The sequence below is a fragment of the Dipodomys merriami genome, unplaced genomic scaffold (assembly GCF_024711535.1).
Source record: "Dipodomys merriami isolate MVZ:Mamm:240054 unplaced genomic scaffold, mDipMer1.0.p SCAF_2, whole genome shotgun sequence".
Taxonomy (NCBI): domain Eukaryota; kingdom Metazoa; phylum Chordata; class Mammalia; order Rodentia; family Heteromyidae; genus Dipodomys; species Dipodomys merriami.
This window is the reverse complement of record NW_027203381.1, coordinates 71,432,578-71,576,756: the sequence shown is the minus strand read 5'-3', so window position 1 is coordinate 71,576,756 and position 144,179 is coordinate 71,432,578. Positions and strand designations below refer to the sequence as shown.

Here is a 144,179-nt window from a genome sequence, read left to right as displayed (position 1 = left end):
AGATGCCAGTACTTTCTGGTACAATGGAGGAGCACTTGTGTGTGCAACAAAGTCTCCTCTGTGTTTATGTATATAACAATATGCAATAGCTAACCAGCTCTCATATCACACTGCCTGGTTTCTAATCCTACCTCTGTTGTGAGACCTCTAGCAAACCTTTAGCCTAGGGTCTCAACTGTAACATAGGGAGCATGGTATGTATTTCAGTTTTCTATTACTGTAACAAGATACCTGAATCTGGGTTTTTATGAAGAAAAGAGGTTTTGAAGCTCACAGTTTTCAGGGTTGAAAGTCCAAACAGTATAGTGCCAGTTCTAGTGAAGACCTCATGTCACCTTGCATCAAAAGTCAGGCACATGCAGGAGAAGGGAAGTTGTACCACAAGATAAGAAACCAGGGAGCAATGAGGGGCCAGCCTTGCAATCTCCATTAGGCCACCACAGCATAATTGTCTCACCACCTCTTAACATCATCATGACAGGGACAGAGTTTCCAACAAACTATCCCTGGGGACACACTTAAACCATATACAAACCAGAGCACTTGTATCAAGTGGTTCTAAGGCCTGAAGCCCTTAGTACTATGCGTGGCATGCTGGAAGCTCTCCCTAAATTTGACCTTGTGCTGTAACAGTAACAATATGATGTTCTCGGTCTTAAATAAACCAGCTGTAACTGTATTAACATTAAACAAGTGGAAAGGTTAGAGAACCAAAGCAAATCTGCCCAGGCATTTGAATGACTTACTAGAATAAGTTAAGACATTGAACAGGGAACTTTTTATTTGTACATAAAGAAGAAAAAGGAAATGCTAGACAGACTTTATTTTCCCTATCTGCTTACGCCAATAACAGAAACATGGCAAAGTTTCTCCCACCAAATCCTGGTTGCTCTCAGTATGAGTACATGCCAGAACTCAACCACAAATGGCCAGAACAAGCTGAGGAAGCAAGACTAGGGGACAAGCACTCACAGTTCAAGGAGTCTCTTGATGGATGGACATTCCACAGATGAGTGATTTCTGGAGCTACAGAGAGCTATGGGAAATCTGAGGGAGGATGAAAGTGGTAGACAATTGAGTCTTGGCCACAACCAGCAGGACAAAGGCCCAAGTTTGCAGAGGCTGCCCTGAGCACTGATATTTAAATGGAATGCTGTCCAGATTTAATATTACTGATACAGATAAAATAATGTCAGCAGACTGGATAATTAAAACTTTTGGCTCATTCCTTTGCTCTTTCACATTCTGGAGGGATGTTGAAAGAGAAAGGAGATAGGTCCAAAACTTACGAATTCCTCAGAGTTATAAGTATATTTTTAGTTACTCCTGATGTCTGGGATATGAGACATCATTTCAGGATCAGCTCCTGCTCATGCCCTTTCCATTGGGCTAAGCATCACTTCTAAACTCCTGGATGAAAATTTAATTCTTCAAAGAAATGCACAGGCTAATTAGGATCACATTTAGGGAGGCTTTTGCTTCTAACAGAGGATATTGCTGGCTAAGTGGAAAAGACACCATGAAGTCAGCTGCCACCATTCCTATTCTTCACCTCCCCCATACCTGCAGCTGGACCAGACCTATTGGGTTGTGGACTGGAGCCATCCAACATCAGGGGCATGGCCTGGTTGCTGAAGCCAGGCTGGACCCAATCAACTGTTCCCATTGGATTTCTAGAGCTTGGACCACTTAATGAGGAAAGAATTAATCACAGAGTTGGCAGATCCACCCAGGAAAAATGGTCCCTTCCCCTTTATTCTCCCCCCATACATGTGTGGCCCTCCTAGAAGCCTCCTCCCCACCCCGCCAGCTTGTGTAACCCTGGTAACTGGTGCATCTGAGGGCAGTGAGTGGGTCCCCAGCCTCTGAGGTCACTTCTGCATCAGATGCAGCCATATCTCCTTCCCACCCTCCATTGTGGCCATACATCTTCACCTCCCTCTCCCTATATAACTAATTCCTCTTCCATGAGTTGCTCTCTGAACATCTTCATCTCATGTAGGCCAGCCTGAACAACCACATGGAAGTCTCCTTTCTCCAAACCTTATAAGAACCACAGTGATCACTAGGAGACCAACTCTACCTCCCACCTTGAAGACCATCTGGGCAAGAGCGGGCCTGGATGTATGTATGCCCTGAGGAGGTGATTGCAGCTGGTAGCAGGGATAAAACCAACTCATCAGGGTTCCAGATAGGACTTAGTCAAGATTTTGGGGGTCCCCTGATACAGTGCAGGTCTGGGGCATTAGTGCTGCAATACTAAAGATGCAGCCAAGTCTAACTCTTCTGCTCTGAGAGGAAACAGGAAGGAATGGCAGAGGAAGAAGCTCAGGTGCCATATTAGCAAGGTCAGATGACTTAGGAAAGCTCTAAAACACCTCATTCAGGCCTCCTCCTTAGCTCTACTAGAGGACAAAAGCAGCAGTATATATTGTAGTTATAATCTTAATAGAGCCCAGCCAGGAGGGTATCCCTACAAGGTAAACCCTGCACAAGAAGATTCCCATCTTGGAGAGCAGCCTGTTCCTATACCATATCAGGGGCATTTTATTACTTATACGCTCTCTCCCAACTGCATCCAGCTCTGACTTCTGAAGCTACAAAAGGTAATGTTATACTTCTACAAGACATGCCTACAAATATTTCAAGACAGTCTCCATCTTTATTCTCCTGCAGACCAAACACAAGCCCTTCAATGATCCTGCTTGATATGGTTTCCAAAGCCTTCCCCATCCTCTGCCACAAACTTCCCCATTCTCTGTCCATGACCCCATGCTTTACACCTCAAAGACTAAGGCAAAATCACACCAGCACAGGTGTTTTGTGCACAGGCTTGACTCCCTGGCTGTCACTCTCTGAGCCTCAATTTCCTCAGCAGCACCTGACAGCTACAGCTATGGGAAATAAATAAATCAATTTGTGGGGAATATTTAGCATACTTAGCACATTTTAAATATGTATGGAAGTTTTTCTGTTCTATAACAGAGCATTTAGCCTATCATAAGCCTATGAAGAATGCATCCATAGGGTATTCCAATAGTTTTACTCATCAGCTTCCTTACTGATAACACAACAGTGCCACGGCCCACCAATATTCTTTAGGTCTTTGAGGAGTCCTTTGGCCCTGGCAGAACAAGGATGCCATGAACATTCACTTCCTCTCCCTTTCTACTGAGGCCATGGCTGGGAGTCTCTGCATGGGCCTCTCATATCTCACCAGAAGAGATATTCACTGTCTCTGTTCTAGACTCTCTTTTCAAGAATACTTGAACAGTAAACAGTCTCAGAAGAAGAGAGATGCTCCAGCTAGAAGTGCCCCCCATGGGGAGGAGCAAAGTGCAAGTACACTTCCTGTCCATAGGAAAGATTTGGCCTTCCTAAACTCAGGATTTCTCTGGGCTATACGTGTAGCTGTCATTGCACCATCCTGTGAGGGAGCGGGGGTGGAGGGGGAGGTTTGAAGCACAAAGAACTCATAAAAGAAAATATTGATATTCTAACTATTGTGAACCACAAAATCCTTTATCTCTAACCTACATCTACAAAACTGTACAGGGTGTGTACAGCATCTACAAAACTGTAGTAAATCAACTCCTTTCAAGTAGCTGAAACCTCAGTCCCTTCATGAGTACTAACAACAACCTATAGACAAGGCAACATAAACTTTCTTGCTCCAGTCCTTATCTAAAAATGTCATATACCCCATCACATCCTGTTAATTTTTAGGATGACTTATCTATTCATGTTGGGTTTTTTTGTTTTCTTGATTTTTAAAAAATAAAATTTATTGCTATTATTAAGAAGGTATACTGAGGGATTGCCATTTCAAAAGTCAAGTAATAAGTACATTTTCTGGACAATGCTTTCTGTCTTCTTGGTTTTGAGATTGATTTCAAGGCTTCTTTGGAGTGAGGTGCATCTTTTGCACCTCTTGGTCCCTCGTCTGACATGCACAAACCACCACTCCCCTCCTGTTCTCCTCTTTTCTCCCATCAGACCAAGTAGATCCTCCTTCTAAACGTGGATTCTTACCCACAGTTCTAGTGTGCCAGGAACAGTAGGGTGGGCATTAGGGACAACATTACTCCACACCCTGTACAATTTCCATGCACTCCAGGCAACTCAGTTCAAGGGTGGAAGATGAGAACTTGTCACTGACTCCATATTTTCCTCAGACACATTGAGTTAATGGAATATGAGCATCACCCCTGTCTTCCTGCCATAACTATTACCACTGTCTCTCATTTCTAGACCCAGGACTCACCTGTCTGATAAAGTCTAGCTATTGGATACTCACCGACTACTCAGCTAACTATTAGGATTTGCTAGTTTTTTCTTTTGGATGCTTGTTTTCTCTTTCCTTCCTCCTCACTACAAAGTGGGATGCATCTAGGGCACAGCATCTGGTATTAAGCTATAACTTATAAATACTTTCCAGAAATAAATAAAAATAAGCAGACCAATAAAACCTTGATGTAAAAAAATGCTTTGGTATTATTCATTTTTTCAGTGTTTGGGGTTTTATTTTTAGATTTTACTGCTTAAAAATTTCTTACAATATTTTTAAACATGGCAGACTTCAACATCTGGTCGTAAGTTTCATGCAAAACTGTAGCATAGTTTTCTTTCCTTTGAAAAAATAATTAATCTGTGATGGCTTTAATGGATAGCAAGTGAATAAAAACAGCTTTAATCTTAACATATTTTAGCAGTAAGATTGGACTTTATCAGGTCCCATGATCAGGGATTGTCTTAAGAAGTTTAGTAATTAGGTTCCAAGGAAAACTACAGAGGATGGACCCTTGGCCTGTGAGATTCTTACCAAGTTCAGCTCCACAAGGCCTATCCTCATCCTACATCCAGGCTCTCCTTTGTTTAAAGAGGGTTTTCAACTGCTGCCTTTGCCGCCTTTGTGATGGTATTCCTTCTCTTCTCACAAGTGCTACCACCAGAAGGGATTCCTGTTCTTTCCAATGATACTGTGAGTTCTCAAGTCTCACTAAGTCTGTATGAGAGGAAACACTAGACTCAGATTTTATACTACAAAAAAAACCCTACCTCTCTGCCTATATAGATTAATTTCCAGTGTGCTGAACACTGTGGGAGGGTGCTATGGCTTGAATTCTCCCCCACCAAGAATTCATGTGTTGGGAAGTTAATCTCCCATGTCACACTGTGGAGAGGTAATGAGGTTCTGAGAGCTCTGTCTTTATGAATAGATTGTCACTGTCATGGAAATGATTCGTGATTTTAAGAATGATTTATTTTAAAGAGTATTTAACCCCCATCATGTTCTTATACTTTCTTGCCCTTGCTCCTTCCACCATGGTATGACACAATAAGGGAGCCCTCATCAATTGCCAGCTACTGGATTTCTCAGCTTCCAGAATTGTAAGAGATAAATCTTCATTCTTTATGAATCACTCAGTTTGTGGTATCCTGTATATATACCATTACAACACAACTAACATAGAAAACCCTGAGGCTATTCTGTCACAGAATAGCCTAGTCAGAAGTGGCCAGACATTCAGACCTGGGATTTCCACATGGATATGGAATAATGGGACCTGCTCCAAGAAGCCACAACCATTCCTGAGCACTACCCAGGGAATTCTTCCTTAAACACAGATCCTACCAGGATTCTGTGTCCTTTGTAAGGTTGAGAAATGATGCTTCTGAGTAAGCTTCCCACAAGGAAAGCAAAGTATCTCCATCCTTCTTCAGGGGCTCCTCCCTTCTTCCTCAGCCACAGCCTCGGTCACTACATCCCACAGAGAAGAAAGGTGGTAGTTCCACTGCCATAGCAAACAATTGGCATTCAAAGAGCTCCCTGATATCCTTCTGGGGCCCCTCTTCCTCAGGTTGGAGCCATATGATGTTTTTAAGAGCCAACAGTTAGGGAAAAAATCTGACATTTTACGTTCCTTTCATATTCTTTCCATCTGTCTTCTCTGCCACTCAGACCCTTCTCCTCAGAACTGGGACATCCTCGTCCCCTTTTATCCAGGATGTCCTTTGCAATGAGAGCACAGACCCTCCCCCAGGTGTAGCCAAGAACTCTCGGAGCGCAATAGTGGTAAGATTTCAAAGACAGTGTGAAGGGGTCAGAGGAAAATCACTTTTTTCATGAGTGAACCAATGGAAATGTTTCTCTCAAATGATGACCTATAGCTTTGAGAATATTTACCCATGTGCAGCTGCCCAAAGAAGGCACCATGTTTGTTCCACATGTGTGTCTTCTCCCGGACAGAGAGAGGAAAGGTGAAGTGGGAGCTTTCAGCCAGGACTTAGAGCCCACAGAACCACCTATGCATATGGGCCCAGGGAACAGCATTCCTACCTGTGCTCCAACCCCAGGGAAGCACCAAGACGGAGACCTCCAAAGCCAACAGTGCTCATCAGCATGGCCTCCTGGAGCCAAGAGGGGAAGCTTCAGGACCTCCAACATGAATAAGCTCTAGCAAAGGTGAAGCAAACCCCCAATCTTTTTCATGGCTCATTTCAATGACAGTTCTCACTAGTTTTTTTCCAGTTCTAGAATTCCAATCAGCTAAGCCAAGATCAACAGTGCTAAAGTCTGCTGTCTTCACCCCCACCTGCCCAGGCATTGGGCTCTCCTGGGGGGCACAGTCCCCCTTTTTGCAACCTCCCCTGGGGAGCAGCAGAGCTTAAACTCTGCCCACTCATCAGCAGCTTCTCTGTTTGTTGTGGCAACAAGGCTGGTCTAGGGAGGACCTGGAGGTCTGCCTCCCTATGTGCAGGGAGCTAACAGCCCAGCAGAGGAGGCCCTAAGGCTGCACAGAGAGATGACTCTAAAGCCACATAGGTGGGGAAGAGGATAGAAAGAAAGGAGGAAAGAAGCAAAGAAAAGCCAAACCAGCAGCATAGGAAAGAGATGTGGTAGTGACAGAGAGGAACACATAGTTCCCACAACAGGTATGTGGAAGCAGGGAAATGTCCCAAAGGTGACAATAGGTGGTGTTTATTACCACATAAGGATTTCAGTAACTACATTACAAGCGCCCCCAATGAGGTGCCTCTTTCCTCCACCTAGGACAGAGGTGGGAAGACTATGGAGGTTGGTACTTACAGGGGCTGTGGAGGAAGGCAGTGGGAGTGGACTTCCTTTAGGTGAGAGGCAGTTCATGGGGCCTTCTGGAGGAGCTCCCTCTGGGCAATAGGGAGCCTGGCTAGGGGAAATAGGGACTGACAGGGCAAGAAGAAAATATCACACATTGGTCTGGCCTCAGATGAGTGAATCCAACCCCCACTGTCCCCAGAGCTGAATGCACCTCCTCTGTTTCCTCAGAACCCACATGATGGAAGCCCATCATGTCCAGCCCAGACTCCTGAAAGTCACCACTTCTCCCCACTTCGGGATCACTTTTGGAAGCAAATCCCACTTCCCAAGGGGAAAATGAGTCTGTCCCTGCGTTCTTCAGCTCAAGGTGAGCGCTCTACCACTTGACCCACAGGGCCACTTCCGGTTTTCTAGTGGTTTATTGGAGATAAGAGTCTCATGGACTTTTCTGCCTAGGCTGACTTTGAACCACCATCCTCAGATCTCAGCCTCCTGAGTAGCTAGGATTACAGGCGTGAGCCACAGGCGCCCGGCTAGACCCATGCTTTTAAAAGCAGAGGTGACTTGTTCTTTGTAGATTAATACAAATCTCACGATTATCAAGGAAAGTTGTACGTTAGACCTTCATCACTTATCCTGGTCTTTCTGACTTGTTTCTGCTCTTCTAGAAGTTGCAATAATCTGTTAAGGGACAGCTTACAAACCCACAGAATAGCTCCCTCTCACATGGCATTTCCATAGAGACTTGCCAAATAAAAGATCCTTCCACAGGGCACTCAGAGGTGGGAAAACCTCACCCAGAGTTGGGTTTTACCTCCACTGAGGAGGAAAGGGGAGTAGTGGGAGGGCTCTAACAGGGAGTGCCAGGAGTGGAACCCCTACCTCATTTCAGTCATTCTACTTGGCAGGGATCACCAGCAGAAAGCCAGTCCCAAGGTGCACCGGCCCATGTACACCCAGCTGCTCCTTGACTGTCCGTGGCCACAGGAGAAGTGGAACGGGTATTTCTTTTTCTCTCAAAACTGCCTGGCAGACCCAGCAGAATGTCTCCTGACCTTCAAGACAAGAGTCAAACTCTGTCCATCTACTCTCTACTCTCAGTGAGGGCTCACAGTTTCTTGACCTTGACCCCTTCTCTAGCACAGGCACAGTTGGTCCCAGGCACCCAAGTAGGTGTCTAGCCAGAAGCACTACTAACTCATTATTCCTCCTATCTCCAGGCCCACAACCCTGCCCTCTTCCTGTACCAAGCGAGCCCCTGGGAATGCCACAGTTCCCATTCTTTTACCCAGAAATAGGCTACTTCTGGCTGTAGTTACTATAATTTCCTTGTACTATAGACACTTTATTTTACTCTTCAAAGGACTTGATTTAGCTCATAAGAAAACACATTAAAAAGCTACTAATAAGCGGGCGCTGATGGCTCATGCCTGGCTACTCAGGAGGCTGAGATCTGAGGATCAGGGTTCAAAGCCAGCCAGGGCAGGAAAGTCTGTGAGACTCTTTATCTTCAATTAACCACAAAAAAACAGAAGTGGCACTGTGGCTCAAGTGGTAGAGTGCTTGCCTTGAGCTGAAGAGCTGAGGGCCAGCACCCAGGCTGAGTTCAAGCCCATGATTAACAAAAAAAAAAAAAAAGCTACCATTTATTTGAAAATTAAAACGATGAAAGCTCATAATACATATAAAATGGTATTCTAAGTTAATTTTGCAAACCTAACCAGCACACAGTATTCCACACTCCGGCAAACAAAGAAAACACATTCTCCTGGTCTGTGAGGACACAATGTCACTTCATCAGGAAAGAGGCCCTCAGGTGCTAACCCCTAATAACCTCTCCACAGAGGGCACTGAACAATGGATTGATCAGCACAGGGCTTTCAGAAAGAAACACTTGCCATTGGTTCCTTTGTAGTACTAACATTTAATTTAAAAGCACTGAAAATATTAAAACATGGATGGAAGGCAATAGTTTTTGGTGGGGGTCTGGTAGCTTAATATAAATCTCATGATTATCAGAGGAAAGTGGCCTTCACCACTTATCCTGGGAGGGGATGAGTGGGAAGAGTTGAAGGGTCAGGGGCCCAATTTTTCCCATTAAACAAACTGCTCATTATAAAGAATTGTCTTTCCTTAAATGCTAATAGCACCCTGGCAATGAAACCTGAGAACAGCAATCAGTAATTAGCATGACTTGAATGCCTCCTCTTAAATACCAATTAAGCCTGTAATTGCTGGGAAGTGACAGCAGTGACCACAGGAATGTCTGCTTGGGGATCTATAGACAAGCTAGCCCTGTGGTAGAGGCCATATGGCATTAGGAGGAGGTAGAAGCCTGGCAGACACTGCTAGCTGGACAGAACACTGAACAACAGTGGGCTACAGACCATGCAAGGCAACATGCCTCTCTTGATTTCACTTTCCTCATAGGTAGAAATAAGGGCACATTTACACATTACTGAAGAAACTCTGGGTCTCGTATGTGGTTCTGGTTAGCATTACCTGGGAACCTGTTGACATGTAGTCTCTTAGGTCCACTCTAGACCTGCTGAATCAGAAACTCAGAGGTAGGGCCAGCAAGCTCTCCTTGTGACTCTGATACAGACTGCATTCTGTATGGCAACCTGCTACCACATCCCTCGGTACAGTTTCTGTTAGATTGAGAGGAAGAAAGCCAGTTGCTTTTATAGGTCACGAGTGGAAGGCCTTCAGGGGAAAGATATTCAAGAGAAATGGGGACAATCTAAGTTTGATTAATCATCCTGGAGGATTTTGTTTTCTCTTTGAATAGCCAATGCATTGATACAGTTCAAATCTATAGAAGACATCAAAGGGTCACATCTACCATACTCCTAGGTACCCAGTACTAACTGCCTTCCAGAGTCAAGTTGTCTTCTAGAGAGATGGTTTCTTGTCCTTACCCTTTTTGTTGTTGTTGGTGGTGGTGGTGGTGGGGCTTGAACTTTGGGCCTGGACTCTGTCCTTGAGCTCTTCAGCTCAAGGCGAGTGCTCCACCACTTGAGCTACAGCGCCACTTCCAGTTTCCTGGTGGTTAATTGGAGAAAAGAGTCTCATGGACTTTCCTGCCTGGGCTGGCTTTGAACCACGATCCTCAGATCTCAGCCTCCTGAGGAGCTAGGATTACAGGCACGAGCCACCAGCGTCCAGCTTCCCTACTCTTTCTTAAATGCAAATTGTAGCATACTATACACACTGTTCTATGCCTTTCTTTTTTCATTTAATATATTTTAGGGTTTTTATCTATACCACAAACATCCTAAACCACCAAGAAGAGTTCTGAGTGTTTGGAAACAACCCAGGACATGTATCTTCCCTGCAGTAAAGGTGAGGACTCTGGGGCTACCACATGGTACTCTAGTAAACCACCCTCAATTCTCAGCGTGGAGAATTCCCCACAGGCCCCACTTATGTGTTTCATTTAAAGAAGCAACTCTCAGACAGTCATTAAAATCTAACTGTAACACTACAGGTAACATTAGCACAGAGTGACACAGGACCACAGGACACCCAGCAGAGAGAAGCTTGAATGCCTAGTGAGAACTGAAAGCAATTGAATGACTTGGAACTCCTTTTATTTATAAGACTAATAAGCACACATTACATTTTATCTATAGGGACTAACAAATTCATGAACAGTATAAAGGCAAGAACTGGTTAAGAACACTATATAGCAGGGCAAGTTGTCAATACTTAGAATCAGAAGTAGAACACAGAATAAAATAATATCTACAAATGCTATCCTTCTATTGGCTTCAGAAATAGTTTTGTCCCATCTGTCCTCAGCACCATTAGTAAAATGTCTTTGCTGTCTCTGATTCCTGCTCGTTTTTTTTTTTTTTTATCAGTGGAGCCTTCAAATTTAAAGTGTGATGATTTAAACATATACCTATCTACATGCATGCATACATAGGTATACATATATGTATATATGTACAACTTATTTAATATGGCAACATATACAGCATATATGTATGACTTTATTGAGATAGAATTGACAAACCTTGCATTTAAATCAGTTACATTTTTAATATAGAGTTATATGGCCATCACCTCAATAAATTTCAGAGTACCTTCATCATCTGAAAAGAAATGCTGTACTTTTTCACAGTTATTTCCCATCAACCCTAAGTCCCCCAACTACAGGTAATCAACAACTTGGAGTATAATATTGTTTTGTTTTCTTTGTATTGTTTACTTTTGTTTTCTGTTTTCTGGTACGGGGATTTGACTAGAACTGTACATTTGCTAAGCAAATGCCTTAACACTTGAGCCATGCCCTCATCCTCTTTTGCTTTTTCAGCTATTCTTCTAAGAGGGTCTTGTGCATTTTGCCCAGGTCAGCCTGGACAACAACCCTCCTATCTATGTCTCTTGCAGGAGTAGGGATTATAAATGTACCACTATGCTCAGCTTATTAACTGAGATGGAGTTTCTCTAACTCTTCCCTCCCTACCTGTCCCCGCCCCCATACACAAACCCTGTGTCAGGCTACTCTTGAAGCATAATCTTTCCAATTTCTTCCCCTGAGTAGCTGAGATTGCAGGAGTGTGCCACCTATGCCTAGTTCTAAGTTTTTATACTACACATAAAGTGGTGCAATGTTATTTGAAGATAAACTTGATTAATAAAGTAAGTTATAAACATTTGTGCAAACATTACATTTTTAAAAGAAACACAAATAATAAGCCAATGGTAGAGATAAAAAGAAATAAGAATTCTTAATGTAAAGAAGAATAGAAGGAAAAAGAAAAAAATTAAGTAAATAACAATATAGAAGACAGATTTTAATCCACTCATGTCAACAATTACATTAAATCGAAGTGGTCTAACAATTCAAATTAAAAGTTGTTAAATGGGAGACAGGCACAGATGGCTCACATCTATAATCCTAGCCATCCAGGAGGCTGAGATCTGAGGATTTCAAAGCCATCCCAGGGAGGAAAGGCAGTGAGACTCTTAGATCCAATTAGCCACCAAAAATCCAGAAGTGTAGCTGGGTACCAGTGACTCATGCCTATAATCCTAGCTACTCAAAAGGCTGAGATCTGAGGATTTCGGTTAAAACCAACCCAGGCAGGAAAGCCCTTGATACTCTTAGCTCCAATAAATTACTAAAAAAGCTAAAAGTGGAGCTGTGATTCAAGTAGTAGAGTGCTAACCTTGAGCACAAAAGCTCAGGGACAGGGCCCAGGCCCTGAGTGCATGTCCCAGGACTGGCACCCAAAAAATGAATACATAAAATAAAAGCTTAGAAGGGAATTTATAGCCTTAATTGATGATATTAGTAAAGAAGTAAAGTTTCAATACTCTAATCTACTTTAGAAAAAGTCAGAAAGGCAAAGTCAAAAGGAAGAACATAATATAGGTTAAAGCAGAAGTCAATGTAATTGAAAAGAGAAACAAGAGAAACTTGAAATCAGAAGTTTGTCCTTTGAAAAGATCAAATAAGATTGATGAGCCTCTAGCCAGACTGACCAGGAAGAAAAGAAAGATACCACAAATTATTAACTGTCCTTTTAGGGTTTTTTTTTGTTGTTATTTTTTTTTTTTTTTTTTTTTTGGCGGTTGTGGGGTTTGAACTCTGGGCCTGGGCATTGTCCCTGAACTCTTCAGCTCAAGGCTAACACTCTACCATTTGAGCCACAGTGCCACTTCCAAGTCTTATTTCCAGTTAGCCAGCAAAAATCAGAATTGGAGGCACTGCTCACATGTCAGCTATGAGTGTTCAAAAGGTCCTGGGAAATTGTCTGTCAGGAATGCTGTAAGAGTCTTCTCCCTTAGAGAAATATGAACTTGATGTTACCGAAAGCTCTAAGAAATAAGTAGGACAGCAGTGGACTTAATTACTATTCATGAATATCCAAGTAAAGTAATACAAGATTATCCACATTTTTAAAATCATAACATGAGCCAGTGGCTCATACCTGTAATCCTAGCTACTTGGGAGGCTGAGATCTAAGGATTGTGGTTCAAAGCCAGCCTGGGCAGGAAAGACTTTTATTTTATTTTATTGTAAAGATGCTGTTCAAAGGGGTTACAGTTACATGAGTAAGGTACATGAGTAGAAATTTACATGAATACATTTCTTGTCGAGCATCATGAGACTCTTATCTACAATTAATCACCAGAAAACTGGAAGTGGCACTGTGGCTCAAGTAGCTGGTTTACCAGCGTTACACTATCCTTGAGCTGAAGAGCTCAGGGACAGAGCCCAGGTCCAGAGTTCAAGCCCCATGACCAACAACATAACAAAAATCATAACATGTATGTAGTTTACCCTGATACTTTTGTAGGTATGTATTGTGTTATGGTACACTGTATAAGCCCCTCCTCACTACTCCATTAATATCATCACCATTTCCTTTTTGTCCATTCGTTTCTCTCTTCCTTCAGACATTCTTTCTTAAAGAAGATTCACAATTAGACTTGTCCTTTCCACAATATTTCTAGCTTTCATTTTTAACATGTTTTAAACAAGTCATCAACATCTCTTGCCAGGATTTCCTTTCCACTTACTCCCTCTTTTGCCTTCTGGGATAGCCCATTTCTTGCATGTACTGCCTAAATGGTCAGAATGCTGGAGGCCAAGGTTGAGACTGTTCTCAAGAAGATAGAATCTTTGTCCTCAAGGAGCTCATCAGATAAAGTCAACATAGATCAAGGTAGTAACTGGAAATGGAAGAGAAGAACTGATCTCAAACTGTGATTCTTCTGATTTCTGCCTCTCAAATAGCTAGAATTATGGAGGTAAACCACTACACTGAGTCTATTCAACAGATTTTTGTTAAATAGTTAAATATCATTTACTGTTCTAAATATATGGGGAAACCTTAATGAAAAAAATTGGCAACAATACTTAGAAAGCTGAATGGATATCAAAGAAATTTGAAGTAATGATATTAGACATATTGTAAGGAACAATCATGTCTCTTAATATGTCTTTGCAAATTGAATTGCCATTTAAAGAGGTCAGATAAGTCAATTGACCATGACAAATGACCACATCCCACAGGTTAGCCTGGTTGTAAGGGCTCTTTTGTCCTCCCCTATAAAGTAGAAGAAACAGCTAGGACTGATGACCCATGGACTAAAGGTGGGCAGGGAGGAGAGTATGTCTAGCCTGCCACAACAGTTCATGCTCTGACAGGAATGGGGGGTAAGGTAGATAAGCTGGCTTTGAGACTGATGAATTTCAGAATGGCCAGTTAACAGAAATGGCCTGAGAGAGATGCCTGTTTAAATGACAGCCAGGTAGCCTTTTCCAAAAGCCATATCAGACTAGGGAGCAAAGCAAAGCAAAGGCCCCACACCCAGGGACAGGAAGGAAGGGAGCTATTCAAGGCCCCTGTTCTTCTCCTCCATAGCTCACAATAGTAGGAATCTCCATGGACAGCCACTGCTCTGACAGAAATCTCTCCAAGGTAGGGTTTTCTGAATTTTGAGCCTCTATTTGAGCACTGTTACTACGGCAACAAGGCTGGGATTCTCTGATCTATGTTAAGGGGCTTATCCCTCCAAATATGCTTCGTGAGTTAGCAACAAAGGAATTCGCTGAACCTCAACTAATCTTATATTCTCCTGCAAGACTTCTCTCAAAAGGTTCCTTTGGTCCCTGCTCCCACCAGCCTCCCAGGTTACACTCTGTATCCAGCCACATTTAGACTGGATGGAGGGCTACTTTCATGTACCAGGTCAAGCTCTGCCATGTCACAAGAGCCTCTTGTCAGTCACAGGAGCCTCTCCCAGGCCTGCTAAACAGGAACAGAGTGAGGACCCTTTTCAATTCTCTTAAGATCCAAGGAGATGGTACAGTCAGCCTTGTGTGTCCATAGGTTCCAGATCCTCAGATTCAATCAACCATGGCTCAGAAATGCTTGACAAAAAAAAAAAAAATACAGCTGTACTGAACACTTTGTCCATATTCCCCAGACAGTTCAGTATAATAAGTATTTGCATGGCATTTATATTGTACTCAATACTATGTCATTTAGAGATGATTTAAAGTATATCGTGAGGATGTGCATAGTTACATGTAAATATCGTATCATTTATATATGTTGGTATCTGGGATGGGGGTGAAGTTCTTAAGCCAGCTCCCCATGGATACAGAAGGACAACTGCACTGTGTATCTAAAGCTGGTTAGATCCCTTCTCTTTCTCTCTCCCTCCCTTCCTCCCCCCTCTCTCTTTCTCTCTTTCTCTCTCTTTCTCCTTTCTGTTCATCAGAGGTAGAGTTTGGACCAAAGGCAGTTTGCACAATCTAAACATAATATAAATTAGCAACCCCTAGTTAGTCTCCTCAGATGAAATTTCTTTAAAAAACAGAGGAGAAAGGGCTCGATTGGGAAGGCTGATTACTAACTGGAGCCAGAGAAGCATCTTCACCTCCCAGAAGCTGGCTACTCCCCAAGTCAGCAACAGTGCCCAAGGCAATAGGCTCCACTGATCCTGGCCTCACTCTCTGCCATTACCTGCTGCCTGGAGGTTTGGCTTCTCCTTTTACACATAAGCTACTCACTGATTGACTCAACTAGAACATGAGACTTTGGCAAGTATTTAAGACTAATATAAACATTCTCAGGTAGGGGCGGGGATGGAACATGAAATAGCAATTATCTGGTGTGTTCCTACTCCAAATCACAAGTTTGTTCTAGAACAGCACACGGCACAACAAGGCCTCTGTAGCTAAATCTCCAGTGTTTGTGATGTCCTTACTCAGTTATAGGACAAAATAAAGGAACATAACTGAGTCTGGAATCAATGACTGGTGAACTTATAACATTTAACTTTCTTTTCCCTTTCCTAGGAGAGGAGCTCTTCCTTGCCTGTGGAAGAAAGTTTGCTTCCAGCCAGGATGTGTCCTTTGCTTTCCTCTGTAGCGGGTAATTATGGCTCTTTTATCCATCTTTTCCCTGGGAGCTTCCCAGAGCTGGTCTTTCCAGGTCATCTGACTGAAGGATACACATCAACCTCAGAGCTAACCACACAGGTGGAAAGGTTATTTTTTACATCTGCTTGTTTCTGTTTCTGCTTCTGCCTAATCTGCCTGAACACAGCCAGTTTCCCATTGAGCTATATATTACTCATTCAAATATTTATAGAACATGCATACTGAGAATTACAGGGTCATCTTCATGCAGTATGGTGTGTTTTATACACTCATTTAATCTTTAGTCATTCAAAGTAGGCAAGCGTAGGACTGAGAATGAGGCTCAGTGGTAGAGCGCTTGCCTAGCATACATGAAGCCCTGGGTTAGATTCCTCAGTACCACATAAATAGAAAAAGCTGTAAATGGTGCTGTGGCTCAAGTGGTAGAGTGCTAGCCTTGAGCACAGAGAGGCTCAGGGACAGAGCCCAAGCCCTAAGTTGAAGCCTTAGGACCAGCCAAAAAAAAAAAAGTAAGCAAGTTTATCCTCATTTTTTAAAATTTATTTTTGGCAGCACATAAATTTGAAATCAGGGCTTTGCTTTTGCCAGAGCAAGTGCTCTATCACATCTTTAGCCCTGTTTTTATGTTTTGTTTTGTTTTGGTCAGTCATGGGGCTTGAACTCTGGACTTGGGCTCTGTTCCAGAGCTATTCAGCTCAAGGTGAGTGCTCTACCTCCTGAGCCACAGCACCACTTCCACTTTTCTGGTGGTTAATTGGAGACAAGAGTCTCATGGATTTTCCTGGCTTTGAACTGTGATCCTCAGCTCTCAGCCTCCTGAGTAGCTAGGATTATAGGCATGAGTTACCAGTGCCCGGCTGCTATGGTTATTTTTGAGATAGGGTCTCATTTGTTACATGGGCTGGCCTAGACCACAATTCTTCTGTAGAGAGCTGCGAGAGGCCGCACCTGGAAGATGGCGCCGGCTTCCGCCCTCCGCCTTCCCGATGGCGAGTGCTCTCGTGGTAAACAACTCCTTATATGGCTAAGGCAAAGAATCTGGCTTGCTTTCCGCGCACCTGAACCTATTGGTGGTTCCCACGTGGCGTATCAGGGTTGGCTACCCAGCGGGTACTTAAGGCTGTGGGGAATTCTCCCCGGGGTTGGGGTCAGAAGATTACTAAAAGGTCCTGAATAAACTGCAGAGAGAAGAGTCCGGTGTCGCATCTTCCTTGCTGGTCGAGGCGGTAGCGACATTCTTCTATTTATGATTCCCTCTGTAGCCTAGAAAATAGATGTGTATCACATGTCTAATTTACTTTCTTCTGTTGTTTCCTTATATATGTTTCCACTTTAATGTATGCTCATATGTTTAATAGGTATTTAACTAAAACTCTAAAGCTTTTTGACACCTAAGGCCTGGGTGTGGGAATATGTGCTTGTCATTTCAGCTCTAGAGAAGCAGAAATATGAAGACTGCCATCTAAAGCCAGCACCAGGCAAAAGTAAAAGACCATATTTTTTAAAAGTGACTAAAGTAAAAAGGGGCAACAGATGTGGCTCAGATAGTAGCAAGCATGAGGTCCTGAGTTCAAACCCTAGAACCACCAAAAGAAAAAGAATTGACACATACATATTTATGGAAGTATAGTATGATAATTTGATACATGCAGAGAAGAATAATGAGCAAATCAGGATACTTATCATATCTATCTTAAAATACTTTCCATGTCTATGTGTTTGGAACTCATCTAGTTATTTTGAAATGTTGTAAATAAATTGACTAGAGTTACTCTACAAATGGGTGACAATGTACATTGTTTTGTCTTTCTGTGCCTGGCTTATTTTACATAATACAATATCCTCTATTTTCCATCCATGCTGCTGCAAATAACAAGATCTCATTTTTCCTGGCTACATAATTCCTCATTTGTATATATACAGTATTTTCTTTATGTGTTCATTAGTTGATGGACCAATAATGGACCCCATGATTGATTTCACGTTTTGCCTGTTACAGATAGTTCCATAGTAAATGTGAGAGTCAAGATGTCTTGGATGTAATAATCTCATTTTCTTTGGTTATGGATTCTGTGGGGCTGCTGGGTCATATGGAAGTTTTGTTTTGTTGTTTTGAACTGTTTGAAGACTCATATACAGTTTTCCCTTTCTCTACATTCTCACTAACCTTTGTTATCTCCAGTCTTTTGGGGAACAGTCACACTAAGCATGGAAAAACAATACATCATTATGGCTTTAATTTGTATTTCTCTGATGATGAATAATGTTGAATGTTTTTCATATATTTACATTTTTCATCTACTTGTTAGACACTTGTATGTCTTTTTTTGAGAAATGTTTTTTCAGATCATTTGTCCCTTTTCCAGATTGAATCATTACTATTATTGGTTTTTTTTTTATGCTATTGGGTTTGGGGGTGTTTAGTTGTTTGAGACTAGCCTCAAACTCACAATCTTCCTACCTCAGCTTCTAAGTACTGTCCTTATAGGTGTGTATCACTGGCTCCTCTTGCTGTTGCATTTTATGAGTTCCTCATACATATTGGATATTAATACCTTGCTGTGTTTATAGTTTTCAAATATTTTTCTCTCCTACTGCAGGTTGTCTCTGCTCTATTGTTTGCTTCCTTTGCTGCGGGGGAAAAAAACTAGTGTAGAAGCTCTTTCTAATACCTTCTACCTACCATAGTCACTCTTCCCTGTCTCCCAATACTAGAAATTGTATCACACTGGGGGCTACATAAGTTATATAGTCCAGTACTCTCATCAGCTTGCACACTTCTGCCCCCTACAGGTGAGCTGCCTGTCTAGCAAGAGTCAGCAAGCTTTTCCTCAAGTGTTCCAGCTAATCATTAATATTATTCAAATTGTATGATGAAATTTACATATAATCTAAATATTACCCAAAGTAATTAAATATACATAGTCAATAAATTTTAAACAATTTTACCTTCTTAAAAACTACTAGTGAAGGGGCTGGGAAGGTGGCTCAGTGGTAGAGCGCTTGCCTTGCATGCATGAGGCCCTGGGTTCGATTCCTCAGCACCACATAAGCAGAAAAATCCTGAAGTGGCGCTGTGGCTCAAGTGGTAGAGCACTAACCTGGAGCTGAAGAGCTGAGGGACAGCGCCCAGGCCCAGAGTTCAGGCCCCACGACCAGACCCCCCCCAAAAAAAATTACTAGTGAATTAGGCTTGGGTGAGATAACTGTAAAAGAAAATTAAGGAAAAAACCCTAGAATTCTGAATTCTAATGGCTAGTTGTTCCCTATTCCAAACTAAGACTCAAACTGGAAAGGGTAGAAATGTCTTACACAGTGAAGGCAAGAAAGGTAATAGAGCTCCAACCCAGATCCACAGATAAAGAGCAGGTGTCACTCCACAGTGGCAGCGAAAGTTTAAATTAAAATGTTTAAAATATACAGCATGGAATTTTCATCAGTGTTCTCAATTATTCGACCAGTTACTTATCTGACTCACCTCTCCAGCACTATCTATTCCTGATTCTATCAGATGGGAAGTTCATAACAGGCTACAGTCTCCCAAATGTATGGCTATGAAAATAACACTGCAGAAGCCAATTCAGCCTGACTCAACCCTATGTCACCCCTTCCAAAACTCAATTCCATGTTCAAAAGAGAAAGCTATGTCACAACTCAAGCTTATAAAATGACTGTCCAAATATTATCATATAAAAAGATTCCATAACTCAAGAAGGAAAAGACAGATAGTTTACTTTTTAGAAAATGAGCTGAAGATAAGAACAGACAACTCACAAATAGCTTAAAAAATTATGGAAACACACCCAATCTTACTAAGTACTACAGACTAATAATGTCACAAGCATTTGTCTACTTAAATATGTCACATATTATTTAATAAAAAGTTTTCAAATGTCTAAATGACTGCTGTCATCCAGTTCAGGCAAGATGTGGCCTCAAGTTTCCCTTAAATAGTAGAAATTATCATTCTATATACATATATACAATATTAAGTGATAGTTTCTTCAATGTTTTCGGTAGAGTTAAAACGCCAAGCAAAATTCCCCCACCAAAAGAAGAAACTTCTCTGAATAACTACTATAAGTTAAGTTAAAAAAAAACTTTATTGAATCTTATATGCATACTGAAATGAAAATTCCAGAACTTTTTAGTGGCATGATATTACTGATCACCAGAATAAGAGCATTTCCTCTGAAGGGACTATTTTGAAGGATCCCCACCCTCATATGTCTGTAGTCGCATCTTGGATGGTAGAGCAGCTCAGGCCTTGCAGGCCTGGCTCAGTGCTCCTGACCAGAGGCAATACAGGGAGAGGCAGGCTGCAGAGAAATCAGTGTGTAGCTATCCTCATGATTGTTAATTCTCCCTATATTACTGGATACAAGGCCTGAGTGTCAACATCAGGCAGGGTACAGTTTGCCTCTAACATTCTTTGGTGGGGACAATGCCATGTCTCTAACCTCTCATGCTAGCATCTGATGTTTTACAACAATACGAACCTGCAAACATAAAGACCCAGCTTCTCACAAAGATCCACAGCCAAGGACACGGTGTTCTAGCCATACAATGAAATGCACATTTCCCAATAAAATGCAAAATGCTTGACTTGAGGAGGAACGCTGAATAGGACAGAAAAGAATTCCAGCTGGTTAAATTTACAACACTGTAAAAAAGCCCTGTCTGAGGCTATTTCTTGTGTCTGAGTCCAAGCTGTTGTCACCTTGCCATGACTGTTAAAATACTCACTCCTCATGAGTTCCCACCTCAAGGCTGTGCCTCCAAACAGCCTAAATTGGTCAATAAACACAGCAGTGCAATGCCGGTGCCTTCTCTTCTGAATTAAGAATACTTTAGGTGAATTAATGCCAGGGCAAGATATAGGGAAGGTTATGTTTAGTTAAATCTGTTTGGACACTGTGATTGGATGTCAAGGTCATGAAAGAAAGCTTCTACATTTGTAAGAAGAACACCACAAGGCACAAGCCAGCCAGGCTCTGGATTGAGACTTCTGTCTTCCCTTGGCACCATTGCTGCCCTGTGTGCCTGTGTCAGTCGCCTCACATCCTTGTCCTGCTAATTCCATATTTGAAACACCAGGGTAACTCACAGAGCTCATCGGCATTAGTCAGCTTTCTGATGCTATAACAAACACCTGAGATAATCAGCATAAAATAAAAAGGTTTATTTTGATAGTTTCAATCTATGATAGACTGGCTGTATTGTTTGGGGCATCTGGCAGCTCACCATGGCAGAAACCACAGTGGAGAAAACTGCTCTACTTCATGGTCAAGAAGCAAGACAGGCCAGGTGCCAATGGCTCATGTCTGTAATCCTAGCTATTCAGGAGGCTGAGATCTGAGGTTTGTGGTTCAAAGCCAGCCTGGGTAGGATAGTCCATGAGACTTTTATCTCTAATAAAGCACTAGAAATCAGGAAATAGCGCTGTGGCTCAAGCGGTAGAGTGCTCATCTTGAGCTGAAGAGCTGAAGGACGGCTCCCAGGCCCAGAGTTCAAGCCCAAGACTGACAGAAAAAGAAAGCAAGACAGAAGAAGGAGTTGGGGTCCTATTACCACCAGAACATGGTCCACTGGTCCACCTGGAGACTACTGTGCCACCTCAGAACTGCTCTGCTACTACCTCCCAACAGTGCCAAGATGGGACCAAGCCTGGGTCTTCAGGGAATACAAATGCCAAACCCAAATAACAACAGTGCATAGGGTTGTCAAGGGACAAATAAGTTAATACATTTAAAGTGGTCAGAAATAATCAACACTCGAATGTTGATTATCTCTACTGGGAGGGAGGAAGTGGTTAGAGATGAAGATGTTGAAAGGCCTGAATGTCTGCCATTGACTTAACAACCTGTGTGGAAGGCTTTTATTCATATGCTCTGTCTATTTACATCTGGTAATTCAACCCATGCTTCTCTTGCTAATCCAATCACAGCAATAAAAACCTACTCCCTTCTCTCTTGCTTATTTGAAGAGGAAATCTTCTTCAAAATAAACAAAAAAAAATTGGCAGACCTGTCCTGAAGAATCTGAATTAGGAAAGAAGGCCACAGAGAAAGTCTAACTTACCATAGCCTCCTGGTTGGAAGGTGGCAGGTGTAACTGGTCCCCAGATAGGTGCCAGTGAGAATGCAGGAAATTCCCCTTGGCAGTTTTAATACATGGCCTTACTACACTGACAGTCCTCACATCAAAATAAGGGAGTAGAGGTCCTATTTCCTTTGAATGTGGGCAGGCTTGTACCTGGTTTGGCCAATAGAATATGGATGACCAGTTATGGCTGGTCTTCTTACCTGGCTGTCACTAAATCCTTCCTCTTTGAATGTCCCCTGTGTGCTTCTAGAACACTCTTGTCTTGAAATCTGGTTAATCATTAAATAATGTGTCCAGATTCACTCATCTAGTAAGATGTGACTGCCTGAGATTTAAAGCCTGTTTTCTTAGCTCTAGATCCTTTTATCAACTCATAACCAGCCCTCCTGACCAATAAATGGATCAATGATACCAGTTGGGTACACATGTCACCATGGCTCCATCTGGTCCACATTGCAGAGCTATGAGGGTAAAAAAGGACCTAAGGCCTGGAATGGGGCCAGTCAACCCCTTTTAGAACACTCAGCATGGTCTGAGTTCCTGGGCTTGGCAGCCATGGTACTGACCACAGCACTCAGGAAAAGGACAGTAATTAGAAGGCAGAGCCCACAGACAAAACTTGAGTCTCATTTCCAAAATAGTCTCCAAAATGAATTATCTTCATGGAATGCAGCAACAAGCACTTGAGCCCAACTCCGTATCACCCCATTTCCTATGGGATATAGAGGGAAGCCATGCAGGGAGCTGCAGCAGTGGTTTCACCCATGGACACAGCTGTTTCCAGCAAAACATGAATGCTCAGCAGCCATATTTCTTATGCTTGGAGACATGAAGTGGTCCACTGTGGCCCTGCCCGGAGAAGCTCACAATAGATGACAACACAAGCTGAGACACAAGAATAGGACCAGATGCTCTCAACCAAATGAACTTCATCTCTGGAATGCAGATGCTCAGGTAAAAATCAATCAATAGAATTAATCATATTAACAGGCTAAAGCAGAGGTAGGCAAACTATGGTCCATGAGTGAAATCCAGTCTATTTGGGGGATTTATTGAAACATATCTGTGCTCACACATTTATATATTCCCTATGCATTCATGCTGCAGTGGCAGAGGTGAATACTTGTTACAAAGATGGTATAGTTTGCCAAGTTGAAAATATATACCATTGGCCTCTTTACAATAAGGTTTACTCACTCGTACTCTATCAGGAGAGAATCCTTTCATCCATAAGACTCCAGCAACTCAAGAACATGAAATACTTGGCAATATATCTAATAAAGTATGGTTCAATAGTTATATGTTAAGAACTACATGAAATAAAAAAGCCCTGAATGAACAGAGCCATAGAGCTGACAGGCTGGAAGACCCAATATTAAGGTGCTAATTTGATCTATAGATGAACACTAATCAAACTTCTGTAAGATTTTATTCAGAAGCAGACATGTTTTAACATCCACGTGTAAAGCAAAAAAAAAAAAATCTAGAATTACAAAACTTTGAAAAGGAAAAAGCCAAAGGATTCAACTTTTTGTGTACCTTTTTTATTGTAAAAATACTGTACAGAGGGGTTACAGTTACATGAGCAAGGTAACGAGTACATTTCCTATTGAGCATTGTTGCCTCCTCCTTTGTTTTTCCCCTACCATCCCTTCCCTCCCACCTCCACAACTACCACCCCCCCACACCCCCCCACCCCCTACCCCTGCCGAGGTTGTAAAATTCATTTTCAAGGATTCAACTTCTTAATATCAAAACTTTTGATAAAACTAGGTGCTGATAGCTACTCAGGAAGCTTCAATCTGAGGATCGTGGTTCAAAACCAGCCTGGGTAAGAAAGTCTGTTACTCTTATCTCCAATTAAACACTGAAAAGCTGGAAATGGAGCTATGACTCAAGCAGTGGAGCCTTTTTTGCCTTGCGAAAAAATGCTCAGGGATATCACCCAAGCCCTGAGTTCAAGCCAGGACCAGCACACACACACACACACACACACACACACACACACACACACACACACACACACACACACACACACACACACACACACACACACACACACACACACACACACACACACACACACACACACACACCAGTTCAAGCCAGGACCAACACACACACACACACACACACACATACCAGTTCAAGCCAGGACCAGCGCACACACACACACACACACACACCAGTTCAAGCCAGGACCAGCACACACACACACACACACACACACACACACACACACCAACTAACCAACCAACCAAAGAATCAAATGAACAAACAGAAAAGCCTTCTGGAAAAGACTTTTATATATATAGAATATATAGAGACTATATAATTTAATATATATATAATCAAGACAATTTGATATTTCTAAAAGGATAAGAACATAAATCAATGGAGAAAATACTCAGAAATACACCCACATATACTTGCCCATCTGTCTTTCTACCAAAGTACAAAGGTAATTCAATAGCAGGAGAGTCTTTCACTGTGGTGAACAATTGGGAATTCCTCCGAAAAACAAAACAAAACAAAACAAAACCTCTCTACCTTGCAGCACATATAAAAGTTGATTCACAAGGAATGTGAAACCTAAAGCTGTGAGACATTTTAAAGAAAGACACTCCTAATGTCCTCACATTACATAAGTCAGACTTCTTAGATTCAACTCCAAAAGCAACTCTACTTTATCAGTTTTGTTGATAAATTGGACTTCAAAATTAAAGACTCCTACTTTGCAATGATAAGTATTGTTCAGAGCATGAAAAAAGAAAGCCACAGAAAGCAAAAAAATACACTTGCCAGATATGACAAGAGTTCATGTTCAGAATACAGAAAGAACTCTTAATATATAAGAAAGTAAACAACCCAATAATACTGAAGCAAAAGACTTAAACAGAGCTTAACCAAAGACATACAGGTTTGGTAAATACGTACAGAAATGCTCTCAATATCATTAGTTGTTAAAAACTCAAATAAATTCATTAATTCATTCATTTTATCATAACATGATAAAACTACACATATTAGAATGTTAAAAATAGCCGGGTGCTGATGGCTCATGCCTGTAATCATAGCTACTCAGAAGGCTGAGATCTGAGGATCAATGTTTGAAACCAAATGAGGCAGAAAAGTCCGTGAGACTCATCTCTAATAAACTACACAGAAAAATCCAGAAGTGGATCTGTGGCTCAAGTGGTAGAATGCTAGCCTTGAGCTCAAAGAAGTTTAGGGACAGTGCCCAAGACCTGAGTTCAAGACCCAGGATGGGAAAAAAAATGAAATTTTGGTATCTGAGAATGCAAAGAGCTGACACAGATGTGCAAAACATAATTGTCATGCCTCGCTAGTGAGAATGGAAAATGGTATAGTCACTTTGGAAAACAGCTTGGAATTTTACATATTACATTTTAAATTCTATCTTATATATTAGGTATATATACATATATATGTATATATACATGTGTGTGTGCATTGTTTTTATTCACTTAACAGTTGTACTTTTTTTTTTTTTTTTTGGTCAGTCTTGGGGCTTAAACTCTGGGCGCTGTCCCTGCGCTCTTCAGTTCAAGATGCAAATTCTACCATTTAAGCCACAGAGCCACTTCTGGTTTTTCTGTTGGTTAATTGGAGATAAGAGTCTCATGGACTTTCCTGCCTGGGCTGACTTTGAACAGTGATCCTCAGGTCTCAGCCTCCGGAGTAGCTAGGATTACAGGTGTGAGCCACCGGCACCCAGCAGTTGTACTTTTTAAACTGCATATCATGAGCCAGCTACTGGTGCCTTATTCCTAGAGTCCTAGCTACACAGGAGGCTAAAGATTGAGAATCAAGATTTGGAGCCAGTAGACAAATCCAAAATACTCTTTATTTACACTTAGCCAGCAAAAAGCTGAAAGTAGAACTGTGGCTCAAATAGTAGAGCCTCAGTTGTGAGCAGAAAAAGTGAGATGAGAGTGTAAGTCTCTGAGTTCAAGCTCCAGTGGCCACAAAAAATAGTACTATGTATCACAAATAAGTGTTTATCCCAGGAAAGCATCAAAACTCATGATGATGAAAACAGAGAATGAAATACAACATTTTGTCTTGGAAGACAAACACAGTTCAGAAGGGTCTTTATGTTTCCATTGTGATTATGATGATAAAAAAACTGCTATGCGGTTTTGTGAATAAAACTGTGGTTAACAGATAGGAAAGTGTAATATTGCAATTCAGAAAATTTTCTTAAATTTTGTAAAGAGATTATTTCCTGAGAAGCTACAAAGTGACATGCATCTTCCAGCCTGTAATACTTTTGGAATCAAGAAAACATGGAGATTTCATCTTAAATACTATATTAGCTTTACCTTTTCTCTTCAACAAGCAGGAGTTGGTTTCTGTTCATTTTCAAGAAGCATTGCTAATACAAACATCAAAGAAATGATTATCTGGTAAAAAAAAAAAAATCAACCAGGACTGATGGCCAAATTTGACTGTCCTCAGAATTACCTTATGAAAACAGATTTCCTGACCTTGCCAAGATAGTCTGGGCTGGACGCTGGGGAGGCAAGGATTATTGTTCACACAGGGTTCCCAAAGAGATTTTGCTATCAGCCCTGCTATCAGGAAACAGAGGCACTGGCATGTTTCTCCCTTGAGTTGTAGATATAAAGTTTTAGCTGCAAAATCAAATAAAAAATTTTAAGTTCTATAATTATACATGACTTATCACCTTACAGAGGATTTTGCAGGTCCTAGTTACTATAGATGTTATGGTTGAGGAGGTCAGAGGCAGCCTTCTTTTGAGGCAGGTGTTAGGACTTCTACTCATCCTTTGAATAAGTATGTAAGGAAGAAAGAACTTTTCCCTCAAAGAGATAGGGGAAGACTCTTCCAGGAGAGGCTGAGATGCCCATCAAATCCAGTCAGATAGTATAAACTAGGTGATGAACAAGTCTGATTGTTGTGGTGAGCAATGTGTATGTGACTGCTATGAGCTGGGCTAGGAGTAGACCAGGGATGCCCTTGAACTTCCAGCTTGTTAGAAACAGTAAAACTTTGGCAGATGAAGTGACACAGTCTGTGCTTTAAAATTAACAAAACAAGCTGTGGCTCACACCTGTAATCCTAGCAACTCAGGAGTCTGAGATCTGAGGATTGCAGTTCAAAGCCAGCCCAAGCAGGAAAGTCCTCGAGATTCTTATCTCCAATAAACCACTCAGAAAACTGGAAGTGGCACTGTGGCTCAAGTGGTAGAGCACTCACCTTGAGCTGAAGAACTGAGGGATAATACCCAGGCCCAGAGTTCAAGCCCCACAACCAAAAAAAAAAAAAAAAAAAAATTAACAAAACAATCAAATGTACAGGCTGTGGCTACTACTGTAAGTATGACCTAGTAAAGGGCTGAACCAAAGGAAAAGCAGTATGAAAATGAAGCCAGGGGGCTGGGAAGGTGGCTCAGTGGTAGAGCGCTTGCCTTGCATGCATGAAGCATGCATGCAATTCCTCAGCACCACATAAGCAGGGGGGAAAAAAAAGCCAGAAGTGGCGCTGTGCTCAAGTGGTAGAGTGCTAGTTTTGAGCTGAAGAGCTGAGGGACAGTGCCCAGGCCCAGAGTTCAGGCCCCATGACCAGACCCAAAAAAATAAAAAAAAAATTAAAAAAAGAAAATGAAGCCAAAGGTTTCTCTGCCTGAGACAACCTAGGATGATTACAGGAAAAGAGCTAAGCCCCAATGTGGTTGCAACAAGAAGCCCAAAACTCCCTTAAACATCACAAGTTGGTAAAAATCAGTAGCAAATACATTAACTCTATCAGGTCCACCATGCATCACTACTGCAAAACAGAGCTTCTGGTAATCCCAAGAGGCAGGCTGCAAGTAAGGGCTGCCATCCTGAAGGCACACACTCAAACCACCTGCTGCCTTCTCCAGAGCTTGCTAACTTATACAAAGTTAGCAACAAGGGCTTGGGTAATGATCGCTCTATCACCATGAAATGGAAAATACCAAGTCAAAACTTAAAACATGGATAGTGGAAAAGTTAGGAAACAGATCCATTTTAGCTGTATTGTACGATAGGGGTCTGAGCAGGAAAGAAAAAGGAAGTGAAAGCCGGGTGCCGGTTGCTCACGCTACTTAGGAGGCTAAGATATGAGGATCGCGGTTCAAAGCCAGCCCAGGCAGGAAAGTCTGTGAGACTCTTCAATAAACCACCAGAAAACTGGAAGTGCGCTGTAACTCAAGTGGTAGAGTGCTCGCCTTGAGCTGAAGAGCTGAGAGACAGCACTCAGGTCCAGAGTTCAAGCCCCACGACTGACAAAAAAGAAAAAAAAGAGAAAAAGGAAGTGAGCTGAAAAGAGAAAGGAATTGTAAGGAAGATACAAACACTCCTGGGAAGTCAAAGTCAGGTAAATGAGTAGCGAGGGCTTCCTCATGAAGCAACAGAGAGCAAATTATATGACCTTTTCTGTTTTTTTGTTTGTTTCATTTTGTTTTGCTTTGTTGTTCTGTGATAGTGGAATTTGAATCGAAGGTCTGTGGTGACGAAGCAGGCACTCTACCATTTGAGTCACACCTGCAGCCCTTGAAGCCTTTTCTTGAGCACCTTCTTCCCCTGGTGCCATTAGTTTGTCCAGAAATCTAGGCATGTGGATCCCCTGTAGTGGACTGAAAACTGGCTCCTGGAAATGACACAAAAATGAACCACAGCTCATGGTCTAGTGAGACACCACTCCTTACAACTCTATACCACAAATAAAGGTTACTAAGCAATAGACCCTTTGTGTAGACAAGCAGAGCGGGGCTCCTCTCCAGCTATAGACTCACAAGCAGAAACCTATAGAGATGAAGTTACATAATAGGGGACAGTGCAAGAGCTCAGGCATTAGACCATCTCAGAAGACACTGCTGATCAGCAATCCTACAAAAGTGAGTGGGGTCAGTTAGAGTCTAGAACTGCTCATCAGAGGAATTCCAGGGTCAAGGCCAACTCAAAATAATGTGTTAACCATAACATTGATTCTGGATAGTAAGTAGGACTATGGGTAAGAGGAATGTGGGTAGACAGATGCTAGGCACCCAAGGGCCATGGAGGCTGACAGACAGATCACAAAGTGGGACCAACAAAAGGAAGGGATTTTAACCTTATGTCAAATTAAAGAGAGGAGGCTGCAATGCTTGGTAAGAAATGTACGCATTATCCTGCCCATGTAATTGTAACCCCTCTGTACAGTATGTTCACAAATAAAATAAAATAAAATTTAAAAAATTAAAGAGAACAGTCTTTAAGGACTCAAGAGAGCTGGGTAGAGCAGATTATGGAAGCAGTATGTATTCACTCCATTGGCTTAGATGAAGCCATGCACCTTCATACCCCCATCACCATCCTCTACCAGGACAGACAGCATGATAAAAAGTCTGGCTGACTAAACTCCACATCTTGGCTTCCTAGGCAGTAAACTGTCACCTCCTTGGTCGAATACAAAGGTCAAGTAGATCTGTCTCTTTTTGTCCTAATTCCCTTCAATTTTAGAACTGGGACATAGGAAACAATAAACAAATCATGACAAGCCAGCACAAATCCCCAGAAAGTCAAAAGTCTTTTAGAGGACTGGGTTTTCACTCTGGACTTAAGTTGCTTCTCATTATTTTTGATTCAGCATAAAATTAAATCCATTCCAGGAATATTCCTGGCAGCAGAGAGAAAATAAGCCCAGAAATGAAAACATCCACAAAATAAATCCCAAGAGAAGAAGACATATATGGTTGGAAGCGCATCACAAGGTCAAAGGTGTCACACTAGGTTCCAGCACATGAGGGACAGAGAACCTTTAGGCACTGGAGCTAAATGTTCCTGATCTTCTCCCTCCAGTCTGATGCCCCCACTTTCTCATCATCAATGCTCTGGCATTGCTTGCCACCTTTTAATTCTCTTTAATTGAGTCTGTACTGTAGAAACTAGAAATTATATGGTGGGTCTATTTTCTAATTACTTCATTCATGCCCACCATTTCCCTTTATACACCCAAGTCTCTTGGACATATGTGACCTTTGTTTTAATTGTGTGTTGGCTAATTTACAGCCATTCCATAGACTTGGGAAACACTACTCAATACACGTAACAATTGTTGCCCCTTGTTTAGTCTCTCTTTCTTTGTTCACATATTCATTTTATAGCTGCTCTGATGGTCAGATGAGAAAAATTGAAGTCAGTTCACAGAGGCATCCAAAAACACCTAGCCAATTAGTGAGTGGGATAAATCTGAACACAAGCTTAACTTGTGTTCAAAAGCCACACAACAGCTGCCAAAGATCTAAAAAGTAACTTTGTACTAGAAATCTCCAATCTCTGGAAACAACAAAAATCAACATCCTCAACTATGAAAGCCCAAAAGCATAGAGCGTTTGCTCCTGAAGGATTATGAGAAATAAGTTATTAAGGTCCTGGATTGACAAATTAACATCAGATCTGAGGGCCCAGAGCCAGGGAGGGAAAAAAAAAAATCAAGCAGCAAATCTGAAAGAAAAGGAAATCCTCTCTTCATCCCCTTTCTTTTGTCCCTGAGGGGCTTTAGGTCTCCAGAGGGCTCTGCACTCAAGACCCGGGGGAGGGGAGGGGAGCAGGGGTAGGCAGGAGAGAGGGCACAGAAGTGGGGGATGGGACAACACTAGGAAATTTGAGAAATAGGATCTACACAAAAATTCACACAGCTCCTTAGTGGGGTGTCCCTTGTGAACATTCATCCTCAGCACCCAGGGACAGTAGACAGGAGGGCAATGAAAAGATCATGTAAGCATCAGAAAGTCCAGCATCCCCTAGTCACCAGCACAATTGCTGGCCCTGCTTCTACTCCAGCCCTACAAACTTTGCAAGGGCTGTGGCCCTGCCCCTCTTGGTGCACAAACTAATGCAGAAGGGCTGCACCTGCTGTGCAGTGGAGACAAATGCTGAGGTCCAACTTCAGCATTTCCCTTCTACACCCTGAGTGTAGAAGGGAAACTGCATTTGCTCTATCTGTTGGTGTCAAACAAACACAAAGGTCTGTAGCCAAAACTCAAGAAGCATAAAAAAGATGCGTCTGCACAGGTGAAGGGTGTGAGGCTTGTGCATGGGATGCTGTCTAGCCCCTCATCTCTCCAGGAGTAGGAGGCAGGTGGAAAGAGACATGGCGTGAGAGTTCATTGCTCTGTACTCTGATTTGTTCCATAGCTCTGTGATTCTGAGTCTCCATGCCACCCAGCCTACCTTTCTTGAACCCAACCATCCACATGTAAGACTTCCTTGGAAATCACAATGCCCCATGTCCTCTGTGTGTCCTATGTTGGTCAAAGATTTGACATTCATGCTGGGCAAGGACAATGTCTTCTGTTGTGAAAGGTTCCTTTTGAAAGGATTTGCAGAAAGTATAGGATGGAAAGCTTTCACAAATCAACTTCTCAAACTAGTGTTTGGTTTCAGCTGGAGTAGAGGTGGCTGGGCTTTGGAAGGGCCAAGGAAATATTTCTAGAATACCAAGAAGTGTTTTCAGAAAGATACTGAGACTCTCTACATTCATGGAGACAATGGATCTCTACTTCCTAACAGAGCTGCATTGTTAAATCCCTTATGAACATTTTAAAAGGCAAAGAAACAATAAACTAGTTGGGTTTCACAGGCCCTAGGCTCCTCTCTCTCTCTCTCTCTCTCTCTCTCTCTCTCTCTCTCTCTCTCTCTCTCTCTCTCTCTCTCTCTCTCTCCTCTCTCTCCCTCTCTCTCTCTCCCTCTCTCTCTCTCTCTCTCTCTCTCTCTCTCTCTCTCTCTCTCTCTCTCTCTCTCTCTCTCTCTCTCTCTCTCTCTCTCACACACACACACACACGTGCACACATCTTGCTTTGGTTTGGTTTGAGAAAGGGTCTACATTATCAAGGCTGGTCTCCAACTCCTGGACTCCAGTGATCCTTCTACCTCAGGCTCCTAAGTAAGTAGTTGGGACCATAAGCATAAATCCACTTATATTTTGAGAGGAATTGCAAGGGGGTTCCTCTAACAGACTGTGAGTTTATGATGAGCACAGTGCATTTGCTGGTGACCTATACAGAAGAACCAAGACCTGTTTGTTCCCCCACCTTGAGACTCTACATCACCCAGAGTCAGGCATCTTCTCTGATAAGCTTTCTCAGCAGACTCTTCACTACCTGTCAGTTGGGCACCCTGCTCTGTAGGGACTACACCTGTTTGTCTACTGTGTTCCAGGCAGAAGGTGAGTCTACCTAGCCTTGCCAGTTAGATCAGGAACTTACCAAGACCTGTTCTGTTCCATACCTGTTCCTCAAGATCTGGCCATTGGGGAAACAATGTCCTTCTCAGCTAACCCTTTATTGCTTGAAAGAAACTGAATATGAGAGGATGGACAAGTAAAAATCCATCAGCCCTATAAGATGGGGCTCATGCCTGTGCTGTTCTAGCAACAGCACTATTTTGTATTATCAGTGACTAAGGGGACAGACCTGCTCATCTTGCTGCAAAGGCCCCTGTGCATGTCCCACAGAGTATTCACTACCTGGAGTCTAACCATTTGCCATTTAGAACCATCTGCTCAGATAGAATTCTACAGCCTTAGCTCAAGGTCCATGACTCCCTGAAGGTGGGAGATAAAGGAGCAATCTCACTGAGCACAGCCAAGGGCACTGCAGTGCCAACATCCTCCTCCAAGATCCCTGCTACCAGTAGAGGTGTGAAAAAGACGAAGACAGAGGGCTACAGAAGATGGAAGGAAAGGAGATCAAAAACTTAAAAGTGATAGTAGAAGGGAAGCCAAGTAAGTGAGAAAAATAAAATTCCCCTTGAACCCAGGTCACCTTTAGGAACCCAGTACATTTGCCAGGATCAATTTATTAGGGATAGCCCATGCTTTGGAATGAGGGGGTCTCTAAATGGGCTTCTGAAGCCCCCGCCCCCCATTTGGAAATAATTTATTGACAGGTTGTGTATCTTGACAAAAATTTTTTTAAAAAAGGATTCTGCCAGTCAAGGAAGAGCATGGCACCACTTGGATGGGAGAGGCACCTCTCGGGAAGGCTCTGAAGAGCTAAGGGGGTGAGGAGGAGGCTGGGGACAGGCATACGTGGTTCTACACTGGGGGAGAAGGGGAGGGATGGTGAAGATCAGGCATCGTGCCCACTGTCCGGGTGGACCCACCCCCAATCTTTTCCCTGAATCACCATGGGCTGAGTCTTTCTCCTTAGAGTGATGATACAATTAGTAGCCCTCATTCCATTTTTTTTTTTAAATCCTCCAAACTATCTTCCCAACATCCCCATCTTAGCATCTGCAAATAGCAATCCTAGAAAGTCCGTTCTTTGAGTCTAAGGGGTTTTTAGATCCCTAAGTTGAGGAGGAGCTCGACCTCAACCACTAACAGGTCACAGCTGCGGGGGGGGGGGGGAGGGACAGGGGTGTATGGAATGAATTCATTCAAAACTCTCCCATCGCAGCGATCGGCGAACCGGGCCCCTTCAACAATGGCACCCCAGCGAAAGCGAAGGCGGCAGGGCGCGGTGGGAGCCTGGTCTGGGGTGCTGAGTAAGAGCGAGCCCCCGCCGGGCTTCTCCTGGGACCACTGGGTCCTGGCAGCGCAGGCTGCCTTCGTCGCCCGTAATCCCGCATCACCCTCGGCCGCGGGACTTCACGCGGCACCCGGCCCCGAGGGTGCGGAGCGCACTCCCCGCCCGCCGAGTCCGGCCAGCGGAGTCCGACGGGGGTGCTAGCGGCGTTCGGCACCCCTCAAATGCAAGGCAACCCCTGCGGAGCTTCCGCTGTCCCCAAGTATCTACCTCCAGAGCAAGCCGGGCGGCCCGGCGGCCCCGGGCGGGTCCCCTCACACCCCCGGCACTTCGGGGCCCCGCTCCGTCCGGGGAGACAGAGGCAGTCGGCTCTGGGAGGGCCTCGGCTTCCACCCCGCCCCCTCGGGGGTGACACCCGCACCAGGACAAAAGCGTGGAGCAAGCTCACTCACCCGCGCAGCGAAGGCGGACCGCGAGCGGGCGCCCGGGACGCAGGCGCTCAGCGCGGGCTGGGCGCTCACCGCGCTCCCGCCGCGGACCCTGTGGCGTCGGGAGCCGCCGGCCCGCCCGTGCGTCCAGGACTCGGGCGCGCGGAGCGGCCGGAGCAGGCGAAGTTGACCCGGAGATGCCAGGAAGGAGCCTGCAAGTGGCCGACCGCAGAGCGGAGGCGCGCGCGCGCGTAGCGAGCGAGGAAGAGCGCGGTGCTCCGCGGTCTGGAGTCAATCAGCCGGCGGTAACTCACACGCGCTCATTTGCATGTCATTTGCATGGAGCCCCGGGAGTGGACCTGCTGCCCTCCCGCCACGCCCACACTCGCTCTTCAGAGGGGCGAGGAAGATCACAGCGCAAAACCTCGCCAGACGCGGACCCACCGGGCGCTGCGTTGGCCTGTCCCGTCCGAACTCTGCTGGCAGGCGATTGCTTAAATTTACTTTTCTGCGAAAGACCACTCCGCCGCACAAGCCCAAAACGAAACAAAATCACTAACTGGAAAAAATGTAATTGAAAAGCTTAAAATGAATTTCCTTTCTTGTTTCTGTAACTACAAAAAAAAAATGTAAGTCTCCCCTCAAACTGATGATGCATGCAATACTCAGGACACTTGTATGTTTGAAGCCCATCTGGAAAGTCCTGATTCCCAGGGATTTCACTACCCCGTCTGGATTAGAGCCATTTTCTCAGATCCTGAATAACTACGATTACAAGCATGAGCCACTGCCCTCTGGGTCATCCTGTCCATCTGGGGAGGGGGGGAGTTTCTTATTACTATTATAAAGGTGATTTTTATAAAGGTAATATTATAAAGGTTGAGGGGTTACAGTTACATAAGTCAGGTAAAGAGTACATTTCTTTTTTGGACAACGTCACCACTTCCCTCACTTTCTCCCAGCATCCTGTCTGTCCTTCCTTCCTTTTCTTCCCCCCTCTCCCCCTCCTCCTCCTCCTCCTCCTCCTCCTCCCCCTCCTCCTCCCCCTCCTCCTCCTCCTCCTCCTCCTCCTCCTCCGCCTCCTCCTCCTCCTCCTCCTCCTTCTCCTCCTCCTCCTCCTCCTTCTTCTCTTTCCTCCTCCTCCTCCTCCCTCCTCTCCCCCCCCTCCTTCTCCTCCTCCTTTTTCTTCTTCCTGGTTCTGGGGCTTGAACTCACAGCCTGAGCCTCTCTGTGCTCAAAGCTAGCACTCTACCACTTGAGCCACAGCTCCACTTACTTTTTTTTTTTTTTTTTTTTAAAGCTTTAGTAGTTCCTTGGAGATAAGAGTCTCATGGACTTTCCTGCCTGGGCTGGCTTAGAACGACATCTTTAGATCTCAGCCTCTTAAGTAGATTGGATTACAGGTGTAAGCTCCTGGTGCCCAGCTATCCTATTTTAACTTTCTTTTAAGCTTTTCCACACTGTTGTCAAACCTGAGCCGGTTAACACATTCAGCATGATCCTCTGCCCACTGAAAGTTGGCAGTTGATTCAAAGTCTTCACCAGCCTGAGGTTTGATACCCCTTGTAAGATTATAGGTAGTAATGAATTCCTTCACCAAGAGACACTTGATGTCTGATCTTGGCTCCCCCCCACCCATGTTAACAACTGCGGATGCTCATCCCTCCCCCCCACACACACACACACATCAGTTCTGAGCCTGAAGCTCTCATTTTGTTTCTTTACTCTTATCACTAGAGCCACATCACCACTTTTTGTTGGTTAGTTGGAGTTAATTTTTTGTAGGATTCTTTTGTTCTGGCTGGCTTCAAACTTCAATTCTCAGATCTTAGCCACTAGCTCCCTGCTAACTTCTAGGTTTTTTAAAATGAGTTGCAAAACTGGTAATGTTCTAATAATTTTGTATTGCATTAGTTGAATAAATTTATAGGAAAAATGCTTCATCTATTATTAGTTCATATAGGAAAAGCAAGATAAAATTTAAATGTATCTAATTTCTAAAATATAATGAAGTAGTCTATTAGCCTCAAAAGGAAATGTATCAGGGACCTTCTTCTTTCTTTCTTCCTTTCTTTTCTTTCTTTCCTTCCTTCCTTCCTTTTCTTCTTTTTCTTCTTTCTTTCTTTCGTGCTCTTTCTTTCTCCCTTCCTTCCTTACCTTTTCCTTCTCCCATCCTTCCTTCCTTTCTTCTTTCTTTCTCCCTTCCTTCCTTACCTTTTCTTTCTCCCTTCCTTCCTCCCTCCCTTCCTTCTTTTCTTCCTTCCTCTTTCTCTCTTCTCTTTCTTTTTCTTTTTCTTTCCTTCTCTCCCTCCCTTCCTTGCTTTCTTCCTTTCTTCCTTCCTTCTTTCCTTCCTTCCTTCCTTCCTTTCTTTCTCTTTCTTTCTTTCTTTCTTTCTTTCTCTCTCTTTCTTTCTTTGTTTCTTCCTTTCTTTCCCGGGACTTAAACTCGATACCTTATGCTTTCGCTCAGTGGCTAGTACTCTACCAAAGGCACTATACCTCCACCCCCCTCCAAGGTTTCTTCTTTCTTAATATTTTTATGAATTCATAAATTTAAATATATTTGGTATGTTTCAATCTGGTAAAATCTAACCCCAATTTAAACTTAAATTTTCCTATCTTGGCCAGAAAGAAGAAGCCTTTTCAACATGCTTCTGGAATCCTGTGAATAAGGTTTTCATAATCACTGACAGCTTGCAATCCAGGAGTTTAGGGAGGTCCTGGGGTGGATAGAGTGGCACCAGACCTCAGCTCCCTCACCCTTTCCTTGTTCAGAATAACTCTGAATATATTATGCTTCATCATCTTTCCCTCTATGTTATTTTTCTAGTAACTTGTGGGCTCTCTGCCTCACTAGCCCTTTCCCACTATTCCAAACCTGCAGTTGAAGTCTTTTCACAGTGATAGCAAGGGCAGTGGTAGGCTGAGAAATCTATTGTATAAAATATAGTTGGTGGCTTTATCAAAATTAACCTACAAAAATTAGTTATCTTTTTGTACACCAACAATGTACAAGTAGAAAGAAAATCAAGGAAACAACCTCATTCACAATAACCTCAAAAAATCTAGGAATGAACCTAACCAAAGATGTAAAGGAACTATTTCACTAAATATAGTGAAAACTATAAAAGAAAGAAATCATAGAGGACACCAGGAAAAGGAAAGACCGTCCATATTCTTGGATAGACAGAATTAATATAGTGAAAATGGCCATACTGCCAAAAATAATAAAAAAAATTCAATGCAATTCCCATCAAAATCCCAATGATATTCTGAGAAAAATAATACAAAAATTCATATGGAAAAACAAAAGACCTAGAATAGCAAAGCAATTGTAGGCAAAAGAAACAACACAGGAGGGATCACAATACCAGGTGCCAAGCTCTACTATAGAGCCATAATAACAAATACAGCTTGGTACTGGCACAAAAACAGACGCGAAGACCAATGGAATAGAAGATCCAGAAATAAAACCACGTGCCTATAGTCAGCTGATACTTGACAAAGGAACCATAGCCTCTTCAACCACTGATGCTGGGAAAACTGGGTGGCAACATGCAGAAAACTAAAAGTGGACCCCATCCTGTCACGATGTCTAACATCAATTCAAAATGGATTAAAGACCTTAACATCAAACCTGATACTCTGAAACTATTGCAGGACAGAGTAGGAGAGACACTTGAGCTTATAGGCACAGGCAGGAACTTCCTGAACAGAGTCCCAGGGTCACAACATATTGGAAAAAGACTCAAAAATGGGACTACCTTAAAATAAAAAGTTTCTGCACAGATAAAGAAATAGCAACCAAAATAGAAAGACAGCCAACTAACTGGGAAAAATATTTACCAGCAATATATCAGACAAGGAGTATATACAGGGAACTCAAGAAACTAATCCCTCCCAAACCCAACAAGCCAATTACTAAGTGGGCAAGGGAACTAAAGAGAGACTTTTCAGAAGAAGAGATAAAAATGGCAAAGAAACACATGAGGAAATGTTCATCATCCCTGGCTGTAAAGGAAATGTAAATAAACACAACATTGAGATACCACCTTACCCCAATCAGAATGGCCCACATCCTAACTTAAGCCAATGATAAGTGCTGGCGGAGATGCGGAGAAAGAGGAACCCTATTGCACTGCTGGTGAGAATGTATACTAATACAACCACTTTGGAAAGCAGTCTGGAGGTACCTCAGAAAGCTAAATACAGACCTCCCCTATGACCCAACCATACCATTCCTAGGCATCTACCCTGAGCAACAGGAATCAGGATACAAGGACACATGCACCTCCATGTTCACTGCAGCACCGTTCACAATAGCTAAGATATGGAAACAACCTAGATGCCCCACTACAGATGAATGGATCCAAAAATTGTGGTCCCTATATACAATGGAATATTACACAGCCATTAGAAAGGACAAAATAATGGCATTCACAGGGAATGAATGGAACTAGAACAAATCATTCTGAGCAAGGTAAGCCAAGAGCAGAAAGACAAACGGCACATGGTCTCCCTGATATGTGGATGTTAAATCCAAAATGCAAGGAGATATGATAAAGTAAACAGGACTCAAGAAACAAAGGACCTCCACTCAATTTGCCATATTTCTAAATGACTCCATATTCTTGACCACATATGTAATATATATAGATACACACACACACACACACACACACACACACACACACACACACACACACACACACACACACACACACACACACACACACACACACACACACACACACACACACATATATATGCACATCGGAGGGAACCTAGGAGGAGGGCACAGAATCAGAGGGAAACAGTAAAATATACAACAGAGGGACCCATCAGCTGCAATGGACATTGATATAAAGGAACTAAGCAACTCAAGGCAGCGATGGCAGGTAGGGAATGAGAGGGAAAGAGGGAACATCTTTTTTTTTTTTTCCAGTCGTGGGACCTGAACTGTGGTCTCTGTCCCTCAGCTCTTCAGCTCAAGGCTAGCACTCTACCGCTTGAGCCACAGTGTCACTTCCAGCTTTTTTTTTTCTGCTTATGTGGTGCTGAGGAATTGCATGCATGCCTCATGCATGCAAGGCAAGCGCTCTACCACTAAGCCACCTTCCCAGCCCCATCTTTTTTTATGTTTTTTTATTGTAAAAATGCTGTACATAGGGGTTACAATTACATGAGCAAGGTAATGAGTACATTTCCTATTGAACATTGTTCACTCCTTCTTTGTTTTCCCCCTACCATCCCCTCCCTCCCATTTCCACAACTATCCCTCTCCCCCTGCCAAAGTTGTAAAGTTCATTTTCAACATAGTGTTTTGTACATCTCATTGTTACAATGAGTCAACCTGTATCCTTATTTAAGCATTTTGTTTTTTCCCTTCCCCTCCTCAAATTAGAGAAGTGTATAAACAAGATGCAGAGCACCGACATCAAATACAGTGAAAACAGGGGTTATACTGTGGAGGAGGAACATACAACAAAACAAAAAAAAATCACACGATACCTTATAAATATATTAGAAACAATAGGAAGAAATAGGAAGAATAGGAAGAATATATTAGAAACAATAGGAAGAAAAAAAACCACTTGTGTCCCTATCTTGGGGTTCATTTCGCTTAACATCATCTTATATGGTCATATGTACATAGCTTTTGGCCTTTTCTGCTTGTCCTACATCTGTACTAGTTATTGCAAATAAGGGAAACCATGGGACCTATGTTTCTTTGGGCTTGGCTTACTTCGCTTAATATAATTTTTTCCAAGTCTTTCCATTTCCTAACAAATAGGGCAATGTCATTCTTTCTGATGGAGGCATAGAATTCCATTGTGTATATATATACCACATTTTCTTGATCCATTCATCTACTGAGGGGCATCTGGGTTGGTTCCATGTCTTAGCTATAGTAAATAATGCTGTGATAAACATAGTTGTGCTGGTAGCCTTAGTATGCCCTTGCTTATGATAGTTTGGGTAAATGCTCAAAAGTGGGATTGCTGGGTCATAGGGGAGCTCTATGTGGAGTCTTTTGAGGAACCTCCATAGTGCTTTCCAAAGTGGTTAAATGAGTTTACACTCCCCCCAACAATGCAGTAGGGTTCCAAGAGGGAACATCTTACACTAAGCAAAAAGAAAGAAATGTACATATCACCTGATGTGGAAGGAATAGCTGTATTGTCAAAGCTCATAGAATTCACAAACATTATAGACCATGACAATGACAATTTGCCTTGTGAAGGTTAAAATGTGTTTGTGACTTTAACTACCACTACCTCACAATACTGTGAAATTTGTGAAATTTATGTAAACTTAATAAAAATTATTAATAAAATATAGTTGGTGGCTTTATATGTTGATATCTATGATTCACAAAAATTCTATAGGCTGTTTCTGCACTATAAGGATCTATGGCTAAATGATATCTATTTTTATATGATCAAGTATTTTTTACTATGGGAGAGAAAAGCAAACCCACCCTCACAATTTATAAGTATAATTAAAACAGGAAGGTACTTAAGAATCAATCCTATAAAAGTTTAACAGGATCTTTATGAGGTAAATAAATGGTGCATGATACAATATTAATGGATTATAGGACTCAGTATGATAAAGATGGCAACTCTCTAATTTAACCTATAAATTCAAAGTGCTTCTAATAAAAATCTCAAGAGAATTTTTCATAGAAAATGACAGACTGGTCTCCAGATTCACAGAGAAAAATTAAAGGCCCAGAACAGGCAAGGAAAGATTACCCTATCAGATAGGAGGGTATTATAAATCTCCAATAAATAAAACAAATAGCACTACAAAGAGACAGATAATATAGAAGTAAAACAGACTTGAGAGTCCAATAGAGTAGAGCCTGGTAAGTGGCAGGAACAATATGACAAGATGGTAAATGGACATTAAGTTTCTGGCCTCCTTTCAGAACTCACCCTGGAAATACTACAAAAGTGATGGACAGGTAAATGGACACCATACTATAACATGAAAACACGGAGAAACCTTTGGGAAGACTGGAAGTGGGAAGACAATGGACACATGGGAAATAACAATCTAGAATAGGTAATGGTCAATCAAGGGATGCAACTGGGGATAAACATCCTCTCCTTTGATTTGCTTCTCTTCCCTACATTGTTACAAGTGAGTCACTGCTACTTCATCAGCTCTGTGGTGCAGAGGGGCAGGGCCAGCTCAGTGCTGTGGAATATATTATAAATAAATTGTCTTCATTTGGGAGATGGTTAGATACTGATATTGCATACTTGTTTGTGAAATGGTTAAGTAGTGTTGTGGCAGAGCAGCAATGTGGCTGGTGTGGGAGAAGCTAACAGGTGCAGATCAATGTCTTCATCCTTAACTGGTATCCAATCCTAAAGAAGGAAATTATTAACAATGAGAAGAGCTCAGAAAAGAGATATGATAGGAAATGTAATGATCAAGCCCAGACTAAAATAATAATTACTTTGAGTTTTCCACATCATCATACACAAAAGAAAATCATGAAAAGGAGTCTAAGTTACAGTCTGGATTTCAGTTTCCTTTCCCAGGTGCATATTACCTATCTTCTGTTTTGTTTTTGTTTTTGTTTGCATTACCCATCTTGGCACCTAAAACTCCCAAGGTAATTTGAGCTGTCAGAGAAAATAATACAAATTAGGTGGACAAGTTTAACCATCTATATGAGAGGAAGTAGAAAGCAATGGACCAGAGACAAATGTTTAAATGCACATAATAAACACTTAGCAAGGTAAAGGGGCTGAACACATAACTTACTGGCAAGAGAACTTGGCTAGCAATCTCAAGGTCCTGATTTCAAACCCCAGTACTGTTGAAAGCAGAGGATAAACTCAAAATGTTAAGCATGAATAAGCAGGTATAAAGAGCAATCTGTAGTAGCAATGCAACAACTGATTAAGAACTCTATACATGACTTTATCAGCAGAATAGGTATAGCTAAATCAGTGAGGTGAAAAGTTGGATCAGAAAAATTTCCCCCCAGAAGAATAAACAGAGAGAATCAAAACCAGAGGAAAAATTAAAAGTTTCTAGAATGAAACTTTTTGTCACCTTGATAACAACAGGATCTATTCCATATTGGACTTCTTCATATACATGCCAACACAAAACAATGATATAGTAAGTGCTGAAGAAAAACAAGACTGTCAGGGTTCAATTTATTTTACTTTCAATTTTGCCTTCATTTCCTAGTTTTGCCAACTCCTGCTTTGTCTCCTATTGTCTCATTATCTTGTCCCCAAGTACTTATTTCTCTGTTCTCAGTGCTTTGTTTTTGAGACAAGGTCTTACAAGGTCTTTGTTTTTGAGACTGAGGTCCAGGATGGCCTTGAACTTGAAATTCTCCTGTCTCAGCTACCCATGTATGTTGCTTTCTGCAACCTGGGATACCACGACAAGATACTGAAGCCACAAAAATGAGAACAGTCAGGGAAAAAGTTAAGCAATCAGGGAGCCAGAGGATTCAAGGCTCACCAGTTCTTGAACATTGAATTCCCATAAGCAAGAGTATTTATTTAGTTGAGTACAGGGAAGGTTACTACAGGTACATGTAGAAAACATCAGTCTATTTTGTTATTACCATCATTGACATAAAACAGAGTTTGTGTATATATTGAATAACTGGCTTCTGTATTGTTTGGGGGGCAAAGACTACAACTTAGACATAACTTAGACATCTTTCCTACTTTACCTGTTTCGATCTTTCTGGGGTTCAGTTCTCAGCCTTCTGAATACTGATAAGGAAGTATTCTAACCATTTAACCCTTACTTGGTTTTACAGCTGAGCTTCAGAGTTCCCTACACCTGTGCTGGGATTATTGGCGAACTACACCACACCTGGTTTGCTCATTGCTCTTGATTTCATAAATTTTTTCAAGCTTGGCACTGGATGCAATCCTAGCTACTTAGATGGTTGAGATATGGAGGAATAAGCTTTGAAGCTGGCCATGGCGAAAAAGAAAGAAGTATGAGAGACTCCATCTCCAATTAACAGCAAAATGCTGGACTATACTTGTGGCTCAGAGGTAGAATGCCAGATCTAAACAGGGAAGCCAAGTGAGAGCTCAAAGTTCAATCGATGGTTACTGGCACACGTGCACGTGCATACACACACAATAGCTGTTTCATTCCATTATTAAAAATTTATAGGCCAATAATTTTAGTCCCAGCTCTTATCTCTTGGAACTTGTTTTTTCTGTTTCTTTGTTTATAGTTTTAGTTTCCCATTTTTTCCCCTCTTTCAAAATAGTCTAGACTCTCTGCTGCTCTTTCTTGATGACTCCTATTTTTGAAGCAGGTAAGAAAGGCTTTTCTGGATCAGCTATTTGCAGAAGACTTATGTGTAAGGAACTCTGAAATTTTCCTTCATTATTAGTTTTGTGCATTGGTTTGTTTAGCGCTTATTTCTCCACAGGGCAACAGGTACCTATGGTACCTCTCTATCCACCAACCACCCCCCCCACACACACACACACAAACAGTAAAGCTTGGGTATCCTCATCCCATTGTTGCAAGCTAAAGATTTAAAACTATCTCCTCTATATAAGTTGTTCGTCTAGGAGAAGTGTGCTTTGCCAGCTCTTTCTGCTATCTGGAGCCACAACATCCCCTTCTTTTCCCTCTCATAGGCACTTCTGCGTGATTACGACAGCTTTGGCAGGCCTTCTAGCTATTTTGTGGCTTGGTTTTAGAGCTGTCTCTTGGGTTCCCTCCCTCAAATGGAGATTGTACTCTTCTTGTTCGTTCTACAAATGAAAGGGGTAGGGAAAGGGCAACTTATTCTGCTATCTTCACATTGAAAAATCCATGTTTTCAGCTCATTTAAATGTCAGGGTGAAATAAAAACATTGAAGTCCTCAAAGTTACAAGAGATTCTCTGAAGTTAATATCAGACAAAAGTACCTATAGGGAGGGTACCTAGGAGGCAAGAATAAAAAAGGAGAGCAATCCCAAAGTAAAATTGTTTGTAACACTAACATGGCAGGAGTACATTCCCATGTATCCAGTTTCTCAGCTGTTAGGAACCCTCTCCTCAGAAAGGAATTTGGAGCTGGAGGAGTCTTTGAAATCATGTTTCCTCCTTTAGTAAGTTCTAGGCTCTTGGTCCTCAGAAACATGGCCTCTTATTGCCTTTGAACACAGTACACACAGGAGAGAAGAAATTGTGGGTGAACTAACACATGAAACCCATCACAACGTTAGCTGGCTTTTGATCCACTGTTCTTGTTTTTCTAATAACCATGTTACACAAATGAATTTTCCCACAGACTTAACATACTGCCTTTTAAGTGTTTTATTGTGATCCATGATATGTCATACACATTTCTCAACTTTTGGCCAAAAATACAAAATTACAAATCAAATTAATGCTGGGCATGTTATGAACTGAGTCCTCATGACTCATTATTACAAACATCTGATATAAACTTCCAGGGCTGGTTGGGATGTGAGAAGGGAGAAGATGGACCAAGCCTCGTGATAAAATGTGGTGGGGGAAATGAGGAGTAGAACATTGCTCACTGCCCCAAATGGTGAGGACCTATTTATTCAAAGGTGTATTAATCAACTTGCCCTAGTTTCTGTCTCATCTTTCAGCATTCCATCTTCCTGTCCTAAGACAGCAAGTATGATAGTACTGACTGACCTAAAAAGAGACACTTTCCTCTCTATCCATTAAGGCTCTGGGTTTGAAAATGATTTCTTTTCTCTTTTCTTCTTGCCAGACCACAAACAACTACCTTCCACGCTGGTCTGTTCTGCTTGTTTTGGAGCAGGCTGACTTTGAAAATATTTGACTCTGGTCTCCTATCCTACTCTGGGCCTAGAGCTCATAGCCAAGTGCAGAATCTGGAAAGGATGGTGGGCTGAAAATATGTGCATTGGCTGTGTGCTTTCTTCTGAGCAGCTGACAACATTCCTGATTAATATACTTTTGGAGCAGACTCCTGCTCCAAAGTGGACCAAGTTCTTCTCCCAGATAGTCTAAATTACTTCTGCAAGTTACCTTAGAATAACCATGGAGAAATAAACCCTCTCACCCATGGAGCTAATCAGAAGGTACTGGTGTGATCTGTCCTATAAATGTCAGAACTCACTTTAAGCACTACTCTGAATGGGAGGAAAAAACTCATGGAATTTTCTGTTTTAAAATGAGTTTCTGATTGGCTTACAGTGATTCATACCAGTCCCAGCGACTTGGGAGGTAGAGATAGGAGTTTCAAGGTTTCAGGATAGCCTACCCCAAAAGTCAGTGAGACCCTCCCATCTTAGAAAATAAGGTAGGTGGTCAAACTTATAATCCCAGCTACATGGGAGATACAGATAGAGGTAGGAAGGTTAACAGTCTGAATCTGGTGCTGGATAAATGCTCTTGACCCTATCTGGGAAAAAAAAAAAAAAAATATATATATATATATATATATATATATATATATATATATAATTTTAAAGCAGAGAGAATCTGGGGAACGTGGCCTTAATTGTAAAACACAAGCTAGGCAAGCTCTAGTATTCCCAAAATAAAATAAAATTAAGACAAATTTTTTTTCTAGTACTTGGTGTAAACTCAGAGCCCTGTTTTTGCTTGTTCAGCTGGTACTTTACCACTTAGGCCACATCTCCAATTCTGGCTTTTTGATGGTTAACTGGAGATAATGAATCTCTAAGATTTGTTTGCCTGAGCTGGCTCCAAACATTGATACTCCAATCTCAGTCTCTGGAGAAGACAGGATTATAGGCATAAGCTAGTAGTTCTTGGCTAATTTTGCTTTTTGCTGGTTATTTCGAAGATGGAATTTCTTAAACTTTTCTGCCCAGCCTGACTTTGAACTCTTGATCTCAGCTTCCTAAGCAGCTAGTAATGAGTAGCTTCAATAATGACTTTTGATGGAATTGACCAAGTGCCATGAAAATTGTTTTACTATCATTATGCCACAGGATACAGATTTTTAAGAACAATGCCAGGTTAGGTATCTCAAGACTGTAATCCTATCTATTTGGAAGGTGGAGATCAAGAATTGGGCATCTGAGGCTAGTCCAGGCATAAAAGTTCATGAGACTCCATCTCAAACAGTGGCTGGGTGAGGTGGCATGCACCTGTCATCCCAACTATGTGGTAAGCACAATGACTGTGTGTGCTGGGTGCTATATACTTGTCATCCAAGTGTTATAGAGAAGCAGTCCAGGCCAACCTCGGCATAAAGCAAAACACTATCTCAAAAATTAAGCAACAAGGGGCTAGAAATATGGCTTAGTGGTAGAGTGCTTGCCTAACATGCATGAAGCCCTGGGTTCAATTCCTCAGCACCATATAAACAGAAAAAGCTGGAAGTGGCACTGTGGTTCAAGCTGTAGAATGCTACCCTTGAGCAAAAGAAGCTCAGCGACAGTGTCCAGGCCCTGAGCTCAAGCCCCAGGACTGGCAAAAAAATTAACCAACACTAAAAGGATTGGTAGAGTGGTTCAAGTAGTAAGGCACTTGCTTAGGAAGCACAAAGCTCTGAGTTCAAACCCAAATACCACCACTAAAGAAACAATGTCTTCCCTAACTCAAAAGCAAAACATTGTCTAGTACAGTACAGACATATAGACCAACTGGATAAAATTAGTAATTACAATAAATTCAGCATTTAGAGCAGACAAAGGATTTTCACATTATTTTATTTCATCATCACAAGTCACAGAAGGAATTCCATATTATTAGACCACGCTAATAGAGAATGATGAAGAGGTGGGTTTACATAACAGATTTGGGGGTTCATGGGTCCAAGTAATCATAACATTCAGTTGACACTGGGGGAACAACATAAGAAAGCGGGTTGAGGACTCCAGTGCCTGTTTAAGGTGTTAAGCATGTATCATTGAGAAAGTGTCTGAATGTTTTCATTTGTTTTGATATTCTAATGTTCCCATTTCCATTCTTTATGGCCTCTAGGAGCAGAATTGGTGTCAAGAGTATTTTTTTTTAACTGTAAAGGTGATGTACAGAGGGGTTACAGTTACATAAATGAGGTAATAAGTATTTTCTTTTTGAAACAGTGAACTGTTTTTCTCTCTTGACCCCTTATTGGGAGAGAAACTATACACAAACTGTATAGTTCATTTTCAACATAATGTCTAGTGAGTATCACTATTGTTAAGGTGATGTTCAGAGGGGAATTCATCACTGCTGCTTTTGTTCACTCTTTGTCCCACCATTTCTGTGTTCCCCCTTACCCTCTCCCAAACAGATAAACTTATCTGGTGAAAGTGAAAAATTACACTTGGACATGATAAATTATACGAGACTCTAAACATTTACAGTGAGACCAAAGGAGGATATTCTTAGGAAAGGCTCACAAGGGCTCATAGCTATGTTCATATGATCATATAAGAAGAGAATTTATATGCTAAAAGGGGCTCTTCTTATTTGGCCAGAACCTTAGCAATGAGGAAATGGCTCCTATGGAGCTGGATAAGTCCTAAGCTGCCTTAACAGGATGCTGCTCTACTCCAGGTGTGAAAATATTATGACCTGCCACATAATATGATCTGTAATATAATTTTAACTGTACTTTGTCTTATCAGATCCCACCTAGAGTTCATTTCTGGCTTTAAATCTTGTCATTGACAAACTGGCAGACATCAGAAAAAAGACAAGCAGGATGGTAAGAACCCTTATAAATGTTAAAAAAAAAAAAAAAGTTACAGAGTGTTCAGTGCCCAGTTTTCTAAGGCCTTGTCCATGTTTTTCTTCCATGCTCCTGCCCACAAATCAGGGAGAAAGCTGATGGGCTGGATTACCAGGTTTCTAAACAAGTGAATTTGCTTTAGAAATTACTAATTAGAATAAAATTACAAGAAAATGAATGGTAGCAACTCCACAAAGGATAATAAAAGCCATAAACTGGTGTAGGCATTTAACACCAAGGGCAAATCAAGTGAAACCTAGATGGCCATCTGTCAGAGATTTACAGTCATTATTAGCATGTATTAAATGATAGTTCCCAAGGGCCATGAAGGAGTCAACAGTGAATAAATACTGCTCTCCAGAATGGTGCAAGGTAAAGGCTGCTATGTAAACTGACATATACTTCAACAGAGGCACACAGTACTCTGGGTTGGAAAAATGATTAAGAATTTGTCAGGAGGAGCCTGGGCAGAAGTATGGTCCAGACCAAAGGGATATACATAAAGTGATTGGGTCTCACAAGCAGTAGTTGTCACTATAGAAGAGATACTTTCTTTGGAAATGAAAATAAATGACTCGAGTCCTTTTGAAACTCAGGTTGTCTTGGGGAGATCCAGAAGAGGCTAACTGCTTTAAATAAGGTTGAGTTCAGTTTTCTGCAAGGGGTCTATTAAAACATGACAGAAGATGGGAGCTTTGCAGTATTTGTAAGATACACTGTAGTTTTAGAACTCATTTGCTTAAGCAATTCTGAAATCTAAAAATAGGTTTGAAAAATAAGGGAGTATTAGTTTACAAAAGAGAGTCCAACTTTACCTCCAATGTTTAAATTCTTGATACCAAAACCTAACTTTAGAAAAATTGTGTCATACCTTAATAACTAAAACCTAAGCTAGTTTTATAATTCTTTATACCCTGGCCTTGATTCATTTTTATTCAAATCACTTATCCCTTTATTTTTTTGTTTAGTGTGATATAAGATCTTTGAGGACAAGGTGGTCTGTTTTGTTTATTGTATTTTGAGCCTAAAATAGCGTGTGAGCATTAGATATATACTTGGTCATTTGTGAATCAGTTGCGTGCTTTTCAACCAATAAGCTTTGCAACTCAATCCTACTTTCCATGTACTTAGAATAGGCCTTTATAATTTTAAGGCACTTGATACAAGTAAAATGCCACCATTAGTTTTTCTTAAAAAGTATATATCTCTGAAAAAGATTTACTAAGTTCCAAGGCTGGTTGGACTAAGGGAAAATATGTACTGTTTCTTTGATTTTTCTAGTCCTGCTTTTTTTTTTCTTCCCAAGGCACATGACAAAAACTAGAAAATTTTCCCCAAGGCACATCATAGAAACTAAATTTACACTACTATCTTCCCTATCTTTCTACCTTGGCTTTGGCCATAAAATTTTTTCACTCTGTCTGACATCAGGCATACCTAATAGCCCAGGAGGAAGGAATGCTGTACAAAGGGCCAAAAATCTGAACAGACAGGCCTAGCTGGGTCTCACCACTCAGCCTGCTGGCATTAGATCATAACCCTTTTTGTCCAATCATATTTCTACAGGGCTGTCTGTTTCAATCATTCTCATGCAAGAATCTCAATAACAGATGACAGGGCTTGGGGTTTCTGGGCAGCTGACTATATGGAGGCTTGTAGGAAGGTAAATAAGAACTCATTCATGTGCCAGGAGTTGGCACATCCCAATTCTATGTGAACAGAAAATCTTGCACTTAGGACCCTTCTAGACATTGCCCTATATAGCTTTTAACTGGCTGCTCATTTGTATCCTTTAAAATACCCTTCATAGCCAGGCATCAGTGATTCATGCCTATAATCCTAGCTTCTCAGGAGACTGAGATCTGAGAATGGTGATTTAAAGGCAGCCCTGGCAAGAAAACACACAAGACTGTTAGCACCAAAAAGCCAGAAGTGAAGCTGTGGCTCAAGTGGTAGAGCAACAGGCTCTAAGTTCAAGTCCCAGCTGGTGTGCATGTGCATGCGCTCACACACACACAAATGCACGTCCTTTATAATAATGTATATCATCTAATGTTTCCTTGTTCACTGCAAGCTGCTCTAGCAAATTGATCTAGTATGAGAGAATCATAGAAACCTCAATTCACAGCTAAGAGCAGATGTTCTAGATGTGTGACTAGCATCTGAAGTGGGAGGCAGTCTGGTGGGACTAGACCCTCAAGCTATGGATTTTTGCCTCTGCCTCTAGGAAGACATTGTCAGAAGTAAATTGGATGGGAGGGTGTCCACCATGTATCTTCTACAGAAATGAGTGCTTGCTGCTGATGGGAAGAAATCCATCCACATTCTGGAATCATAGAAACCATCTGTTGTCAGCAAAAATAGGCAAAAACACCAAAAAAATAGGCAAAACACCATTTCTTCCTGTATCTGTAGAATTACCATATAATAATCTTAAGGATTTACTAATGTTTATGATTAATAGTTGATATTTGAGAGTAGAAGGACAACTCAGTTTTCTTCCTTGAATTATTTTGTTTCTGAATGTTTATGTTGAGAAAAATAATTTATGTGTACTAAAAGGCAAATTCAAAATGGCAATGAAAATAGTTCAGAATCCTTGAATAATTTTAGACCTAGTCTAGCCTGTATCTGTAAAGGTATCCTGGAGCCAGCAAAATATCCTAATAACAAAGTATGTCCAAGTACTAAATTCAATTGTGCTAGACAGGTGACTTGAAGTGTTAGTGACATCATAAGATTTAGCTTTTAAGAGTTAAAATATGTTGCTTACATTGAGTCAGGTGACTCTGGAATTGTTACAAGTGCTGGTACATGCACATCCATACTGTTAACATATGAGAGTTAGAAGGAATGTGAGTTTGAGGCCAGCACAGGCTACATAGTAAGACTGTAATGGGGGAGTGGCGGGGGGGGGGGGAAGCTAGTACAAATAAGCAGGGAGACCAATACAGTTCATATTACTTATGAAACAGACATTGTCTAAAGAATTTTTTAAAGTATATTGGTCCTTAAAGGAGAATTAAAATCAGTGCCAAAATTTTAAAATTCCATCATATCCAATACAAAAACTCAAAATCCTTTAATAAAAAACAAAAAGGATAAAATTGGTTGCTAGGATTTTCAGTCTGACTTAAAGAATATAAAATATGCATCCAGGATAAAAATATATTAAATTCCTAAGATTTTAAGGACCATAAATTGAGGATGTTATCCATATTTTCTTGAACCAATTAATGCCTTTTATGAGGTGGACATATTGGTACCTTTTTGGCACCATGTCATTAAAAAACAAACAAATATCCTGAACCAGGAAAGAAACTCTAGTTTGAGTATAATTGTTCATAAAGATTCCCTTCCCATTATCCTTTCAAACAACCAGAAATGCCTTCAAATTTCACCTTTAACCCAGCAGTTACATATTAATGGAAGAATTCTATTTGCTAAGCATTAAATTAAAATGTTACAATAATTTTTTAGTCCTCTAGAGCTTTAGTCTCAGCAATCTGTAATTTCTTATGACTTTTTATAGGCTAATATATCCCAACATTAAATCTATTATAAGATTAAACATTAAATCTATTATTTCAATTTATTGTTCCATAATTAATAACATAAAAAGAATTTCTCCAAAGAAGCTTAAAATACAACATTAATGTAGCAAAACTCTAATCTTAAAGAGGAAGCACTCAGTTTTCTTCCGAATTCATTTCTCCAGAAGACCAATTCTTAAGGATTTTTGGAGTCTAGTTATGTTGGCATCCAAAGCTGCCAGGCCATTTCTGAAGTCTTGTTCATCATGAGAAGTGAACGTTGAGAAAGAAGAGATGCTCCAGTCTGACATCAAGTCAGAATTTAAACAGCTGTCATCGCAAACAGCATTAGCATTGCCTTTCCTTTGAACGCTGGTAGCATGACAAACTGCTGGACTGTGATGTGCAGTCTGGTCCTTTGAGTCCTCAGTGGCAGCAGGAATCTTACCAATTGCTTCCTTTATTTTCTTGAGGAGTTCTATGTCTTCCACATCAGCTGTGCTGGAAAGGTTTGGATGTACATCTTCTGCTTCGTTTTTTGAAGAATCAACTGCAGGTGCACACAGTTTATTTTTTGTTTCAGAGATAAATGTACTGTTGCTGACTAGTTGTGTTGCAGAAACACTTATCTTGGGCTGAGGGGAGACTCTTTTAGGAAGTGGTAAATGCTTTTTAGAAGTGCATCTAGCCAAAGGAATATAAATTGTATTATCCAAATTACACCCTTCAATTAAAGTCATGGTTTCACATTCCACATCAGAACCCTGTTTTGAAAGGATAGAAAGATTCCCAGGTACAGATATTCCCTCCATGGCACTAGTGTCATTATGTGGAAGGCCTTTGGGAGGCAGAACATTTTCATAAGGACTATTTAGATCTATGGTTTCCTCATTCTTAATTGTAGAAAGTAGTTCTGAATGTACAAAGCTGTCATTTGTTTCTAATTTATTTAGGTAGCTCATTATGGAAGTGTGAAGAGGGGCTGGATTCTGTTCAAGTTGCTTATCATAAATGTTCAGAAGTGATCTGGTAAGGTTATTCCCAGGCTTGCAACGAGCAGTGTCCACACTAAGATCTGAGAGCAGCTTTGCCATGCTATTCTGTAAAGTTCTGCCAAGAAGAATTTAGTAGCATAATTATCAAAATTTTACCTGTTTTAGTCATTAATTTATATATATGTCTCCAATCTTTAAAAAACAACGATTTGAAACAAGTGTCTGATTCTTAATATGAACCTAGCTATAAAAAGCACAAAATCAGGCAACATGCTCTGGCAAGAGAAAAATAAAATAACAAGTGGTCTTTAAAAAATGTTGGATTTCAGAAAATCTATAAAGGTTCATAATATTTTTCTCTTGACGAACAGAATGACTTATTCTTGAGCAACACTGCAAACAATCACTGAGTAAAGACAAAAAAAGAAAACCAACCTAATAGTGGTAAGCTAAGATACAAAGCAAAATGGAAAATCCACTACTCATTTGCACTGGAATCTAGTAAAAATTATTTCCTTCTATTCAAAATGCAAAGGATGCTGGAACAATACTGGAAAAAAGTGGATGGTTATAGACAATTATCTGTCATAATTAGGTAAAAACAGGAAGCACCAGAAGAGTACACTAGAAGGAAAACCACATAGGTTTAGAAGTTAAGACAGCATGGAACTAAATCCTACTACCATCATTAACTATGATCTTCGGCAAGTTATTTGTTCTTTCTGAATCTCAGTTTCCCATGTCAAGCTCCTCTCTGAATTATTACAAACTAGAAATTTCTTTCCTAAGAGATCACTTAAACAACAGGTACAAAAGCAAACATGGAATGTCTAAGGTTGACTATAGAGATTGGATGATGACCATACAGATTTGGCTGTATTGTCAAGACTTTACTGCTTTACCTTCTAATGTTAAAGTGGTTATACCAATCCAACTGGTACTTGAGATGTTCCCAAATGATTAAATTGCAAAAGATGCTACCAAACACACTATAAATTACCAGCATGGATCAATTTAGGTACAATTAAGTTTAAAGTTTAAGCTTTTAAATTTAAAACACAAAGCAAAAATTAACATCAACAAATACATGTGGCACTTTAAAGCTGTTGTTGAGTCTTCAGAAAAACAGGTGCTACTAACATATTTAATATTTGTGAGACTGTACTAAATCTACCCATTATGATTTCATAGTCATTTAAACAGTGCAATTAATCACCCATGAGGCAGGATGTGGCTAGCATAAAAGAGGTTTTTAAAAAAATGGAAAAGAACTGACAAGAGAATTCTTGAGTTGTAAAAAGAGACCAAAAATATGTATCTAACATTTTAGACATTAGACAATTCTCTAAGAATTGGTTACCTTCTCTTTCTACATTAGGTTAAATTTTAAGAAAAGGAAGGCTACAATCGCAAGCAAATTTGTTTTCATTCCCAACAAACAAATGAAAAGACAGGCAGATGGGGGTGTTAGAATAAAGAAGAACAATTGTGTCTTCTACAACATAGAAGACTCCCTCAATAAAGGATCATCTTTAGAGAGGCAGTCTTTTACAAACTAGGGAAGCAAAGCTGAAGAGAGAATGAAAATTCTCGCTCAGGTTACAGCCCAGGACATCAGGTGAGTTTATTCCTTTAGACTTCCATGTGTATTTATGGCTAGAATAATTAAACTAATACTCACTCTGAAAGATTTCTTTTTTTGTTATCAAATTTCTTGGTAAGTGCTTTGTACATGCTGAGTAAAAGAAACTTGAGTTTGATCACAGAACACTGTATGTGTGTATGAAAATAAAACCATTGGGACCCCTCCTATGGAATTAATATATGCTAATAAAAAGCTTAAAGCACACACATACATAGAACATAACATTTAATAAATGTTTGTTAAATAAACAAATAAGCAAACATCCATCCATTCATCTAGCTCAGATGAAAAATGCTAAGGTTTTCAACATAGTTCATTTTTCTACAACTGAGATGGGAAAAATTAGGAAAGAACAAAGGAATTTCCAATAGGAACTTACATTTCCAATAGAAAGTGTACTCTGCCTGACTTATGCAAATGTAACCCGTTTTTAACATTTTCAAATAAAAATAAAACAACAATAAACGAAATGCTGACAAGGAATCAATCTACTGACACACTGCCATCTCCCCAATACTACAAGCCTATAAGCTCTTTAATGCCATTCTAAAGTAGTATCACTTCATACACCGTGAACACACCTTGCTAGTAGCCTTTATTCACGCCTTCTATGATCTTCTGATTACCCAGTTCTACAAAATTGCACATACTACACTCCAAGTTTCAGTCCCAGTAGAACTATTGTAGGTTTATACTCTCTCTGTGTTTAAAATTTCTCCTTGTTCTAAAAATGTTATCCTAAAAAAAGATTGCATATATATTTGAGACTGTGATTAGTGTGACAATGAAGACAGAGAAAAAAAATCAGAAAACATTGGCAATTGTCTGAGGACTTTAATATGCAGACATGAAAACTTTTCATGGGTTAACTTTTAGAGCTTTTATCTTTGAATCATACTGCAATTTTATTTTTTATTTTTTCTCTAAGCAGAATAATTTAATATACATCTAGAATTTTTGTATTGCTTTTAGAATCTATTGGCAAATGTTTATTTTCTTAACAAGTTTGGTTAAGAATCAAATGATAATATTAATATCCACAAATGAACTAATAATTAAACTTTTTAAAAAACATATTTGTATGTTATAAAGTTCGATTCTACTTTGTAAATTAGCATTACAATGATATTATATGCATGCATTCTTTGAAAAAAAATCACACACAAAATAAAAGCTTTGTTCAAGTTAAAAAAATTAAAAATGCCCTTGTAATTGTAAGCCCTCTGTACAGTATTTTCACAATAAAAAAAAAATTAAAAATGCTAAGGTTTAACTGGGTGCTAGTGTGGCTCTTGCCTGTAATCCCAGATTCTAGGTTTCAAGAGGCTGAGATCTGACAACCAAGGTTTGAAGTTAAAGTCCATGAGACTCTTAAATTAACCATCTAAACGCTAGAGGTGGAAGTGTGGGTTCAAGTGCTACAGATCTAGCCTTGAGTGAAAAAGCTAAGAGACAGTGCAAAGGCCCTGAATACTGGCGCGCGCGCGCGCACACACACACGCACACGCGCGCGCGCGTTTAATTAGACTCAATTAGGAATAAAGCTGTCACCAGAAATAAACTATTTATCAAAAACCATGTGTGAGAAAGAATGTAGCTAGAACTAAGGAGATGAGATTTCTAAGCCCAGCTCTGGCATTAACTTAGTAGCCTTACTAGCCTTAGTTTTCCCATCTATTTTTCCCTTCAGACAAGAGAACAAATCAAAATAACAAATATGGAAAAGACTTGGAAAAATAATCAAAGCATTTTATAAATAAGATAGTTGTGATTCCATATGCATCAAAAGAAGGAAAGAGAAACACCAAGAAACAAATACAGATTCTGCCCGGAATTGAACACCAGACCCTGTGGAGCCAGGAAGGTGTGCTCTAATGGCATTTGGCTACATTGACTTATTTTTCTTTTCCTCCAAGCACCAGTAATGATTGCACAGTAAGGATACAGAATTATTAGCCACCCTGATATGTGGTTAATATCAACATTATATACATATATTGAAATACCAAATTATAGGTCAGAAATATGTATAACTATTATGTGTTCCTCAAAAAATTAAAAAATATTAGAGATATAAATGCTAACTATTCTGATTTCACCATCACAGTTTTATTAATCTGTCACACTACACTCTATAAATTTGTATGGTTAATCAAAATATTCATAACATTTTCTAAATATTTTCTCAGAATTAGGACTTTTTTAAAAAATTGGTTTATCTCAGTACTGAGCACATTTTCCACTTAGAAAAGGTCTATCAAAATATAACCCATTGGGGGAGGAGAGGTCAGAGGGGAAGGAAAGTGGAAGAAAAATGAGAGATGGGGTAACAATGTTCAACAAGAAATGTACTCATCACCTTACTTCTGTAACTGTAATCCCTCTGTACATGACCTTTATATTTAAATTAAATTAAAAATATATAACCCTTTGCAAAGTCAAGGAACATCTGTATTTCTTTCTCTTGCCAAATTGCTCTGAGTAGGACATATGGTACCACCTTTAAGGATTGGTAAGAGTTTATAACCTTGTCTTGTTCCTCACTCTGAAGGAAGTTTTCTAATTTTTCCCTATTAGATATGATGTTAGCTTGTCATGTATGACTTTCATTGTGATAAAACGATTCTTTCTGTACCTAATCTGTTGTTGTTTTCTAATCATGAAAAGGTGTTGAATTTCTCTGCAGCTATTAAGATAATCATATGGTTTTTAATCTTTTATTTTGTTAATGTGTTACTGAATTTACTGGTAAAGATCCTGTTATAAGTTTGAAGAAAACTACTCTATTAAATGTAAAAAAAAAGATTTTGTATTAACATTATTTTGTTTATAAAACAATTAAAATAAAATAAAACAATAAAATAAAAAATAAGTAATTGAGTATATATATATGTATATATATATATATATATATATTACTGCCTTGTCTGCTTCCCTCAAGATTATAATTCAAAATGGATCTATACTGAGGATATAGACTATTTTATATGTAAAACTTTTATATTCTTTTTCTTCTTGATTATTTATATTTGGAATTATGTACTTCTAGGATCATTTAAAGACAGGATCAGATATGATTTTTTCAGGCATAAAATAACTAACTTCTCTGGGATTTAAAAAAATTGTTAGAAATCTAATTCTTAACACATCTCAAAAGAAAACTGGGGGGGAGCGGGGGGAGGATGGGAAGGGATGGGAAGGGGAAACAAAGGAGAAGGCTACAATGCTTGATAAGAAAAGTACTCATTATCTTGCCCATGTAATTGTAACCCCTCTGTACAGTATTTTCACAATAAAAAAATAAAAATTAAAAAAAAAGAAAACTGAACTGTGTGAAGACATTAGTTTTACTTATTTGAAAAAAGACTGGCTAAAGAACGAAGATATTATGAGGATTTCCGCCAACTCATTTTTTTTTAACTGATAAAATGAAGAAAATGAGAGTCAAAGAGATTTGAATGACTTACTCAAGACCAAATGGCATGAGAACTTAAGAAAGCTAAATGCTCTTCTTGAATTATTTCTTAGTTTCCTGAACAACCTTACATACCTATTTTACAAATCAGGTTTAAGAAAGGTAAAATAATTTATTCAAAGTTGTTCAGATAACATGCAACAGACCTGAGATTCTATTTAGGACTCTCAGACTTCAGAACCAGAGAGTTTAACCATTTTGTTATATAATGGAAATCTGTTACTTAAGATTTACAGTTTAAAAAAGCAGTTAGACATGTTTAAAACAGGAGAAAGCATTAGCAATTAGAGAAAGAAACACTGGCAAAGTAAGAGAAAAGGATACAGGAAAGAGAGCAGATCTGACCTTATTTGAACTTTACAAATGCAAAAGCTGGGTTGTGGAAGTCAATTTTACCTGGTTAATTCTCTCAATCGAGTTACCTCGGCATCACGCTGGCGTAGTGTTATTCCCAATATCTTATTTTCTTTTTCAGCAGTTTCAAACTTAAACTGGGAGTTTTTCACATTGACCAGGGCTTCTTCCAATTCTAAAACAACAAGAAAGTTTTCAGTTTTTTTAATTCTTTTTAAAATGTGACTAGAACCGTAGTCCAAACACATACCAATTTTTATCCTTGTCATTTCAATGTCAAATTGCTGTTTATTTTCAAGAAGAGTTTGATCTTTGTCTTTAAATAAACTAGTAAATTTTTTATTTTCATCTTTCTGATTTTCAATCACTTTTAAGAGCTCTTCATTTTTACTCTGTAGTAATTCCTGACTCTTTATTGACTCCTGCAATTGATTTTGTAGTGACATGTTCAATGACTGAAGAGAAAACACTGTAAGACAAAACAGATCAAGTAGTAATTTCCCAATATTAAAAGACTGCAAAAGATTTGTTTTTATTAAAAGCAAGCCCTAAAATTTGATTTTAATCATGTGCACTATGTTCTAAATAAATACTACATGCATTTTCAAGTCATTGGCAGAAGTCATGCTTTTCTTCTCCAACTGATACTTTCTAAGCATTATTTTTACCTTTTTAAATTAAATTATTTGCAAAGCAAATAATTCAAATAATTCAAGTGTCACAAAGTGCCAATGACACCCTATGATTCCCTCACTGTGCCCTGGCTCTACTATTATTAACAATAATTATTGTTAATTTTTATTATTTGTCCAGAAAACACTTCTATATATAATATTTTATATAAAAATGCATATATTTAGCCAGGTGCTGATGGCTCATGCCTGCAATACTAGCTACTCAGGAGGCTGAGATCTGAGGATCGCAGTTCAAAGCCAGCCTAAGCAGAAAAGTCCGTGAGACTCTTATCTCCAATTAGCCATCAGAAAACTGTGGCTCAAGTGGTAGAGCACTCACCTTGAGCTCAGAGACATTGCCTAGGCTCAGAGTTCAAGCCCATGACCAACAAATTTTTTTAAATAAAAAAATAAATGCATATATTTAAACATAAAAGAATCATATTATACTCACAAGTTCTCTTTTTTTTTTTCCTGTCAGACTGCTAGAGACCTATCACATTGTTTGCATGGCACCATTTCTATATATAAGGTACTATTAGAACATGGTTTTACAGAAGTAATCAGACACGGTCCCAGTTCTAAACAAGTATTTACAAATTGTAAGAAATATACTAAAATAAGAAGAAAACTAACAATAATGAAAGTGTACAAGAGAACAAAAAGAGAAAACCTAAACTTTTTTTTGTTGTTGTGTTTTTGTCAATCGTGGGCTTGAACTCTGGGCCTGGGCACTGTCCAGCTCTTCAGCTCAAGATGAACAGTGTACCACTTGAGCCACAGTTCTACTTCTGCTTTTCAGGTGGTTAATTGGAGATAAGAGTCTCACAGACTTTCCTGCCTGGGCTGGCTTTGAACTACGATCCTCAGATCTCAGCCTCCTGAGTAGCTAGGATTACAGGCATGAGCCACCAGTGCCTGGCAGAAAATCTAAACTTATATGGGAACTACTTATCCCCTGACTTCTTCTTTTGGCCTCCTCTCTCTTACTCTCCCTCCTATCCTCATCTTTGGTTTACAGTAGAACCAGAATAATCTATCAGAAATTATAAAGTCATTACTTTCATGAAGTGATTGCGCTTCTGGATGCTCTCATTTTTCTTATTGCTTTAAAAGAGATACTTATGTATTAAGACATTAATCCTCTTTTCATGTATCAAAAAAAGACCTATCCCTTTTGATGCTTTAAATGTATTTTACTATTCAGAAATTGACAAAGAAATACTGAGATTATAAAAAAAAATTCTTAACTTTTTTTCAAAACTGTTAGTTATTTCTCTGTTAAGTGTTGTGATCCATAAAGACAATTTGGCAACTGAGGTTTGTAGAAAAAGAAAAGATCAGTGCTATTTATCATTTCCTACTAACACTTACTAGGGAGGGTGAGGAGAGAGGGTAACTTGAGCCCAGGGGATTAAAACCAGCCTATACAACACCTTGAGACCTTGTCTCAAAACCAAACATAATAGAAAAAGAACATAAAGTCTATTTGGTGATATCTGTCAAAATTGCATGTGTATGCCCAGACATTTGTATCACAAATTCTATTACTATAGCCTATAAAAATGTTCCCATTACAGCTGGAGGCATGACTCAAGAGGCAGAGTGCCTGCTTAGCAACTGTTAAAGTCCTGAGCTCAAACCCCAGTACCATCAAGCAGAGGAAAAATAAAAAGAAAGAAACTAATAGATGTGCACAAAGACATATTAGATAAGGATTTTCATTTCATTGTTTGCACAAAAGGGACAGTACTTTTTTCAAAATTACAAAGACACTAATATCAATCCTTACAGTTCTTTTACCTACATTCAAGATTACATTTCATAGTACTAGATGCCTTTGCAGTTATTTCTTGTTCTCTGAGTCGTTGATTCAAAATTTTCAGTTGCCTAAATGAAATAACAAAAAACTATGAATGCAAGAATATCAAGTCCATTTAAGTGTACATTTGACAGTCTATCAAAAAAGACAAAATGAAAATACACAAAGCTACCTAGTAGATCAGCAGAAGTCTACCTCAATACCCAAAACACTATCTTGAATTTTAATACAGAATACTATTCTAATTTAAAAGACAACCCACTTAAGACAAAGGAATTAGAAATACAATTCTCTTATTAATATTTTTTCAAAGTTTGCTTACTTTCAATGGCTTATAGTATTATTCTTTTGTTTCACAAAATATACCAAAATACAAATAGGCTAGTTTCTAGTTCCTAAGGGAGACAGTATACAGTCTACAAATTAGGAGTTTGTGATCTAAAATCAAATGGCCTTGGAGTTAACTCTGCAACTTTTAGATATAAGACCTTGCACAAATTATTTAACTTTGCTGAGACTTTCATGGAGCTGTTAGGAAGATTTAAAAAGAAAACATGTATCAAGAATAAAATGGGGCGAGGAGTTGTGGGGAGGGAAAGTGGGGAAAAAAATGAGGGAAGGGGTAACAATGTTTTGACAAGAAATGTACTCACTACCTTATGTATGTAACTGTAACACCTCTGTACCTCACCTTTATAATAAAATTAAATATTATACAAAGAACAAAACATTCAATAAATGTTTGTATTGTATACATTTACTATCAATTTTTTGTTGTTTCTTTTCCTTGCACTACTGAGATTTGAATTCAAGTCCTCATGCTTGTAAAGCAAGCCCCTTGCCATTTGAGCTATACTTCTAGCCCTAGACTATATAATCTCCAGAAAAATAATCCTAAACAAATAAATCTTACTGTCATGATTTTGTAAGCTGCAGATCTATTAAGTTTAAGATATTTTCCAACTTGGAATACTATTTTCTTACTTTCTATCAGGTCCCTGGTAAGTACCATCTCTGACAGTGTCTATATCAACAGTAACACTTTCTTGGGACACATTCACAATGCACTGCAGAAGCACAGGAAAATGTCTCCAATTCCCTGCCAAGTACACTGATGAACAGACAAGGGACTCATCACTGAAACACTCAAAGATAACATTAACAATATATTTGCAATTTCTTTTATATTTCAAGATTAGACCACTGGTTTGAATCTCTCAAATTAAGAGTATGGGGCTGGGAAGGTGGCTCATTGGTAGAGCTCTTGCCTTGCATGCATGAGGCCCTGGGTTCGATTCCTCAGCACCACATAAGCAAAAAGAAAAAAAGCCAGAAGTGGAATTGTAGCTCAAGTGGTAGAGTGCTAGCCTTGAGCTGAAGAGCTGAGGGACAGCGCCCAGGCCCAGAGTTCAGGCCCCACGACTGGACCCCCTCCCCCCCTAAAAAAAGAGTATAATTACAACAAGATAGCAAAGAAGAAAAGTATACAAAAATTTAAATGAGGGCTAGGAAGGTGGCTCAGTGGTAGAGTGCTTCCCTTGCATGCATGAGGCCCTGGGTTCAATTCCTCAGCACTACATAAACAGAAAAGCTGGAAGTAGCACTGTGGCTCAAGTGGTAGAGCACTAGCCTTGAGCAAAAGCAGCTCAGGGACAGTGCCCAGACCTGAGTTCAAGCCCCAAATTGCCCCCCCCTCCAAAAAAAATTTAAATGAGTTATTTCCTATTTCTAAGTGTGATGTTGCTACTAGTAGTTAGCTACTAGCAGGGGAGAACTGTGTCACAGACTTTTATATTAGGAAAGGCCATGTGTCTTATTTTATACTACAAAATGATAGGGAGATAATCAGTTCTGGTCCAAAGTATGTGAATGCACTAATATTTATCGATACTTTCTTTTTTCCCAGAAAACACATACTAGACAGAGGATTCATGAAGTAAAAGGAGCTTGTATCCTCAGACAGAGACAGAGACAGAGACAGAGACAGACAGACAGACAGACACACACACACACACACATCAGACAACTTAAGAGAATGCTAGAAATCTCTGGAAAATGGGGAAAAGTGGAATAAAGTAAGACTAAAATCAGTTTTCCAAGATAGTTCATTTGAAATCTTGTTCTGGTTATGGATCTTTGCCTTTAGACAAAAAAACTTATAAAATCTTACCGTCGCAAGTGAACATTTTCACTTCTTAATGGTTGCATGGCCAGTGCTATTTCAACTTGGGTATTTATGCTTCCACTTCTTGCTAGAAGCCCAGATATGCATGCTTCCAATTCTGCTACTAACCTCTGAATTTCTGAATCCTCTACAAAAGGTGGAAATTAATAAAATCAGTATTTTAAATTGATTTTAGACAGGATTATTAAAATTGTTACTAAAAGAGAAAAAATGTACACACTTGCTATATACTTCATTTATTTATGATCTAACAAATCACATTTTTCTCTTTTCTTGTTTGCATTTGCTTCCTTAGAACAGTTCTAAGAAAATTAAATTCCACAAACTAAAGACTAATCTTAGATCAGAGGACTATTTAGGAATTTTTTTTTCAGTTAAGTCAACTAGCGGTTGACTTACCCATCACAGGTAGTTTAGACATGTTTCCTAGTTCAGATTTACCGAAGGTCTATAGTAAACTCCTATGATGTTACACTAGGAATATTTATAGTTTAGCTTTTGATTTTGGTGCAAAAATAGTTTACGTTAGATTATCTATATGTCAAAATAATAAGTGACGGTTCCTTAAAATAGTATTTTATAAAACTGACCATATTTTTATGATTTTTTAAGAATTAATTTGCATGTGGCAAACAGACACAAACCAAAGGTAAATATTAAATCTTTTATACTTTTCCCCTCACTCCCATTCAAGCTTTCTGTGGACTAAAAATATTTAGAATTATGTATTAACTGATATAAAAAAGAAGCTGAAAGTATATTCAAGTTACAATATTTTATTTGACTGAAAGAATTTGTAAGATCTTGATGAAAAGTATATGCACACATTAAATAAGATGCCTAATCACTGAGCAAACTCCTCAGTCTTTATAGAATGCTTTTTCTCACAGGCTGTGGGAACAAGGACTTTCTAGAGCTACAATCTTGGTCAAATCACTCAACTTTAAAAAAAATAATGTTTTTTAAAGAAGTATTCACTTAAATCAGCACATACTTATTAGGTACATTAAGTATATCATGTTGTACTGACACTATATAGAACTTGTGGTGAGAATACTGAAAATCCAGAAAATAAGAAGACTATAATACATTGTTATAACTATAGTTACCATATTGTACAATTTATCTCTGGAATTTATCCCTTCTATCTAACTAAAATTTGTATCTTTTGTTTGACCCAAGCCTAGGTTTCTTCATGGTTATAGGAAAATAATAACAATACTACATTGCATTGCTGGGAAGATGAAATAAGATATTCTTCTCCAAGCCTCCATTTCCTTATCTGTGAAATGGGAGACAATTATAATACTTCATAAGGTTTCTGTGAGGATCAAATAATAATGTACAGAAAATACAACACAGCGCCAAGCACATGGTTTTCAATAAGTAAAACTAAATACTGTTACTATTATTGTTGTTGTTATAATTAAATATTTTATTAAGTCGGTAGCAACAATTTTTATTAAGTAGTTGCATAAAGGAGTTAAATTCCCTAAGTGGATAGTCATAATTTGAAAGTTTGAAAACAAGACAATTTGAATATACTAAAGCTGTAACTTACTATTTCCACAGTACTTTTGGATTCTGTGTGTGTCAACCAACCTGTACATGTTAAGAATTCACACAATCAAGTCTGGAAAGTACGTAACTCATTCCAAGTATAATTCATCACTTTTATGTGTATGTGTGTGTGTTATATATAAGAAAATATAAGGGTGGAAGGTGGGAAAATTGAGTGATAGAGGAGATGAGATTGATTGAACATACTGTAAACGTGTGGAAACGTTATCAATGAAATCATTCTCTGAATTACTAATATAAGCTGCTAATACATTTTTTAAAGTATATACATACTATACATATTATAAAATGAAAGTAAGTGATTACAGTCTGGCTCACTCAAGAACAGTCTGACTCACTCTTGATTTAAGAGAAAAACCTTAAAAGTAAACTAAAAAAGGTATGCAAATGTTTGAGTTACTTCTCAAAAAGCTCTTTGTCAAATACAGTTGTTGGTTATTAAAGAAATGATGGAGAAGGAATTTGAGGTTGTTTTCCCCTGAAACTTTTTTGTGCGTATTAGTTGTGGGTCTTTTTTTTTTTTTCCTGTCAGTCATGGGGCCTGAACTCTGGGCCTGGGCTCTGTCCCTCAGCTCTTTAGCTCAAGGCTAGCACTCTACCACTGGAGCTACAGCACCACTTCCAGTTTTTTCTGCTTATGTGGTGCTCAGGAATTGAACCCAGGGCCTCATGCATGTGAGGCAAGCACTCTACCATTGAGCCACCTTCCCAGCCCTAGTTGTGGGTCTTGAACTTGGGGTCTGAGCACTGTCTCTGAGCAATTTTTGCTAAGGTTACTGCTCTACCACTTTGAGCCACAAAGCCAATTCGTTTTGTTTGTTTTTTTGTTTTTGTTGTTTATTTGTTTTGAGTAGTTAACTGGAGGTAAAAGTCTCATAGAGACTTTTCTACACAGGCTGGCTTCAAACTGCAATCCTCAGATCTCAGCCTCCTGAGTAACTAGGATTACGGGTGTGAGCCACTAGTGTCCTGATTTTCCCTCAATTTTTTAAATAGCAAAGAATCAGCCTATAGTAGGAAGTTAGTCATCTTGAGGGATCATCTAAGCACTATAATTTTATCTCTATAAATTCTCTGAATCTTTTCAAAATCCATTTGGATCAAACAGAATAAATACACACTGCAAGAAGACTGAAAATCTGATATTCTCTAGTATATTTCAAATCCGCAGGAAGGGATCAAACCTAAAAAGTAATAATATGACCAACAGAACTCATTTCCTTATCAGTTAGAAACATGGAAAGCACAATAAACTCTATGTCAATTATTCTACATTTGAATGATGGCTTTGATTATACCACTGCTCTTTAGCATAACACCATGTTTGAGAAAATTATAAAGAAAAATACTCATCTACCTTGTTCTGATACCAGGGCCTTGAGCTCTCCCAACAAGTAGTTTATAGTTCTAACTTTTTCAGCAGTCTGGTTCACATTTTTTGGCTTCTGTACATCTTTGACTATTTTTGCATCTTGTACATGTACATTTAAACACTTTCCTTCATTTGTGGTCTCTCCAATTTGTTCTCTGGCACATCTTTCTTCTCTAGTGGCCAAGAAAGCTGGCTGTGACTGAGTGAGGCTTCCACATGTCTGAATGTCCGGGACAGTTTCTTTTCCGCAAGATGGAAACAGAGACATATGTGTCTGAAAACACTTTACTAGGTCTGCTTCTTCAGAAATTGTTTGTTGTGGCACAATCCAATTAGTAAGATTCAGCTGCTGCAATGTTGGAATATCTGCTTTTTCATTTGGGGGCAAGCTACATTGAGCTCCAGGATGGTTATTAAATGAATTTCTTGGAATATTGGGGAAGTTCACAGAAGTTGTTTTATCTTGTGGTGCAAACTTGTTATCATCTGTTTGAACTTCCTAAAGGCAAGCCAGGTTGAAAAGAAACCTTTGAACATGTGAGCACTCAATTCCAGGTACTATTTATAACAAACTAAAACAGAAATAAAATAATTTTCTAACATTAGATAACTGTTTTTTTAAAAAATATTTGTAGCTTAAAAATAAGCTATATTTGGAAGTGGTGCTGTAGCTCAAGTGGTAGAGCGCTCGCCTTGAGCTGAAGAGCTGAGGGACAGTGCCCAGGCCCAGAGTTCAAGCCCCACGACCGACAAAAAAAAAAAAAAAAAAAAAGCTATATTTATCCTGAGCACAATAAAGAACTAGTATTTTAAAGCTTAATTAAAACACTTCTCAATATGGGGACATTATAAAACTATGACTAAAACAGTATTAACAAATACATGCTTGAAATGCATCAAAAATTAATCCATTTTGGACTAAAACATTTCTACTTTGGAAAATTACCTTCTAAGAAAACAAGCTCAAGCGTATAAAAATCTTTCACAAAAATATATTGGGCTGAAGATGTAGCTCAATTATAGTATACTTTCCTAGCATAAAGAAAGCTCTGGGTTCAATCTCCAACACTAGGAGAAAAAATACTCCACCCCATCCCCTTATAAACATGTTAGAGTGGTAGAAACTTGGCTGTTACTCAAATAGCTAGTAACAGACGATAGTATAATCATTAAATACAGAATTAACTACTTACTAATAAGGTATATATTAAAAGAAATATAATAACAATTGAAGAGCAAAATATAAAACTTATTTTGTTTATAAGTCCTTCATTATTATTACGTATTACATTAAAAAGAAAGTAACCTTAAATTTAAACACAAAATAAAATGTATATAGAGAATACAATGACTGAGAAACAGTATCACTATGGATGGTGTGATGGCAGACATTTTTTATAGATCTCTTCTCCTCTAACTTTTGTCCTTAATAATCAACTAAGTATTCTCTCTCTCTCTTCCTCTCTCTCTCTCTCTCTCTCTCTCCTTTTTTTTTTTTTTTTGGTCAGTAATGGGGCTTGAAATCAGGGCCTGGGCACTGTCCCTGAGTTTTTGCTCAAGGCTAGTGCCCTCCTACTTTGAACCACAGTGCCACTTCCAGTTTTCTGGTGGTTAATTGGGAGCCTCAAGGGCTTTCCTGCCCAGGCTGCCTTATGGGTTATCAGGATTACAGGCATGAGCCACCGGAACCCAGCTGAGTATTTTCTAAATTTAAAAAAAAATGAAAAAATAAAGTCTTCACACCCTAATATGTTAAAAATCCAATCAGTAAATTCAATATGCCACTCCTATGATAATTACTCATACAGTATATGAAGTACCTACAGAATGAACCAATGGAAGGCAAGGTGGCCGCTGAGGTGAACAGGCTGGAGTGGAGCTACCAAAGCCACAACTAGAAAGTGCTGCTGCCTGAGATTCTAAAGGTAAGAATGTGGGGGAAAAAAATCATTCACATCTGACATTGCTTATACAATAACAAAGCAATTTAATAATCACTTATATTCAATTTTCTTAAAAACATCACTCATACTAACCAGAACCAGATGGAGTATGGCAAGATACAGCAGGAATCCCATTAGGGCTTTTCTTTGAAGACAAGTTATTCATCAGTGACATTTGAGTCTGTACATGCTCACAGAGGGCTTGGTATATTATTGGTGAGTACATTCTATAATGATCTTGTAATGACCAATTTTGCACCATATCTGATGTGTCTTTTTCATGTTTAGTCGAAGCATCTTTAGGTATCTGCTTCTTACTATCAAAAGATACTAATGTGGAAGAGGAAGAAAGTTTCAAAAACTTTTACCATAAGATCTTAAGAGGGAAAACCATTATCAGACATAGTTTAATACACTTCTGTGAAGTGTATGATGTATATCACTCTGTAAAGAAAAGCAGCCCAAATATCCAAATTCTTTTAAGAGTAGATAATGAATTGATTTTCCTTAGTCAAAATCGTCTATGTTAACTTTTAAAAATCCTTTTTAAATGCTCCCTCTTTTAAAAGTCTAATGAAATTTTCACCTGCTTCTTAACCCACTTCATTCTTTCATGGGAAAATGGAATCAGGAAGAAAGTACATTCTGTAATAACATCTCTATGCTTTGTCAGTTTATAAAACACAATAAGAAAGTCAGAGCTTTGAGATAAATCAGTAAAAAGAGCACAATTTATATACCACTGAAATAAACATCTTAGCTTGGCATTAGAAGTTTCTCCAAGCCTGACCCAAACCTGCTTTCTGTCTTTTCATCACCCTTACCTCAAGTTTTTCATTCTAGTCAAGCCAACTTAGATACCCAACAAGCCTTTTTTGCCTTCCTGTAACAATGCTATGAATCATCCATTTCTACCCACTCACCAAGGCTTGCTTGAAAGTTTCTCTCTTCTATGAAGTTTGTTCCAATTCAACCACACTCCAACCTAGCAATTGTTCTTCACTATCCCAAAGCACATACTGTCTATTTAAATCATGTATACCATTGTCGTACACTGCTAAAGTCCTCTCTGTGACTGAACTATAAGCTTCTCTAGACAGCGAAGTATTTTACACTTTATTATTTCCTTCACTAATCATCATACAAAACACAAATATGTTATTTGTTTTTTTTTTTTTGATTGATCGTGGGGCTCGAACTCTGGGCTTGGGCGCTATCCCTCAGCTCTTCAGCTCAAGGCGAGCGCTCTATCGCTTGAGCCACAGCGCCACCTCCAGTTTATTGGAGATAGTCTCGCGGACTTTCCTTGCCCGGGTTGGCTTTGAACCATGATCCTCAGATCTCAGCCTCCTGAGTAGCTAGGATTACAGGTGTGAGCCACCAGTGCCCGGCTACAAATATGTTATTAATAAACTAATAAGTGAAAAAATTTCCAACATAGCATTGTTCTATAGATTACAATAGCCATGTGTTGGTGGTTTACACCTGTAATCCCAGCTTCTTGGGAGGCTGAGATCTGAGGACTACAGTTTGAAGCCAGAGTGGGTAGGAAAATCTATGAGACTCTTATTTCCAATTAACCACACACAAAAAAGCTGGAAGTAGAGTTGTGGCTCAAGTGGTAGAGCATCTAGACTTGAGCAAAAAAAAAGCCCAAAAATCAGGGACAGTACCCAGACCCTGAGTTCAAGCCCCAGGACTGGCACAAAAATCAATAGGTTAATAAAATATATATTAGAATGAAAATACAAATTTGATTTCCCTGCCTAATAAGATTTCTTCTCTAAATGAAGGCTCAACACTATAACAAAAAATGAGTGCTCTGGCAGATCATAGGTCATTAGAGTAAATAATAGAAAAGTATATATATATATATATATATATATATATATATATATATATATATATATACACACACACACACATATATAAAGTATATAGTATCTACTGAAGCCAAGCATACTGGTAATCTATGTCACTCCCATGTATATGCCTAACAGAAATGAATGCTTATGTCTCTTAAAAGATGTATGCTAGCTGAGTAACCTTGAGCAAATTTTCATCTTAATCTCTCTTTTCACTAGAAAAAAAAATGGTGATAAATAAAAAGACTATCATTTCTCCAGAGCACAGTGATTTCGCAGCTGGCTAGGAGATTTCTAAAATCTGCCACTGCCAAAAGGAGAGGCCTGATCTCTAAGCTGACTTCATACTGTTACTTCTGTGCAGATATTTCTGAGATAACAGACATACCCATAAGTCACCCAAAAAGAACCCACTTGCTCTGTCTGTCTAGACTACCTTATAAACCCGGTAGTCACCACAGGCTGTGGACACAGCTTTTGCAGGCTCTGTCTCTATACTGGGAAGAAGCCCAAACTCCTGTAGGTAGCCCACTGCCACGCCGACCCCAGTAGAGTCTGCTTAGCATGGGAAACCATCTATCAGACCATGATAGGGGCCTCGAGACCTATCTCTGAGTTTTGGGACTTCACCAAAGTCTACCTCAGAGAATGGGGCTTTACAGAAACCTATCTCCAAGTTTTGGGACTTCACCGAAGTCTACCTCGGAGAATAGGGCTTCTAAGAGGCCTACTCCTGGGAAAAGGCTGGCAAAACCCCTGGAAAAGATGTGTTTCTGCCTATCTTTTCCTCATAAGAGTGCCTATTAATCTTTTACTGTTTCTACTGTTCATTGTACTTACTCATTGTCAACATTCCCTTATTCAAAGCTCTTTAAGAGTGTTGACGACTCCAATATCTGATGAGTGTCTTAAAAATATGACTAACTCACCAGAGTTAAGTGCTACCCTGAAACCCCTCTTATGGAGGCTAGTAGACAAGTTATAAGTAAATATAAAAGTATTGGGGGTTTCACAAAGTCACTCCAGCAGAAGGAATTGTAAGAAATTTACAAAAAGTTGTAGGTGCGGCTAGAACAGAAAGAATGTATGGCAATTGCTGAGATAACTACTTAGGAGAAAGAACTTCCTCATTTACTAAGAGACTTGCTAAATCTAAGTCTCCTTGGTGCTTACTATTAAAGAAGGAACAGGAAAGATCTTAATGGGACAGTTAAGGCCTCTATAGAAAAAAGTAGTGGTTAATTGGTGACAATCATCGAAACCAATTGTATTTCTTAAAAATAGAGGTAAAGCTGGAAACAAGTGCCTATCAGGCGACCAGTTGGTGACCACCCAAGGACGAAGCCCTGCAGCAAGGTTGTGTAACCTTTTGCCCTTTCAGGCGACCAGCTGGTGACCGCCCAAGAATGAAGCCCTGCAGCAAGATTATGTAACCTTTTGCCCTTTCTTATGGAGACTTTTGATATAAAAGTTTGTTATCCTCTGCATTAAATCGCACTCAGCACTCAGCATCCACTCCTAATGTGTGTGAGTTGTCTGTTTGCCATCTCCCCGTCCTATTCCAGGTTCCTCCCCTAGGTATCCTTCGTCGTCCGGACAGAACCCGGTCCGCGGCAGCCCACTATGTAGGGAACATCACAGCAGAAACTTTAGAACCAATACTCTACAGAATTTGATGTCTGTTACAGAAAAGCCAGTCTGAGGTGATGCCTGAGCTCTGGGGAACATGTGTGCAAATCAAAAGGAGACATTGAAGATCTATGAAGAGGATAAGCACTTTCTCTGTTCTCCTCTTAACTCTCAGAAACACTAGGATCACAGCCACTAAGAGTATCAGGAGAAACTCTTAAAGGAAAGATCATTATAGAAGTTTCTGTCAATAATGCAACAAGGAATCACAAAATCATGCTATTTGAGGATGCTGTTTATAGATATGACCACAGATGCATCTCTGAATTCTCACAGATAAAATTATTTTGCTGTATGGGGAACTCAGGGCTTCACACCTAAAGGAAACATTACTGTTAGTTGGATATGAACAACTCTTGGGGACTGAGCTCCATGAGTCTTTAGAGATTCTGGGATAAGGAAGAATCCAAACTGATTGAATAGGAGGGCATATTCCATCTTGTAAGAAGCAGGATAACCATTATGTCTCTTGATCACTTCTCTAATGTTTCCTCACTAGAGAGAGAAACCTCTGTGCTAGGTTGATTTGTTCCTTGATTATAAGAGTGGAAGGAGGGCTGGGAAGGTGGCTCAGTGGTAGAGTGCTTGCCTCACATGCATGAGGCCCTGGGTTCGATTCCTCAGCACCATATAAGCAGAAATAAAGCTGGAAATGGCTCTGTGGCTCAAATGGTAGAGTCCTAGCCTTGAGCTGAAGAGCTGAGGGACAGTGCCCAGCCCAGAGTTCAGGCCCCACGATCAACAACAACAACAACAAAAAAAAATAGAAGGAGCTTTTTGAATATTGTCAAGAGTTCTCTTACACTGAGGTACCCTGATGGCTCCTTCAATTTCCTTGTCAGGTTAATTAAGGATGGCAAGAACCTAACAGTATGTCTGGGAACTGTATATCTGATAGAACCCTTCTCAGTTGAAGAATAATACTGTATTCAACTGCCTTTTTCTATTCTAATGTAACCTTATTTTGTTATTAAATATGAAGATAAAGCAAAATGAAATATAAAAGAATACCTACTTCAGAAGATTGCTGCACAGTAAAATAATATTTCAAAGTTACTATGTAACGTGCAGCACATCGTAAAAATTCAACACATTGATCACCAAATAGTTGCAGATTCAGGGTAGACAAATATTTTATATTCATAAATCATGCTATTTGACAATATAACTCCAAATATGTTTCCCAAAAGTAATTAAAACCCAAAGCAAATATAACTACTTTTACTATCTTAATGGATATAGATGAGCTACAACAAAACTGGTTAATAAATTTTGGTAAGTATTCATTCTTATTGGAAAAATAATTTTAAAATAAATCAAATGGAAAAGTACCTGTAAAATATCGTAACTGTGAAACTTAAGAGTGGAGGGGCAAATCATATCCTTTTGCTGTCAGCATATTGCTAGCCCGGTTCTTAGATCTCTCTTCCATTCTTGGATTTCCTTTGGTCCCTTAGATAAGAACAGTCTAATTCAAGGAATTCTCTAATTTCATACTCACAGTCCCAGGCAGTGGTTCTCATTCACCTTCTTTCCAAGTAATAGTTTTTATGGTATCTCATAAAATTGAGTTATGTACTGTATTATATCTCTGTCAGCAGATGTCATAATCCAATATAAAATAATAAACTCTCTAATAATATTTCTTAAAAATCAAAGCCTCCGAATTAAAAAAAAAAACCCTAAACTCCTTTGTAAACTTAGTTCACATGTAATTCTACTGATGTTGAATTTTCTAGTACAGGTATAAAGTCTTAAATAATCCAAGACAAATTGAAAAACCATAAACAGACATAAAAGACTGCATTTATGTTACTACTACTACATTTTAAAACACACACACACACACAAAACACCAACAAAATGAATCTGCCAATACACCAACACAAATAACACAAATGAAATAAATATTCTTGCTCTTATTAATTAATGACACCAAGGCACCTTCCATGAAAGTTTTACCTAACAGATCAAGATCACAATATGTTTCATTAGGTCTTAATTGACTAGAATTCATGAAAGGGATGCATTCATTTACTCAGTCGGTCCATGAAACCTTTCTAGCCTATGAATTCTGGATGGCATATAAGCAGTGACTATTGAGTGGATGTATAAGCATCATTTCACACGTAAGTGCTGCCATACAAAAAGCAAATGTGGATAGTGTAGAAAAGAGCTACTAGAAGACTGCTTTGATTTGAAATATCTAACAATTACTTCTGGCCTTAGTAGGGCTTTTTTCAATGTCATTCTGAGTTTGAACCTTTTCTGTGGCAAACACAGACAAAAATATCTTTTACTTTTCTTCTTAGGAAAATGACAGTATAAGCCAAATGACTGCTAAGTAATCAGATGCTGAATAATGAAAGCAAAGCACACATACAACTAAAATAAAAAGATTTTAAATGAAAGACAACATCATAATCCTGACAATTTATCAACCTCTCCAGAATTAAGGATTACCTTTAAATAAACAAGAAAAATGCTTACATATTTCTTTCCGAACTACCGAAGGAACAATATGTTTTTCACGTCTTTTCTGTTTAGAATCACATTTTTTGCTTTCTAAAAGTCTTGAATTAGATTTGTTTTCTGAATATACTGCTTCTGAACCTATAATAATGAAAATAAAAATTTAGTAACATTTGAAAGAACTATTTCACTGAGAAAAGGTGACCAAAGAAACATTTTAAAACACAAGACCTGAATCTTCATTGTTCAAAATGTCCCGCAGCAAAGAAGCACAACCATCAAGTCCCCGTACAGGTCTAGTCTGTGACGAAAACATCAATTAGAATACATTTGTATGTAAAATGGTAATGCAAGGAAAACACAGATATTACAAAGTTTAATTATATTATTTATAAATAATTTAGTATTGATAAACACTTAAAACAATAGACTTTCTACTTCCTTAGGGCAACTGATATTTTACCTTAGTATTGTTTCTACTTAGTTTTCACCTGAAAACTAAAATAGTATGTATTCTACCTATTCAGTTTAATCTTACCTGTCTTCCTAAATCAGGACCAGGACAGCCAGAATCTGCATTAAGGCATGATACTTTTCTTAAATGGGTTCTAGAAAACAAGATGAATATTCTTAAGTAACACAGCCTTTTTTCTCTACATGTTAGTAAGCAGTCATTGTCTTTTCAGTAAAAGTTAGAGAAAAACAAGGTGATCTAAGTATATTTAGAATGGTTAGGATAGTATGAAAACAGAAAGATGGCTAACCACTAAAATGACTGATTATAGGTAGATACAAAAAGTTACTCCCCAGAACTTGTGAAGGCAGAGGTCCATCTAAGTTTCTGGGGTAGGCAAAATATAATCCAGCCCAAAGATCTAACATTTCTTGAGTTTTCCTAACATTATAATCTTCTTGAAGTACTTACCCTTTTTTTCCATGTGTTATTCTGGCAGATCCAGGGGGCCTTCCTGAAGATAACACCTATAATACAATATATTACAGTGGAACTAAATATCAACTTGCTATAATTTCAAGTGCCATCTTGACAAACCTTGAAATGTCATTCCTATTTTTCCCCCACCTTCCCAAACTAGAACAGTGTATCTATCAAACAGTAACCTTCCATCCTCTCTCCACACTGCCAATAACCATTCTGTTTCTACCAATTTGACTACTATATAGTCCTCATACAAATAGTTTTTGTCTTTCTGTGACTAGCATGTCTTCAAGCTTCATCAATGTAACATGTATCAAAACTTCTCTTTGTAAGGTCGAATAAAATTCAATTGTATGTATATAGCATGTCATTTATTGTTTACGATATATCCTAAAAAATCCAAAATTACAACTCAACCTTTATGCAATAAATATGTCCTATGAACAGAAAGCAAGGAACACAGGTATTTCGTGACTGTCATGCTAGCTATGATCAAGAAGCAATCTCATTTTATAATAGGGGAATTACAGTCCAATGCACACCCTGGCAAGAAGCTCAAAAATAACTAGTGCAGAAAAAGGGCTAGAAGTGTGGCTCACACTTCTAAAGGACCTGCCTAGAGAGCAAGGAACTGAGTTCAAACCAGAGTACTGGAGGGGATCTCATATAGCAATGTTGTAAGCAAGGCACAGGTGGCCTGAAATCCTAGCTACTCAGGGGGCTGAGATCTGAGGATCAGTTTGAAGTCAGCCCAGGTAGGAAAGTCCATAAGCCATAGCTAATTAACCACCAAAAAGTTGGAAGTAGAGCTGTGGACCTAGTGGTAGAATGCTAGCCTTGAGCAAAAAGCTCAGAGACAGTGCCCAAGATCTGAGTTTAAGTCCCCAAACAAGCAATGGTCTTTTGTCTTTTTTTTTTTTTAATAAGAAAGGCTGACTTTAAAAGTAACATAGGTGGGCTATCTTTTATGTATTAAAAAGGAAAATATATGTGTTTCCTTTACATTTAACTTATATCTTGGAATATTAGAAATAGTTATAGTCATCTGTGGGAATGGACACTAGAGTATCTAGTAGACAGAGCAATAACAGACTTTCTATGGTATAGCTTTTAATATTGTAATAATTTTGTATCTAATAAATACAATCACCAAACTAATTTTGAGATTTCAAAGTCCCTTATCCTTCCATCTCTATACATAGTCACTGTCTCAGTTTCATTCATATTTTGTCATGTCTACATATTTTCTCACAACACAGATTTAAGTAATAACTACCAAACTTCCTGAAGTTATATGATACTCTATCATTTGCTTACATATGTACTTGCCCTTCTAGAAATGCTACAAGATATTTGTGTGTGTGTGTGTGTGTGTGTGTGTATGCATGCGTGCCAATCCTTGAATTCAGGTGCAGTTCCTAAACTTTGTGCTCAAGGCTATTGCTCTACCACTTGAGCCACAACTCCACTTCCAGCTTTTTGGTGGTTAACTGTAGATAAGAGTCTCATGGACTTTACTGCCCAAGCTGGCTTTGAACTATAATTCTCAGATCTCAGTCTCCTGAGTAGCTAGGATTACAGGCATAAACCTGTAATTAAAGCTGAGTTGGGAAGAGTTATGTTTTGTGAAACAATTTGAGATATGAAGCATCATAAAGCCGGCAGTAAGAATTAACTTTTTAGGAAATAAGGCTCCACTAATCTCTGCATCACATTTTCAGAGTCTTTCCTTTTGTTATATCTATGCTTATGCCCTGGCTGGAATCAAAATAAAAATGTAAGGTATAACATAAGATCAAGTCCCCAAAACAAAACCTTTCAATAGATAGTTGTCTTTTAAAAGAAAAAGAAAAAGGCCAGATACTGGTGGCTTACACCTGTAATCCTAACTACTCAGGAGATTGGAAATATCATAGTTCAAAGTCAACCCAAGCTAAAAGTTTGCAAAAGATCATCTCAGTCAATAGTTGGGCAGTGTTAAGTACTTGTTATCCAAGCTATACAGAAAAGCACAGAGGATCACAGTCCAGGCCAGCCCAAGCAAAAAGCAAGACCCTATGTCAAAAATAACCAGAGCAATAAGGGGTGGTAATCATGACTCATGAGATAGTACTAGGAAAAAAAGAAATACATTATCTAAGAAAAATATATAGCCTAATTGTAAGATAATGGTTTCTCTCTCCCTCCCTCTCTCCATTTGGTAAAAAAAAACAAAAACAAAAACAAAAACAAAAAAAACAAAAAAAAAAACCAAAAACCAAACCCTTGATAAAAGCACTCTGAAACAATTTACTTCTATTTTGAGGGCTATTTTTTATTTTGAAGTACTAGTACAAAGGATTTCCTATATATGCTTCAGACAGAGTCCACAATTCTAGACATTTTACATTTGCCATATTATCTCTGAATACACAAAATATTGTAGGTTTTTTGGGGGGAGCGGAAAGTGGGGATCTGGCCATTACAAAGTTAAGTTAGAGACAAAACATCCCTAAACACTATTCTTTACTATAACTATCAAAATCAGGAAATCAACATTTACTTTTATAACTTAGAGACCTTATTCACATGTTGCAGTTTCCCAATACTGTCCTTCATAGGCAAAAAGTGGTCCATGATCACAAACTGCAATAAACTCTCATAGCTCTTAAGTCCCTTTAGTATCTTTTGATCTGGAATAGTTCCTTGAGCTGCTGCTCACTGCCCTTATAATGACCTTGACATATTTAAAGAGCCAGATAATTTGCAAAATGTTCCTCTGGACATTTAGATGTGTCTGATGTTTCCTTCTGATGAAACTCAGGTTATGTATTTCTGGTAGAAATGGATGTGTCATTCTCAATACAGTATACATAGACAAATGTCAGCTTGTCCTGTAACTGGTGATGTAAACTGATATTAAGATGGTATCTGCAGCCAGGTGCCGGTGGTTCAAGCCTGTAATCCTAGCTACTCAGGAGGCTGAGATCTGAGGATCACAGTTCAAAACCAGCCTGGGCAGAAAAGCCCATGAGACTTTTATCTCCAATAAACCTTTCGAAAAACGGAAGTGGAGCTGTGTGGCTCAATCGTTACAGCGCTCGCCTTGAGCTGAAGAATTCAGGGATAGCACCCAGGCCCAGAGTTCAAGCCCAACGACCAACCAAAAACAAACAAACAAAAAAAACAAAAAACAAAAAAAAACCCACGGTATCTGCCAGGTGATCTTTTGAACAAATACCCAGAAGTGGAGTTGATTGAATCAGATGAGTACTATTTTTAAGTTTTCGTTTATTTTTTGAACCAAGGTATTACATTTGCCCAATGGTCTCAAACTTACACTTCTCTTGCCTCAGCCTCCTAAGTTCTGGGGCTATAGATGTATGTTGCAATACCTGGCTCACTTTTAACTTTTTAGAAATTGTTATTATAAAGGTGATGTTCAGAGGGGTTACTGTTTCATAAGTCAGGTACTCATGTATTCAGTACATTTCTTTTTGGGCAATGTCAGTCACCCTTTCTTCTGTCTTTCCCAGTTTTTCCCTCCTGTCCCTGTCACTTTTAACTTGAGGAAATCTCACTCTTTTCCATAGCAGTTGTCTTAAGTGCTAAAGAGATGGCTTGTGGAGTGCTTGTTCAGTAAGCTGAAGGCCATAAGTACCACAGCAACTATGCTTTTTATATTCCCACCTAAAGGGTTCAATTTCTCAATATCCTTACAACATCTTTTGTTAGGTAATATCTCACTGTGGTTGTAATTTGGATTTTCCTGATTATCAGTAAGGTTGGGCATCTTTTCATATACCTGTGGGCTAAGTATACATCTTTGAAGAAAGGTGTATTCATTTGTTCATTGATTCTTTTTTTATTTGTATGCTTTTGGGTGGTATTTTGGATATTAACTCTTTTCCAGATATGTGACTTGGAAATATATATATATATATATATATATATATATATATATGCATATATGTGTGTGTATATAGTATGTTGTATATATATGTTGTATATGGATGTTGTATATGGGCACACAAAACACTTCTGCCTTGGACTTATGGTTGGCCATTCCTTCAGAAGCTATTGTCCCTTGGTGTGTGTGGGGGAGGGGGACGGGACTTGAACTCTGGGCCTGAACACTGTCCCTCAGCCCTTCAGCTCAAGGCTAGTACTCTACCACTTGAGTGGTTTATTCAAAGGACTTTCCTGCCCGGGCTGTCTTTGAACTGTAATCCTCAGATCTCAGCCTCCTGAGTAGCTAGGATTACAGGCATGAGCCTGCATTGATTCCTTTAATGGACAATAGTCTTTAGCAAACAAAATCTAAAGACTAGATGCAATCTTTGTTATTAGGGCTTTCTATACTTTGTTCATGTGCCTTTTAAAAAAAAAACTTGGCTAAAATGCCTGAATAATTGCAATTTTTGATCTTGTGGGTTTTTAATTTCTGAATTTTCCTGTATTCATAGTCAACAAATCTTAATGGTTTCATTTCCTTGTGCCGAAGTAACATATTTGGCTTTCTTTCACCATTAAACCAACAGACTTGGAGCCACCCTTTCTAGATAGTGAAAAATGTCTTTTCCATATTTAGGATTAAAAGCATAATTATTTGGTTCAAGGGCTGTTAGCAGCATAACGGTCTGGGCTACAAACTATAAAAGGAAAAGGGAAAGATACTAATTGGAAGACTTGCATCACGATTTAAAAAAGAGCAGTTCAGGGCCACCCCGGGAAGGGCCAAGAGAGGCTGGCTGAGACGCGGGGACATTCTCCGGGTAGGAGCCTGTCACCAGCCAGGGGTGAGGCCGGCCTGGAACCAGGCGTGACACTGGGGAACCACGACGACCGACGCCTACAGCGTCCTGGAGGTCCACGACGACCGACCCACGGCCCACAGCTGCCCACGGGCAGCCGCGCGAGGCGGGAGGCCCACGCGTTCTTACGGCCTCCGCACCGCCAACTTCCCGCGTCCCCGGCCCGCAAACCAACTCCAGCCTCTCACCACCCCCACCCCCACGGTAGACTTTTCAGGTCCGCAGCCCTCACCTGGCCCGGTCGAGATCCGGACCTGACCATTTCTCGCAGTCTCAGTAAAACACAGATGGAGAGAAGACAAGACGCACTGTAAATGGAATTAACCGCCGCGGACTTCCGATCTCCCTTGGCCCGCCCCCCCGTCTTCCGCTTCCGGTAAGGTGCCCGCCGCTCGCCGCGCCCTACAGCTTGTCTCATGCTGTCATTTTTCTGACTCGGGATCCCGGGCGACCTGAGCGTGCGCAATTATTAACTCCTCCCCTCAAGGAGAGGGGCTCGTCACGTTCTGGAAGGAGAAACCAACAGAATGCACAGGGGAGGGGCGGGGCCTGAGGAGAGGGGCTAGAGAAACCGAAGGCTCGCGGGGCCTGGCAGGGCCTGGCCAAAGGGGCGGGGACGGATGGGAGGGGCGAGTGAAAGGGGGCGGGGCGGAGAGAGTCCAGGTACCGCCCTGGGCGGAGCTGACGCCTGCACACCTGAGTAGATGCTCTTTTGCCAAAGGCTTCCAGTGAAGGCACTCAGTATTTCCATCTCCTGGAAGAAGTGCGGAGCAGTGACCGTCGGCGCTTTCAGACGGATTTGGAAGCGGGCAGAGTGGCTCAAGTCCTAGCAACGGTGTGAGGCCGAGTTTCCAACTCCCTTCGGGCCAAGAGAATGATAATTGGGGTGGAGAACCAACACGTTTCGGGAAGAATTGGCTCTGCCTTTTGGTTTTTAGTTTGGAGCTTTGTGTGCTGTGTTAAATGATTTCGTTCTTGATATTCAGTAAAAGCCAAACCTCGTCCAAAGTCAGACATCTTTATGTAATTCGGATGGCAATTTCAGGGTTATTCGTGGTTCCACTGATCTAGAAAGGTGCTCAATAGTTAGCACTTAGGATTTCTTTCAGTATGTCTTTATTTCTTTCCTTTCCTTCCTTCCTTTTTTTTCTTTCTTTCCTTCTTTCTTTCCTTCCTTCTTTTCTTTTCCTTCCTTTCTCTCTTTCTTTTCTTTCTTTCTTTCTTTCTTTCCTTTTCTTTTTTTGGTGCCCCTCAGCTCTTCAGCTCAAGGCTAGTGCTCTACCACTTGAACAACAGCGCCACTTCCGGTTTACAGAGTGGTTTATTGGACATAAGAGTCTCATGGACTTTCCAGGCTGGACTGGCTTTGAACTGTGATCCTCAGCTATCAGACTCCTGAGTAGCTAGGATTACAGGCGTGAGCCGCCGGCATCCAGCTCCCGTATATGGTTTTCTACCTTCTGTCCAGGTGATTGTTTTTACCATTGACAAGCTACACTAAGTGTGATAGGGATTAGTTATTGGTTTTTAAGTCATCGTATATGGGATTCGTTTTTAACTTGGGGAAAAATTAAGTAACTCATTTGATTCGTTATTTATGTGAAAAAGAGCCTCTTTTTTTTAAGTGCTGCAACTAATATTAAAATCCAGGAAGTAAACACTTTTTAACCAATAAATTATATACTCCTGAGGGATTTTAGGAAATGAATATTTGGCAAAATTGCTTTTGAATTTGATTAGGCTGTGAAAATCTCACCTCAGCTAAAAGCATTGTAAAAGTTTTTAGTATATTCACCCGAGGTTCCAGATCAAGATTCCAAGTCTTTAACTTGATATTTTATAATAGGTTTTTAATACATATTTGAGATATATACATTTTAGATACAGATTAAAAAAAGAGTACTCAATCATACTAGAGACTACCATTTTTTAAAGTTTGGTGCATTTCCTTGTACTATTTTTCCAACTGCATATGTGTATATTTCAAGTTAATATAATACAGATTACCATAATGTGTTTTCTTTTAACCATCTTTACATTGTTTTCTCGTTAATCTACAATTACAAAATGGCTGTATAATGTTCCCTTATCCATTTCTCTGTCATTTGGAATCTTATGCAACCTCCTTATTTTGGGTATGGAGTGTTATTACTATTGATAACAGTAAGCTGAGCTCTAAAGGTGAACTTGATGAACTTGTACTATACATACACAGGACCAGGACAGCCTGATTGGTGAATAAGAGACACTGAGTGAATATACACAGTGGAGATGGAGATGTGTGAAGATGTCAGATTCCAAAGTTCTTATAGATTAAGGATTTGGGTTTTTTATCCCAAAGGCAAAGGAAAATTATAAAAGATTGAGCAGGGCAATGTGAACTGATGTCTCATCAAGATGGCTAACTGCAGTGTGTAGTAGGTATCCCCAGAATGCAGCCTGTGAACAAAGTCAGTCAACTGCCATTGTTGAATGGTTTTAAAATAATTTTTTAATCAGAAGAATAATATCTTGTCATAAAGTTTTATTGGATCTGTTGTAGATCATAAAATCCTGAACACAATCTCCAAATACCAAAATTTGGAAAAGTCAAAAATCTCCAAAGTCTAAAATCCCCTAAATCACAATGTGAAAAGATTGATCCCAGCTGGGCGCCCATGGTGCATGCCTGTAATCCTAGCGACTCAGGAGGCTGAGATCTGAGGATTGCAGTTCAAAGCCAGCCTGGGCAGGAAAGTCCATGAGACTTTTATCTCCAATTAACCACCAGAATACCAGAAGAGGCTCTGTGGCTCAAGTGATAGAGGGCTAGCCTTGAGCTGAAGAGATGAGGGACAGTGCCCAGGCCCAGAGTTCAAGCCCCATGACACACTAAAAAAAAAAAAAAAGATTGATCCCAAATGTTGACATCTTGAAAGTTGAAATAGTGAGAATGGGGCCATGCAAGAAAGGTACAAAAGGGTAGAAAGACAAACTTTAGGGGTGGATAAATACATTTTGGATTACATATGGTTGTATCCTGTTAGAACAGTGATTATCTAGAAACTTGACAAAACATTATTTTGAGGAGTCAGTGAGGGTGCTCCCAGAGTGAGTTTAGTGGACTAGATGGGAACCATCCACCCTCAGTGTAAGAAGGCATCAGCCATTTCTGGAACAGTCACATTCAATTTCTTTTTGTCCAGCTGTTTTTGTGCTACAATGGCAGAAATGAGTAGTTGGCACAGAGACCCTAATGGCCTGAAAAGCTGAAACTCTTTCCTATCCGGATCTTTATGGTGCAGAGACCATTTGGAGGGAAGACAAGCATGGATGTTAAGTTCTTTCCCATTCCTCCCCCCATCCCCGTTCCCTGTTCCCCGCCCCCTCCACCTCCCCATCCTCTGTCCCCTTTCCCTCCCACATCCTGTCTCTGACCTTCTCCTGTCCCAGGGAATGACCTGTAAGGATGATATCCAAACTTGTCTTACAGCTTGTTGTTAAATGGGTGACTTCCCAAAAAAAGGCTTTCCTTTCACCTTTATTCCTGAAAACTAGGTTGTATGCCCATAGTCTATTGTGGAATGGTGCCATTTCTCACAATTATAATGATGAATAGTTATGTAATAACATCTTCTGAAGTAGAATTTAATCTCTACAAAAAGCAATGACCTTGCCTTATTCATTGTTGGGTTCCCAGCTTATTACAATGCCTTGCACATAGTAGGAATTTTAAAAATATTTGAACTGATGACTGTTTTGGACTTACATGGAACATTGGGTCTGATAGCTACTTGAATGGCCTAGACATAGGCCAGTCCTGTAAACCTGATCTAGAGGTTTAGTCTCTGGTATCTTGAGGTATAGTCTCTTTGGTATCTTGGATGCACAACTCTACTTGTCTATCTAGTCTTTTATAATGGAGCACATTGGACCAATGACTTTTCCAATTGGCTCACCTCTGAAGTGTGAAAGACTGTTCATGTTTGATCATATTCCAGATTATAGGAGAGAGCCAAAGTTACAAGTACATGAAGATCTAAAGTGTAAACACAGATTTATACCCAGGATGTGAGATTCAAATTTAAGAGGCTGCAAATAATGTCACATGTTTGGGAGCATGAGCTCAGTTCTGCACAGAAGGATCTGGGACTATTCTGTTACCTTTCCTTAAGACATTTGTTCCATACCAAAGGTTTTCAACCTTTAGAGAGCATATAAAATTGTGAGGATATGCTAAAAGCTTTTTAATTTTCTCAGAAAAATGCTAATGTGCACATTTCTGAAACACTGGTATGCAATATCATCAGAAGTATACAGGAGTTGCTCCAAGAGTTTCAGGTTAAAATTCTTCTTTTAACCTCATTCAAAATCAGCCATTCATACTGAAGTTTTCAACTCTTAGAAGTAATTGGCTAACTAGGGATGGTAGGTCCCTGGTTGAATGGCCTAAAGAGAAGGGCATGAGGCATAGTGAAAATGCAATTGAGTCATGATGTTTGCATTTTTCACCAAAGCTTTAAATGTATATGCAGCCTTCACTTTAATCAAAAAACTTAATTTAGGAAAGAAAGAGCCCACTTCTTTTTCTTTATAAAATCCTACTTTTATTGCTTCCTGAATATTTTTTTTCCTTTTTAAGGGAGAAATACAAACCATCTGTTCCTAGGTTCTCTGTTTGACGGCTTAACTAGGGTCATGCTAGGATTCCGATATTGTTGGGAATGATAAGAAGGAATGGATCTAGAAGGGTCTGTTGGAGGCAAGGATCAAGAGAGCCCTTGGAATGATCTCATCATGAGAAAGAAATGGTTGGATACAATGAGCCAGGTTTGTGGGCCAGGTATGCATTTTAGTATATCACCATGTCAGTCCCTTGTTGCCTAAAGCACCCATGGACTTGTACCTGACTCAAAAGCAATAATGAATGATAAAAAATATTGAAGCAGGCCGGGAGACAGTGGCTCAGGCTTATAATCCTAGTTACTAAGGAGGCTAAGGTCTGAGGCTCATACTTCAAAGAAAGCCTGGGCAGGAACGTCCAAGAGACTCTGATCTCCAATTAACCACCAGAAAACCAGCAGTGGTGCTGTGGCTCAAGTGGTAGAGCACTTGCCTTGAGCTGAAGAGCTCAGGGACAGCACCCAGGCCCAGAGTTCAAGCCCCACAACCGACCAAAAATAAATAAATACACAAAGAAGCAGTTTAGCCGGATGCCGACAGCTCATGCCTATAATCCTAGCTACTCAGAAGGCTGAGAGATCTGAGGATCACAGTTTGAAGCCAGCCCAAGGAGAAGAGTCTGTGAGACTCCTATCTTCAACAAACCACTTAGAAAAAGCCAGACATGGTACTGTGATTCTAGTGGTAGAGCACTAGCCTTGAACACAAAGAGGCTCAGGGACATCATCCAGGTCCTGAGTTTAAGCCACAAGCCACAAGCCCAGCAAAAAAAAATAAAAATAAAAATTACACACACACACACACACACACTCAGAGTTTTAAATCTCTGTAAGGTACAGTGGCATATGCCAGTGGCTCTTTATCAGATCTACTCATGACTTCCTGCCTAAGATCATTTTCTGGAGCAAAAAGAGGAAGCCCAAACAAGAAATGCAGAAGAGCTTCCTTACCTATCAGACTGGGATAGCTGTGAGAATGGTTCTACTCTGTCTCCAAGAGTTCCTCAGCAGTAATAGCACCCAGATACTTTTTTTTTAACCAGTGATGTTGAATAACTTAATTTCTCTAATACTTTTTTTTATTCTGTATACTGGAGATAACAGCACTAACTTCATAAGATCAGTTCATTGGGTGTTCTATATTTTGTCTGGCAACTCTATTTCTGGCATATGACTAACCTCAATAAATATTGATGAGTAAGTTGAGTAAGTGAATGAATGAATGACTAGCATAGTTCTGATAAATAGAACAATAAACTGTTAAAAACTTGATTGCTCATGTAAGAGGTACTGGTCTAAATTATAACTAAGAGTCACAAAAAGATAAAAAATGTCACCCCTCTAAAAAGCATTCTCCTTTTTACAATCCTTAAGTCTGGCTCTGGCCTGAATGTGACCATACTGTATACTTGCTGTTACTCAAAATCTGCATGGGATGAATTGTAACCTTCTGGTAATGCAGGTTCCTTGTGCCACAATTTATTTCTTCATTCCACACATTTTTGGTTTCCTATGTTTGCCTAATTGTTTATTAGTGTGTACAGTTGTACAAGAAAATGGACTGGATGGTGTGTGGCTTCAGCCATTCTGAAGTACATCATCTCTGTATCTTCCTGTAAAATTGCCCAAACTGCTTTTATTCCAGCCGAACCCTGGGGTTTTGGGTAAAGTCATTCACCTTGATCAAACCGTCAGGACCAATTCTGTTTGGAAAAATAAATACCTGAGATTAGTTTGGTTAACAAGTAATCTTAAGTAAAGAACTTATGTAAAGAATCTTATATAAAGAACTTGCTTGTTCCAAATTAGTTGATTTGTGATAGTACTGGGGTTTGAATCCAAGCTTAAGCCATGTTTGCAGCCTTTTATGCTTTAACTTATTTTTCAGATAGAGTCTCATGTTTTGTCTTGGCCATGCTGGAACCATAATCCTTCATATCTAGCCTCACAAGTGTACCTCACCATGCTCAGCTTGTTTGTTGAGATGAGATCTCACTTTTTGCCTATGCTGGCCTCAATTGGGATTCTTCTGATCTCTGCCTCCCAAGTATCTGGGATTACCTGGCCTTTTCATCTTTTCCACTTAACTCTTGATATCCTTACTCTTTTTCATATTTAATGTTTCTCACAATTTTTATGTTCCTAGTACACTAAAACTGACAAATTCTCCTTGACTTAGCAATGGGGTAATGTCCAGCTGTACAATTTAAAAATACAAATTGAAAATGCATTTCCTATAATTAATATACTAAATGTCTTAGCTTAGAGTGGGAACTGTGCTTCTCGGCTGAAATCAGCAACTCAAGAGATTATTGAACCGAATGTCATTGGCACAGAAAATGACTAAATTAAAATTGGAGCCCAACATTGGTGGCTTGTGTCACAAGGCAGAGATCTGAGGGTCACAGTCCAAAACCAATCCAGGCAGGAAAGTCTATGAGACTCATCTCCAATAAACTACTCAGAAAAAGCCAAAATGGAACTATGGTTCAAGTGTTAGTGCTAGTCTTGAGAGAAGAAGCTCAGGGACGATGCCCAGGCCCTTAGTTCAAGCTCCAGGATTGGCATGTTCAAGTGTTAGTGCTAGTCTTGAGAGAAGAAGCTCAGGGACGATGCCCAGGCCCTTAGTTCAAGCTCCAGGATTGGCATGTTCAAGTGTTAGTGCTAGTCTTGAGAGAAGAAGCTCAGGGACGATGCCCAGGCCCTTAGTTCAAGCTCCAGGATTGGCGTGTGCATGCGCGCGCGCGCACACACACACACACACACACACACAAATTGAAAACTTAATATCTACTGAATGGATGTTTTTGTACCGCTGTAAAATTGGAAAGTTGTAGGTCAAATCAACTTAAATTGGGGATTATCTATAGAATACTTTCTCCCCTAATGGCTAAAAGTTGACTCACACTTCATGTTCGATGTAGTTTAGCATTCTGCTGACATGGGATGCAGAGATTTCCCCATCTACTTCTGCAATGTATGTGTAGAGAAACTGGAAGGTGCTGAAAGGGATCCGGGGAGGTCCTCCATCATGGTCACAGGACAAAACTTCACACACTATCTTGAGAGTTTTGGCAATGGTCTATGAAATCATAAGATAAAATGAGTAGAAATTCACTCTTCCCTGAAATCAGTTCAGATAAATGAAAGAAAACAGAAATATCGCCCTTATAAAATGAAGTGAGAATGATTTAAAATTCTAGATTTCTTCTTTTTTTTGTTTGATCCTGGAGCTTGAACTCTGGGCTTGGGCGCTGCCCTTGTGCTCCTCAGCTCAAGGCAAGTGCTCTGCCGCTTGAGCCACAGCGCCAGTTCCGATTTAAAATTCTAGAAAGCATAAAATTAACTTAATAAGTTAATTTATTCTACAACTATTGACTATGAGCTATATTTTTCTTTATTGAAGGGTTCAAAAAGACAAATTGTTATTTTATTGGTTCTGGACCTGGGCTTGAACTTAGGACCTGGGAGTTGTCCCTGAGTTTTCTTTGCTCAAGGCTAGCACTCTACCACTTGAGCCACAGATCTACTTCTGGAGCTTTTTGGTAGTTAATCAGTGATAGAAGTTTCATGAACTTTTCTGCTCAAGTGGGCTTTAAACTATGAGCCTCCTGGTAGCTAGGATTATAGGTAAGAGTCAATGATGCCTGGCTAAAATAGATAAACGTATTTTTGAGGCCTTAAAAATTATCCTTAGGTGGGACTAGGAAGGTGGCTCCGTGGTAGAGTGCTTGCCTAGCATGCATGAAGCCCTGGGTTTAATTCCTTAGTACCACACAAACAGAAAAATCCAGAAGTGGCACTGTAGCTCAAGTGGTAGAGAGCTAGCCTTGAACACAGTGAGGCTCAGGGACAGAGCCCAGGCCCTGAGTTCAAGCTCCAAGGTTGGCAAAAAAGAAAAGAAAGAAAGAAAGGAAGGAAGGAAGGAAGGAAGGAAGGAAGGAAGGAAAGAAAGATTATCCTTAGGTAGTTGTACAAAGGAGTTTCAGTTCAAAATATAAGTTTGTCAGTATAATGAATCTTTTAAAAAATATTTTATTTATTTTGAAGTAGTTGTACAAAAAGGTTTCAATTCCACAAATCAGATTATGAGAACAATGCATCTTAATGTCACCTTTTTCACTATTCCTCCCCATCTCTTCCGATAAGAAAATACATTTATCAATTGCTAGATGTTCTTATTAAAATTTTTCTAACTGTTTTGGTTTAATCAGAGTAACCTCAATAAAGAATTGAGTTTATATTAATATAAAATTATAATTATTAAAATGATTATTTCTATGAAATTAAATTATTTGTTATTAGTGCTCTCCAATCTTATCTCTGAGGAGTTAAGGTTATTCATCTAACTTATCTATTCCAACAAGATAATTCAGGCAAAGCTACAGTAGGGGAAAGGAGGGTATGAGAAGGAAGATTATGGTTGCAGATGCTGGAAAAATGGTACCAAACATGAAGATAAACCCATTCTTGAAGGGTGCCAGTGGCTCATGCCTGTAATCCTACCTATTCAGGAGGTTGAGATCTGAGGATCGTGATTGGATGGTAATCTGGGCAAGAAAGTCTGTGAGACACTTATCTCAAAGTAACTACGAAAAAGCCAGAAGTGGAGCTATGATTCAAGTGGTAGAGCACTAGCCTTGAATAAAGAGTTGAGAGGCAGTGTCCAAGCCCTGGGTTTAAGCTATAGGAAAATAAAAACAAACAAAATTCTTCTGTATGGGGATGCATCTAAGTAAAATCATTTAGTACTTCTTGTTGTGTTAACACTGACAGATGAATGTCACAAGTTTTAATAATAGAAGGGGTACTCGAGGGGGTTGTGCAGGCATGTACTCAACATAGAGAAACCCTAAGAAAGAGATAGAGGAAGAAGCAAGGAGGAAGGAAGGAAAGAAGGGGATAAAGGGAGGGAAGAGAGGAAAGATTTTATAGGACCAAAAGCTCTTTCTAATGAAACTTGAACATCAGTGGTCTTCAGAGCTGATCCTGTCTTTAAATAAATATAAAATCTTTGCATAAATTTCATGAGTGAAAAAGTTATGAAATGATAGGCTACAGAAAAGGAATAATTCAAGGAAAAGACTGGCTCTGAATTAGCAGATAGGTCAGCATGTATTTCTTCATGGTTTGCTGAAACTGACAATGTACAGATTGCACACACACCCTCCAGGGATCTGTGAAAACAGTCCTGAGTGGCCAGCTAGGTGTGACTAGGTGACTGAACAAGCAGTTGTGCATCTCATACATGACTGGCCGGAGGCTAGTCCATGTTCTCTGACAGGTGATCACTGTTCTGCTGTCATCGTCTCCCTGACTATAATGAGTGTCTATAGGGAGTTTGCTGGTGTGTGTCATGCAGGGCTGGCAGTCTGTGTGTCAGGAGGCATATGAAGATGTGAATAAACTTGGCCCATCATTTTCCTGAAGTGACTATTTTATTTGATGGCAATGAATTTAAGCATTATTTGCATCTGTTAATACTTATTAAGTTATTCCAATTTTATTTCCTCTTAGCATTGCTATTATATGAAATAGAATCTTGACAGTCATTTTCAAATGATAAACAAAGCTGGGTACTGGTGGCTCACACCTATAATCCTAGCTACTCAGAAGGCTGAAATTTGAGGATTGCAGTCAGTTCAAAGCCAGTCCAGGTAAAAATGTCTGTGAGACTCATCTTCAATTAACCACCAAAAAAAATGTAGATTTGTGGCTCAAGTTATAGAGTGCTAGCCTTGTGCAAAATAACTCAGGGATAACACCTAGGGATAACACCTAGGGCTTGAGCCCCACGACTGGGATACACATATGAACATACACACACAAACACACACACACACACACACACACACACACACACACACACACACACACACACGATAAACCAGGGGTTGGTAAAACATCAGCCAATGAGTGAACATGTCAGATACTGCGTTTGAGTCCCAGTATCTGACCAAAAAAAAAAAAAAAGGAAAAAAACCACACACAAAGTTAAGGAAATTTAGGGTTTATCGCAAGCCACTTCCTTGGGGGTCCTCACATGGGAAGAATTATGAGAACACTGTATAGGGCATAATTACAGGTACTGCATTTAAGTCAGATGGCATGAGAAGATAGCCACAGCTGTCAGGAAGGGAGGGAAGGCCTGAATGTGAGATGTAACCACTCCATGAGTGGTTTGGGAGACTTACAAGATGAGTTTGTGCACCTAACACTTTTTCACTGCTTCTCTAAAATACTCTGCAACCTTTTCAGCACTTCCTTTATTCCATTTTCCTCTTTCCTGGGTGTTGTTATGGACCAAACACCCCCCCCATCTCATTTTTTGAGGCCAAACGTTCAAGACTGAGAATGTGATTCTATTTGGAGGCAAGACCATTCTGTGTGGGTGCCAGTCCTGGGGCTTCAACTCAGGGAAAGCACAAATAGGAGGACTACAGTCCAGGTCAGAGCATAAAGTGATACTTTACCTGTAAAATAACTAATACAAAGATGAGCTGGTGGCATGGCTTATGTGGTAAAACACCTGCCTAGGAAGCATGAGGCCCTGAGTTCAAATCCTAATATTGTTCCAAAGGAAAAAAGCATTATGAAATATTTTTAAAGATTTACTAAATAGCTGAATGGGTAAAGAACTCTAAGAGCAGGAGCATTTTGATAAATTCAAACAGAAAGTGAAATGATCTTTATTTTCTTCTCCTAGATTTTTTTTTTGTCAGATGAAGATCCCCTTTACAGAGGTAGCTTTGGACATCTTACAAGCCTCAAAAAATGAATTGTGAGCTGGGTCTAGTGGTACATACTTATAATTAACAACACCCAGGAGGCTGAGGCAGGAGGAGCCCAAGTTCTAGGCTAGTCTATGTTAGTGATAAGACCTTGTCTCATTAAAACAACATTAACCCAAAGGAGGATACTCTTAGGAGAGGAACACAAAGGCAAAATGCCTATTTGCCTCTGATCTTATAAAATAATATTTACAAAAATGAACTCCAGGAATTAGAAACAAGAGGTTTTTTGTTGCTCTTTTTGTTTTGTTTTGTTTTTGTCTTGGTTGTTCATCCATCTGTTTTGGGGAAGGCAAGGGGGGCAGAGAAATGGAGGGACAAAAGGTGAACAAATGCAGCAATGGTACTCACTAGACACTATGTTGAAAATGAACTACACAACTTGTGGCTGGGAACAGGAGGGAAAAACTGGGAGTGAGGGAAGGGGTGACATTATCTAAAAAGAAATGTACTCATTATCTGACTAATGAAACTGTAACCTCTCTGTATATTACCTTTTAATAAAAAAATGTAAAAACAACATTAACAATGAAAATAAGGGCAAAAATTTCTGCTAACAAAATATTTATCAACATTTTAGGCAAACACAATTATTTATCCAATACATGCTCTTTTCAGTTTTATAACTAATTTCAGTGGGAAACGGGATGACACCGGCAGCCTGGAGGATGAAATGCTGAAAGAGGAGAGGATCACAGGTCTGTCCGCCATACTATTCAGAACCACATGTTAGACCCAGAGGGCTCAAAACTGGAGACAAATGTTCCTGTTACTGGAATTAGGCTTTCCACAAGAAGCAAAGTGCTTTTCTAGATGTCAAAAGATCATGGTTTGTTTATAAAAGAGAGAGAAAATCCTGGGCTTGTCTCCAAGGACATGTGGATTTAATTGGAAGCAAGGCCTTCAGTACATGTTGATACCTTTTGTCTATTAGCTTGTTTGGCCTGCTAAAACAAAATATCATTGACTCAATAATTTATAAATAGTAGAAATTTACTGCTCACAGTTCTGGAGGTTGGGAAATCTAGGATCATGGTACTAGCAGGTTAAAAGGCCAGGAGACTTCTTCATAAATGGTGGTGCCCTCTTGCTCTGTCCTCTCAATGGAAGGGCTAAACAGGCTCCCTCAGTCCTTTCTGAGAATTTAGAAGGGCTCTACCCTCATGACCTCATCATTTCTCCAAGACCCTACACCTCCTAATATTGTCACCGTGGGGTTAGGTTCCAATATATGAATTTGGAGGCGACACAACTCTCAGATCGTAGTACCAAACAACCCCACATCCAAGCGCCCAGAAACAATGTGACATGATGCTTCCCACTGGCTCATCTCTGGTCTCAATGGCGCTGGGGCCCCAGGAGTCTGGGCCACACTGTCATCTGCTCCCTGGCTTTGGTGGCCCACTTCACAGGCCTTCACTACTTTTGAGTAGTTTGAGATGTTTGGGTTATATCTTTGTCCCTTAGTCCAGAGTTAGCCCAGGTGTGACTTTGGTAAGCCAAACTACCTCACTCCTCCTACTGGTTCCTAGTGTTTTTGTTTTGTGTTTTGAAAAACCAAAAAACCAGAGTAGACAGCTGGGCTGACTTGACCTCTAGGTGTTCTTTGCCAGGGAGGGTGAGGGGAAAGTCAGCTACCTCAGGGTCTCTCAGAATTGACTCTCTCCAGTGGGAGGCACGAGGGTATCTCAGAAGCAGAGACCCCATGGAACATTCGATTCAATCTCTTTAGTTTAGAAGAAGGCTACAGCTCATGTCACAGTTTCCTCCCCAACCTGGGAAACAAACAGAACAAACCTAGCAACTACACAGTATTCTAAGGAGACCGCAGTTTGGCTTTCCAAAATCACACTTGGCAAGTCTTAGCTATGGGACAAAGGGGATAACTCAGACATCTCAAACACCTCAAAAGTGGTGAGGAGCTTTGAAGTAGACCACCAAAGCCAGAGAACAGATGACAGTGTGGCCCCGACTCCTGGGGTCCCAGTGTCATTGAGACCAGAGATGAACCGGTGGGGAGCATTCACCATGCTTTGATCTGTTAAATATGTTGGGACATTCAGCTCCTTCACAGCTTGGGCAGCACAGCAGCACTGAAAGGAAACCAGAGGTTCTGGAGAGAACCAAGGTATGTGGGAACCCTGTCAATTGGCTGCTTTGAAGACTAAGATCTTCCCTATCCTTAAACACTCAATTGTCCCCTGAAGGAGTATTGAGGAGGGAGGGGCATTTACCTGGAGGAGTTTCTGTCCAGACTGACTTCCTGAATTGGAGCCTATCTACTTATGTTCTTACCCTTTGTAGATGGAGGTCTATTTCCCACAAATGCAATTAAGAGGCAGGTTTTCCCTTTGAAAAATCTCTAAATGTGGTATGAATAACTTGTAGACAAGTTAATGGACTATGCCAAGGTTTTGTTTTCCCTTTTGAGAAACCTTGAGATTTTTTTTTTCTTCTCAGAAGTAAGCTCAGTCCTTACAGACAGTTCATTCACCTCTACTAAGGTTTCCTCTCCTCTTTGGAGGACGGTAATTTACTCATTATACAAAGCTATAACAATGAAGAAACAAAATAAGTTTCTTCTTTCCTTCTCTTAAAAAATGGTTATGGTGGATGCAGGAGACGCATAGGAAAAGCTGTAATCCTATGAGATTACACCATTTCTTCTGAATTTACTCCGCAACAAAAAATGCCAACTATGTGTCTCAAGCATATTCAAGAAGAAAGAAGATCATATTTGGATATGCTGAATAATTCAAACTCCCTTTTCATATCCTGTGCTACAGAGGCAACATTTTGTCCTCAGTAATTGTTAAACTTGTTTGAATTTCAGAGATTAAAAAAATCCTATTTCTGATTGTGTCCATATAAGTTATTATCACAGCGATTAACAAGAGTGAGTCCACATAATATGCACCCAGGGTTTTAAACATATGGAAAGGCAGCTTTCAGCGGCTTTCTCTTCAAAACAGACAAATGGTTTTCCAGTTGTCAAGTAAGATACATTTGAGAAAGGCATGAATTTGTATGAACATCCTGCAGCCATGGTGATGTCATGATTGCAATTCTAGAAACAACTTCATCTGTCTGCTTGCTTTTCTATTATCTCTGTTCTTGCATTCAATTATGTTTATCTATCATGGGTTTTTTTTGTTGTTGTTTTATGGTTGGTCGTGGGGCTTGAACTCTGGGCTTAGGTGCTGTCCCTCAGCTCTTCAGCTCAAGGCAAGTGCTCTCCCACTTGAGCCACAGCGCCACTTCTGGCTTTTTTTTCCTTCTGTTTATGTGGTGCTGAGGAATCAAACCCAGGGCCTCATGCATGTGAAGCAAGCACTCTACCACTGAGCCACCTTCCCAGGCCCTCCATCAGTTTTAAAAGTCTCCATCCCAAATCAAGCAAGCATTGTTCTAACACTGACTCTTCCTTATCTCCAGGAATTATAAAGAAAAGAGTTGAGGTCAAGTGAAAATAAACTTGAGGGCAAAGATTGAAATTCATAAAGAATCCAAAATCCATACTTTGGCCAACTCCCCAGAGCCAAGTAATAATATTCTCTGTCTCTGTCTCTGTCTGTCTGTCTTGTCTGTCTCTCTCTCATTCCTACTTTCAGCTGATGAGCACAGAAATGACATTAATTCAGAGAGGAGAAGATTTGAAGAAGATATATCCTTGACTGTGTATATAGACAGAGTGCTCTTTCCAAGCCTAGACACGGGTTTTCTCCTAAGGAACTAAATTCATTTTTAAAAAAAGTTAACTTACAACTCCAAGAGAGCTACAAGCAAGAGCCAAAAACTTCAGCCACTCAATCTCCTCCGTGAAGCGACCCACGTTCATCACACTGTTGAATAAATCTGTTGGGAGATTTAGCACCTTCCACATCTGGGACAGCTCATCTGCATGGATGATCAGTCTGCCAGCAACCTGCAGGCAGGGAACAGACACAGCACAGAAGCTGGAGAGGACAAGAGATGCCCCAACTTCTTCCAGCACAAAGACAGGAGTGGGAGGTATTAGGGAGGTCAGAAGACCTTGTTTGGCAGTTGTTTTTTCAAGGTCTAGTGATAACTTAATAATTTTTTAATTCCAGATGTAAAAAATGAGGGATATATATGTTTATACTACATTTATTTTATTCAGTGCTGGTACTGGGGCTTGAACTTAGGGCTTTCTACTTTTTCTTTTTTTCTTTTTTCTTTTGTGTGCCTAAGGCTAGCACTCTGCTACTTGATCCATACTGTCATTCACTTCTGGCTTTTGGGTGGTTAACATATAAGAATCTCTCAAACCTTTCTGCTCTGGCTGGCTTAAAATCTCAATCCTCACAGATCTCAAGGCCTCCTGAGTAGCTAGGATTATAGGTATGAGCCATAGTGCTTAGCTTATGCTATATCTAAGTTGTTTTTGTTGGTTATTTTTTTTTACTGATATATGTATGCTCTCTGGTTTTAGTCCTTGCTTCTCTGCATAATACAGACAAGATAGCCTGAAAACAGAAGCAGCAGGCAGAAGACTTTCCTGATACCACTAGGGGGTAGTGGAGTGAGCAGGACATTGCTATTTTGCTTCCACACTTCATTGAGTTCTTCCCTCTAGATTTCAAGTGCATCCCTCCTATTTCCCAGGGATGATGTGAGGTACATGGCTGACCAATAGGGGTTTAGTATTCATGTCTAATGCTCTCTGCTCCCAGGCACTTTAGAACTCCACCTTGTCCTCTGCACAGGGGTCACTTGATAGATCAGAGGAGGAGCTGGTTGTTGGCCAATGATTCAGTGAGGGTGCAGATGCTCCAGTGAAGTTCCCCAACACCTTCCCAAGCTCTGATTCCTGTGTATGTGCACCAGTACTCGGACTTGAACTCAAGACTTGGACACTGTCCCTTAGCTTTTATTGTTCAAGCTTGGTGTTCTCCACATGAGCCATAGCTGCACTTCACGTATTTCAGTGGTTAATTACACTTTCCTGCCCAGGCTGGCTTCAAATCTTGATCCCCAGATCTCATCCTTCTACTAACTAGGATTAGAGCTATGAGCTACAGGCACCTGACTCCCTCTCATCCTAATGAAATGATAAGCCTCTAGAACTGAGGTAGTTAGGAAATTCAAGTTCTGAATCATCCCCAAAGCCCCTCTGTCTTAATTCAGGGAACAGTGATGCTTATCTAGGTTTCCTGGGAATTGACCAAACCACAGATATCTGAAAAGCCAGTCCCTCCTCTTCCCTTCACAGGGAAACTCCTAGGATGATGCAAGCTGAGGAAGCTGAGGGTGTGTCTGTACCTGGGGAACTACAGGGGGGAACTACAGTATATTCCCTCTGGACTGCAATTGGCTTCACTGCAGGGTCTTGATAGCATCAGGAAGATGCTATCATCATGGAGAGACAGCAGACTACACTTTTTAGGCATTTCACTGAGCCCCTGGGTATCCCGCAGGTCTGAGGGCTCTATGGTGGTCTGAGGGAAGCCCACCCTCTAGCCTCTATCTCCCTGATTGCCAGAGTGACAGATGACCTTTGTACCCCACTGGCCTCAGTGACATCCCTACCATGTTTCTTACCCGAGAGTGCAAGACCTTTAAGAGCTCAGGTGTTAGCTCTGCCCAGTTGGACAAAGCGACTCGCTCAGATCTCTCTCTCACAGGAGGAATCTCTCCACGGGACATGGCCCCAAAATACCTGCAAAAAAAAAAAAAGCCTGTGAGTGGGGGACTGTCCTATACTTGAGTGGCTTCTGGCTGCTTTAAGGATCCCCTCCCCTTTGTTGAAGAAATGAAGAGAGGAAAGAACATTTGTCAAGTGATTAGATACTGTGTTTAGTTTCATTTGCATATGGGAAAAGTTCTGATTGTGTTACTTTCCAATTAAGGAACAGAGACTACTTAGGGGATAAAGTTATTCCTCTGTAAAGATGAGGAACAACCAACAGAAGTTTAGTATGCACTTGCACTTTTCCTTGGGCATATTTGGCTAGATTTTGTTTTATTTTTTTCCAGTCATCCCTCCTAAGCAATATATGTATGCATATATATATACATATATATGCAGAAAGACATACATATCCTAAGCTATAAATAAGATATATACATATGTATGTGTGTGCTTGGTATTAGGCAGTGGGTGGGGAAGAGAAGTTGGGAGAGAATTGAAATGACTTACAGGAGAAGGGGAGGGGTGGAAGTGCTTTGGGGGTGAGGAAGGTTTCCTGGCTTGAGGTTGTGAATCCCGGGGCTTCAGCAAGAAAGACTGAAGACTGTCAGGACATCAAGGGAAGCTTGGGAATGAAGACAAGCCAACAAAGGCTGGAAACAACTTTATAGGGTACATATGATTCAAAACCTTGCTCTTCCCTAAGACTGTCAGCAAACCAAGCCTGCTCCCCATGTTGTGGGGTGAGCCGTTGCAGAGCAATGTACAAGACAGACAATCTTACTTCAGGATTGGATGAAATGCACAGAGGCTGCCTGAAGCGGGGTATGGACACAAGCAATTGGCTTGCGGGTGGTCAATGGTGTGTGACAGGCTCTGTTTTCCATCAAATGTCTTGTAACTATATCTGAATCACAAACTTCTGCCTGTCCCTGAAAACACACACACACACACACACACACACACACACACACACACACACACACACACACCACACCATTACTTTCTCTAGAGCCAAACAGTATAAGAAGAATATAGGAAGGTTTTTTTTTTTTTTAAAATAAAGGCTCACAATCAGACCAAATCAGTACGTTCCAGTTTCCCCTTGGAAGTGGATCAGCAAGAAGGCAGAGGAAATCATCTAAGGGCACCTTTGACAAAGTCCCTAAGAAATATCTGCAGATAGCTTAGTTGGGGTGAGGGTGGGTGCAGTGTGACCACTGGAGGGGATGTAGCCTCAGGATTTGTAACCTGATGTGGGTGACATCAATGGATGGGACAGTGACATCATAGCCCCCCTCATTCTATCAAAGTGACTACCCACGTGAAGAAACTTCGTAGAATGAAAGGTATTGTCATGGATTCAGTCCTCTGCGTCTTTGAGCTCCCTTGGCGACAGGCAGTTCCATGGCATTAACAATAGTAATTCACATATATCTACTTGAAGAACTAATAGGTCTATGTCCTGCAGATGCCTGGAAGGTAAACTCTTTGTTGACAGGATATATGTAGGAAAATTCTTGCTTGCAATGAATACACATTTTGTCTTGGATATACTTGTGGAGTTTTATTCTCTGAAAGGCTACAAGTTTGTAAGTCACATAAAACAATCCGATAAGTGCTTTGGATGTCTCAATAGGCTGGAGAGGGTTCTTAGGTCACGCTCTTTTTCATAGTAGTTAAAGTACAAACTGATCTTTCATGGATGTCTGAAAAATTTATAGCACATCATACAATATGGAGCAAGTAGGCTACAATAATGGAATGTTTTCTTCCATAAATGTCAAGGACAATATGAAGAAATGCCATTTTTCTTACTATAATGCAGTAGCACAAGAACAATAAAACGGAGCTGTAAACTATCATCTAATATAAAACAAAGTCTATCTGAGTGTGCCAAAATGAATTAGTCTTCTGCTGTTAAAGTCCAATCTTCGAGGTAATATATAAAATTTAGAATAGAAAACTGCACAAGATTCATGATTAGGTAAAGCAACTACATTTGTGCCTTCTTTCAGAGCACTATAGCTTACTTTCCTTCCATTTGTAATAGGGTTTTTTTTTCTTTGCACAGCACAGAAGCACCAGAGCCTTGATCTAGAGACTGTAAACCCCACTTCGATGGCATTTTGTGTCTTCTGCAAAGGGTTAACAGCTTTTTCCTACTCACACCTCAGGCTGAGGTCACCCTCTTCCCCAGCCCTTACCTTTCCCTTTTTCTTCCCCCTTCTCCTTGAAGCACTGCTGAAAGGGTAATCATCCAACCATAAAAACATCCACAAAAGATCCAGGTCTACTCAGTTCCCAACTCCTGTCCCAAGGCTGGTTACCCAGTTTTAAGTTACTAGCTAGTTTGTATAAGAAGCAGTTTGACAATGGAGGGGCTTTCTGTGTAAATCTACCGCAATGCAGGCCAGCAATTGGCGTGCAAGCCCATCGATTGAGCAGCCTGTGAGGGGTCTCTGGGAAGCAGCACCCCGCTGGAGGCATGCAGATTATATCCAGGCCTGGCCTCCTCACTCAACTCTGCCTCCTTGTCCAGGTTGCTAGAAATCTTCATGTTCAGAACTGTTCAAAGAAACACTGAGGACAATAATAGTCTGTTTCCCCAAAGGCAAGAAATGCAGTGTGTTTGAGGGAAACATGAGTTTTCACAGTCTTGGAGGAAGGTGTCTCATTAAAGCAGCGAGCCAGTTTGCTGGGGTGATGCCTCCTCTTCCATCCCAAGGGTTGCCCCATGGCCACCCTCCAGGTGCACTGCTGCCATCTGGTGGTGAGATGGGAGAACGAGGTGTGTAAATTTAAACCGGGAGGAGCTGCTGTCCCAGTTGGACTCAGGGACGGGGTGGTAGGTAGGTATGTGTTGATGGGACATGCTAATCCACCCTGGCCTCAAGACACTTGGACTATTGCCCTGGTGTCTTGTTGCTCACTTTGGCTCACTTAGGGAAGGACATGGCACCCTGGCTCTGTCTCATCAAATAGCTGAAAATCACAAAGATGATGCTAATAAGCCTGGGCTTCATGCAGCCACGAGGACCTCTTAGTTTTCCATGTGCTCCCTTCTCCTCACCCCTGCCCTCCCAGGAGCCTGGAGGTGAAGAAACACGTACTCGGCCGCCCACTGGATGAGATCCTGAGGCTGGGTCCGGATGGCAGCTTTGGTAAACTGCTTCAGCAGCTCGGGCAGCTCCGGTGGGATGCATATTTGCTTGTCTGTCTGAGGCATTGATTGCTTGACCTATGTATAGGAGAGAAAAAAAGAAAAGACAAGTTCTTGAATCCTAAGATGGCAACAGAAAGTTGCAGAAAGTCGCCAGGTCTCTGACACTTCTCATTTGGGGGAAAATATATTCAAACCATATGACGGTCAATTGTAAAACACGTATTACTATTCCCTATTGTTGTTGTTGTTGTAAATAATTCTGACCTTAAGAAAACACACAGTACTTAGAAAGTAGAAATCAACACAAGTAAGCAAAAATACTCCTTAGTCATACCAACCCAAAATACTGGACAGCTTCTTCCAGAATTTTATCAAGCTAAACATGGTGTGTTTGTATAAATAAAAGATGGGACTTCAAAGAGCAGCTTATTTAGGCAATGCTGTGTTATGAACATCTTTCCAATGTCACTTTATCTCTTACTAGGCTGGGTAAGAATTGTAGCAAAATTGACTCTATAAATCCTTTCCAAAGAAAAATAACTATTAAACCGCTCTCTTTCTGTGTTTTGCTATCTACTCTAATTGGAAGAGAATGAACATTGTCATATGGAAACTTCCAAGATGTATGAAAACACAACATGACAACTTATAGATGGTATACAATTTTATGTACAAATAAGCCAGATTAAATAATGCTGTTTGTATTTTATTGTTTGTTTTGGCACTGCTGTGCCTCATTCAGCTTTTTTCCCTTTCACTTGAGCCACACCTCCACTTCTGGCTTTTGGCTGGTTAATTGGAGATAAGAGACTCATAGATTTGTCTGCTCAGTGGCTCTGAATGGAGATCCTCAGATCTCAATTTCCTGAGTAGCTAGGATTATAAGCATAAGCCACTGGCACCCAGCTAAATAATTCTGTTTTTATTAAAGAAAGGGAAAGAGTCAAAGATGGACTTTGACCCTCTGACTTCAAAAATCCCTAAATGCCAGGCAGATCTCAGTAACATCCTCAATTTGCAGGCACAAAAGCGAAATGAATCATCAAAGGCCAGGTGAAGTAAATGAAACACATTCCGAAGAGTGAGCAAAGGAAAAATTTAGGGCTGACCTGGGAGAAAATGAAGGTAGCAGAATCTAGAATCCTGGGAGACCAATATCCAGGCAAGGAGGGAAAAGACCAGGGCTTGGCCCACAAAGCAAGTGGCTTAATTAAATGACACCTTTTCTAGTCTAACCTTTAACCTCTCCAAGGGACCTTCAGTGTGAAAAGGTAGACTGAAAACACCTGCTATCACAGCGTTAGTGGCAAAGAACTGGCTCCATCATTTGCAGCTTCTAGCTAGAGGAGAAACAACAACATACTACATCTAAGTTTAGGTATACCAACAATAGCCTAGGTCAAAAACCCAAGATAAGGCACTAAAGTGGTCTTAGACTGTTTGGTGCCCTATTCCATCTTATTTATGTTATTTTATTGGGAGAAGAGTGCAATGTTAATAACTAATTTAAGGTTTTATAAAAAGTCTAATTTGTGCCCAGTGCAGTGGCTCACATCTGTAATCCCAGCTACTTAGGAGATGGAAATGGAGGTTCGTTGTTCAAAGACCACTCTGAGCAAGAAGCTAGTGAGACCTACCATATAATTAGGTGTGGAGGTTCACACCTGTTATCTCAGTTATGAAAAAGATAGATGCAGGAAGATTGCAGTCCCAAGCAAAAAACGTGAGGCCCTATCAGATAAAAGGCCCAGAGTTCACACTCCAGACATGAAAACATAAAAAGTCAAGAATACAGGGCTGGGAAGGTTGCTCAGTTGTAGAGCGCTTGCCTTGCATGACTGAGGCCCTGGGTTCGATTCCTCAGCACCACATAAGCAAAAAGAAAAAAGCCGGAAGTGGCATTGTGGCTCAAGTGGTAGAGAGCTAGCCTTGAGCTGAAGAGCTGAGGGACAACACCCAGGCCCAGAGTTCAGGCCCCACGACTGGACCAAAAAAAAAAAAATGCAAAAGTTTCACTCTGTACACTTGGCTTATAGTTCCTGTTTTCCTCTGCATTGATGCTCTATTCCTTCCACCCTTTCAGCCTTCCTCCTGCTAAGTAGGTGGTCTTCAGATCTGAGTCAAGTTTTTCTGTTCACTGTTTTTGAAGAGCTCACATCCTACACAGGTCTGTTGATAGGTTTGGGTTTTTTTTTGTGGAGTTGTATTTTTGTTTGGGGTTTTTTCATGTGTGTGCTGGTCCTGGAGTTTGAACTCAGGGCGTAGGCACTGTCCCAGAGCTTTTTTTGCTCAAAGTTAGTGCTCTACCAGTTGAACCACAGCTCCACATCTGGCTTTTTTGGTGGTTAATTGGAGATAAGAGTCTTATGGACTTTCTATCCAAACTGGCTTCAAACTTCAATCCTCAGATCTCAGCTTCCTGAGTAGCTAGGATTACAGGCATGAGCCACCAGCACTAACTCCATCCTGCTTTATATTACACTCCATACGTAAGCTCCCTAGGATGGTCATGGGAGAATGGGTTCCAGGAGAATTGATGGCAGTAAGCATTTCATAGTGACATGAAATTTACTATCATTTTACAACTATTCACCAACTTACAACACTTGGATACTGTTTGGCACAGTCTATAAACTTCCAGATTTCAGCAGTTATTGTTTTTATGCTCAAGGTTTTATGTGTAACACCTGCCACCAGAGAAGCTTGTATATACATCTCATTTAAACCAACCCAGAAGTCTGATGATTGCTTTAACCTCAATAGTGATCATCTTTGGGCATACATATTACAAATACTTACCTTTTTCTTTAATTTGCTTGTATTTTTATATTATTTTCCCATAACATAGTACACAATTTTTCCATCATCATCACTTGTCTCAAGTAAGACAATTTTGTTCATATTTTCCAGTAATGATCTATGTTTTTATTTTTGAACTTTTCTTTCTTGCCCTCCCTCCTTCCCTTCCTTCCTTCTTTCTTTCCTTCCATCCTTCCTTTCCTTCTTCTCTTTCTACATCCTTTCCTTCTTCCCTCATTCCTTTCTTTCTTTGGTGCTGAACTCAGAATAGAGCCTTAGTCAGGCTACGGAGGAATTCTACCACTGAACTACATTCTTAGTTTTTTTGGAGACAGGGCCTTTTGCTATGAAGTTCAGGTTGGCCTAGAGCATTTGATCCTCCTGCCTGCCTCTCCTTCTTGTGAGCTGAGATTACAGGTATGTGTCACTACACTGGGTTGGTCTGAGGTTTTCATATTTTGGGGTTTTAATATTTGTTAATGTTAACAAATAACCCATGTATATGACATGCTCCGCAAGACTAATGAATCATTCCCATCCTCTTGTGGTGTGCTGAGTCTCCTTAAAAGTAACAGTGCTCAGCTGTGGCTCTAGTCAGAATCCCTGGAGAGGAATGCTTGGCAGAATGTGAACTGTCCTGCAAAAAGTATCTACACAAAGTACGCATGATGAAGTACTGAGTAACACTTTAAAACAAAGAAGATTTTTGGAATTCTGGGTTCAGGAAGGTGGGAGACAGGAGGTGGGAGTGGGCTCTTCTTCCTCTCTGCTCTGAGGTCTGAGGTGTTTGACACCTTGGGTTGGCCACATAGACACTGTTGTCCTTGTACTTGCATGTTAATGATGAATCCACTATGGATCCACCTGTTTTTAACAGAACGTTTTTAATCCATCTCTAGCAAGCTGTTTTCTATCACTACCAAAAGTTACCCTTCCCCACACACTGGAGGTTAGGAGCTAAAAGAGGAAATTTCAAGGATGTCAGTGATCTTTTATAGGGCAAATGGAGTAAGTCAGGCTTTTCTTCTAGGGAACTTTGTACCTGCACTTCTCAAGGACTGGGGTTCAGCTGATTCAGCATATCCCTGTAACCCTGAGTCATGTGCTACCTTAGGTAACCTTGTATGTAACCCTGAGATTGGGTGTGCATGCTCTGTCTACTTTGTGGGAACCATCCATAGCCAAGTACCACTGTTGTCTAGAGAGGGTATAAATAGAGACCATTAGAAGGCTGCAGCAATGAGATGACACCACTGTTGGACAGTGTGTTGTAAGGTTCTGGGCTCAGCTGTTGTTACTGTTAGTGATGAATGTGAATCAACACAACCTCCATCTGCACCTTGTCCTGCATCTTTCTGTGGCCTGCCTGAATCCAAGAACCGGAGAACCTGCAACATGCTAATCTGAAGACTAAATTGAAAGAAACATTTCACTATTTGGAAATTCTTGATGTAAAAAAGTTCAATCATACTGTAAATGTTTTATATTATCATGAACACGTCAATGAAACAAATAAACAAAAGTGAAGCCAATTTATACAAGTTCTAGTTTGTGATGAGAAGTTTGTCAATGAGAAAGGAAAAAAAAAACATGCTCTTTTTATAGTTGGATAAGAATTTGGACTAAAAAATGTAATGTGAAATTCTAATACAAAACTTGTGCTGAGTGGTCGAATACTGGCCCAGTAGGTGTGAGGCCCTGAGTTCAAACTTCAGTCTTGCAAAAAACAAAACAAACCCACTGGTTATAACCAAACTCACAATAAGCTGTAAGCTTGATATCTCTTTTAAAAGAAAATGTGTATTTGGAAAATTGAATCCAATTAATCATTTATAATCACCACACTTTTCTACCCTTTACTTAAAAAATCCCAACTATGTAATAAGAATCCATTAGATCTTTTTGTAAGGCCAGTATAAATCATCCAAGTCTTCAACAGCTTAGTCCATAGTGCTTTGCAAGTTTTTTCTATGTGTGCTCTGACGGGAAAAAGGCAAGAGAAATTCTGCTCTAAAATCAATTGTAAGGTACTTCTGCTTAAAAACTTGTAAATTTTTCATCAGTGTTTTAAGATGTGTTATAGAAGAGATTCTGGTGATTATTTAAATTGACTTCTGGAAACAACTGAGATTTATCTAAAGTTAAAAATAACATTCTTTACAAAGTAAACTATAAAATAATAGTGGTTGTTGAAGGAACAATTAGCTTCTCATTCTAATGTCCATCACTCAACTAAAGTATTGATTAGAAGCCAGGAAGAAAGTGAAAGACAAATTAGCAATGTAGATAAACTTCTTTTGCTGCAAGGAAATAAAATTCACAGCTGGCCAAAAAGACACCTAGTACTTTCTAAAGAAAAAAGAAACCAGGAACATCTTGGCAGAAACTCCCTTACTGAAAGAAGCTCTGTCAAACATTATGATTTTGCATTACTTTATAAATAACCAGGATTCTCTGGTAAGAAGTGAAGTTGCTTGCTGAGATTGATGTTTTAAACACCTATTGCTTTTTATTAAAGCTCAAAAGCATTAAGAAATTCCAAGATGGTCATTTTGAGATAAACTGAATGAGTCTGAAAGAACTAATATCTGCAGGTTGCCAGTAGCTCATGCTTGTAATCCTAGCTACTCAAAAGGCTGAGATCTCATGATCGAGATCCAAAGACAGGAAAGCTCACGAGACTTTTATTTCCAATTAACCACCAGACAACCAGAAGCGTTGCTATGGCTCAAGGTGTCTGGGACAGCTCCCAGGCCCTGAGTTCAGGCCCCATGACTGACCAAAACAAAAACAAAAACAAAAACTAGTATAAGCCTACTTCTTGTACTCTTATTATTTTAAGTATGAAATGCTGGTTCTTTAAACTTATATCAAATAGGTTTCTATCAAATTAGGCTCAATAAAACTGGTAACCACATTTTGACCCAGATTATTCTTTTTTTTTCTTTGTCGGTCATGGGACTTGAACTTTGGGCCTGGGCTCTGTCCCTCAGCTCTTCAGCTCAAGGCAAGTGCTCTACTGCTTGAGCTACAATGCCACTTCAGGTTTTCTAGTGGTTTATTGGAGATAAAGTCTCACAGACTTTCCTGCCCAGGCTGGCTTTGAACTGTGATCCTCAGATCTCAGCCTCCTGAGTAGCTAGAATTACAGGCATGAGCCACCGGGGCCCAGCTCCAGATTATTCTTTAAGCCTGGCTTTTTTTTTTGTTTCATGAAACAGTAACAATATATTACTTCTACTATCTAGTTCCTTCCTTCCAGCTTTTCCACCAACACCTTCCCAAACAAGACTAAATTTGTTTCTTACTTAATCCCCAGTCTGCTTCTCATCCAACAATTATCCTCACTCTTCTCAGTAGATTAAGTCATTTCTTACACAAGTTATTTCAACAGGCAGGATGAATTAGCACTGTCACTGGATTCCAAACTTAAGCTCTTTTTGATTCTGTATTTCTTCCTCTATAACTAAGACTGTTCTTATACTGTTTAAGACCTAAGAAACAAACTATGACATTTATTCCCTCTACATTCTCCAGAAAGTATTTTCATGGTTCTTTGCCTTTTTTCATCAACAAGTCACAATCTGCCTTTCTTTTTCCTCTTCCTCTTCCCTCTTCCTCTTCTTCCTTTTCTTCCTCTTCATCATCCTCCTCCTCCTCATCCTTCTTGTCCTTCCTTTTCTTCTCCTCTTCCTCCTTCCCTCCCTCTCCTCCTCCTACTCTTCTTCTTCCTCCTCCTCCTTTGTTTTTATTTTGGTATGCTAGAGTTTAAATTCAGGTTCTTGTGCTTGTTGGACGAATGTTCTACAACTGAGCCATGACACTAGCCCTTTTTGTGTGCTGGTTATTCTTGGAATAAGGACTCACTTCCTGGCCAGGTTATTTTAGGCTTCCCAACATAGCTAAGATGACAGGTGCACACCACACACCCAACTTCTGCAGAGATTAAGTCTTTCAGACTTTTCTTCCCAGGCTGTGCTGAAACCACAATCCTCCCAATCTCAGTTTACCCAGTAGCTAGTATTTCAAGGTGAGCTATTGGTGCTGGTTGAAAATACTTAAAAAAATTTTACTAGCAGAAGTGGCACTGTAGCTCAAGATGTAGAATGCTAGCCTCCAATGATCTATTTCTCTCTTCTCTGTTAAATTTCTCAGGCTCCCTAAAGACTGATTCCCTTTCTTCTCCACAGGATATCTATCTTTTAATCTCCTCTAGTAAGTCTCCCATCTTGATCATTACCCTGACTCTCACAAATATAAATATAAGTCTCCTTCACAAAACCTAGTGATTTTTCCCCTAACACTTATTCTTCTACTATTCTTGATTTCTCAAGAAATGCTTTATTGCATTGGCTACTTTTTGATGTCCATTGGTCTCTTCCATCATTTTTTAGAAAGATTGTCTAAGGCTCAGTTCCTGATCATATGTGTGTATAAGTTCTATTTTTCCCCCAGGTCACTGTTATGAATTTTGGTGAATGTGCCATCTATACCTGAATAGGATATGAATGTTCTATATATATATATATATGTATATAAAATATTTTATTATGTAAGTCAAATGAAAATGTTGATATTATTTAACTTTTTCTGCTTATTCTCTTAGTGACTGAGAGATGTGTCCTTAGCATACTTTCTACTTTTTTTTTTCAGTCATGGGGCTTGAAATCTGGGCCTGGGTGTTGTCCCTCAGCTCTTTAGCTCAAGGCTAGCACCCTACCACTTGAGCCACAGCACCACTTTCTGGCTTTTTTCTGCTTATGTGGTGCTGAGGAATCAAACCCAGGGCCTGATGCATGCAAGGCAAGCACTCTACCACTAAGCCACCTTCCCAGCCCATACTTTCTATTTTTTAGTTCTGTTTAACTTGTGCATTGTAGTAATCTTCCTGTTAATGGACTTTAGTATTACAAAATGTCCTGCTTTGTCTCTTTAACTTTAGAGTGTGTGCATGCATGTGTGTGTGTGTGTGTGTGTGTGTGTGTGTGTGTGTGTGTGTGTGTGTGTGTGTGTGTGTGTGTGTGTGTGTTTGTACTGGGGCTTGAACTCAGGGCTTGGATGTAGTCCCTGAGCTTGTTGGTGGTGGTTGTGGAGCTTGAACTATGGGCCTGGGCACTGTCCTTCAGCTCTTCAACTCAAGGCTAACGCTCTACCACTTGAGCCACAGTACCACTTCTGGATTTCTAGTGGTTTATTGGAGATAAGAGTCTCACTGACTTTCTTGCCCAGGCTGGTTTTTGAACTGTGAAGCCTCCTTTAGTAACTAGGATTACAGGCATGAGCCACCAGTGCCCAGCTCCTGAACTTTTTTTTTTTTTGCTCAAGGCTAGTGCTCTATTACTTGAGTCACAGCTCCACTTCCAGCTTTTTGGTGGTTATTTGGAGGTAAGAGTCTTACAATTTTTTCTGCCTGGGCTGACTTCTGTGATCTTCAGATCTCAGCCTCCTGAGTAGCTAGGATTACAGACATGAGCCACCAGTGCCTGGCTCACTTGGCTTTTTTGCTCAAGGCTACTGCTCTACCACTTGAGCCACGTGTCCACTTTCAGCTTTCTTATTTATTTTTATTTTTAATTGAGATAAGATCTCACAGACTTTCTTGCTTAGGCTGGCTTCAAACTATGATCCTCAGATCTTAGCACTGGTGAGCCACCAGTGAACGGCATCTTGTGTCTTTAAATTTTTTAATGATATTTAAAAATTTTTAAATTTGCCAGAATGGGAATCTGGAGTTCCTGCAAAATTCATCATCATGTAGGTGGAAGATGCTGACTTTTGTGACTTTAACCAGAACTCTATAATCAAACTTAAATCCCCAACTGTGATCTCTCAACCATGCTACAATCCTATCTGCCAGTTCCCTCCTGCAGAGTTCTCCTTTCCAATGAAAGTATACACAACAGACTTCCTCTATTCTCTCAGTTTCTTTTTCTGATACATCATGGCCATTTGAGGTTCATTCTTTCATTTCTCTATTTTACTCCTCAATGGACTTCAAAAAACATTTCCAGTAGCTCTACCTAGCAAGCACAGGCCTTGAGTTCAAACTCTACTACAGACAAAAACAAAAAAGCTAAACAAAAAATAAAAAAACCTTTTCAAACAACTAAGAGGCTTGTAATTTAGTATCTACAGTTTATAAATGAGAGGTACAATGAGGTTAAGTGGTTGGCACAGGCTGACCACTGTTTTCAAGACAGGTCTATTTTATTGCTCTTTTCAAGTAAGATAGTTACATATCAAGGATTCTCTCTATACCACCAATTCCAAATATGTCCTCCTCCCGAGGCTGGGATGTGGCTTAGAGGTAGAGTGCTTGTCTAACATGAATGAAGTCCTGGGTTTGAGTCCTCAGTAGCACATAAACAGAAAAAGCCAGAAGTGGCACTGTGGCCACAAACAAACAAAAAAACCCTAGCCAAATATGTCCTCCCATCCTCATGAATGAGTGAAATATCCTGGACAATCACATGTGTATCATTAAAAGTTTATTTTTAGAACCTTAGCACCTTGAAGTTGATCAAAAATTTCTTGGCAGGCTGGGCATCGGTGGTTCACACCTGTAATCTTAGCTACTCAGGAGGGTGAGGTCTGAGGATTGCTGTTTAAAGCCAGCCTGGGCAGGAAAGTCCATGAAATTCTTATCTCTAAAAAAACCACCAGAAAACTGGAAGTGGCGCTGTAGCTCAAGTGGTAAAGCGCTAGCCTTGAGCTGAAGAGCTGAGGGACAGCGCCCAGGCCCAAAGTTCAAGCCCTACAACTGACCAAAAAAAAATTTCCTTATCAGAGTATATCCTACAAATATGGTCCTTGTCCCCTTATCTATATTTTATACATTTGATAAACATGGAAGGATGATAAACATGGACAGGCTTAAAAGCAGTGCTTGCATATTCATTCTCTTATTTAGTCCTTACAACAACCTGCAAGTAGGTAGATTTGAATATTAAAATTTCCAATACCTGGGAAAAAAGGCTCAGTTTTGCCAATAAAATATCTTAACCATTCATGTTGTCACATCACTTTCAAAAATCTTTAGTGGCAAATAAACTCCAGGAAATGGAAACAAGAAAAATAATCTTTAATGGCTAGTCATTTATTTTTTTTCACCAAAATGATGTCCTGTCTGACCTTTAAGAGATCCACAATTTGTCTTATTCATATTAACTCTGCATTTCCAACTTCAATTTCACAGAAGTCTGAATCTTTTCCTGTCCTTAGCCAAATCTGTGGTCAGGCCAACAGCAATATTGTGAATAGCAGTTGTGTTTGACTTTGTCCTTATTCTGAGTAGTAGCTTTTGGCTCTGCTATTAGCAAACTTCTCAAATTTGCTATGCATCCTATGAGAACCACCTCTTGGAAGTCACAAGTCTCATGTGGCTACTATTTGATAGGTGATCAGGTACCTTTTTTGACTGAGGTTAACTTAACCATGCTTATGTTTGAAAGCGTCCTCCTTGTCCACATTATGCCAAATACTCTCCAGGCTTGTTTACAGAACATCAAATGTAACAAAAGTGTGTGACGTGGTCCCAATTTGTGGATTTGGTGAACATATGTTGGGGTCACCTTGACCTTGTCTTTATAGCCATAGGAATGAAGTATAAAAATACCCCAGGCTGTTTTCATTCTTTTACTTCTTCCTAGCCCCTGGCTTAATGACAATATTCCTATGATTCAGACTCAAAGTACAAAAACAAGGACTCTCACAGTTTTTCAATACAAAGTCAGGGTTGTTTCTCTCCTGTTTCCATTATTATTCTTGATGACATTTAACATTACATTGGTCTTTTCTAACAGAAATCACAGGGTTGCTGTCTTTTAGAGCAAGAAGTCAAATACCCAAAGGACAGATGAAGCTTTAGTGAAGAAACACTCTGGACCAGGATTCTGACCATAGGTCTATCTTTGACTAATTATGCAATCCTGGGAAAAATCATTAATCCAATAATACTTTATGAATTTGATTGGAATTGTGCTTCATGCTAGAATGCAGAAACAGATAAGTTACACACCAGGAATTCATGAGCTTACAGGCTAATGAAAGGTATTGAAGGGGAAAATCAGTGATTAAAATAGGGTCTGATGAGTGTTAAGAAGTCTGCACTAGTTTTACAGGAGGCCAGAAGAAGCTCTAGACTTCTAGCCTTTTTAGAGATAGGAGAAGGTAGAAAATGTTTTCCAAAGTGTGGTGATATTTGAACTGGAATTTGGTGAAGACTGGTTTATTGCTATATCCCCAGCCTTCAAAAGAGTGCCATGAACAAAATATTCAACAAACCTTTGTTAACTATGAGAGTAAGGAGGAAGTCCATGTATGTGGCCAAGAGGACTTAGAGGTACGGAGGTATCAGAAACATGATGGATCTGAAAAGTAAAGTTAGAGAGTTCTAGAGTGGATGAAGGGCAGGCAGTCAAGTCTAAAGCTGGAAATACAGACCAACATCCAGATACAGCATGCCTCATAATCTTAGGCTTCTGAACTTTACCTTGCAGACAATAAGAAGCAACTAGAGGAATGATTTAAGCACTAGAATCACAATCATAAACTTTCTTTTAAAAAATTTCAAAATGAATGACAAAAGTCAAACAAGCTTTGCTGGGGATGGGTACCAGTGGGAGGGTGAATGGAAGGGTGGAAAATAAGGTGAATGTGGTCAGAGCACTCTATATGTCCGTATGAAAATAGAACAATGAAACCTGTTGACAGGGGAGAGGGGATGATAAGGAAAGTGATCAAGTCACAAGTTGAACAAGGGCACATCATTTGCATGTATAGAAATGTTACAGTATGGCCCCCACGGCCTTGTACAACTAATACAAGCTAATAAAATTTTTCAATTTTTTTCAATGTAAGGTTTTACTAGGTAGGCCAGAGGACCTCACCTTCGCTATGTAACTCAGGCTGACTTCAAATTCATAATCCTCCTGTTTCAGTCTCCTGAGGATGGAGGTATATCAGGTGTACAGGTGTGCACCAGCATGTCCAGCCATGATGTCAGCTTTTGCTATTAGCATGGTGAGCCAGTTATCAATACATTGCTTCTCAAATCATCCCCAAATCATCCTGCAAAAATAGAACTAAGTCCTCTGAATACTTTTTCTTTGCCAGCTATCATAACGTTAAATTTTCTCAGTCCAGAGCCCTGGGAGACACTAGGGGAAGACATGATTTCTCTTATGGGTTTGGATGTCCTCCTCTTTCTGGATTCCAGGGGCCCTAAACTTCTCTGGTGCTGGATCCTTCAGCACACAACTTCTATGGCATTGAGTTCTAGTTTGCCTTCTCGTGAGTGCCCTACTACTATAGTTCAGGTCTACAGCACCCAGTGGCTAGCAGCTTCCTTTGTGCTACCATTTGGATGAGTGTCCCCCAAAGTCTGTATGTTAAAGGCTTGGTCCTCAGGAGGTACTATTGTAAGTGGCAGAAGCTTTGCTGGATAGGTCATAGGCATGTGGCTTCCCTCCCCTCACCCAACCTGGCAAGTAGAATTTGGGCCTCAGTCTTTTCCCTGGTATCCTGGTTCATGAGATGAACAGTTTGGTCTGTTACAGAGCCTAGTCATTCTATTTACTGTCGTCAGAATTCCAAAGCAATCGGGCCATTTGGTCTTCAACTAGAACCTCTAGAACTATGTGCCCAAATAAACCCTTTGATAAATTAATTTCCTCAACAATTTCATTATAGTGTGGGAAAGATAACTAATAAATACATCTTAGTGCCCTTTTTGAGAAGCTTTGTCACAGAATGCTGCCAGTGAATCAGCATCTTGTGAATGGCTTCTCTGGCTTCAGTGACTAGATTTTGCCTGCATGGCATCACAGCAATTTCTCTGCCCTCCAGTGAGCTGTGGTCATACCCTTAGCTACACGTGTCTCTCAAAAGAGGTCTCTTCTGGTGTTAATCTATCTCATGGGTAGTGACTGTTCTTTGTTTATGATTCTTGTAAACTTTAGATCTTGCCTTATATCTTCTTAGACAATTCTCCATTACTCCCCTCCCATTATTGTTAAAAATTCTTCCTAATGAGACTTCATCAAAATTAGTATATGTTCTGAGTGCCAGTAGCTCACATACTGAGTGAGCTACTGAGGAGACTGAGATTTGAGACCTATGATTTGAAGCCAACCAGGACAGACAAATCTGCCAGGCTGTTACCTCTAATTAACCAGAATAAAAGTACTAGACTTGGAGGCATGGCTCAAGTGTGGGCCATGATTGAAAAAGTTAAGCGAGAATGTGAGGTCCTGAATTCAAAGCCCCAGTAGGAGCAGATGCATGTGTGCACCACACACACACAGGCACGTACACACACACACACACACACACACACACACACACACAATTTCTTTTTGTTGGACTCTGAAATACATTAATGACAGCTGTGTGGCTAAAGGGAGTGGTTTGTCAGGGATCCTGGTTAGAGAAACATGGCAGCACTTTGGGCAACCACCTGAGAGCTTCATTACTCTAGAAGGTAGTTGAAATAGGAGAGTATAGGAAAAAGGTCTAAAGATCTTGGTAACCAGTAGAGGAGAAGGTTGAGGAAAGAAGTTTCTGGAATGAGACTCTATGTTCCAGCCCTGATGACTAGGTCCTGGTAGGAGTACCTTTGGAGAATCCTTTGGAGAATACCAAGGCAAAGTAGGCTCAAATTCTCCTCCTATTGTCACTTAATCTCAGGAGTTCCATGCATTCTTAAGTCACAAAGTCTTGGAATCCATGAATTCCTTGGGTTGGAGAAATATCTTTTCTACCTTTGGGTTTCTTGGGCCATTTGTTCACATCAGATTTGGGGGAAATATATATTACATCTTAGCTCTCTTCCATTCTTAAAGCTCTTGCTATGGTAGGCCTTCTTCATTATGCAGTCTAGGGCTCACCTCCAACTCTTATAATACCATACATTTCCTAAGGGAAACCCACATGCCTCCCTATTGGAAACAGCAGGCCGACACATTCCTGCTAAATACTAAAGAATATAGATCATATCAAATATCAACTGTGGGCGTGTTTCTGGAATTTCTCCCTTGGTTTCATTAGTATAGGCTAACTAGGGCTTCAGTTATAGAAGTGAGATTCTCCAGTTACATGAATGAAAGGCTCCACCAGAATCTCAAGAGTTAGTTTTTATGTAAACCCATCAGAACCAAAGACCAGTTTGAATTTGGAATAGGAGGCAGTGGGCTTGGGACATGTGATTTTAAAAATATTTTTTTCTTTTGGTAATGAGGTTTGAATTCAGGAATTCACTTTTGCTACATTGGTACTCTACCACTTGAACCATACCTCCAGCCTTTTTGCTCACTTTTTTTTCAAGAGCTAGGGTCTATGGCCTGGATCAAGATCCTCTGTAGCTTGGGTGACAGGAATAAGCCACCATGCCAAGCTATTTTTTCTTCTTTTGAGAAGGGCTCTGTGTGGGGGGTGAGGCAGGGAATGTCTTATAAACTTCTTTGCTCTGGCTGGCTTAGAATCACCATCCAACCCATTTCTGTTTCTAGAGTAGCTAGGATGATAGGCCTGAGCCGCTGGCACCTGGGGACACACGATTCCTCGATGAGAAGCACTACCTACATGTCACAGGTTAATTCTCCTAGAGCTCATCTCCTCTTTCCTTGATCTCCCTGCCAGTTCCATTACACCCTTTTGGTGGCACTTAAATCGAATTGAACATAATTTGTGCAATTCTTTGATTAGCACAGGTCTCCTCCAGTAGACTGTAAACTGTAGGTCAGGAAGGTTCAGGTTTTGCCTGGCATCTAGGGGTCAGTAGAGTGTGGTAAATATGGAAGAATGGTATCAGTTTGTAATGTACTCATCATTTCCATTGGTCTTCCCAACAGTCCCTCCAAAGGAATTCTTACATCTGTGTTAGAGATGGCCCTGAGATGCGGGCTCTGAGTTCAGATCTCTTGTAGTCACTATCCTCTGCTTAAGACACATCATATATAGTACCTCTGGGTACTAAAGACACAATTTACCCAGAAAACAGCCCCCTCCCCAAAGATCACTGTGCCCTTCTCTAATTCTGTGAGCAAAAAAGGTTTCTGAATCCAGGTGTGAACCCCTGAACCCCTCAGACAGGGCTGCTCCCTTCTGCCCCCACTCAGCCCCGGCCCTACCTCCACTTCTGCTCCGGCTTGTGCCTCAAGCTGGCTCCAAAAAGGGCTGTCTGGGTTCAGGCCACCCCTCGCGCCTGGCCTCAGGCGGGAGGTGTGAGGAGAGCTCCAGGGCCTGGCAGCCTTGGCAGAGAGCGAGACCAGTGAGACCTAAGCAGGAAGGGCGGCGCTGGCCTGAAGGGACTAGAGCAGGGCGCAACCCGGCTTTGTTGGGCGCTACGCCTTCACCTGGCAACGCGGGGTGGGGGGCTGTTCACCTAGACACCCAGATACCAGATGACGTCATAGAGCCTTCCCTAATCTCTGGCACACACACATACACACAGAGTCTGTGCCCCCAGAGGTCCTCCTGGCACGGCTGGGATGGTGCGAACAGGTGGGGGGTTTGCTCCTGGCTGAAGGATCTAGAAGGCCTGGCAGGGTCAGGATGCCGTGGTGGGGGTGGGGAGTGGGGGACATTTGGAGCTCAAGGGGGAGTATGTAGCAATGGATAGTAGGCTCGTGTAGGGTTCAAGAGCCAAAGGGAAGTGGTCTGGTGGCTTGTGGTTAATGGTGAGGCAAAGCCTTTGGGAATAGTAATGGTTTGGTGTGTGTGTGTGTGTGTGTGTGCACGCACAGGTATGTGTGTGAGGATGTCTTCTAAGTACACTTCAAATATTATTTAGCCCATTTCATCCTTACAGTCACTGGAGGGGCAAGCACTGTTAACTCAGTTTTTACAGATGGCAAGGCTGGCCACAGGACATTTACTACCTTGCCCACGATGACAATTAGCAAGGGCAGAATCTGAGCCAGGCTCCCACATCCACAGCCCACATGCCAAGAAAGGGAGTGGAATTAAGACTGGAAAGCACAGAGCTAGGAGATGCCTAGGGATGCAGGGAAAGGAGGAGTTGCCCTTTAGACTTTGGTTGCTGGGCTGGGACATTTTTACCAACATACTATCGGAGTCCCATAGTTAACTCTAAAGGAAGATATTTCCTTCACTTCAGAAACAGGCTCAAAACTGAAAAGAAACTGGACTGTAGTCAAATTGCTGGTAGCAGAGCCCACACTGACTGCAGGTCTTCTGATTTCAACATGGCTCTTTTTTAAGCTCCCAAGGAGGCTAGAAAAACTCTATTGTGTTCTGCTGTACCCTTTGTCATATCATAGCTGTTTTTAAGGCACCCATGGCGCATCCAATATTTTCAGCCCATTCCGACAGTAGTGCCCATTAATCTGAATCACTAAGCACCTTCACCCAGGGCCTTCAAAAATGTCTATATGTGAGATGCAAGTTGTTGTCTCTCCTTAAAGCAATTTCAAGCATCAGTGAGCAAGTGAGGGAGGTGAGGGTTTGGTTTATGCATGCAGAGGGCTTTCCACAGCCTGCAGCCTTCTGTTTGTAAAGGGTTTATCTGCTGGCATTTGACAAACTTCTGTAGGTCCTGGTACACCTGGAAAATCCTAGATGATTTGGATGTGTTCCCAGGCAAGGTCTGGGGATGAAAGAAATGTAACCACCTGCTTTCCCCAGGCCTCAAGTGAAGGTCAGATATTAGTATAGACACCTGACCAGCTGAGCGTGCCCCAGGATGGGCAGGGAGGGAAAGGCTGGAAGGTTATCACTGTAGGTACATCTTCCAGGAAAAATACAATGCTCAGGATACCAGGATTTGTTGTGTGTGGGTACACAAGAATGGGTTCTGGTCTCTTCCTTTCTTCACAGTATAAATAATAAAGATGGGTGAATAATAATGGTTTTCATGCATATGAAAGGTTTAATCAGGCAAAGCAGTAGCCAGCTGGAGGTGGAATATGAGAAAATGGAATTTTAGTGTGATATAAAAGAAATTTCAAGATGTTGTCTGATTGAAGTTTCTGATGTCTGTCCATGGGAGGCCGAGTTGAGAGACAAATCCATCAATCAATAAACATAACTAAACACAGCAAAAATAGCACACTTTATAAGGAACCAATAATCACGAAATCTTAACAGTTTTGGCTTTTTTTTTCGAAGACAGAGGTGTGCATAGATGCATGTGATTGGTGGGGGTCTAGCTCATGAACGGTTCAATGGTAGTGGGTTCATTATCCTTCAGAACATATGTGAACTTTTTAATGTTTCAATTATTAACTTTAATTCATATTTTCCATCACCTTTATTTTTCATCTTCAAATAGTCATTTAAAGGAACTTCAGTTTAACAAGTCCACTTTTGCGTGTAAGGTGTCTTGATCAGTGTCCCTCCAGATTTAACTCTCTTTAAGTAAACCTATCAAATAGGTCAGGTCACACCCTTTCTCTCTGCTTTCTTATGTGGTTGAGAATTGACTGAAACCTTCCTTATCGCATTTCATTTTTCCTTTGTTATGACATCATTCTTACCAGTAGCTAAATCTCTAATTTCTCCTTTTGGATCTCCTTTCATCTATCTCTGCCCAATTTCTCTGCTCCCCTTTATTGCTAAGTTCTTTAAAAGCATGGCCTGTGAGTGTGGCCTCTAAACTCCCACCTGTCTCTTAAATCTACTCAAATCAGTCTCTCATCCCCATCATTAAATCTAGATCCATCACCCAAATTCTACCTATCTATCCCTGTGCCCTACCTATGTTGTTAAATCCAATGTCACATCTCAACCTTGGCTCAATCTATTGACAGTATTTGACCTGGTCACTCTCCTGCTTTCTTCAGCTTTCAGGACAACACATGCTCTGAGTGTTCTCCTTCCTATTGGTTTTCCTTATCTCCTTCCTGCCTTAAGCTGAGACTGCCAGAGGACTGATCCTTGGATTCCTCTTTCTGCACTTATTCTCTTTTCCATCTCATCTGATCTCATGTTTGGGATGCCAAATTTAAGTCTCCAGTTGAAATCCTTAAATTCTGTGTTAGATTATCCTGCTGTCTATTTGACTGCTGGATGTCTGACAGGCTTCTAGAATTTTACATGGATCAATCATGTGCCACCATTCTTCTCCAAACCAGCATCTCTAGTCTTCCCCCTGATCAATAAATGCATCCTTCTAGTTGCACTGTATCCTTCTAATAGCTCAGATGAAGACCTTTGTTGTTATCCCTGACTTTTCTCTCACAGCTTACATTGGGTCCCAGCAAGTGTTGTTGGCTTTGTCCGCAAAAGCATCCCAAATATGAGCATTTGTCTTGGCCTCCAGGATCCTGGTCTGTGCTACCGCTGTGCCTTTCTAACCTATCTCCCAATTTCTGCTCTTGCTCTTCTATAGCTAAGACTCAACAGCATCCGGAGCCATCCTTTGAAAACTGAAGGCCAAGGAGGTCAATCCTCTGCTCAGATGCGTCAGTACCTCCCATCTCACACAGAGTTAAGTCAAAGCGACTCACAGATTTCTCCCCCCGCTTTTTTTTGTCAGTCGTGGGGCTTGAACTCTGGACATGGGTGCTATCCCTGAGCTTTTCAGCTCAAGGTGAGCACTCTACCACTTGAGCCACAGTGCCACTTCTGGTTTTCTGGTGGTTAATTAGATAAAAGAGTCTCATGAACTCATGAACTTCCTGGGCTAGCTTTGAACTGTGACCCTCAGATCTCAGCCTCCTAAGTAGCTAAGGATCACAGGTATGTGCCACTGGTGCCCAGCACCCACAGGTTCTTTAAATCCTCTAAACACATCCTTCCTTCCTCCAGCCATCTTACTCTTGCTCAGAAACACCAGGCCCACTCCAGCTTCCAGACTTTGAACCTGCATTGCTTCTGCCAGGACTATAACCTGAGTAGGCCAGGCCACGCATGATGCATAATTACCAGCATTTCCTCTACCCGAGGACTTCCTCAGGTAGCCATATGATTCCAAGCTCCTTCAGGTTCCTATCCAATGATATCTGAGGGAGCTCTTTCTGAACCCTCCCCCCATTTATCTCTGACTCCTCTATTTAAAATGAAACCCCAGCAGCCCTTTCAACACCTCTCTTACTATCACCAAATATTGTAAATTTTCCAAGATTTTGTTTGATTAATTTTTTATATTCTCTAACTAGAGTACATGGGACTTTTTAGTTTTATTTCTGGGACCTGTAACAGGACTATACACACAATGGGTACCATTAATTGTTTACTAAATATTTTTCCCCTTTTCTCTACTACCACCTTACATTTCCTTCTTCCTCTCTCTAAGAGGCCTTCAAGAAAACTAATACTTCAGTGTCCATTTTCTCTCTTTCTGTATCTTAGGGGCTAAAAGAATTTGGTCAATCAATGACCAGTAGATAGGAATCCTTGTTGTCCTTAGTGCCACCATCATATCCACTTTATAACGTGCCATCTCTCCTACCGTAGCTATGAGCTCAGAAAGCAAGTTCTGCCTTTCCTGTGTGGTTTATCCCCTGGCTCACTTTTCTCAGGACCTAAATGTGCCATTTCCTCAGAGGAAGCAAGAGTGACCCATCCTACCTGCTGTTTGGATCACTGCCAACCTGTGACTGAGCTGTGATGATCACATCAGTTGAAGCATTGGCTCACGTGGGGCACATGGGATTTACCTGTGGCACATGACTCTCAGTCTCCACATGGAGCCAATCAGTGCACCTTGTGTGCATCAACTCCCTTTGTATGTGCATTCCCTTTCTTTGGCTGCAGAGCAAATTACTACAGACCTAGCAGCTTAAAATAACACTGATCCATCAGTCCATTTCTATAGGGCAAGAATTAGGGAAAGGGCCAAGTAGATCTGCTAAGGGTTCTACCAGGCTAAAATCCAAGCTAAATGTCATCTGCCTATGATCTTACCTGAAGCCCAGGGTTGTCTTTGATTCTTATTGACTGAATTCAGTTCCTTGAACTGTATGTAGCCCCTGTTCTCTGGTTATTAGCCAGAGGTTTCTCTTTTCCTAGAAGTCACCATCAGGTTATAGTTACATAGCCTCTTCTCCCAGCAGTATATAGAGTGGCTGTTTTTCTCTCTTCCAGGCCATGAGAAACATGTGTTTTAAAGGCTGACCTGATTAGATCAGGCCCACCAGGTTGTATAATTTTTGTATAATTTTGTACAATTCAAAGTCAACTGATTAGGGACCTTAATTATAACTGAAGATTCCCTTTTGCCATGATAAAGTTAATCACGAGTGTTATTTCTTCATGTTCATGAGTCCCACACATACCTAAAAGGATGAGATCACATAGGGGAGATCCATCAGAGGGTAGAAATGTTAGGGGTCATCTTGCAATTTTTCTTATCACAACATGCCTCTCAGTGAGGACAAATGACAAACAGATCCATCATCTCCAGAGAGTTAGAACCACCACAGGCTGAGTTACCCTTTATTGTACTGGATTTCTTTTTTCTTTCTGCTACCCCTGTGTGTGACCTTCTCTTCAGACCCCTCAGCAAACAATGCTATGCTCTTAGGGTGGACAGAGCATTTGTTCTATAGAAAAGATGTTCACCTAAAAGACTTCTTTAAGGCTTTGGATGATAAAAACTGTGTGGTGTTGAGGGAGGTGTGGATGGGGCTCCTCCCTTGACATTTACATCATCTGTGGCAACTAGGATTCTCAGCAGCCTCTAGCCTCTGTGGCACCTTTGCTTATATAAGACAAAGTGGTGACTGAGACAGACATAGTCCCTTGGGCACATGGCCTGTCAAATGGGGCAGGAGCTGGACTTTAGCCACTATCATCCTTCAGACAACTGCCTAGTTTTCCTGCCTCCAGAACCTTCTATTTCTATCCTGTATTATTCATCTTCTAAATATGCACAACACCACCCTTCCTCCCCCAACCCCCAAAAAAGAGAAAAAGAAAGAAAATAGACTTCATTCCTTGGTTTTCACTATCTTCCCTTTATGAGAACTCCTGTCCTATGCAGCTTTTTAGCTGTTTGTCTGTGTAGATGTCTTAAATCTACCCCTAGTCCCCTTCATCTCAACCCCTAGTCTAAGTGTCCTGGACTCCTCGAAGATAAAGTCATAGAAGAGGCATGTCTTTTCCAGGCCAGCTTCATACAGTTTCCATGCTGCTAGTGGAGATTAACTTCTCCTTGCTAACCTAGTGCACACTGCAAAGTCTCCCCCAACCCCTACCCCTTCCTTACACAGCCACCAGCCAATCTGGGCCATTTGTCCTTTTCTTGCTGGTCTCACTGAAGCACATCTGAGCCCTTAGCATCTTGGGTCAGGATTCATGTCTTGCGTGTGTTTCTGCAGTTTTCAGATCATAGTGTCATTCCTCTTCCAGTGATTCTCTTCCTTGGAGGCATTGGGCAGTGTCTGGTGACATTTGGTTATTACAACTGAGAGTGACCGGCTATTAGGATATAGTGAACAGAGGCCAAGGATGCTGTGTAACAGCCAACAGAACACAATAGTCTTCTAAACGAAGAATCACCACACCTGACAAATGCACTATGCTGAGATGGAGAAACATTTGTCTATGTCCGTTCCTCTAGGCTTATAGCCTGAAGTTATAGCCTGATTCTTCTTAAGGCACTTTGAGGGCATGCTGTCACACACATATAATCCTTGCTACTTGAAAGAAAGAAGTACGAGGATCAGGAATTTGAGACCAGCTCTAGCAAAGTTATTGAGACCCCCATCTCAAATCCAGGATACCCAAAAAAGGGCTCCCAGCAAGAGCTTGGGGTTGGAACCATCATTCTGTCTTTCAGCATGTTTGTGCTGATAGTAATGCAAACCACTTAATCACATTTCCCGACCACAATGCCAACTCTCGTGTGGTTAGACGCAGTTTTATACACTCTTGGCGCAACACCAGGCTCAGTGAATGTTTACCAATGAAAGTTTTACCAAGGAAAATTATGATTAAGTGTATTGAACAGTCACCACATTTCAAAACCAAAGTGAAATTCAATTGGTTCTTCTCTTTGGTACCCTAGCCATCTGAGATGATCTAACTCAGTAACTTTTCCATATTGCTTAGACACTTGCTGAGGCCTAAGCTCTTTGTGGCTTAAATGCTTGATTATGCTTACAGTCTGGTTTCTGATAGCATTTTGTGTATCTGTGGCTATTGAATGAGAGTCTAAGTAAAACTGAGGGTTTTCTATATTATCTTCCCCTCCCTTGAAATCAGTATTCTCTCCCTCCAACTCTCCATTTCATTATTCCAGTGCTGGTCTGCGGGGAGCAAATGCTATCCTAGCTCCACAGTCTAAAACTTGGTGTTGCATTGTGCCCAACAAGTGCTTTATAAATGCTGTTTTGTCCCATGATTCCCTTCAATGATTTTTTACTTAAATATTTAATGATGTAAAAATTGGTATAAGTGCCTCCTTAGGGAATCTTGGGAAAGTACAGGATGTAATAAAATGGTTTTCCAATTGAGCTTATTTATTTATAACTTTAATTTGAAAAGAAGGACCAAAGTTTTGAAAGAGGATGTTCACATTACACAAAAACTTTAGCCAGTGGAATGAGGGGTAATCATTCTTAAGAAAAGGAAGAACTACAAAGTCATTGACTAGAGTTACTGCTTTTTAGTTTTCTGATGTGGTGATTTGTATAGGCAATTAAAAAAGCAATTGCTTCTGTCCACTGCTAACTATGACTCTATATGCTTAATTCTACTATAGGGGAATCTCAGTCTAATCTCATGGTTCTACTTTATGTTTATGGCAAAACTCTCCCAAGTTTCTTCTGTACCAGAAGGATGATGAGTAGAGAGAGATGGTAGGCATTTTGATCAACAATTTGCCTCCAAGATTTCATAGAATTTGGAAAGTGTGAAACTGAAGCTAGGTACCAGTGGCTCACACCAGTAGCCCTACTGACCCAGGAGATTAAGAGTAGAGAATTGCAGTTCTAAGTCAGCCCAGATAGGAAAGTTCACAAGATTCCATCTCCAAAATAACCAGCAAATCCTACACATGAATTGAAATGTTAAATTGAAACCCCTTGGTACAACTTCTTAATGATAATTTTAAAAAATGGCAACAAGCCAAGATACAGTCATGATTCAAGTGGTAGAGTGTTAGCGGAGCAAGCTTAAGGTTCTGAGTTCAAAATCTGGTACTTCTCTCTAACAAATAAATGAAGAAACTGATACAGGTTAAGTAGTCAGGATTTTCTTGGGATTTAGGCGCCTTTTTTTTTATGTACCCCTCATTAAAAATATAAAAACTTATACTTTATTACTGTGCTGGCAGTGTGTGTGTGTGTGTGTGTGTGTGTGTGTGTGTGTGTGTGTGTGTGTGTGTGTGTGTACACGACATCAGTATTAAGGTTTGAACTCAGGTCCTGAGTGCTGTCCCTTAGTTTTTTTCACTCACAGCTGGTATTCTACCACTTGAGCCACAGCTCCACTTCTAGCTCCTTGCTGGTTAATTGGAGATAAGAGTATCACAGACTTATCTGGCTGGGCTTGCTTTGAACCAAGATCCTCAGATCTCAGCCTCTTGAGTAGCTGGGATTACAGATGTGAGCAACTAGTGTCCTGCTGTGTTGGCAATTTGACACATATACTAGTATTATATATGAACACATCTTTATGAATCCTAAAAGTATTTTGCCCCCTAGGTACTGGGTCTCCTGTATCAAATGAGTAAGCTGAGCCAGTGAACAATGGCAAGAGTAGGTAGCTTAGCTTAGTAGGTTGAAAGAGACCTTGGTCCCAATCTGTTCTCAATGACTCCTGAGTTGGGACGTTCTGATCATATTAAATGTATGAATATTCTTCCTCTGAGAGGCTGGAAGAGAGGGGATGTTAGAAGGGTAGACAGTTGTGGGCCTCCTAAGCTAATTTCTTTATGTCCTAATTTAGTCCTAGATTAGTCCTTCATGGCTAACCTTTCTTATCCTAGAATTATTATACCTTCTCCACATGACACAGATGGTATTCCAGTCTAGGAGGGCCCAGAATGGTTGTCTCATTCTCCAGGGACCTTAAGCATGGTAAGATGACCCTGGGTGGTTTGCTCTTCTGTGGCCGAATAAGAAGCAATAGCAGCAGGAATGGAGATATATTTGGTTTTTTTCCTCATAATAAATGTGATACTGGTTATGAAATTTTGGAAAATATGACAAGGTGAGAGATTTAACCAAACCCATTTCCCTTAAATCAAAGCTTCCAGAGCCAACCTCTACTTACTGCTCCATGGAGTCCTATAAATGGATAAAGCACACCACATCCCATGGATGGGAGAGGAGAATTCACACTCCTGGGAGACAGCCCAACAATGCCTGTCGTTGCTGTAGTTCCTGCCTCATGTCTTCTTCAACTAGAACATGACTGGATTTTACTGCAATGCCTTCTTTCCCTGTTCCCCTAAATTATTATAAGCTATGATGGTTACTCAAAAACGGGTAAATAATAACATATATGATCTCAATTATGTAGAAACATGCATAACAAGACAGAGGAAGACCAATAGATAGTTATCAGAGGTATTTTCTGTCCCAGAGATATGAAAGCGCCTGGGCAGGTAAGGGACAGAGTTTGGGGGGGGATGATAGCTTATGAGAAGCACACAAACCCTCCCCCAAAGGCAATTGCCTTATCATTTTAGAATAACATGCTCCTGTTTATATGTTTTAGAAGATGGCAAGAGGGATGGTAATCCTTCCAGAATGCCTAACCCTCAGCCCTCAGGAGGTTGTAGTCTCGTTCTCTTCCTGTGCCCACTGGTGAAGCATGATTTCTGCAGGCTCCCATTTATATTCCAGGCTAGCAGTGGGTTTTCCCAGCTATCCTCCTGGGAACACAATTCTATTCTCTACATAAAAGCAAAGATACAATTAAAGCTACGCATCAGAGAGCAATCAAGGGAAGTAACAACTCCACATTACCATGGAGAAGAGGATGCTACTGAGCAAGGCAGTTTCTGCAAACTGCTTCTTACTGTTGTCCAAAATGCATGACTGCTCCTGGTGCCTCTTTAGCAGCTCGAGTCTGGTTCATTCCAGAGAGATGGAGATTTGCAGACAAAACCTATCTTCTTCAGTGGTCTGGGCCACATCTTCCAGTGTTTCCCTTAATTCTTACCTACACCTTGCCTTGTCTGCTTTCCTTGAACACATAGAACACTGGCTGTGTGTCCCCATCTGATCTCCTTCCTCAGCTTTTCCTTGTCTGGTTCAGATCTTAATACCTTGCTGTTATCTCAGTGTTAGAGACACAAAGAGGGAGAGAGAAATAGACAGACAGACAGACAGACAGAGACAGACAGACAGATAGACAGAGAGAAAAGAAACTAAACATTTTGGTCCACAACCTACCTGGATGATCCCACAGGAGGATTTGGAAACTATGAAACTGATATAGGCCAGGTGAGGAAGACCACATGATGGTTTTTGTAGATACTAGGCATTCTTTTTTTGTTTTTTGTTTTGCATTTCTGGGCCTCCTCTTTCACTCAAAATGCAAAATCTTACATATTATATAAGCCCAGCTTGCCACCGAGTTTCTTCTAGAATTTCTGCTTAATTTTTAAAATATTAGAAATAATACAAGTTAAAAATTTTGAGTCTTGGGCTGGGAAGGTGGCTCAGTGGTAGAGTGCTTGCCTTGCATGCATGAGGCCCTGGGTTCGATTCCTCAGCACCACATAAGCAAAAAGAAAAAAGCTGGAAGTGGCGCTGTGGCTCAAGTGGTAGAGCGCTAGCCTTGAGCTGAAGAGGTGAGGGACAGCGCCCAGGCCCTGAGTTCAGGCCCCATGACCGGACCAAAAAAAAAATTGGGGGAGGATCTAAATGGTACATTCAGTAATTTAATTCAGAAAATATTTGAGTACCTTTTAGGTGTCAAGAAAGCAAAAGGTAATTGAGGAGGGGGGACTGAGCATGATGGGGCACATCTGTGATTTTAGCTACTGAGGAGGTACAAGCAGGAGGATCATGGTCTGAGGCAAGGGAAAAGTATGAGACTCTATTCTGAAAAACAAACTAAAGATAAAAAGACTAGAGGTGTGACTAAAGTGGTAGAGCTTCAAATCCCCAAATTCAATTCCTTCTTGAGGAACTATAGACCAAACCAGAGATGTGTTTGTAGCATATGTTGCATCTTGCATCTGATACTGAGGCTCTAAGTCCTCTTTTGATTATTATGTATTTGTTTGTTTGTTTTTGGTGGAGATACTGGGGTTTGAAATCAGGACCTTGTGGTTGGTAGGCAGGTAGTCTATCACTTTCACATGTCCAGCCCTCAAGTCTTATTTTGGCTCTGAAAGTGTGAAGTCAGATGCAGGTTTTTTTTTTTATTTGTTTTGTTTTGCATTTGTATCTCATAAGGTTGATCTGCTCACCTGCTTGGGTCTGTTTTATTGCTACAAAATGGGAATAGTAATGCCTATTTCAGAAGTTATGGAAAAAACTAAATCACTTAGACAAACCAGGATCCTTAAACTGAAAGAAAAACACTCTGAAAATATTGTTCCTTCGTCAGGCTTTCAAATGACTCAGTGAAAAGGACACCAGGGACTTTCAGTGGAATGTGAAATAGGTTTCTTAGGTCTAAAATGTGAGTTTTTGCATGTATTGTTCAGTTTGTGAATTAACTGCAATCCCCAAATGGGCTTCTCACAAAGTTTGTACATGACTTATCATTTCACAGGGCAGTATTCTTTCATCCAACAAATACTTCCAAAGTATTTTTACCACCCATGTATATTTGGGAAACAAAAACCTACCTTTCATATTAAACTGGTCCAAACATGATCAAGAAAAGAAATCTGCCAGGAAAGAGATTCTGCATGGCAGGAGTTCCCAGGACAGCAGCAATGGGATTTGAGGAGGTGACAGCTGTGGGTAGAGTCATTTCTCTAACACATGCCTGGCTGCAGGAGAATCCTGGGAGCTGGACTTGCCTCTCACTCTTGAATTGCATTTATTCTGAGAACCCAGCAGTGTGCTGTGTCAATCTGCTATGAGGGAGGCAGAATTATAAATAGAAAATGTGCTGGAAATAGGAAATAAGATGAAAGATGGCATTTGAGGCTTTCGTGGCTCTTCCTACCAACCACCAGTCCCTTCAGCAGAGAGAGAAAAGCCATGTAGTTCGGGTGGAGACAAGAAATTCGGGAGCCAATGTTCCAAGAGAAGTGGAAGGAAGGAGGAAGTGGAAAGTGGTGGAAAGTCAAGAGGTGAAAAGATCTGAAAGAGACAGGAACAGAGGGGTGGGAAGGTAAGCTGGCCCCCCTGAGCAGATGAGAAGAAATCAAAGAGGAAAATCCCAGCACCAGCACAAAGAGTGAAGATTTACTCAGCTGGAGAGAAACTTGAAATAGCAAGATAGCAATAACACATGGCCAGAAAGAAAAATTGGGTAGGAAAAGGATTAAAATTCTTAAGCCATAAAAAAATGGAATTATGCAAGAAGGTTGAGAAACTGAGATAAAAGACTAGGCTTACTCAGTAGCATTCCCAAGTAGCTCCAGTTTAAACTTTTCCCCAAAGCATTGTTGCTTTCTCTATTGGTATTGTCCTTCCACCTGGTGTGGAAAGGAGGAAGGCTATATGGGAAAATGTCTTAGAGATTGAGGGGAATTTGAATCCTACTGTTACTCTCACATCTGACTGGCATCTGTGAACTGGATTTGAATAGAGATTCTGTCACAAACTTGGTTTAGATTTTGAAGTACATGCTAGGCAAGCATGGTACCACTGAGCTACACCAAGCCATTCCTGTTGGACCTCCATCTATTTACTTTCCTCATCTAAACTTCACTCATTTTTCTTGCCTCCTATATTGCTGGGTATTTTAACTCTGTGTCTTAAAAGCAGCTGCCTGGCCAGTAGCCAGTGGCATACACTTATAATCCTAGCTACTCTAGAGGCTGAAATCTGAGGATAGAGGTTCATAGACAGCCTGCAAAGACAAATATGGGGGACTTTATACCCAATTAAACAGACAAAAGCCAGAACTAGAGGTATGGTTCAAGTGTCAGAGTACCAGATATAAGAGAGCACAAGACCCTGATTTCAATCCCCAGTATTAGTATGCATATGCACATGTGCACACACATATACACATATGTGCATACATGTGTAGCTATCTGGTATAATATGCTACACTTTAATACATGAATGAAAACTGGGAGAGAATTTAATTTGTTCACATAAGAACTTTCTATCACTTCAGGAAAGTTTGCATTTTATAGAATTTAAATAAATAGGTATGTACTCTTAGGTGTGTGTCTTATTTCATTCAGCATAATTATGTTAGGACTATTTTATTGCAATATCAATAATTCTTTTCTTCTTAATGTGAATAGTACTTTATTGTGTGACAGACAAAATTTACCTATTCACTTATTGAAAGACGAGCGAGTTTTGTTTTGTTTTGTTTTTTGCTATGTGGGACTATTCTCTTTAAAGCTGCTATGAACATTAACATGTAAGCATTTTCTTGTAAAATGCTTTTGTGAGGACATATGCTTTAATTCTTCTGGACAAATATTTAAGAGTTCAATGGCTAGATCATATGACAGGTGTATATTTAACATTTTAAGAATCTGTGCACTGTTTTTCAAAGTGGCGAGGCTATTTTACATTGCTGACAACATCCTGGGAGAGTTAAAATCATTCCACATCCATGTCAGTGGTTGGTATGGCTGGATTTTAAAAAATTTCTTGCCATTTTACTGGGTATTTAATGGTATTTCATTGTGGTTTTAACATATAATGATTAATGCTCACTATCAACTAGTCATGTTGAGTGATTTTCATAAGTCATCCATATATGTTTTATGTCAGAATATCTCTAAAGATTTTGCTCATTGAAGAGCTTGTGCATGGCAAAGGACATAGCTAGCAAGATCAACAGAAAGCCCATGGACTGGGAAAAGATCTTCACTAGCCATACAATGGACAAGGGTCTCATATCTAAAATATACCTGGAACTCAAAAACTTAAATCCCCCAACAAACAAATCCTCAAAGAAACAACTGCCCAATAAATAAGTGAGCTAAAGACTTACAGAGAAACTTCTCTGAAGAGGAAAGAAGAATGGCCAATAGACACATGAAGAAATGCTCAACCTCCCTAGCCATAAAATAAATGCAAATCAAAACAACATTGAGATACCACCTCACCTCAGTTAGAATGGTAGAATCAAGAACTCTAATAACAGCAGAAGCTGGAGGGGATGTGGACAGAAGGGAACCTTACTGCATTGTTGGTGGGAGTTTAAACTTGTTCAACCTCTTTGGTGAGCAGTATGGAGGTTCCTTAAAAGACTCCACATAGAGCCCCCCTATGACCCAGCAATCCCACTTTTGGGTATTTACCTGAATGATCACAAACAAGACCATACTAAAGCTACCAGCACAACTATATTTATTGCAGCATTATTTACCATAGCTAAGATATTGAAACAACCCAGATGCCCCTCAGTAGATGAATGGACCAAGAAAATGTGGTATATATACACAATGGAATTCTATGCCTCCATCAGAAAGAATGACATTGCTCCATTTGTTAGGAAATGGAAAGACTTGGAAAAAAATTATATTAAGTGAAGTAAGCCAGGCCCAAAGAAACATAGGTCCCATGGCTTCCCTTATTTGCAATAACGAGTATATTTCTGAGACAAGCAGAAATGGTCAGATAAGTTGATGTTAGGCAAAATGAACCCCAAGATAAGGACTCAAATTGTTTTTCTTTCTTGCTATTGTTTCTAACATATTTATAAGATGAGGCTGGGAAGGGATGTGAAGGGTAAGCAAAAGAGGAGGCTATAATGCTTGATAAGAAATGTACTCATTATCTTGCCATGTAATTGTAACCCCTCTGTACAGTATGTTCACAATAAAAAAAAAAGATGATTTCTTTGTTGATTTGTATGTCCCTTCCCCCTGTTTTCACTGTATTTGATGTTGGTATAATTTGTGGAGGGGAAGGGAAAAAACAAGTTGTTTAAATAGGGATACAGGTGGACCCATTGCAACAATGAGATGTACAGGACGTTATATCAAAAAATGAACTTTACAACTTTGGTGGTGATGGTGGGGACAGGGGGATGAGGGAGAGATGGGAAAGGATGCTAAGGGGAAACAAAGGAGGAGGCAACAATGCTTGATAAGAAATGTACTCATGACCTTGCTCCTGTAATTGTAACCCCTCTGGTATTTTCACAATAAAAAATTAAAAATAAAATTAAAAATAAAAGATTTTGCTCATTTATAAAGTGTTTAGTGCTGGGTGCCGGTGGCTCACGCCTAGCTACTCAGGAGGCTGAGATCTGAGGATCACGGTTCAAAGCCAGCCCAGCCAGGAAAGTCCCTGAGACTCATCTCCAGTAAACCACTAGAAAACCAGAAGTGGTGCTGTGGCTCAAGTGGTAGAGCACTCACCTTGAGCTGAAGAGTGCAGGGACAGTGCCCAAGCCCAGAGTTCAAGCCCCACCACACACACACACACACAAAGGTGTTAGTATTATTGAGTAGTGAGAATTCTTTATATACTCTGGCCTTCAACATATACATATGTATTGCAAATATTCTCTCCCATTCTGTGGCTTAACCTTACCTTTTCTAAACAATATCTTTCAAAGACTGCATTTTAAATTTGTTGTTAAATCCAATTTATTAACTTTTGTTTCATTGTCAGTACTTTTTACATATTAAGAAATCTTTGCCTACCCACAAACTGCAATATTATCTGTTTCTTCTAGAAATTATAGTTTTAGATTTTATATCACTGTAAAATTTTTGTGTGGGCATGCTGGTATTGGCGCTTGAACTCCGGACCTTGAACTCTTGCTTGATATTTTTTCCCACTCATGTCTGGTACTTTATCCATTGAATCATGCCTCCAGTTTGGGCTTTCTACTGGATAATTAAAAGTCAGAGTCTCCTAGATTTTTCTGACTGAGCTGACTTGGATCTACCGTCCTCATATCTCAGTTTCTTAAATAGTGAATTAATAAAAATAGCTAGGATTATAGGTGAGAGCCACTAACATCCAACTACAATGGATTTTCTCTTTTTTTGGTTCAATGCCAGGACTGGAACTCAGTATCTGATGCTTTAGCTCATTGACTGGTGTTCTACCACCAGAGCCATATCTCCAACCCTTACAATGGATTCTTTCTAGAGAAGGATAAATATTATCTCTTTTTAACCTGAAGATCCTTAGGGTTCACAACCATATAAACATAGCTATGATTTGAATGTCTCCCCCAAAGGTTCAAGTGTGAGAAACTTAATCTTTAAAGTCATAGTTTAATGGTGTTTGGAGGTGCAGCTCTTAGAAAGTAATTAAGATTAGATGAGGTCAAATGAGTTGAACCGCCATGACAGTGTCTTTAGAAGAAGAGGGAGACCTAAGCCAGCATGTTTGTTCTCATTTAGTACATGATGCCCTCCAACATGTCATGATGCAGCAAGAATCCCTCACCAGATCCAGAACTTTGCTCTCAGACCTCCCAGCCTCCAGAACTGTGATAAAAGTAAACCTCTATAACTGGGAGTCTGTTATAGTAACAAAGTAGACCAATGCAAACATAGGGCAGAAAATTTAAAAATTCTACTGCATTGTTCTCTCTGATTTAGCTACTGCAATGTAAAATACGGCTGCTTGTCTCACCGAGAACCTTAATGGAAGCCAATTATGCTCTCCACTTCAGAAGGGAAGTAGGCAAGGGTTCCAGATGACTTGGTTATGAGATGGGGCAGTGTTTTCACACAAGTACCATAGGAGAGAAGGGGGGACAGGAAGGGAATAAGGTATCTATACTAGATACATAATGAACCAAATTCTGGTGACTTAAGCAGAAAATGAAGGTTATGATTTCACAATTGATATTGTGAGGCAGAGAAACACAAAGAGGTGGTTCATTGGCCCTGGGTAGGGTATGAATGCCTTATAGAAGAAGGAGAAGATCCTTTTCACCACCTCACATAGCCTCTGAGTGTCTTTACTAGGGAACATTCTGGATACCTTTACTTAGGTCCACTTTGATACCTTGGTAGTTTGCAGCTTTGGTACCTCCAAAAGTCATCAGCCTTGGAACAGATGTCAGTGTGGTCACCAGAAAAAGAAAAGATGAAAAACAAGAAACAATTTCTTTATTGCATGAGAGACTTCCCATGGGAACTTTCAGAAGTGTAGAAGATGCTTGTAATCTTAGAGGTTGGGAGGCTGAGGTAGGAGGATCCTAAGTTCCAGGCCAGCCTGGCTTGAGCTACATAGCAAGACCCTGTATCAATAAATAATGAATGAATAGATAAAAAAGAAAAAATAAAAAAAGAATAGATAAAAAAGAAAAGATGATGAAGGAAGGAAGGTAGAAAAAGAAAGATAAATGAGATATAGAGATAGATGGATAGATTAGATAGATTGATTGATTGACTGGTAGACTGCTGGATTGATTGACTGATGGATACAGAGGCTGAAGTTATAGTCAATAATAGTTAATAATAATTAATAATAGTAAATGATTGTCCCAGGTGAGCACTACTGATTATTTACAGCTCCAAAGGAGGATGGGTAGAAAGGGCAAATGAGACATGTTCCCTGACTATTATAGGCATGGCAAGGCAGAAGATTGGGTATCATCTGAGATGCCTTCCTCAGAGGGAGTGCATTTAGGATCTGATGGTTACCTTTAATATTGCTCTGTAGTTTTTTTCTCGCGAGGGCTAGCAAGTGTCAAATTTTAATGATACTTAAAAAGGTATACTGATGTCCAAGTATCACCTCATAATTTAGAAATTGTAAGGAGAAAACATAGTTTGAAATCTAGGTGTCTAGCAGTCACCACTTTAACCAGGTCATCAACACTAACACCAGGAAACTAAGAACATGTGCTTCTTGTTGCTCAGTTCACACAGCATCACTAATGAAGTAGTTTACCTGAATCAACTGAAGCTTTTAGGCTAGACTCACACAGTAGCAATATAATGTAAATCAGATATACTTTTAAATTTTTTGGTAGTCACCCAAAGCATAGACAACAAAAGAAAAAGTAAATAAATTTGCAACATCAAGACAGATGTGTACCAAAGACACAATCCACAAAGAGAAAAAAGGAAACCCATAGAATGGAAGAAAATTTCAAGTCATGTATCTGATGATGAGGAATTTATATTCAGAATATATAAAGAATTCTTACAACTCAACAACAACTAAAGACTGTTAAAAATGGAAAAATGACTTGAAAAAACATTTCTGCAAAGATGATACATAGACAGTCAATTAGCACACAAAAAGATGCTTAACATCACTAATAACTAGGGAACTCTAAATTAAAATCAACATGATTTTAAGGCTAGAGGCTTGCCTATGTTCGCCTTCTCCTAGACATAAATTTGAGTTTGGATGCTTTCTTTGTGGAATGAGACCCTGAGGAGAGGAAAGCATGCAGCTAGCATGAGAGAATAAAATTGAGACTCAGATGCTTTCTCAGCAATGCATATGGAAGAGAAAGAAGGAGAGCAACAAAGAAAGGGACTCTACCCTTCCCTAAGCAGTATCACTTTGTGTGAAAAATTATCAACGTTAAGTGGATGAGACCATTCCTTAAAGTGTAGAATAGAAGGATGGGGGACAAAGTAAGTAGCTTGAATTTTTTTTTCTTCCCAGAGGCCAAGTGTGGTAGCATGGAGGCCCTTAGATTGCCAATATGTGAAGACCACTCTTTCACCCCCAAAAAGTCTCCCTAACTACTGTGAATAATGTAGACATAATGTTTTTTAAAGAAGTTGCACAAAGCAATGCCACCTTTGAAAAGTCAGGATCAGGCAAAGCAGTACTGTGTCTGCCTTCCTGGAAGTTTGTTCAGAAGCAGAGTTCAGCCAGAAATGGAGTGCTTTTAGTTAAAAGGATTAAGAACTTGGAGGGGAAGTTAAAAATACTAATGATTACTTTCCTTAAGGACCAAAGAATTACTTGGGCTTGGTGCTTGGCACCTCATGCCTATAATCCTAACTATTCAGGAGGCTGACATCTGAGGATTGTGTTTCAAAGCCAGCCTGAGCAGCAAAATGCATGAGAATCTTATTGCCAATTAACCACCGAAAAGCTGGAAGTTGGAGCTGTGGCTCAAGTGATAAAATGCTAGCCTTGAGCAAAAAAGTTCAGGGGCATCATTCAGGCCCTAAGTTTAAGCCTCAGTACTGGAACAAAAAAGAATTAGATTATATAAGACTGGTAGGAGGAATAATCTATCCCTGGCCTTCCCCAAAATGTTTCCTTTCTGGTTTCCTATAACTCGACAAGACAGCAATTCAGGTCACACTACAATAAGGTCCTGTAATTTGTAGACAAAGCAACTGAGATCTCATTGGCATAATTGATTGGCATTATTCCCAGTCAAACCACTTTTATAAGCATTTTATAAAAAGAGGTGAACCCAGAGAATGAGCAAGTTTAGCAGGTGAGATAATAATATATTTTTTAGGGAGAGGGATTTGAAAGTCACAATCCCTTGGAAGAAAACAGCATCGGGCCTGGCTCGCAACTTACCTAAATGTCAGACGATCATCTGGAGTCAAACCAACTTAAGTTGAGCCACCTGCAATTTTGCTTGTATCCTCTTTTGTCAACTTCCTGAAGCAATCAAACCATCCTTGTCTTACCATTTAAAATTATTTTCTTTAATGTCTACCTAAATGTTTTTATAGATTTAGAAAAAAGGCAGTTGTTTCAACTAAAATAGTTTTCTTGTTTCAGAGGATACTGACTCACTTCATCTGACCAGAAATTCTTCGTTCAGTTGCAATTATCACTTCTTATAGCAGCTTCCATCAGGGAACTTGGCATGGTGGGAGAGAGATAGGGGTAAGCAGATATTTTAAAGATAGATCTTGTGTTGACATCCCTAAAGAAATGTTACTTCTCCAGCACCTTCTCAAATAGTTACTTAGAGTCACCCTTCTTCCTTGTGGTGTTGCAGATTGAACTAGGGACTTGTGCATGCCAGGCAGTCAACATTCCCAGCTCTTGAGAATTATTCTTTATAGATAAAATATTGCTGATGTTGATCCAGATAGCTGATAGCTATTGCATCAGGGAATTGAGAAGGAGAGGGTCATGTGTGTCCATTGCTTAGTTATCTTCTTGGCTTTGGACAGTTAACTCAGGCTTCCACAGAGCATTGCCTCAACCTCAAAAATACTTGGAATAAGCCTGAATACCCATCAACCAATGAATATATTCACCTATGTATATATACACAATGGGGAATTATTCTCCATAAAGAAGAATGAAATTATGTCACTTATAGGAAAATGAAAATGTTAAGTAAAATAGGCTAGATTCAGAAAGACAAATACCTCATATTTTTCTCATATTCATAATCTAGACCTATAAAAGTAGGTCTAAACTGCACATTGGTGGCTTATGTCCATAATCCTAGCTACTCAGGAAGCTCAGGTCTGAGGATCATGGTTGAAGCTAGCCAGGGAAGGAGAGTCCATGAGACTTTTACTTCCAATTAACCACCAAAAAGCTAGAAATAGAATTGTGGCTCAATTAGTAGAGCTAAAAAGTCCAGGAACAGCAGCCATGTCCAAAGTTCAAGCCCAGGACACAAAAAGGTAGGTCTAGGTTATGAATATGAGAGGACATAAGTTTGGAAAGGATTATTATTGTAGGGAATCAACTGCAGAGCAAACAGAAAAGTTTATGACAGTTGAATTTGATCAAGGTACTTTATATGCAGCTATGAAAATATATCAAATCCATTAAAACTGTAGAAGAAATGGAGTAGAAAAGAAAGTAATAGAGGAGATGAATTCCATCAAGTAGTAAATTATATGCCTGCATGGAAATATTACAATGAAACCTCTTTGCAGAGTTAATCTGTGCTAAAAAAAAAAAAAATGCCCGAAGCCAGGTGTTGGTGGCTCACGCCTATACTCCTAGCTACTCTGGAAGCTGAAATTTGAGGATCACAGTTCAAAGCCAGCCCTGGCAGAAAAGTCTCTGTGGCTCTGTCTCCAATAAACTACTCAGAGAAAGTCAGAAGTGGCACTATGGCTCAAGTGGTAGAGTGCTAGCCTTGAAGTAAAAGAAGCTTAGTGCCTAGGCTCTGAGTTCAAGCCCTATGACTGGCAAAAAAACCAACTGAGTTGCTCAGAGAGAAGCAATACATAGAACTTTCTTCTACCTTGGATTTCCAGAAATATGGGCTAAGTATGAGAGCTACTAAAGCGGATCCAACTCCCTTGGGCCTTACCACTTCAATGACTCCTAGACATCTTCCAACTGCCACTTTCTGCTACTTTCTGCTTGAGGACTTTATCTGAAATCTCAGAACAGCACTAGGCCCAAGATATACAGCAATTCAGAAGTGCTAGAAAATTAACTGCTGCCTGTCTCCCAGAAGCATCCTTTAACAATGAGTGATAGGAGATGATGAATAAATATCCCAGCAGCCTTCTCCCTTGGGTGGGATAACTCTGAGGTGTGTGTTTCACACTGTTTCCCAGAGTCTCCCCACAGGATTAAGCTGCAGTTGTCCAACATGTAGTTGGCTTAATAATTCACTTTTTATTGGCTGCCTTTCCTTCCCTGACTCACTTCCTCACTTTCTTGCTGGTATTTCCTTGGATTATCTCCCAAATAAATTGCTTGCTCCCAATTTTTAATGTTTCAAGATCAGCTTCTAAAGGACCTCATGCTAAGATAGTTCTTTTGTATGAGTTAACATCATAAAACACACTTTACTAGGGGAGTGTTAAATGAGAAAGGTATGTGTTCCTTTTCTTACTCTCTCTGCCTATTTGAGGCAGTAGGGTCTAAGCCCAGTGATTTGTGGGCTGTCCTGAAGAAGTTTTCCTCTGTGTGGAGCTTGGAACTATGAACACCTGTGCATTGGGGAGGTCTCCTCACAGTGATGCAAATTGTTGAAGTAAGAAATACTGATTGGCTGGCATTAGTGGCTCAGGACTGTAATCCCAGCTTCTCAGCAGCCTGAGATCTGAGGATTGCAGTTTAAAGCCAGCCCAGCCAGACAAATCTGAGAGCCTCTTAGTTACAATTTGCCAGCAAAAAAAGCTAGGAGTAGAGGTGTGGTAGAATGTCACACTTGAGCAAAATGACCAACTGAGAGCATGAGGCCTTGAGTTCAAACCCTAGTACTGGCACACAAAAAATACTGATTACAAAGAAGAGAGTGAAGGGGGGAGGCAGGAAGGAAGGGAGGGAGAGAGATGATAGTAAGCAAGATGAACTGATTAATACTATGGAGGCAGAGATAGGTGATTCCTGGCAAAAAAAAAGTTAGCAAAACCCTATTTCAGATAGAAAGCCAGATGTGGTATATATGCCAGTAGTCCCAACTATTTAGCAGGTAGAGGTAGGAATATTGCAATCTTAGGCAAAAGCGCAAGACCTTATAGGAAAAAGTAAAGCATAAAGGACTAGAGGCATGGTTCAAGCAGTAGATAGCTTGTCTACTAAGTGTGAAGGTGAGGGCGGAGTAGAGAGAGAGTGCATAATCCAAACTGTACAGAAGTTTGGGAATCAATGGGTTAAGTGAAGACTATTGTGCCTGTCCCAGAGATTGAATTTAGGGCCTGGAACTGTCCCTGAGCCTTTTTGCTCAAGATTAGTGCTTTACCATGTGAGCCACAGCTCTGGTTTTGGCTTTTTGGTGTTTAATTGGATATGAGTCTCACCCAATTTTCCTGCCCAGGCTCAAATCTCAAACTCATGAGTAGCTAGGATTACAGGCATGAGCCACTGGAACTTGGCTAAAGCAAAGACTGCTTTACAACAGAATTTCTCAGAATCTTTAATATGACAAAACATAGTCTCTGAAGGATCGTATATATGTTTTCCAAACCTCTCTGACCACAGGCTATTTGAGGACATATATTTTCCCTCTCTCAAATGCCTATCTTTCCATCATGAATATTTTAAAATAAATTCTGGCCATCATCTCAGGAGGCTGAAACATCCACTTTAATGGAGTGCTCTCTCTCTCTCTCTCTCTCTCTCTCTCTCTCTCTCTCTCTCTCTCTCTCTCTCTCTCTCTCTCTCTCTCTCGCTCTCGCTCTCTCTCACTCTCTCTCTCTTTCTCTCTCTCATACCTATGGTATCCTAATTATGAGGCCAGCAATATCCTGGCCTTTGCAGTTTCTAGACTTGCTTCCCACATGTGAAGATAGGTGTTAAGAGAGTGTTACAGTGTTGAGCATCCCTAATCTGGAAGGTTTCCAAATCTGAAACATGTTTTTCAACAAGTTTTGGATTTTGAAGCATTCTGGATTTTTGAGTTTTCAGAGACATTTGAACAAAAAGAGTCTAAGCAAGTACTCCAAAATTTGAAAAAACTCCAAAATCTGAAACATATCTAGGCTTCCCAGCACTGTGGATAGGGATTCCTTAGTCTGCATTGAATAGAAGGGATTAGAGAGGTTTTCCTCTGTAATCTTGGTGGTATGTCACTACAGGCCAAGGGGGTGAGAAGCAAGTAACACAAACTTAAGACTGATTGTTTTTAATGGACTGAACTTTAAGTAAATATTCAGTTAACATAGGAGATTTTTTTAAACAGACTTAGAGGTTTGAAGAAATCATTGGACCAGGCCAGAAAAGAGGATGAGGAAATCACCTGAGATTCTCCCAGATGGTCTGTGGTCTAGGTCTTCAAGATGAGGGCTTCTAGAACTAACCTTGAGTTTTGGAGTTTTGCTCCATCCTCTATCAGCTGTGTGACTTTAGATGAATTACTTAAACAAGCTGAACCTCAAGTTTTTTCATTTAGAAAACAGAGCAAGGGTAATATTTCTCATAGTGCTGTGATAAGGATAAAATAATGCACAAGCTCATGATGTATAGGGTACCTGATATGTAGAAGGAGTGACAAATGAAAGGTAGCTCTGAATGGTAGAGTCACGTATGTAACTTTTAATTTTGAGCATGAATTAATTTAATGGCAGCAACAACAAGAAGAACCAGACATTATTAGTGGTGCCTTACCAGAAATAGTACTGTTTTCTAATGACTTCTGATAGTAGTTTGTTCATTATTTACTTTTGAGTTTTATTTTTGTGTAAAAACGGGACTGAGATAAGTCTCTACCATTTCTTTTCTCTCTAAACCAAGAGCTAGTTCATGTTCCCTTACACAGCACCCTGCTTTCCAACTTAAAAAGAAAGAAAGAAAAAAATTGAGAAATTATGGAACCATAACCCATGAATGTGAGCACTTTTCTTAAAAAAAAATTTAACTGTAAAGATACTGTACAGAGGGGTTACAGTTACATGAGTAAGGTAATGAGTACATTTCCTATTGAGTATTGTTACCCCCTCCTTTGTTTTTCCTCTACCATCCCTTCCCTCCCCACCTCCTCAACTCTTCCCTCCCCTACCCTCCGAAGTTGTAAAGTTTGCTTTCAACATAGTATTTTGTACATCTCATTATTACAATGGGTCAACCTGTATCCTTATTTCAGCATTTTGTTATTTCCCTCTCCCCCTCCAAAAAAAGAAAAAATGTATATACAAGATGCATGGCACCAGAATCAAATACAGTAAAAACAGGGCTTATGCCATAATGGGAAGAACATATAAAAAATCACATAGTACATTAAAAACAATAGCCACAAAGAAAAAACCTCTTGTATCCATATCTTGGGGTTAAGTACTTTTCATTGCAGCTTTTTTGGGAAAATTTTGGGCTGTGGTTTGAAATGGCATCAGGATGCCCATCTTCTGTCTCTGCCCTTAAGCTCCTGATCATGATTTATATTTCCCTATTTTAAGCTAGCACAGATTTATGAGACTTTAAACACCATAGTTGAAGTTATTGGAGATTTAAAGGGATTAAGCAGGTCCAGCAGCACCTGGAAGTATGGAGGTTGTTTAAAAGATTTATCAGCATTTCTATGTTAAAGCCCATTTTTCAAGAGTCCTTGTAGCTTAGGTCTGAATCTATTTATTTTGGGCTGAGGAGTAAATTTTTAGGATTTCTCATAAATAGGAAAGAAAAAACTACCCCTCTAGTGCTTCCTGCCTTTTTCTGTCTGCCTCTGACAAGGTTAGGCATGCTAGCCTTGTCTTCGCTGGGTTCCCTTCTCTTTGATCTTGTTTTCTCTCAAGCAGTTGAGGCTTTCTGTTCATGTATTCCAACACTAAGCCTCTGGCCTCGAATCATGGCAAGTGAAGGGAGCTTTGGTGCTTCCTTCCTGCTCTAGGTTCCTTGTTGTTCAGGGAGGGCTGAAGTGGTGGGTAAGACTCAGGCAGGGGTGACAGATCCCGGTATTTACACCAGAGGGAGCAATGACTCCGTGACTGAGGGGCTGCTCAGAGTTTCCCAAACCAATTGTCCATTGAAGGGAAAAGATACACAGTTCTTAGGCTGTTGTGTTTAAGAGAAGCTGAATTGAGTAATCTTGAAAATAGGTTCAGGACACAAGGTGGGCACACAGGCTTTATTATATTCCAGCAATTCAGGGAAGAGCCAGTGTGCTTTTCATTGTCAATAATTATGCTCCTCAGCCTCCACATCGTGCCTCTCAGGTTTCTTCCAAGTTCCAGCTCTGCCCGCCCTGTCAAATCTGTGTGGGTGTAGAGAACATGAACTTATTTTAATATCAGTCTAAACCAGACATCACTGGGAAGGAAATCAGAGAAGCCATTCCAAAGTCAAGTAAAAATAACTCCTGTGAGTACATAGTCTATGATTCCATTTAGATGAAACCCTAGAAAAGGCAAATGTAATAGACAGAGACAGAAAGCAGACTAGTTGATTGCCTGGGGGGCTAAGGTGGGGCTGGTTAACCATGATGTGGAACTTTCTGGATTACTAGAAGATACTGCATCTTGATTGTACTGCTGGTTGCACTGGTATTTAAAATTGCAAAAACTCATTAATAACACCTACAGTTAAGTTTGGTATAAACGAGAGTTTGATTTTTAAAAAAAACCTATTGGCTGTACATCCAAACTTATCTCCAGCAGCACAAATAATAGAGAACTTATTATAAATCTGAGTGCTTCCAATCTACAGGTATACAGCCTTTGCCGTGTACCCATACAAAGCATGGATAATCCAAAGTAGTAGTTCGAACACCTAATCCATTTTAATGAACTTCAGAATATTTTCTATGACTACACATTCCCTCAGCACAACCTGATTTACAGGAGAAGCAGGGAGGGAGCAAGCAGCCAAGAAATATGGTAGGGGAAGCCAGATTAAACAATTACAGTGGAGAGACAAGATGGTGACTGACCACACAGATGATAACAATTTGCTGACTTTGTAATGTGAACTGTGCATTGTGTGAGACTATAAAGGGATTGGTGAGTTTGAACAGATGCTCATTAGAAACCAAACCAGCCACACCAAGTGGTCCTGGCAGCTGAATAACAGGAAGTCTTCATCAACTCCATCTTTCCCATATCTTTAATTAAACATTTGATATTACTTAAGTTGGGCTCAGTGCCCTATTCATTCTGACATCCAAATATCCATTTGAAAGTTGGCCTAGCTCACCCAGAAGATGATGTAACCAGATCAAGAGATGGAAATTAAGATTAAAAAAAAAGTATTGGATATTTGCTCTTGCTATGTGACCTTCTGGAAAATCACTCCCTCTGTTTATTTGTTCCTTTAGTTATTTATTTATGTAATGAAATTATTTAGCATCTACTACAAATTAGGCAGCATGCAAGACACTGGCTCTAGAACCGGTGTCTTGCAGGCTGCCTAATTTGTAGTATCCATTTTGGAACCCTGCATCTTGACTACTGTGCAGAAGCTGATGTGGGTAAGAATGTGGTTAGACTCTGAGACACTCAGGCTATTTCTCAATGATATAGATATCTATGAGGGCTGGGAATGTGGCTTAGTGGTACAGTGCTTGCCTAGCACGCATGAAGTGCCCTGGGTTCAATTCCTCAGTACCAGACAGAAAAAACCAGAAGTGGTTCTGTGGCTCAAGCGAGCCACAGATATCTAGCTAGCCTTGAGCCAAAGATATCAATGAGGCTCAGGAAAAGATAAAACTCTCTTGCTTCTCTGGTCCCTTTCTTTTTTCAACATAGTGTTCCAGGCCACTTAAAGGATCATTGCCATAAAAAATTCCATAGAAATGAAATTAAACGTTTTAGTTTTGATTGCTGAAAGATTGCCCTTAAAAGCCCTTCTAAGGCATTTTAAAAATCAGTTCCTTATTGCTTCAAAGCTTAAACTCACAGTTACAAATCAAGTCAACATTTGATCTCATGCAGGGCAGTAGATTAAGGTTTTTGACAAGTCTTAGAGTGTGCTGGGTCCCACCCACTTCTCCCCAAGCAAATTTATAAGTCAATAGAAACATCACCTCTCTTTAATTTCTTTGATTATTTTTGTCACTAATATTTTGAGTTTATTGCTTAAGATTTCAGCTGCTTCAATTTTGTTCAATTCCTTGTTTGTAGAAGTTGTTGGCTTTTGGAGGAGAAATAGTTCCTATGTTTTCATTTCATATGTCTATGTTGGTTGGGATTTACACATTGAGTGCAAGTTTTTGATTGGACGGTTGACTCTACTGTGACCTTTCAGATTTCCCAATGTTTGGCAAAACTGGGAAGTTGCAGAATGAGAATGTCTGGGAACGATATTGGAGAGAGAAAGAAAGAGAGATTGAAGGATTAATAATATTGAAATAAATTGTATCTGTGTCTGAAGATGGTATAAGAAAACTCACCAACAGCAGGTAAGGAGCACAGGGAAAAAGAGAGAAATAGAAGAGGTATTTCACAAAGAAATACCAAGATGAAAACCCTTTGTACAATTAATATATGCTAATAAAAATGGAAAATAAGGGGCTGGGAAGGTGGCTCAGTGGTAGAGCACTTACCTTACATGCATGAGGCCCTGGGTTCGATTCCTCAGCACCACATAAGCAAAAAGCAAAAAGCTGGAAGTGGCACTGTTGCTCAAGTGGTAGAATGCTAGCCTTGATTTGAAGAGCTGAGGGACAGCGCCCAGGCCCAGAGTTCAGGCCTCATGACCAGACCCAAAAAAATAAAATAAAATAAATAAAAAATAAAAGGAAAATAAAAGGAAAGTAAAACAGGCTCTATTGGGGGGTCAAGTATGAGCAGGAAGTGGGAAGGTGAATATGGTGGAAGTACTTGTGTGTATATGAAAACAGAACAATGAAACCTATTGATATTGTTTATCAATAGGTTATTACAGATTGATGTAAAGTGGAGAACAATAGAAACGGTAAAATAGACACATCATTACCTTTTCTGTTTTACCTCCTCCTCACACTTACTTTCCACATATCTGAGACTTCCAGGGTCTTTTCAAGTACACAAGGTCTGTTCCCTTCCATATCATCAAACCAACTGTCAGAAAAGTTTGATAGAGCAGGATTAAATTCTACTCTGTCCATTTCTAATGTGTGACTCGGGGTATTTCTCTGTGCCTCAACTTCTTCACTTGGAATTGGGGAGAATAGTATGTACTTTCAGTTCAATTTAAAGAAGATAATGGATGTAACAGCAAGCATAGTGCCTAGCCAATAGTAGAAAGGCAATGATGATTGTTACTGAAGTCTGATAGAAGTGAAAGCGGGAGATGGAAGAGGAAAAAGAAGTATTCCACAGATTCTTAGAGTAGAGAAACTAAGAACCTTCAGTCTTTATTGAGTGCATAGATACAGCAGGGGAATACATGATAACCTTCCGGAGGGTGGACATTCAAAGGAAGTTAAAACATTCATATGCTCATGACTGGGGAAGGGGAGGGACTTTCTCCTAGAAACCGGCTGTTGGAAGAATGCATATGGAATAATGATGGAGAAGAAAAAAGTCATGTTCTACTTAGGATGGCCATATCAGCAGATGCCATAGCCAGATTACCTACACATTCTTCCAGGAAAGGTCAAATCTCCTGGACCTCTCCAACAAAGGTATTGTTCCACCCAACAGGTCAGAATCAGTGTCAGAAAAAGGGCTGAGAACCTGACACTGAAGTATGCCTGCTGATCCAAGAACAACAGACAACTGGCGCGGGCAGTGATTCCAGCTGGCAGAACAATGACCACATTCATGAAGTAAACTTCTGCTTACTCTCCGTTTCCAAACCCCGTCATCTTCCCTCCACACAGCCAGCCAGCTGTGTTCTGAGATTTGTGGTGTTAGCACCTGCAAGTGTTAGTTGACCTTGATTATTGCATAACAAAATTTAACATGCATGGTTTGAAAGTACAGTTATAGGATGCAAACCTATGTGTAATTGCTTGGTGCCCCAAATGAAAATAGAGCTCCACAGAAGTAGAGACCACATCTATGTTTTTTACTGCCTTCTACCCATAACAAGCAGAGAGCATTTTGGAGTGAACAACCCCAAATCAGAAACAATCCTAGTTTGTACAAAACTCCTGGTTTTTAATCCTGAAAATTTTTGTGACTGTATATCCCTTAGTCACAGGCAACAAGGGCTGGTGGGTCACCCTAGACTTGGCACAGGATGAATGGCCAATTCATTTTGTCCAAAAAACAAGTACATTAAAAGATGAGACAGAGCTCAGAGGTAGAGCACATACCTGAGGTATGACCCTCAGCATCACAATAACTCTAGCTAACTAATTAAATATGTGTGTGCATATACATATGTGTATATGTGTATATATGCATATATAAAGAGATACATTAACTAAGAAGTAGAAGTATAACTGCAATTATAAAGCAGTACATTGAGTTAACTGTTATGGCTATGAGTGTAAGAGTCTACTTCTAACAGATGCTGATTGGAGCTTGGTGAACCTTGTTTGATGATAGGTAGGTCCAGGATAATACCTTGTTTTAAAATTTCTGTCTCTTCCTTTTGATGTTAGTTTAATACATCTGAGCAATTAGCAATAGATTGCATAGTTCCAATTTCTAAACTCTATTTTTCTAATTGTTAACTTTCCCATTTCATCTACATAGCAGCCAGGTATTTAACTATGACCCATACATTGCACTTTGGAAGGGCAGAGCATTTGTCCAGTTAGACATCCCAATTCTTTATGAGTGTCTGCTTCGAACACTGTTTCAGGTGCTGCAAAACATCTACAATGA

At 40.1% G+C, this 144,179-nt stretch overlaps 2 protein-coding genes across 3 annotated transcripts; both read right to left on the bottom strand.

Annotated features, from left to right (window-relative positions):
- Positions 1 to 46,710: 46,710 nt before the first annotated feature.
- On the bottom strand, positions 46,711 to 79,387 carry Ccdc14 (coiled-coil domain containing 14). Of its 2 annotated transcripts, XM_070030040.1 has the most exons (13): positions 79,308 to 79,387; positions 74,271 to 74,326; positions 73,884 to 73,953; positions 73,577 to 73,646; positions 73,364 to 73,486; positions 67,413 to 67,649; positions 67,201 to 67,295; positions 65,362 to 65,875; positions 62,409 to 62,550; positions 60,224 to 60,306; positions 57,993 to 58,211; positions 57,785 to 57,917; positions 46,711 to 52,383 (listed from the first exon to the last, which is right to left on the bottom strand). In XM_070030040.1, the coding sequence occupies exons 1-13, from the start codon at positions 79,335 to 79,337 to the stop codon at positions 51,447 to 51,449; spliced, it is 2,709 nt and encodes a 902-aa protein (XP_069886141.1). In that variant the 5' UTR covers positions 79,338 to 79,387; the 3' UTR covers positions 46,711 to 51,446. The 2 variants fall into 2 exon arrangements, with proteins under 2 accessions (XP_069886141.1, XP_069886142.1); XM_070030041.1 differs by lacking the exons at positions 73,364 to 73,486; positions 73,577 to 73,646; positions 73,884 to 73,953; positions 74,271 to 74,326; positions 79,308 to 79,387 and adding an exon at positions 72,206 to 72,944.
- Positions 79,388 to 85,253: 5,866 nt separating this feature from the next.
- Positions 85,254 to 114,490, bottom strand: Ropn1 (rhophilin associated tail protein 1). The gene is made up of 6 exons (XM_070030042.1): positions 114,271 to 114,490; positions 99,291 to 99,418; positions 96,090 to 96,207; positions 94,291 to 94,452; positions 86,643 to 86,818; positions 85,254 to 85,439 (listed from the first exon to the last, which is right to left on the bottom strand). The coding sequence occupies exons 2-6, from the start codon at positions 99,404 to 99,406 to the stop codon at positions 85,373 to 85,375; spliced, it is 639 nt and encodes a 212-aa protein (XP_069886143.1). The 5' UTR covers positions 99,407 to 99,418; positions 114,271 to 114,490; the 3' UTR covers positions 85,254 to 85,372.
- Between the last annotated feature and the right edge of the window lie 29,689 nt (positions 114,491 to 144,179).

What these genes read in the sequence shown, in the direction of transcription:
- Ccdc14 (XM_070030040.1), bottom strand. Translation starts at nt 79,337, where the DNA reads ATGGTCAGGTCCGGATCTCGACCGGGCCAG. An exon ending in TTTGAACAATGAAGATTCAG is followed by an intron (nt 73,487 to 73,576) that starts GTCTTGTGTTTT and finishes TCATTATTATAG; the next exon opens with GTTCAGAAGCAGTATATTCA. An exon ending in TATGAAATGTAATCTTGAAT is followed by an intron (nt 58,212 to 60,223) that starts GTAGGTAAAAGA and finishes TTTGTCTTACAG; the next exon opens with TGTTTTCTCTTCAGTCATTG.
- Ropn1 (XM_070030042.1), bottom strand. Translation starts at nt 99,406, where the DNA reads ATGCCTCAGACAGACAAGCAAATATGCATCCCACCGGAGCTGCCCGAG. An exon ending in TAAAGGTCTTGCACTCTCGG is followed by an intron (nt 94,453 to 96,089) that starts GTAAGAAACATG and finishes CCCTGCCTGCAG; the next exon opens with GTTGCTGGCAGACTGATCAT. An exon ending in CTTGTAGCTCTCTTGGAGTT is followed by an intron (nt 86,819 to 94,290) that starts GTAAGTTAACTT and finishes ATGATTTCATAG; the next exon opens with ACCATTGCCAAAACTCTCAA.